Genomic DNA, 142,456 nt, shown 5'->3' with positions numbered 1-142,456 from the left:
CAATTTAGCATGTACTTTGACACCTCAGTGCCCCTAAATACAGGCTCTGACAAAATTCTGTTTAGCAACCACTTTGAAAGGTGTCCAGAAGAAATTTTAAAACTAGATGGGAAGTTCAATTTCAATTGAGAGTTTCAATCTCTCAAGCCATAACTACATTTCTATCTGCAAGCTGTATATCCCAGTTAGAAGAAAAAAACCAAGTATTTTTCAATCATGTCTTCATATTAGAAGGCAGGCCAGACTTCTAGGACAGATAGTTATGTAAGAGAACAACAGAACAGACTAATCACTTCATGTCCTCAGAAGTGTGACAGTAAGCCCACAAAAACAAGGGAAGGTTCAAGACATGTCAGGACAAAAATTTTTTGGACAGACAACTGTTCAATATTCATTTAGGTGGCCCACACCTCTAACACAGCAGCAGGTTGGCACCAGTGAGCAGACAGCTGAGAACCATGCTGACTAAACTCTCATGCAGAGCAGAAAAAAAAAAAAGAGATAAGAAAAGTGAGACAGAACTGAGCAGAACGGAAGGCAGAGACTTTTTAGATGCTAAATGAGAAGTTACAGAAGACAGGAGAAGTGCTCTTTGCAAGAAGGAGAACAATTTTTTCATAACAGCCATTTTCCAACAGCAAAGCAGGTACAGCACCTAAGGTGGCAACTGCAGCCTGTGTCTACCCACAAACCTGATCTCCGTGCACAGAAGGAACCAAGGGTCACAAAAATGAACCAGAACCTGAAATGCCACACCCAGTGACTCTTCTGGAAGAGACCGTGCTCTAGAGGCTTTACTCCCTCAGCTCAAGAGGAAAATTAGCTGTAGGAAAGGGGAGGTGAAGGGAGCTGCACTGAACACATGCCTTCTCAAAAGAATTTTCTAGCAAACACTCGGCATTAATAATTAAAGGAGGAAAGGGGGGGAACCCAAAGCAGAGACCTCCAATTCCCATAAAAATTCAGGGACAACAGCCCCTTCAAAACAAGAAGTCAGCAGCCAAGTTGCAGCTAAGTAAGTTTAAACCAAAGCAAGTGACACTTTTTAAAGCCTTTTAACACTTGTTTTGGATGGGGGGGGAGGAAGGGAGGGGAAAATGTAACTGAAAACTTGGGAAATCCAAGTCCACAGCTGCAGTCTGTACACTCTACCTGGCCTCCCCACAGAATAGGGAGATACTATGACAGGCTGAACTGCTGTTTGTGGGGGAGCTGCTGTTATGACACTGGCTGGAGTGGAGGCAGCAGAATTTGAAGAGAGACCTGTAGCTGGAGCACTATAAACATCTGTGGAGGTAGAAACTGTTGCAGAGTTCACCAACATCTGGAAAAGAGTCAAGAATATTCAGCAGTCTGCCTCTGCAACTGGCTTTGACACAGACTATGAAAATACCACATACGTCAAAAATTCTCACTTCACATTAAATGCATTTTGTAAATCCTAGCTGTAAAGGCACTAACTATCCAAACTCTCTGAAAATTGGCTTGAAAATACCAGCTTAGTGTTGCAGACACCTGCAAGGCATCTTCTGTTTTGCTTGTACTTGCAGGGAATTGTATTCTCGGCTGCCAGAGGCTGTGAGGGGTCCCCACAAATGGACACAGTCCAAGCAGAGTGGTCACCTCTCCACAGGGCCACCACAAAAAGGAAGTGTGACATACAACTCAGAGTACCAGACACTACCTTCTGTGGATAGCTGTAGGAAACCACTTCATCTCGAGGTGACACAAAGACTGGCCCTTCTTCCTGAAGGGATTCCAAAGCAAAGCAGGGTCCATTTAAGTGGCAAAGAAGCCACAAGGCACACATAACACACCCTTATATAATTTAAAAAAAAAAAAAATGGACTATACACCCAGAGTGCCTTTTGTAGCTCAACTAAACACAGTTTTAATCTGGTGTGATCAGGACTGCTCCACTGTGGAACAGCAGGTGACTAAAGATTTAGTTTCTAAATTTAAAGAAATAAAAAAATTCCAAGGTAAATTCTACCACAGATGAGATCTCTCCAGTTCCACAGAGAAAGATTAAGATTAACTGGAATACAACCTGAAGGGTGGCCTGATAAAAGCAAGTGCTGTCTGGAGCAGAGAAAGAAAAGTAAACAGCAGTCAAATACACACTCTCTCTTTGCAGAGGGAAATGTGGAAAATCATTAATGTATCTAGTGCAATCCAGACAGTACTTGCAGACTCAGATAAAAACCACCATTCAGGGAGGAAAAGGAGGGTGAATGTATAAATGAAATAAGCATTCCTTTCTTTTAAGTCTCTGGCCTACTATGCATCCAAGGACAGTTTCCATGAGGAATGCCATACACCTCAAGGATCTCAAGTCTGAACAGACTGAGTAAAACTTACCAAGCTTGCTGTAGGTTCTGCTGAACTAAATACTGTTGCAGTCTCACAGTTGGGATCTGGAGGGCATAGGCAAAATTAAGTGGCAGAGCTGCATTAAATCTAATCCTTCAGAAACTTATAAAAAGGTCATAATTGAGGAGTTTGTTACATTCACCAAATGTTTATCAGTGAAGACTAAACTTCTACTTACCTGGAGGTGCATAAATATATTCCTCATGAAATTGCCCTACAATGGAGAGAGAACAGGAAGTTTTAATTCGGGGGGGAAAAAAAAAAGGGCAAAAAAGCTTAAAGCTGGAGTTACTGTAATTACATTCCAGTTCACCATTAATAACCTGCTTTCAGTATCATCTCACTTTGTTTCTCCTCTAGGAGATGGAAGTAACCTACTTTTGACAATGAAAAGCACACTGACAATCTCTTAAATTTTTTTTTTTGCCTATTAATCCTTTAAGAACTCACCATTTTCACTTGCTGCTTCCTCCTCCTCTAAGGTACTCAGGGTCTGCTTGTTAGATGGAAGGGAGTTTGGACTTCTCCTTGCTACCCAAAACCCCCCCGGACCATGGACAATGGGAGCAGGATTACTCTGGCTCTGAAAAGCAAAGGCAGAAGCACGCATTTAGAAATAATTTAAAACCTTTCCATGCTCTATGGAGACAGACAGAAACAGGCTGGCAGACCCAGCTTGCTGCAACCAAAGCTTACTAGAAGCATCATCTGTGTGTCCATTCCAATGCAACAAACACTTGTTTCCTTTTCCTTTTATTCTGCCTTCCACACTTTTTATTCTTGAAGATCTACCACTGTCCTATGCTATGCAGTCAAGTTGTTCCCTCCCAGATCTCAGCCTGCTTTATCCCAAGCTCTAACACAGCTGCAAAGGAGGGAGCAGATCCCAGACAAGTATTAGTGCATTCCTCATTCTGGAGCATTCCCCCATACCAGCAGCAGACCAGTTCATGCAAACACTGATTATTGTGGAGAAAAGGTTACTCTTTGCCACAGCTAGGGGAACCAAAAGTTGGCTGCTGGCACAGACACCACTGTCTGCACTAGGCTGACCCACATGTGCAACCCTGACTATTTCAGGGAGCAGCACACCCCAGGGTTGCCCAGAGCACTCCTTCAGTGTTTTACATGTCCTTTGTCTTTGCACTGAAGTCAGTCTTTAGCTGCACCCCAGTTTAAGATCAGTTCTCTGAAGGAGGAATACAGGATTGCTTGAGGAAAAAGTTGATTCACTCTTTTGTGACAGCTAAGGTGACACTCAAAACTCTCCTCAGAAGACTTTGATGACTACAAGATCAATAAAGCGCTCAGAGAGGCTTGAAAGATTTCCAAGGTTGATGCAGAGGTGGTAAGTCAGAAGATTCTCCCACCAGGCTTCTAGCAGCATGGCAGAGTCCTCTGTGAGATGCATCTTTCTCCAGGAAATGTCATATTCCTTACTGAACAAGACAAGGAAGAGATAGAGAAAAAGCTTTGGCATTGACAATAACAAAGTCACTGAATGAACATGAAAACCTATTCATTAGGAGCTGCAGGCAAGTCTAGCAAGGGGGAGAAAAAGCCAGTGAGCTGTATTGATTTCATGTTGGAAAAAAGAAATTGCAGGATAATATCTCCTTATTCCTTGGCACTCTTTGAGAAAAAATCAGAGCAAAGATTATAGATCTAGTACATCAGGGAAAGAAAAAAATGACTGGTGCTGAAACAGCCCCTAAGCACATTCCCTCTGCCTCACTTAAATACAAGTCTAACACTAGTTAAGTTCACTGCTTTGACACAGAAAAAAAATTCAAACAATCTGTTTTCCTATTCAGATACCTAAGTATAAATTGATTTTTTTTTTTTTTTAGCATACCCAGCTTTGGACTAGGTTTAAACTACAAGTGAAAAAAAAAAGCATTTTAAAGAGTACACTGCCACTTTATCTACAACTCAACAAAAAGACTGCTTTAAGAAAAGTCTAGGTTTATAATTTTTTCCTGTTTCTGTAGCAGAAGAAACTGTCAGGAACAACATGTTAATCCAAAATATCACAACTACAAATTTGGAGGAAAAAATCCAGGCTATCACTACCCAGTTTCTGAATCTTGCTGCCCAAATGATAAATTACAGTGTGGCAAACAAGTGAAAAGCTTTCTCCCACAATATTTAGAGATAGACAAGATATGCACAGGAGGAAAAGATTTTGTTTTCCAACTGCAATAGAAAGGAGAAACTATTTTCATGAAAATATGCTAAAAAGAAAATGCTAAAAAGAAAACAAGTGTTGCTACTGAGGATACAAAGAAAGATGGGGAATATCTAGAAAAACTGAAGTTTTTAAGCAGGTTTTCCAGGAGCTAGACTAATTTCACTCTTCCATTCTCAAAAATGCATTCACTGTAAAACCTTAGTCCAAGAAAACCAGAAAAAGCTGCTGTGAATTTAGGCAAGGAATTGCTGTGCATTTGGACAGTTTTCCTCTCCTCCTCTCACTTTGAGAGGCTTCAGCTTACCCTTTGTTCATAACTTACGGGCACAGTAGCAAAAGCAGAGTCATCATCTCCTTCAATTTCACAGAAAGTTGCAGTTTCTTCTGGCCCTCGAGGCTCCTCTGCAGCCCCTGCCACAAACCCGTACTGGCACTCCTTGTTCACACACTGCAGCTGGCGGCGGCTGCGGCTGCAGGAGCTTTAGGAACGAGAGAGGAGGTGAAGAATCACCACCACCTGCAATTTCACCTGCGTTTGTCTGCTCAATTTTAACTCAAGTTCTTTCTGCAGAGCCACAAGAAACCTTCTGTTTCACACTGTGATGCAAAGAGACAATTCATGCCCCACCATCCTCCCCCCAACGGCTGGTAGAGCAATGTTTGGTACAAGAGGTTTGTTGTCGTTCACCAGGAGTGCAGGAGAAGCTGCCATGGCTCTGACAGCCTTTCCATCCTGGGCTGGGGTAGAATGCTGTTTGAGGGCCAAGCGTGTTGTGCCTGCTTACAAATCAGGCAGATCCCCTGGGTTTAAAGGGTATTTGCACTTCCTGCAATTATCAGAAAGTGCCTCCCAGCTGTAGTTTTACCTAAACAGCACAAACTCTCTCCTAATCAGAGTGAACAGAAAACAAGTGGCCAACTCAAGTTTTCAGAGCTTCCTACCTCGGCATGCCGGAGTCACGGTGGTGTCTGGGAGGGTTCTGCTGGTGATAGGGTTTGTAGAGTGCCATGTTTGCACCTCCCTGGGAGCAGTGGAGGGCAGGGAAGCGTGCTGAGGGAGCACTGTGCTGCAGCCGGGGTGGCAGCACTGGCTGTCCCCTGCTGTAAGCCACAGCCATGAACACTTCCTTCCCACGGACTTTCTTGAGCATCCTCTTCCGTGTTTTCATATCCATTTCTGCAGTTTCCATTAAGGAAAGAAAGAGATTTACACCTTCAACCTGAGCTACGGTCTCAAATGATGAGGAGAAGACTCAGTATTTGCACCCATAGAAAAGAAAGGCAGTGGCCTATTCCATTTTAAGTATGGAAGCTACAGACCTTTCTTTAGAAGGCTCAATCAGGCATTCTACATGATGAGAACACAAGCATCTGACATGGGAGTACCTTCCCAGCTTCAGCTGATCAAATTCAGTGCTAAAGTCTCCCTATGCAGGCTGCATTTATTTATAAAGTAAAAACCTCACAACTCCTCCTCCAAATTAAATAGAACCCATATTTAATTGGTTAAGAAAGCCCTAGTCTGTCCATGCATCTCTGCTAATGTCAGATCAGACAAGCTCTCCAGTTCACTGACATGCCTTTTTATATGGTTCTCAAGTGGCAAATTCGTCCTGGGCAATTTTGAGCAATACCAAATTTGCTCTGTATTTCAATGGATTTGCTCTTTTGCAAAGGCAAATTCATCTCTCTCTGAAAGGTAACTTTACACCAAACCCCCGTGGTGACCAAGTTTTATATCACAGGGTGAATTAAGCCACTTCCAATATCCAAAGACTGCTACAGTTACAACTATCATGAGCACCTCCCCTACTTCCCCAGGGAAGGAATGCTTCTGGAAGCCTTGTACAAACCTATTCCTGAGAAGTGTCCGCCTGTGACTTTCTGATAGGCTCCTCCTCTTCTGTTGTGAGCCATATTCCAAGCAAGGACAGGAGCCACTTTTGTCACTGGCTTTAAGTTTGCCAAAGGAACTGTGTGCCTGCAGGAAGGACACCCACATTAGCAGTGCCCCAGGGAGACACTCTGCACAACAACATAAGCTGAAGCAACACCAACACAGAAGAAAATAGCTTGTGAAAAGAAATCATCTGTTTCTCTGGCACCAAGCACACCTTACTGGTACTTGTTTAATAAAAAAAGACAAGCTAGGCTTTAGTCTCAACATTATTTACTTCCTAGGTCAAGCCTCTCTCCCCTGCCTGCATTTGTATGCCTCCTTTGTACACCTGAAAGCATGGGACAACACAATTTTTGCAGGATGTTGTCAATCCTAGCTTTGGAGGAAGGTGAATGATTGAACAGCAAGGGGGAGAAAGTGGTTAGACTCACCAGAAGTGCCAATTATTTTGTTGCTTGGGTACAAGATAAAAGCTCCAGAGAAACACAACAGCAGAGGGCAATTTGCTCTCTGTGAATTAAGCCCAAACTGCAAAAATCACTTTTACATTCCAGTGAGGTAAGACCAGCAAGATTTCACAGAAGGCATTACAATAATGATTTTAGGTCATTAGAAATCCAAGAGGGAAAACAAACCCCTCAACCAGAAAGAGTTTAAACTTGAAGTCATCACCACACTGCTTACTTTTCTGCCAGCTCCTCAACAAACACAGTCAACGTGTTGCTATCCTGTCCAACTTCTTGGATATGAGCATTGTAATACTTCTCTCCTGGTTCCAGACATACCTGAAAAGAGAACAAGGGAAGCTCTAAAAAACCCAAACTGCATCAGAATATTGTCTACAAACCACTAATAGCAAAGGCTGCTCCTAAGCCAGTCCTATGTTATTGAGTTGGCCCAGGAGTCTCAAACACTACTTCAAATTGCAGACAAAATAAAAAGCACTGTACTAACTTCAGGGAGGAAGGAAAAAAAGAAATAAAATCAGTCTTGTGAGCGACTTGAGAGGCAAGATACCTGCTCCCTAAATTATTTTTATTCCCTGTGCCCAGAAGATAAGTACCAAGGAAGACTGCTGCTTAAGAACTTGAGAAGAACAGAAGATGAAGTAGGAAGAGGAAAGCTCAGCTCAGGGAGAAACAAGTCACTGAGTGAATCATCAGCACTACCTTAAAGAGTGATAAAAAAAATACATCCTCACTACATATGACATCAGAATACAAAGAAAACTGACCTTCCTTTCAGCATCTCCTGTCCAAGATCATTCTACTCCTCCCTTCATAGCTCTTCCCTTTTTATTTTATAAAAATATTTTGCTACTTCACTGTTGAAGAAAGATAAGACTATCCAGAATTGTTGCTTAGCCCAAGTGCAAAAATCTGAAGACAACTACATCAAAAGCACCCCCTCTGCATTTTGAGCTCTGCCTGGAACTTCCACACTCCGAGAATGTGCATGACTGGTTCACATTGAACTCCCAAACTATTTTTTTAATCACACTACCAAGTTTAAAAGTAGATTTTAGAAAGCAATTACATTTAAAAGAATATCTACAAGAAAGAGAATGAGAAAAGCCTTAGAAAATTCAATGAAATCAAATGACTTCATGGTTTATCATAGTCCATTTAAAGCAGTTTTAACAGTTTATCATAACTGGGTCTCCTTTGAGTACTAACCTGACACTTGTCTCCTAAATAGTACTGTCTCCCAGCAAGCACCATGTAGTCAGTTTTTTGAAGCTCTAAAAATAAATGAATAAATAAATAAAGGGGAAAAAAAAGCCTTTAAACTACTGTTCTTTCTTTGCATATCCTACAAGTACTTCATGACAGCATCCAACTATGATTTTATAGGCCACTGGAATTAATACTTCCTGTGCATGCCTGAACATTCCCCATAGTAACAGTGGAGTAACTCTAGATGTTCTTATAATAGACCATAACCAGTCTAAGTCACATGAGACCAGTAACATCCAGGTAATGCAGCAAGCAGCACTACTACTCCAACACTGCAGCTTCTGTGGTGGTACAGAGTTAATCCTGCATTTAATGCAAATCCTGGAATTAAGAGTGTTGGACATCTCTTATCTTGCCAGAGTCCTGGTGGCACTTGGCAAACATAAAATGTCATCCAGGAAAAGCTAACATTGCCTAAAGTCTCCTTGCTGTTAGATTTCAGCTTTTTTTTACCTCTGTTCCTTGCCTGGCTTCGCTGCACGTCAGTATTCTACACAGATAATTGGTTACCACACTCTGTTCCAAGAATTTTAATGATCCTCATTACTGATTACGAAGTGGTAAAATGCTAGAGTTCTTCAGCATGCAAAGCACTTTGGGTCAGACATCAAATATCACTTAAAACCTTATCTTTCTTGGAAACTCCTTGCTTTACAGATCAGCCATTGTGAAAGCCAAAAAGCAGCCAGCCTTTCCCAAGCCATGACAACCATGAGATCTCTGCAGAATGCTCAAGCCCAAGAGGGCTAGGAAGCAAGACAAAAACTCTTCTGACAGATCTCAAAGCTAAATTTGAGATCTTCATTATTATACAATTCTGAGGCCAAAATCGTGCTCTAAAAAGAAGTCTTTGCACACATGCTGTAACAAAAAACTCCACATTTGAATGCTTTCCAATATAACAGAACGGCAACAGAGTTCTGTGCTCTGCTTTGCATCCTACTTCCTGTACACAGTCAATAAGGAGCAGAGATCAGATTTTTAGCAACCTTGTACCATTATACAGTATCAGAAGCTGGGTATTTTGTACTTTGAATGGCAGACAGGAAACCAAGAACATGTCCTACCTACAGCTATCTGCTGGGTTCACCTCTATCCTTCACATTTCAGCTGTGAACAAACAGGTGACAGGACTCAGATTCATAAATTTAATGCTAAGCCTACTGCAGGAAGAGTTTTTTGGCTTTCCCCTTTCCAAAGATACCTTTTCTGCTGTCCAGCCAAACATCAAACTCCACATTTCGATAGATGGCAGAGTCCAGTGCCTTTAGCACTTTATAAGGAACAGGCATCTTTGGAGGATTTTCTGGAGGCTAAAAACAGAATTGGAATGGAGCATTAACAAGTGCATTTCATGTGTTCAGCAGAGCCTCTCATCCTACCAGTATCTGTGAACCATTTTAAAATGTACAGATGCTATTTTCCAAAATTTTCACTTCCACTCTATTTCCCTAAAAGCTAAAACTCAGAGTATGAGAACAGATTCAGGCACTCAGGTGCTGAGCAAACAGACCCTGGAAAGCACTGGGACAGGCTCAAGAGTAACACTTGGCATGTTCTGTACTCAAAAAGAATCAAAGGAAGCTAACAAGACCAATGAAGCCACAGCTTCAAAAGTTGGTGAGAATTTCAGTTATTGTATCTGAAAACTAATTCTGTAGAGTTTCTAAAAGTATTCTGAAGCAATTTATGCTATGGTCAAGACAAAAGTGAACTAATTTAAACCATCTCCTGGGAAAAACAAACAGCAAATCAGGAAACATCTGCTAAGCTCCATCTTTTGGGGGAAATAAAAATCAGCCAGAGAAGAACTAGAGAATTTCAGAAAGGAAAAGAGCATCTCCAATTTAAGAGAAACTCAAGGGCAAAACCAAAAGGACAAGCAGATAGAAGAAATAAGCCACCCCCTTGCCAAAACCCCATTTTTAGAAAGTGGTAAAGAGGATTTAGTCCTAACAAGGGTAACATCATACAAGAGAAAAAAAACCCCAAAAGCAAACCATAAGGGTATTTTCCCCTAACTGACAAACCTTTTGTTCTTCAATGCCTTGTTTGAACTTGGTTTCCTGTGGATTGTCCATATCGTTGCCCTCCCAGTTGTCCAGCCTAAAAAATTGACAATAAGATTACAAAAGATACAACACACGATTTCTAGCCAGGGTTAGTATCACCAACTGTTCACACAACCTGAAAAAGCACCATGGTGCCATCAAGTGGTACATTTTGCCTTAAACACTAGCGAGGTGCAATGCAGTGCAGGACAAGCCTTTTCCAAGCTTTAAGAACATGACCTTTGCTTGTTCCAACACCCACCCCTAACGAGGGCTACTGCCTGTGTTAGGAAAGGATGAAGGTGATCCCACTGAGTTCTTGCACTGCCAAGTACAAAAGACACTCTGTGCCAGGTCCCATCAAACCAATGCTGTCTGCAGGCGTTCAGAGGCAGCTCTCAAGCCCTTCAAAGCTGTGGAGGCTTAGAAGAGTACTAAGTCTCTCATTAAAAAAAATTAATAAAAAAGCTCTAATGAAATAAGGAGCAATTTTACTTACAAATAAGCTGTCATTTTAGAGAAACACACAACTATACCACAGCCTGCAGCAGAGGATATTCAATTATGTGACACTTCCCAGCTCCAAAGAAAGCACTCTCTCTCCCACGATATACTTGAGCTTTGTGTTTGTGTCATGACATAGGAAAAAAAGAGTTAATATTTCATAAAAATTCAAAGAAACTTGGAAAAGTTGTCCTCTGCAAGGTTTTGAAAGGGTTTTTTTGCTTCCCTCCTGCCAGATCCTCTTCCCCAATATACTACCTCTTTTCTGATGAATTTCTAGGCACTTTTTCATGGAGACAACCAAAGTTTGCATCCTCACTTCCTACAGGACCACTGTTTCTGTTCTTCTTGGATCCACTTCGAAACACCTCAACTGCAGACCTTAATTCTTCCTCATCCATGCCAAACACATCTTTGTAGAGGATCTCATATAACACAGCTGAACAAATCAATACAAAGCTCGATAATATGAGATACATAAGAACTGCTGCAGTTTTCAAGGCAGGCATATCTTCAGGTATTATCTACTGTTACAAGGCAGCAGGGACATCAAATTTAGGGACAGGATCATAAAGTAACTCAGTTGGGAATAAGGGACCTCTGGAAGCCATTTGGACCAATACCCCACTTAACAGCTAAAAAAATGAGTCTAAGCATAACAATATGCCATAAGTGAGCTTCCATCTCTCTTCTCCCCACCCCTGAAAACTGAAATAAACCCTGCCTCTAAACATATGAAAACACACAATTCCCTTCCAGAGAAAAATGATTTCAAGTTTACCCTGGCAAATAGCAGCATTTTCCTGGAATTGTTTTGTATACACAGAGTCATAGTGGCCATTACCGGAACAACACAGTAAAATCTGGGAAAATAAAAAAAAAAAAAAAAAGAAGGTTTTAAGGCTGGAATGATGTAACCCCAAATTCTATCTGAGACCCTCTCATTCTACAGTTGACATCAACTCATCAAGAAAATGGTTAATATTATCAATATAAATAAGAAAAAGCTGTAGCATCAGCTCCAAGCAGAAATTTAGGTGAAGTCTCTAAGTAACTTTGTATCACACAAAGAAAAAAAAGCACCCGTACATCCGGCTGTTTGTTTCCCACTTACCTCCAAGACCACCAATTGCTCAGAAGGTAAAATAAATACAACACATTGAATGCAGCACCCCAAGCCACACTGTCCCCAGTGTCAAAGGCACATCTCATCCTTCTCTATGAGGGACTATAAGAGCATTTACTTCTCCAGCCTTTAAAACCTTGCTTTTAAGAAGCATAAGAGATGCTTTCTGCAACACGTGCATTGACACACCATGCAAACATGTCCCACCAAACTTCTTGGCACACAACCACAGTCAACTGCAACGGGCAGAAGCCCTCAGGCAGCTGTCAGCACACTGCCAGTGAGGATGCTTCCCAGAAAACCAGCTCCCAGAGGGAGCTGAGATGCCAGGACTCAATTCTGTGTGCTGTGTGGATTCTGCCAACACAAGCTCTCCTCTGGTGGTGAGGAGGAGCAGCACCAGAAGGAGCTGCTGCCCGTACCCACAGGGTAATGACAGACAGCTGCCAACACTTAATGAGAGCTCTGGTGGGAAAGCCTTGGAGGGCAAGCACACATTTAGACCATGCTGTTTGATTTTTAAACTCAGCTCATTTTGGAATTAAATTAAACTACAAGGAAAGTGTGTAGGTGAAGAAAGAAGCACATGTAGATGAAGACAGCAGTGCTCATCAACAGATCATTAACAGCTGCAGCAGCACAGATTCAGAGCAGACTGGCCACTTTGGCAAATAGAACAGCCCACATGCAATCCACACCACAGCAACTTCATCGCTATCATGCCTGAAATAGCCACATAATTGTTCATCCACATCTATGCAGCTCCAGAAAACACCAGAGGGGTCAGATGCAAGGTAATACAGAGTATTTGTCCTTTATGCACCTTCCTTTTGCCCCCAGCAGTAGTTCTGATGTAGGTAAGCTGTTCTAATAGCTCCCATTCTGAACTGGGACCAACTATATGCCACAAAAATCAATCAATCAGTTTGTTACAGTCATCCCTTCCCAGGGAAAAAACTGCACACCTCATCCAGCTTCAGGAAAAGTAAGAAAACAGACTGGCAGGGGAACAGAAGGAAAGTGCCCTCACTTCTACTGACCTTGTCTTCAAAGTCATTGCCTGTAGCACATGTGGGTGGCTTCCCGGGGTACCGGTACACAATGAAGTCTCGCCTAGGTAAGCAGAGGGAAAACAAGACTAGCAAGAGCAGACTTCCAGTAGAACTGTGTTATGAAGAAGTTTACAGGGAGCAGTTTAGAGCTGTTGGTTTACAGAAAAAAAAGTCAAGCAAAGCATTTTTCCTGATAAATGAATAAAGAAATGGCCAGGTGAGAAAACCCATCTTGAAGGGAAAATAAAAATTATCTGTGAAAGACCATGATATTTACTCACAGATTAAGCCAAGTACTTATGCTTACAGAAGGGTGCTCAGACACTAAGACAATTCAGTCTAAGTGGTTTAGGCACCCTGCAAAAGGACTAGAACCTCAGTGCAGGGAGCTAGTAATTCTAGCTGAACTTCAGTTTGTTCCTTTAGCATTGGGACAAAGTGAGCCTGCAAAAAGAGGGCTCTAATTTCTACCACTGGAGAGCCAGACTGCTTTTTCAGATAGCAGCATCTTTAGCAAGACAGCAGCACCTGCACAGTTCTGTGTTACCTCTGAAATAAATATCAGTGTGTACATAGCAGGTAGGGCAGGTACTCCTCACTTCTGGAGCTTTCAAGAACACCCACATGAGTTTTAGTCACTTCTAACTACCACACAGTGTTTCCACTGCACACAGCTCCTTGGTTCTCCCCATTTTCCAGCCTTCAGCCACTAGAAGCAAACACCTGACATTCAAGTAAAACATCAGCAAAAGGATAACAAACAAGCATCTCTGGAAAGTGACCCTGCCCTTAATCCCCATTAGATCAGGGGCTGTGATGGCACCATTTACATGCCAGTTAAGTAAGTTTTGTAGGGAAGCATTTCTCATCATGCTTCACACATTCACATTTCAGTGGCAAACACATAGAAGGTTCTGGGGCCAGAAACCCCACACCGAGTGCAAAACAAAGTAAATCTTAAGAAGGAGGTACTTACTTGTATATCATTGATAAAGCACTCATTTCCAGCTGGCCAGCACTTTCCTATGCAAGATTAGGAGATTACATGAGATAGCAGAGGCATCTAAACATCAAGAACTGTATTCTAGGTTTCTGTAGAATTAAAATACCTATCTAAACTCATCAATCAATGCACTGAAAGTTGAGATATAAAGATTTGGGGGGAGAGTGAGGTAAAAAGGGTCTGCTTCATGGGATGGCAACAATTACCAAAATGAGTTAGACTGAGTTGCTGCTAGAGCTGCTCCAACACATCACTCAAGATACATTTTTTTTAAACCCGTATTTGTTTCAGAGACTGCTGCATTTACCAAGGTTACTGATTAGACTAAAGAAATAACAATTTGAACCCACGTATCTGAACACTAAAGAAAGAAGCAGGGCATTGCAAAGCCTGACAAAAATTTCATGCAAGGTACACTCCATGTATTTTGCTTTTTCTTTCCAGAAAGCCCTACAATTGTTAGTAAACTTTTACTATCCAGCCTGCAGAGATTGCTCCTTTGCACCCACATAAGTTCCCCACTGAAACTGGTATTGTTTATACATGTACAGTTTATTCACATTATTTATGTAAATGAGACACCAAGATTTGGGTCTATCTAAAAAAATCCCACAAACTCAAATAACTACATTTTAAGTCATCACCTAAGCACCTTCCTGTTCTAGTCTCCTCAAATTTAAATCTCTCAATAAGTCTTAAATCATGCTCACCTTTGGATCTCCTAGTCGTTCTAGGTATTTCTCAAATGAGCCTTCCACATACTTTTGACAAAACAAAGAAGAAAGCAAATATAAAAACTTAGGCAGTTAGAAAGCAAAGTTAAAATTAAACCTAAACACTACTTCACAGCTACCAGCTGTTGATTTGGAGGGGCCAGGGCACATGGAACACAGGAATGATTTGGGGTATCAATGTGAGAATACCAAGAGATCCTCAAAAAAAATTAAAGACATGAGTCCAAGTAATACTCAAGTCCCTCCTAGATTAGATGAAGCACTTAAATACGACTACAAGGAAAACAAGAAAACACCCCAAAACACAATCCCCAAAAAACCACACCAATACCCTACAAACCCACACAAACTGCTACAGACAAAGACAACCAAAAAACCCACCTCAAAACCCCCATGACTTCATGTAATTGTTCTAGGATTTCCCACCATCTTTCGATATTCATTTCTTGCTCCAAAATCCTACACATTTCCCCCCTACTACTAAATTTTGCAATGGTTACTCCCCAGAGAATATACCATACAAGTAACTCACCCTACTCACTTGGGTTTCAGTACCTTGCTTGTTTTCAGAAACTTCAGAACCAAAGTCAAATAAAACTTATGCAACTGCAACCCAACGTAAGGGACAACCATCCTATCATTTCTCCTCTCTTACAAGCACCAAGCATGGCAAAGCATCGTATTCTCAGTGCTAAACCACCGACTCCCTCCCGCAGCACTTCCCAACTACACGTACTCAGCTTATACATACAACACACGGTACTTACGGATTCAAACCTAGACTGGTGCTGCCTCATAAACAAGACACAAGCTTTCCTAACTTCTGCATGATGAATCTGAGATGAAAACAGCTGGAAAAATAACGGTAACAAAGGAGAAAATTTCAGAGTTTAATTTAAGCCTCGCGTTAGGCATAAATTCTACAGACTGACGCCACCACAAGAAGAGGCAGTGCAGAGGCTCAGGGGCACCTGGGGCTGAGGGAAGCCCCAGCGCCCGGAGCCGCTCGCACCCATCCCCACACACATCCCCATACCCATTCCCACCCATCCCCACTCCTCCCCGCTGCCGGCATCGCGCTCTGAGCACCCGGGCGGCTCTCCAGGAGCACCCCCGGCCCACCCCGGGCCTGAGGCGCCCCGGCTGCCCCCAGCCCGGCCGGCTGCGCACTTGCTCCGAGACGGCTCGGAAGAGGCAGGAGGCGTCCTTGGCCGTCATCTTGCGGTACAGCCCCAGGCTGCCCAGGTACTCGTCCATGGCCACCTCGCTGAAGGACTTCTGCCCAAAGTACTTTTTGGAGCCTTTGTGCATCTTCCCGGCCGGGACGGCTGAGGCGGGCACGGAGACGCGGGCGAGGCGCGAGGCGCTGGGCGCGCGGCCGCCGCTAATGAGGCGCCGCTAATGAGGCACCGCGCCCACCTGCGGGACCGCCCGGCCCCAGCCCCCGGCTCCGGCCCCTCGCATCCCGCTGGAGCTGCCTCCGCCGGGGCCATTTTAGGCTGTTCTAGGCCATTTTAGGATGCCCGGCTCCCGGCGTGGGTGCGCATCCCCAGCGTCTCCTCCCGCACCTGGCTTGGCTAAGCTGGCTCCTTCCAACTTCATCGCTCGACTGCAAATAACCAGCGGGAACATCAGTCCAGTGGTTATCCAAAATTCCCTCTGCGCTTCTGGGCTGGAGGCAAGTTGCTAGCAGTGAATTTGAAATATCAGCTCCATAGAAATCATTAAGGGAGTAAAAATCTTAGTCGCTCCTAATCAAGTATTTGGGGCAAACTTTGGGGGATTGGCAAAAATGACTCTTGCACAACTGTGCGGCCTGATTTATTCCACCTGTAGCCCTTTGTGCTTGATTTGATTAGAATGCCTTTATGAACATTTAATTTGCTCATAAAAATTGTACTTAGACATCAGATGGGCCAATTCAGGAGTTTCATTTTCTCGTTTTAAACAATAAAACAAAATCCCCCCAAATGAGTAATGTCCTTGTAGGAAGGGCAATTAGCACCAATTATGAACTTGTAAAATTCTAGCACATTAGAAACCTAAGAACATGCATAAACATTTTAAACTCCCTTTGGTTTTCAAAATATTTACTTAAAAATTTGATGTAACATCAACATAGTTGTCAATTTAAAAACTTTAAATGGAAAGCCCTGATCAGCATCAAAGAATCACAAAATGGCTTGCATTTGCAGGGAGTTCGTCCAGTTTCAACCCCCTGCCATGGACAGGGACACCTCCCACTGTCCCAGGTTGCTCCAAGCCCCATCCAGCCTGGCCTTGGACACTTCCAGGGATCCAGGGGCAGCCACAGCTTCTCTGGGCACCCTGTGCCAGGGCCTCAGCACCCTCACAGGGAAGAATTTCTTCCTTATGTGTAATCTAAATAGGAAACACTGGGTGTGCAGAAGTCCAAACTAATGGTTTATGATGAGGTTAACACCATGTAAATGGAGTGATTGTATTGCCAAGCCCATTCTTCTCCTGTTTTACTTTGTGGGTAAATCACCCAAACCCAGGGCAGCTGTGGGCAGTTTGGCAGCAGGTTTGCAGCTCATGCCTTTTTCCCTTTTGAGGCTTAAATCTCTCACTTTTAAGCTCTCTTTTCAGTGCTTCTGTAAACACATGAAACAAGAGCTGAAGGCATCTGCAGAACATCACAGGAACATCAACAAAGACAATTTATTTCCACCTCTACTTGGCAAAAATGGTCAAGAGACCACTATGCATATGCCATGCCTGTAAAGAAGTAGTTTAGCTTGTCCTCATCACTGGAATTACCATCCCAATGCAGATTTTATGATATAAATGTCTGTCTGTGAAACTAGGCAGTTTATACTCCCTCCTTATTAGCATTGTGCTCTTTTAAGAGCTGAATAAATAAATAAAGCTGAATGAGTTTGGCACTAAATTGGAAACCACTTAATATCAGTTAGTATTAAGTGACATTTTCTTTGAGGGTTTGGCCCAGCTGGTGGATCTTTAGTGTTGAAGGCCACAGTAGGAGATGAGACATTTTATTCCAACATTTTTATTTCTCTGTTTTGTTTATTGTAAGCCAAAAACTTTATCCAAGAATGAAGCAAACTTTTCTGGCTGTCCAGGAGGAAAAGGTTTCAAAGCTGACAAGTCCATTGACTGCAGCGTCTCCACAAGAGTGCTGTAAAAACAGAGCAAAACCAAAAATTAAAGAACGATCCATCCCACAGGAAATTTTTAAATAGTTTTCTTTCTCTTCACCCATACGTAATTCTTTAGCATGGAAGTATAGTAGTATAAATAAGTATATGTATAAATAAGGATATGTATGGAAAGGAAAAGAGTGCACAGAGCAGCAGGCCCCAGCCAGCACTGCTGAGAACACAATTCCATCAGCATTCAGAGAAAAACTCAACTTTGCAACTTTTTAATCTTCTCTGGTTGCAATGCTGGGAGACTGAAAAAGATCTGACTCGTCCCCATAAACCACATGAGGAAATCCATTCTATCTGAACACATGGCAGAGTTCTCTCCTGATCACAGAACCAGAAAGAACAGCTACATCAATCTGTTACTTGCTATTATCAGGCTGCAAATAAGGCTCAAATGCTTGGCACTGCCCAACACAAAGAAATAAAAATTCCAAAGCTGACAGAAGCACCAAGATAATGATTTTAAGAAACTTGCTCAATGTAAATGAATGCCAGGCCTAGTCTGTTCAGAAAGCTCTTCTGAAACATATGAAATCCTGCTTGCAGGGCAAAGGAACAAGATGCAGACTAAGTAATGGGAGTTACATTTTCTCTGCTTTCAGTTTAGAGGTCATCTGTTATTTTTAGAGTGGAGTCAATCATAAGAGAAAACACTAAGATACAGTCAGCACAGGAGAGGAGACAAAACTGACAGGAATCAGGATGAACTCTAACAAAAGGTGCTGGGGGTTTTGGTGATGGTGGCATTTTTTTGTGTGTTGTTTGCTTGGTGGTTTATTTTGGAGTTTTTTTGTGTGTTGTTGGTTGGTTGGTTGAGTTTGTTTTTTTTTCCTGAAGTGACAGGCAGTAGATCTGTGAAACTCCTTGTCAGAAGATATGGTGGATTCAGGAAGTTTAGTTAAAAGGGCAGCCTGAATAAGTACTTGAAAGACAGAGGTAGTTAAAGTCACTAACCAGATAACATCTGATTTATGAATCCCCCTGAATCCAAGTATTCTTCTTTTAATTTAAATACATGTACCCTCAAATGGGAAAAAATAATTAGAAGAGGCCATGGTCAAAAGGCTTGGTTAAGTGTAGTAAATGACTACATGGTGTAAATTTATCCATTCTTGAAAATCCAATACCCAGATGGAGGTTACAGAGAAGGATGTACATTTCCTTGCTACATTCTCAGTTCTGCCATAACATGGACTGAACATTCTTGTCCAGCAAGAACAGCCACAGCAGCTGCATACCTGCAGCTACAGTAGAGGACACAGCCATCTTTGTGGAGCTGTTTGGCCAGCTCAAGCTGATGGTTGTCCATCAGCTTGTCATTTATTACTACTATCAGTGGTTTTCCTTTCTCTAGAGTCTCCAGGCAGCTACCAGCACCTACAAGAGAACCAGAAAACACAGTGAGAGATGACACACCCTCCTACTTGCTGCTGAAACAGGATTCTTTGAACAACCCACCCCTAGCTGTGGACCTCAACATGCCCAGCCAGCCCACCGCTGAGCGGGAGAGACTTCATCCCACGGAGCTCCCTCAGCAGGGCCCGGGAGCCCCGGGAAGCAGATGGGGCTCTACCTGCGTGGCTGATGACCAGGTCTGCGCTCTGCAGGTCCTCAGCCAGCGAGTCCTTGAAGCGGAACACTTCCACCGCCACGGCCGGGCTGCTGCTGGGCTGCGGCCGTGGCAACGAGCCCCGGCCCACCTGCAGCACCAGCTTCTGGTACCCGCGGCTCTGCAGCGCCTGCGGGGAACGGGAGGGATGAATGGAGGGGATAACGGGGGTGGGGAGGATGGTGGGAGATGAAGACAGGGATGGAGAAGAGGGGGATGATGGGGAGGGGTGACGGGGGTGAAGGGATGAGGCGGAGATAGAGGGGGTGTATGAGGGGTGTTCTCAGCTCGGGCACTGTGGGGCCTGGCCCAGCTCCCGACTACCCCGGCCCGGGTACCGCTGTCCCCTCCCGTCCCCACTCCGTGCCACACGCCGTCCCTCCCCTTCCTCCGCCAACACTTCTCGCCTCTCCCCGCCGGAACCCCCCAACCGCTGCGGCCCGCTCAGGCACCCCGGCACCACTGCCGGGACGCGGCAGGGAGGGCGGGGCAGGTCGCGGCGCGCAGGCGCCAGCCCCGGGAGGGCAGGCCGGGGCCGGGGCCGGGGCCGGTGCCGGTGTCTCGGCTGCCTGACCTTCAGCGCGGGCGGGGAGCCGGCGGCGGCGATCAGCTCGTCGAAGCTGGTGGTGCCCACGGTGACGAACACGGATTTCATGGCCGCCGGGACGGGCCGGGCCGGCCGCGGGGCCGCCAGGGGGCGCCGCGCGCCCGCTCAGCGCTCCTGAAATGGCGGCCGCGCTGAGGGGAGGGACGGGGCGGGAGGGAACGCCTCCTTCCCTCACGGGCCCGACCCTCCCGTCCCCGAATGTCGCTTGTGGTCACGGTCCTGCCCCGTTCGCTTTGTCCCGCTCCCTCCGCCCAGGCGAAGCGGGTGTCACGGCGCTGTGGGGTTTGCCCGCACGTTGCCACACCAGCAGGGATGGTGGCCGCTCTGACGAGCCCACTGTCCGCCAGCGTTTAGACCAAGACTGTCTCTGGTTTTCAGACTTTCAGGGAGGAGAGGTAAAAGGGAAATAAAGGAAAAGGGAATTCGGAAAGTTTTGGCCTCCATGTGTTATTTCAGCATTGGGGACCCACGCAACTCAAGGACAGCCTGGCTGGGTGTGTTCAGAAATGCCATGGCCAGAGCAGAGCCACAGCCACCTTCCCTTTACCGACTGACATTGGCCCAAGCCTCCCACAACACTTGTGAGAGTAACACTTTGACTTCTACCCAAAATTCTGAATATTAGATGTGCTAACACAGTCTTGTTCATTGACTAGTAAGAATGACCCCTGAACAGTTGCACAAACCGGGCTGGCAGTTTTGTTTCGTAATTGTAAGTGTAACACGATGCACAATGCTATAAAAATAAACCAAAGTTAGACATCTAAATCTGTTTATTCCCTGAATTAAATTTAACAGATGAGGTCACAATTGTATACACTGCATGTTCAAAGAAAGATGCAGCTGTCTTGAGGATACCTCTGATTGCTGTATTAATGCCTCGTTCACAATGCTCATTAGCCCCCTATTGTTTTCATTTAGCATAATGAGCCACGCTGAAATGTATTTATTTTTTGATTAAAGCAAGTAGTGCTGACAGCAGACATGGCACTTTGGGGGAAAAAATGCTATAGAACCAAATAATATTGGTGTCCTGAGTGTGCAGGGACTTAGTGGCTCTGCCTAGCCTCACTCAGTTCTTTCCTAAAGGGGCTCCAAGAGAGCTGGAGAGGGACTTTGGACAAGGACCTGGAGTGACAGGACAAAGGGTAATGAAAAAGGGCAGATTTAAATTAGAGATTAGGAAGAAATTCTTCCCTCTGAGGGTGGTGAGGCCCTGGCACAGGTTGCTCAGAGAAACTGTGGCTGCTCCTGGATCCCTGAAGTGTCCAAGGCCAGGCTGGATGGGATTTGGAGCACCCTGGGATGGTGGAAGGTGTTCCTGCCCATGGCAGGAGGTTGAAACTGGATCAACTTTATGGTACCTCCCAACCCAAACCATTTTATGGTTCTAACCTCAAGGTTAAATAAAGTCCCTGTCAGAGAGTGTGAGTGGAAGCCCCAGCTGAGGCTCATCTGGGCAATTGAGACCTATTAGTGCAGTCAGGGTCCTGACAGCTGTTGGACAAGAAGGTAGACTTGGGATGAAAGGAAAATGCTAAATTTTTCAGCTGTGTTGGAGATGAGGTTCAGCACCTGGTAAAGGACAGGATAATTAAATGTTAGGGGTTTTGGTTGTTTTTTTTCCATGTGTCACTGAAAGGCGGTGTCCCCTGCAGCTTGCACTCCTGGCTTCATGCTGTATAGGGGTTAGAAGAAAAAATATTCAGTGTAAAATTGCAGTGACTTAATTTTGTGTTGGAGTTTTCACTGGAGGATACATCCTGCTTGCATGTTGAATTAGGCTTGTTAGGGTGATTTTAAACTGAAGAGAAAAGGGAAAACTATCCATTAAGGGACTCAATTTCATGCTAATTTGTACCTGCTGTTTTAATTAGAAGTTGCATAGGGCATAAGTAGAATTTTGCCCATGAGTGCTTGTGCTCTGGTCCGTGAGAACTACAGATCACTCTCAAAATGAGATACTTTGAGTTCATCCTGTGCAGCTTTAAGGCAGGTAGAGGCCATGTAATCCAGGCTTGGTGCTGTGCCTTGGTTCATTGCTGTCTCTGCCCTGTGTTCCTACAGATACAACCCCACAGTGATGCTGTTCAGAGAACTGACCTGACAGAGACTTGTTTGCAGTTAGATCAGCTCACTCAGCTGCTCAAGCAGCACTACCAGCACAAGGGAGGTGGCAGAGCTGTGGTACCTTGGATTTAGTCTGGCTTAAAGGTCAGCGGTTGCACCTCTGTGCACACCTTCATTGTCATAAACTGCAGCCACATTCTCTGAGCCACGTGGCTCAGGCAGCTGAGTGCCTGCAGCCTTTGTGGCAAAGCTTGTGTGAACCTGGCCCTGCTTGGGCTGGACAGTCTCTCTTTGCAGTGCCAATTGTCTCTCTCCAAGCTCTGTGTATGTGGGATATTATCTAGGACAGTCCAGAAACGGGGGCTCAGTCTCACCTAATATAGTCCTGGACCCCAGGCTAGGAAAGGGCTGAAATGGAAGATAGGTTCTTGCTCCCATCTGTACTTTATAGGGCATAATTTATATTCTGATACTTTCTTCCTGTGACAACATCTGGGCAAGAAAGTGAAGATGTCATGAGTGCAAGCTGGTTTTTGTTGAGAGAGAAATGACATATCCCTCCCCTCTTCTCCTTAGCTGGTATTTGAAATGCTTCTGGATAGCTTGGTTTTGAGCACTGTCGCTTTGTATTCCGCTCAGCTTGCCACAATTTACCCAGAAAGCTCTATAATTATATTATTCAGGGGTATGAAAGTGCCTGAAAATAAAATAGTCAGCTCACATCTTTGTTTCTGAAAACTACGTCCTGCCTTTAGTTTGCTCTTGAAGTCTAAAGGCTAACCCACAACTGTGGAGATAAAATTCTGATGACCCCTGAAATGCATGGGCCACAGTGTATCAAATAATGAATCATTAAAAGATATACACCAACAGGAAGGCAGGAAACCTGTATGAGTCTACAAACTTCGATTTTCTTTGAAGGAAAAAAACCCAGTGACTGGCTAGTCATTGTCTTTCCTTTCCCTTGTACTTTGTGCACAGATTGATTCTCCATAAGGCTTGTGATACACTGCTGCAGTGGTTGACATGAGGCACAGGAGAGCAATTAGACTTCTCCACACTAAATTTATGTTATATTTCAGTACTTTTTATATGTTTATAGATGTGCAAAAAGAGTAAAGATACTCCTGCTTCTCTTTCTGATTTGCTTTGTATAAATTTGAACTGAAAAAATGTTTGCTTCCTTTTCCTCTCTCATTGAGATGTAGTGCTGTACCTATGAGGGTTGATATTTTTGTTACTGTAGGGAGCTTTGAAAATCAGATGGAGGATCTTTTGGGGAATAATTCCTTCATATTACTATGATTCTGAGATGCTTGGTCTGGGAAAATAACAGAGTAGCATTTGTCAGGCAAATGTCAATTGTGTATTTTGAAATATTTCATCACAATATTTCTACATCCTTTGGATTGTCTCTTTGTGGGCTTGTAATTTAGCAGCTGGATTGACAGGTGGATACACAAAGGCTCAGACTGACTGGAGGCAGGGAGATGTTGGATCACCTCCTCGTCAGGGCTGACTGGCAGAAGACAGACACAGAAGCACATGGAGGAACTCTGTCTGCTGATTAAATATCTCACTCGTGGAATGGAAGAGGAGGCTGTGGCTTAGCCAGAAGGAGTGTCCACCATCTGACAACTCTCGTGGATTTTTCTGAATTTTGCCACATACGATGGTGTCCCTTGGAGCCCCTGTTTCTGGAATAATGGAATCATAGTTTTTAAGGCCTTATGTTTCTGAAGAGGAGACAGAAAACCACTCAGTGACTCTTAAGGCCCCGAAGACTAACACACAAACAATATTTGTTAGCGATCTATAACTATGTATCTGTTTGTTACTCCTGTTTTGCTTTGTATTTAAACAATGTAATGATTCACAGAGACCTGAGCTTCAGGAAGCTCAGAGCTTACTCATTTATAAAAGTAAAGTGCTGCTGGCCTTTGCTCTCATGTGAATGGGAGGGCATCTCTGCCCTGGGATACAGCACATGCTGTGCTTCAATCCTTGCTTCAGGGACTGTGGCTCAGCTGATTTGTACCAGCCCTTGAGCTGGATCCTTACTGATGCTTGAGGCCTCTGCTAGTTTTCTGTCGTGAATGAAATGCTCGCCTTAGAGAACCAGAAAATGGACTTCATATCAAATAAAATTTCTCAAAGCTGGCAATTTTCAGTAGTGTTTGGGTTATTGGGATATGAAAGGAAATAATCTGAAGAGTGGTGGCAAACCAGGCCAGTGTGCAGAGGTAGGAAGGGGTCTGAGGTCTCTTGCAAGGAAGACTCAGTGTGGTGATGTCTCCTGGCAGCTGGTCCCCTCAGCTCCCCTGGGATTCTCCTCCCGTGACAGCCTGGCACTGTTCCTTGCTGTCTGTGGAGAACACACAGCACCATTCCTGCCTGCTGGCCACCAGCAAACACCTCCACAGCAGTCCACTGTGTGAACACCCTGCCACTTCATTTTCCTGCATAATCCCTCTGACAACCAAATCTATTAAAAATTCATTTTCATCCAGGCAAATCAGACTCCCTGAAATCAATTGAGCTTTGTTCTCTGAGGGCAGCTTGTGCTGGTGCAAATATAATCAAATCCTGAGGTGCCTTGCATGCATTTTTACAAGCACTGAGATGGAATTTGTGTTTCAATTATTCTTTTTGATGTGCATTTTTGAAGGAAATTAGAATATTATGCTCAAGCAAACCAACAGTTTTAGATCTTTAGGAAGGAGCTCCAAGTGAGCCAAATTCATTTCCCAGACAGTCCCAATTATACAAGTGCATACAAATATCTCTGTTTGCCATGCAGCATAAAAATAGGTAAGGAGGTGAACCCAGCGTGAACTCAGACTAATTTCACTTCTGTCCATATGCCTGCTGTTCTCTAGAAGCTGGCTTGAGACAGCAGCAGTTTATGTAGTGTGTTTGAATTGTTCTCCAGAAGTATTCAGGGACACTTAAGTCAGTCCACTGATGAAGTAAATGGATTTTGGAAATATGTAGACTTGCTGGATATGCCTTATAATTAATGAAAAGCTGCTCTAATTCTGCCAGAAAAGCAAAGGGCTATTGGGCAGACACACAGCAGTGGTGTTTATACCAGGAGAGGGCTGCCTGCCTTTGCTGCAGCGAGGGCACCCAGCCTGCAGGCTCCGTTCGGCTCCATCTTTTCTGCATAGCATTAGCATCTTCCCATTTGCAATGCCTGTTTTTAATTCCCAAGCTGGCTCTCAGAACCAAAGTGAAACAGTGAAAGCATTTGAGGTTCACTTCCCAGCCGATCAACAGCCACAGGCAACACAGATCCACTCAAGGTCTGAAAATCCAGCGATGTTTCTTGGACTGAGCCTGCCTGTTTGCAGCCAGTCTTGTTCAGAGGAACGGTGCCCTCTGCAACATTCCCAAGCCTTTGTAACAGCAGCAGGGGTGCTAAAAGCAGTGACAGGCATGATTCATTTCTCTCTCCTGTTTGTTTGTGCTAATAAGATGATAGCTTATTATTTACAAGCAGTCTAGTTTCCATTAGACATCAGGGATCACAGCAGCCACGAGATACTCAGCAAAACCACTGAGCTCAACTTGGAGATTCTTGAACAGCTCTGGGCCACCATTTTTGTTTTGTGTGCATGATATACAGCATATACTGAGAAGAATCAATACCAGAAACATCTTTGCATGCATTTCCTGTTTATGGCCGCCTTTTTATCACCAGAAATGCTAGAAATATTTTATGCAGAGGCAAACCAGGAGGTTAATGGTATGCAATGAATTTCACACAGATGAAAAACTGTGGCTTTTATTTTTTAATGTTCTAAGGATATATGCAGAGAGACGTAAGAGAGATCTAAAATCATACTTACAACTGGAAAACTGGAAATCTGTTTTGAGTCTGTGTGCCTGTGTACTCTACAAATATATCCTCTTATTTAGGTATCAACACATACTGGTGAATCTTCTTTCAGGATTTTTTGTGTCATAATTCCAGGATAACATTAAGCTGTTTAAAATAAATAATTCTACAACTTGCTGGGAAATACTGCCAGATTCATCCCAGGTATGACTGAACTGGCTTACATCTAAATCAGATCTTGGTGTTACGTTTAGGAGAGCCATTATTGCTGCCTGCACTAATGTCAAAACAAGACTGTTTTATATTATCTTGCCTGTAGAGAAAGCTTCTGAACTCAGGATAGTCCTGTTTGCTTCACCCTGTAGCATGCTTGTGCATGGCCACCTGTACTTCCATCCACAGTAATCATGCCTTTCCCTTTCCCTTTCCCTCTCCCTGCTGAAAACAAGAGCTGTTCAGCTGCTGAATGTTTGTGTTCATTACATGAGGCTTTGTGTACCAGTGTTTCCTGTTAGTGGCACAGTACAAAGCACTGTTCTTGTCACTGTGCCATCTTAAAACGGTGATTCATGGTTAAACCCGTCCAAATGAAGGGCCTTGGTTTTGGTTTGTCTGATTTGTAAGCGTATCACAGATTGGAATGATGGCTGAGGGTAGACCGAAGCCTTAAATCTGTCCAAAAGTGGGGTGAAACATGGCAGATGTACAGACAGGTCAGCTTTATGTGCCGTGCTTGGAAGGTGGAACTATTAAGGCTGAAAAGTTCTTCACACTTCCCAGCATGGTCCAGGTTTAATCCCTTTGGTAATGGCTCTGAGCTTTCAGTGTGGGTATGGGCAGCTGGCCATCAGAATTTGAACTGAGGACATTTGCAGGCTGCTGGGCCACTGTTATGTAGAACAGCATCAGGTTGCTGTCAGACAGTGCTGAACTTGACCCAGTGTCTTTGCCATGAGGCAAATAATGTTCCTTTTCTGTCCCTTATCAAAGGGATGTAATTGCCTGGCAGCACCCGCAGTTATATGTTGACACTTCTGACATAACTAGTAAAATAAATTAATTTTTCCAAAGGTAATGAGGTTGATATTAAAGAAATGATTCATGCCTAAGATCAAAAGGAAATGTCTTCTGAAGCAGTGTCCCATGTCCCTCCAGGGCCTTAGATTTCTGTCATCATAGGTAAAATCATTCCCTTTGGTTTCTCTGAACCTGGAATTTTATTTTCTTATTTTGTGAGGCAGTGACTTGGTGAGGATTCAGGTACAATCTTCATTGATTCTGAGATTGGTACTACACAAGGTACTGCTGGGATATAGTGGTCCCTTACCATTTTCTGTTTATGAACAACCTATCCCAGGGTGCTAATTAGTTGGAGGAGTTGCATATACACAGAGCACTGGTTTGTTCCTCTGTAAAAATACATTTGGGGTTGATGTGACTTGGCTTAATTATGAACATCCTGTATTTTCTGAAATCAGCAAGGTAATAGCAAAAATTTGTGAGACTGGTATTTTTCACCTAAAAATCTAATTACAAATATTTGGTTAATTCTTAATAACAACTGTCCTCATTAAGGATTTGTTAGATGCAATAAACACATTTAAATATTTTTTTTAACTTCCACAAAATCTGGCCACATCTTGCTTGCACTGAAGAAGATCTGTACTTGGGGGGGTGGTACCTTTGTTCTGTGGTTGTCATCAGCTATTTTCTTGTCCCAGGTGCTGTGCAGGCTGGAAGAAATTCTTCTGTGTGCCTTACTTTGACATACAAATATGATTTGTGTCATGCCAGGTGTTTCTGTTCTGACTTCAAGGATGCCTGAGCAAACATGAGGGAAAGCATGGCTGGTTGTAATCTGTGGCTTCTGAGATTAGGTAATGCAGATGCCTTAAACTGATCGTAAATGTTCTTTGGGATGCTTTATTTTGCTCAGAGGAAGAATGTTCACATCAGACTCAGATGAAAGTCTTGACGATATTTGTGGGTTCTAGGTAATAATGATACATCAGTTTTAAATTGAAGTCTGTGCTTCAGAAGTGGCTGCACTAGGAGGAAACCAGCATGATCTCCAAGGGTTTATGCAACAAAAATGAACACCAATTACAGTGCATTTTTTTCCACTGGGACTTAGCCCATCATTTTGTCTAATTATGGTATGAATCCCACAATGGAGAAACCCTTCTTTTGCAAAGAACCAATTCCCCCTAGAAATGCTAAAAATCTTAAAGTACTCCAATTATAATGAATTTTGCAATAGATAAAGAGAGCCTGTGCCAGCCACTTACCACATAAAAATAAAAGAAACAAAACAAAAACTCCAGAAAAACATGAAGGACTACCCTGAGAGACAAAGAGGGAATGTGTAATAGTTTGTATAAACTCCTCTCATTCTTTATCTAGGCTCCTACTAAATAAAATGACTGATCTATGAAGCATTACTGTCAACTGATTGCTGATGGATTTACTGACATACACTCAAGGAATAATGTTGGACTAGAGAGGAAGAAAATGGCTGAAAACATGTTCTGCTCCACTAAGAAATTCTGAGACAATGAGACCAGTAGTTCTGTCACCAGGCATGTTACATCCCCAAATGCTTTGCCTGTGGTCGAGAAGGGAAAAACCTCTGATTTCCTCACTCACAGCCCTATTCTTCAGCCCAAGTTCCAGCACTGCAGATCTGAGATGGTTCACTAAGCTGCAAAGCTCTGCTGAGGGTTGTTCAAAAGACTGCTGAGTGACAAAAAAGTCAGCAGAGAGAAGAGCTACAAGGCTTCTTTGATACAGTGGAGGATGAGAATGACAAAGATTAAGCTACGGTCACTCGGGGATGAAAACTCCACACAAACATATTTTATTTTGCCTGACGTTCTCTTATGAGTTTAAAACCAGCAGTGGTAACTAAAGAGGCAGTGTTTAATATTGAAATTGCCTTCCCCAGCTGCTGGTGAAATTGAATCCAAACTCTTATTTTCCTTCCATAGAATGCAATATACGTTCATACTTTATAACACTGAATAAAAGATTTTTCAGACTCGCTTACAAGAAAGAATAAACAGCCTTCCCTAGAGGAAGACTGCATTTATTTACAGATTGGTCTGCTAAAAAAATCCAAACCAAATGATGATTACTACTGAAAGATGATACCTTGGGAAGTGAAAACCTGGTACAGCTGGATCTAATCACCTGAGGGAGTGACAACAGCTCTCACGGCTTTCAGGCTGTAGAGATGTTTGTTTGTCATATTTGTCTTTCCTTCAAGGAAACCATTGAGAGAATTTATACACCCAGAAAGACAAAATCTCTGTTAGACAAAACCTTGCAACTCTCAAATCTTCCTGCTTCAATAGCACAACTCAAACCATGTAGTAGCAGTCCAGGGAGAGCTGGTTGTTTTCTCCTTATTTTACCTTTAAATTACATTCAAACATTTTATTTAGATAATTCCTTGCTATCAGTTTCCTGTGTTCTTCTGTGAGTGGTTGTGATGTGCAAAGGTAAATGGAAGGAGCAGCACATGGAATGTGCACAGAGGCAAACTGGGCACAGCCAAGCTGCATTTGCTGTACCCGACCTCAGGGGAAAGGGCTGCTTGTCCAAAGAAACTTTTCAAAGCAGGTCGCACCTAGAAAAAGCAGACTCATTCTCTGTCTGCATTCCCAAGTCCTAGGCTGGCAGTGCAGCTTTGACTCCTGCATTTGGTTTGGCTGCTGCTGCTTTCTCAGCGTCTGCTGCCTGCTGTGAAGGAGATCACATCGCTCTGAAGTGAGAAATGACTGGTCTTCTTGTCTGATGTATCCTAATGTGTATTTTTACTCTCTATGAATATCACTGGCACTCTGCTGTTGATTCATTCCTGTGATTTACTGTGTGGCTGTTGTGTTTAGATTCAGCTGGATCATGAGTAAACCAGTAGGAGAAAGCTACAGTCACACATCTCTCCACAACAGACCTTCCTTGGCCTTGCACACCTCTTGTATGGAATAATATTCTCTGTGTCATGGGTACTTGTGTGCCTGCATAAACTGGACACTCTGACCTAAAGTTTTCATGATAAGTATCTTGCTCTGTCCCCTGCTCTTGAGGTGTGAATAATTCTTGTGTTCTCAAGTTTCCTCAGAAAGATAATAAAAAATAAAGAGGCGACGATGCTGAACTAATCAGTATTCATAAGATGGAAAGGCTTCTCTGAGCTTTTAAGTGGCAGAAGTGACACCAAATGTAAAGGTGTTGTCTACAAGCTTTATGTCTGAACTGTGACTTGCTCGTGGGTATTAAAGGCAGCTTTCTAGAGAAAGGCCTTCAAGACATCCCAGTGCCTCAAAGCATGGTCAACTTTTCTAATCTCTTTGTTATTGCTGTTGTCCAGCATGGGCCTTGAAGACACCGAATTTCCACTAAAGCAGTAGCCTTTTGGGGACGTTTTAAGAATTCTAAGCCAGCAAAATTCATTGAAAAAGTAGAAATAGAACAAAATCTCACCCTGGCTAAGTATACACTCAGTCTGTCAGCATTTCTTTTCCAAATTGCTTTGCAGCAAATTATTATTCATCTGAGCAGTGTGAGTGGAGGGAAGCAAGTCAGTGGAGCAATGATGTGTCTATAGTAAATTGATGGATAGGTACCAGCAAAAGTCAAACAAAGGAAAAGCAGCCTCAGCACTCTGATCCCAGGGGTTTCTTTCTTCCTGAGAAGCTTGTAGAAGTGCATATGGAGAATATTGCTGTGCTGTGGTTATCTGTTACCCATCCCTTCGGTGCTGGTTATGCTCTGAAACAATAAACACCTCGGAAATTCAGCACAGCATTAGCCCAAACCAGGTGCATTCAGGATGCTTCCTGCTTTCTTCTGTTTTGTTGGACACAAACAACAACAAGAAGTCACATTTCTTCCCCTCTAGGTGCCAACATGAAGTGCAAACTGGTCTGGTGTTCCCATCCTGACAGAGTCAGTGCTGAAAGGGCTGTTCAGAGCTTTTCCGAGGTGTGAAAGCATGAGAAATTTGTGAACAACAGCAAACCCACGTCAGTTTGATTCTGCAGTGACAAGCTGTAAGATTTGCCACCGAGTCTACTGCACCAACCTCACCCTGGCCCAGATTTGAGCTTCCTGGGGCATTATGTCCTAGTCATGCCACAGCAACCTGGACAGGTCCTTATAACCTAAAGATTATGGAGTAATATCACAAAAAGTGCTGCATGCTAACTGCTGTGACCATGAACTAGTTCGAATTAGGATTGCTGAGGCATAAGGAGTAAACTGGAAATACCCACTTTTGAGTTCTGGGCCAAAGACAGAATTCTAATATGGGGAGAATAATGGGAAGCTGGAGGATGCCAAAGCCTGTGGTACACTCAAATCCAGCTCGTGGCTTTGTGCTGTCCTGTAAAGAGTGTCCCAGTGCAGCACTTGCTTGTCCACACAGTTCAAAGGGTAGCCCAGGGCCAGTTTGCTTCCATATCTCCCCTGCATTGTAAGGAAGAGCTTCTCTGCCTGTCGTTTGCTCCCACCTGTGGGGTACACAGAAATATCCCAGACAGGTCCTACTCGATCCTTCAGCATTGTTGGGAGGGATGTATTTTGTTGTTTTTTGTTTTTTTGGTTTTTTTTTCATAAAAATACATAAATAAACTTCATCCAGTAGCTTTGTGGTGCCAGTGTTTGAGGACTTGAAGAAGAACTGGCTTCAGGACAACAGCCCAGCTTAAATGAGATAAATTTCTTGCTTGTAGAGAAGAACAGATTTCAAGCATCAAAGAATGTTGCTGAGCTCTCATTTGGCTTTCAGGTGCCTTTTGTTGTCTGGTAATTGATTTTTATTAAATGGTTCTGTGAGAGCAGGACTATGGCCATGCAGAGAGAATTAATGCAGAGAGAGTCAGCTTAGGAAGTCTGTGGCTATTGCTATTAGCTTGATCAAATTATACTTTGAAAATGGATTAATAAATCTAGAGGAGAAGGAAGGGAGGAGAAGGTCTTTTGAATTATTCATCATTTGTTTGACAAGTTTACATAGCCATGAAATGCAGGTGGGAGTATAAGGAGTGGGTTATTTATTAATTGCATATGAATTGCACAGATCTTTCCCTCTTGCAGCCAGATCTGCTTTCACATTTTAGCTTTGACTACAGCTGGACAAATTATTTTTGCCTTCAGCTGAAGAAATTCTAAGTACCTTTGAAAAATCCAATCCATCAAAATTCATATTCAGTTTATTTTTTCACTCTTAACATCAGTCATCTTAGATGATACTTTAACTATTCTTGATAATGGAAGGACTGAGGAGGAAATGTTCATATATCACATTCTGGAGAGCAAGTGTACAAGAAACCAAATTATCCTTGTGGTTTTTTCAGGCTTTATTTTGATATCTGTGCCCACAGAATGAAGGCAAGGAACTGAAGACTGCTCTTACTCTTGCTAGAATTTCACAACCTTCTTGTGAAGCCTGAGAATGGTGAAGACCTGAGAGGGCTTTATGGGGTAGGGCTCTTGGCAGATGGAATGTATAACATGCAGTTCCTTTTTGTGAACAAATGCGAACTCTGTGTCAGGAACCGTAACTGAAAGTACCTTCCCCAATCCCCAAGTATTTATCCTTTTTACTTAACATTCTGTGTAGTCTTTTTTTTGAGCCCACTGCAAAGATCGAGCAGACCTCACCATCTCCAGGTTTGTTTTTCTACCAAAATGTCAACAACTGAGTCTACAGCTCATGTACCAAGAAAATACCGTTTGGGATTTCCCCTTTCCGGATATATCCCCATCTGAATTTCTAGCCATGAATGTCATTGTACAACTGCACATTTTTTGAAAGACACATGAACAAACTGTGAACAAACGTCCATACCAGAATGTAGCTGAAGTGTAGACACAACACAAAGATGGATACTCTTTGAAAAAAAGTACAACCATCCCACAATTTCACCTCACTTGCTCCCTAACCTGTAGCAAAACAGGTGACTTGTTGCACTACCTGCCAGCAGAGGAATTGTCTGCGTGTCTCCTGCTCTCCAAACCTGCTCTGAAGCTGGAGCTGGCTGCCTGCACTTACCTGGACTCTTCCCTCATAAGCAGCTACGTCATTAGTGACTGCAGGGTAAGGATATGTAAGGATATGTAAGTTCCTAGTGAGGACAAGTCATACATCTAAGCTGTCATTAATGCTGACAGTTAAATGGATGTGTGACTTTGCATAATTTCTGTGTTTTGAACATTTTTTATTTCTTTTTCAACTAAAATCGGAAAAGGTCCTTTGGGAAGGATCAAGGATCGGGACTGATCCTCTGCTGAGTTATGTTGTTTGCAAAATCACATCTTTCTCTGCAGCCCTGCAAGGATCTGAAAACAAATGTTTATATTTATTCTGACATAGAGAAGGAAAATATTCTACATACCAACCCTTTCTACTCGATACTTAAGGGTCTGTTAATACAGAAAATGCATGCTTGTGGATGGAAATCATGTGGGTGAGATTACTCAAGGATTAATCCCGTCTGGTTTGGGGAGTCACACCATACTCCTGACAGCTCCCAGACTAAGAACCCGGGGAAATTTGGGAGCGATGCTGGTTGTTTGATGAGAGGAGGCTCACTCTGGCCTCACAGTCCCACCCACAAGGGGCTGCTCCTTCAGAGCAACAGGTGGCTGTCTTCCCCCGCAGGCAGGGCATGGAGGAGGTGAGGAATTTACTCAATACTCAATTTGTTTCTAGTGCCTGAGATGGGACTAAGGATGGGGGCAGACTGTGCTGGTTCAAGTAATACTCATACCGACTGGTAGAAGGTTTTCTTGCCCAGACACTCCCTGTGGCCAGCAGTTGGTTTGGAATAGTGGCACCATCTGAGTCTGTATGTGAGCTGGTCTTTCAGATCCACGGGTGGGAACATACAGAGCAGTCAGTGACTCACCATTGATAGCACTAAGCCTCTTTATTTTTGTAAAAACCCCCATTTTCGATAGCAGATGGACAAGTGGGAAGGAAACAGCCTGCTGAAGGGGAAGGGTATGACTGTGAGACCTGCAGTGCTCCAAGATGCAGCAAACCCATGCAAAATTTCCAATAACCACTTTTGAAAGCCAAAGAATGCCAAACTCCACTAGAGACCATTCATCAAACAGCTCAACACATCCCAACAGTCTCTTTTCCCAGAGATATCCCTCAGGTCTGGGACATTGCAAATGATAGTGAAAAGAGGGGAAAGGAATTCTTCTATTTCTCAGTGGGAAAGGCTTTAAAATGTACTGGCATTGTACAGACAAATGAGGCACCCTGAGTGCCTCTGGGGCTGGAGATGTGTCAAGTGGTACAGAGACTTTATGTGAAATGAAGCTTTAGAAAGGAAAACTTGTCCTTTTCGTGTGAGAAGATAGGGCTGCCTTCCATAAGAGTACTACATAAAAATACACAATCTGCCCAAAGATACCATCTGATATAGAAAGTGATTACTCATTTATTTAAAGGATATTTACTGAATATGTTTTAAAGTGTTGTGAGACTCTTCTGAATTAACATTCCTTGGTGTGATGGAAAGAAGCTCTGTCCTGACAGGTACCTCAGGGGCCATTTTGGCTGAGATCAGAGCAATCAGAATCTGTAATTTTCCATTAGTAGGTCTGATATTTTATGTCAATAAAAGTCTGTCAATAAAAGCTGAGTCTGTCCTGCAGACTCTTGGATACAAGGCTTTTCTGCAGATAGTTGTTCTGGGAAGCTAAGGTGGTTTAGTTGCTGATTTAATAACATCAGAACATTTCTGGTCTAGGTAAGTTGTAGCTTTTGAATGGAGAAGTTTTACAGGGTAAGTCAGATGTTGAGCCTGGGCTAGGCTGCCTCATGATGGCTCAATGAATGACACATACCAAGCCAAACTGAGCTGCGTAGATTTTTGTTAATTTTAAATGTCATTGACTAACTCACTAGCCATCTGTCTTAGTTGGATTAATATCCAGATCATCACACAAAATTTTGGCTCTTGTGTAGTACTGAGAGTAGCACTCCTCGAGGAGCCAATCTTTAGATGGGGTGTGAAGCCACCATCCTGCCTGCTGTTGTCCCCATAGAGGGTAACCTGCCTCCTGCCATTTTTCCAGGGGAGCACAGCCAAGCATGGCATGGAGAGACACTGCTGAGAGTGAATTTTTTGCTGTATTCCCTCACACAATCCCTGTTCTGGTTCACTGTCCAGGGCCAGGTTGGATGGGGTTTGGAGCAACCTGGGATGGTGGAAGGTATCCCTGCCCATTGGCAGGGGGTGGAATGAGATGATCTTTAAGGTCCTTTCTAACCCAAACCATTCTGGGATTCTGGGATTCACAGATGTGGGGGTTAATGAAGTAAAAAAGAGTTATTCGATGTAAGGAAGCAATGTTTAAATGGTTTTGTACTCAATCCATCAGTGAGAAGTAACACTAGTCCTGCCCGTGGATCCAGTGTATCCAGTGGGGATGGTACTCGTCATTCTGCTTCCCCCCTGCCAACCATCTGTACAAGCCACACTCCCAGTCCAAACAGCTCACCCAGACCTTTAAAGGTAAGCAAAAAACCTGTGGTACACAAAGCATTTGAAGAACAATTTCGTGCTACTATCACAAGCCCATGTGACAGTGTCTCCTCTAATTTTGCACTGGGTTTGTGTGAGGACTTTATACTTTCCAAGCCCTTGCAGAGAGCAGAATTGGCAAATAAGAGCCTATGTACATGTGGAAAGCATCCAGGGGATTTTATTGCTAAACTAGAGTTGGACTGTAATAAAGTGGATAAGCTGTGTAAAATACCTGCCCTTTAGAGATGTGGCTGAAACAATTCACTGAAGGTTTTTCTGTGAGAGGCAGTGGCTCTCCCAGGAGTGATTTGCAGTATTTGGTTCCATCTTTTCCATCCGTGGAAGCAAAGCCTACCTCTGTACGCCACTCATAGGACTGGGTCAGATTGTTGTTCCATAAATTTAAATAAACATTTCTTTCCCCCATGACATTCCATCAGGATATTTGAATCCAATTGTGTCTTTCAGTGCTCAGTGAGTTTACTTTCCATCTGCATGTTCCCTATTAGTCTGTGTCCAAAGCTGTTCCCACTATTCCTTACTGCAGTGCCAGGCCCTGGCATTTCCTCAGCTTTCTTTGGAGGAAAACAAATGAAAAAACTTTGGAAGAACTTGTCTGTCTTTTGAGGAAGAAAACCCAGTATGGATATGAGAGAACATGTTATTATGAACTGGAGTCTGTTAGGAGAGCAATGTCAATTGGGCTCCCAAAACTCACACTACATTTTAATTACTGAGTGATACTGGGGAGCCTAAAAGGCATAAAAATGTTTGTATTCAGCTCAGGTAATATAAAGGAGGACAAAGGAAGAGGTAGAATGTCTTTTAAGGTTTTTTTATCTCATTTCCTGCTGCTGCTTTCTTTTTCTTTTAAACCTTGCTTAAATTTTGGCTTTCTTTTCTTTTCTCTTTTAAAGTTCTGTCTCTTTTTGATATCTGGCGTGCAACTAAATGGGTTCTAATGAGAGAAAGGCGTAGTTCCAGCAGGTGATGAAACATTTGTATACTTCAGAAACTCCACTGTTTAATTGCCATTCAAGTGTAAAAGAGCAATTTAATGTTTTCCTTCTTGAGTGGGAGAAATGCCTGAGAATTTTCAAGCCACTGATAATTGGGGCCCTGTGGGCTCTTCCCACTTACACCACTTCACTTCGTTGATTTAGAGAGAGAGGTCAGCAAACTCAGGCTCCAGGACACATTCTGCTGTGTTTCTCTGGGTTTTTGGCTGTCATTAATGTGGCTTTTCCCATTTTCTGTGAGGTTTTTAGAGGGATGTGAGCCTTCCCTGACAGCAGTGGGTTTCTGCAACGTCGATTTTATGGAGACTGTTGCACATGTGCTGCCTGTAGTGCCAACAGCCAGTGACACCCTCCAGGTGCTGCTGAGGGTTCTGCAACAAGTTGTGGGGCTCAACAGGCAGCCAGACCTTCTTTCCACCACCTTTTTGCTGAACAAAGGACCTTTCCCAAGCACAGAGCCCTCTTTGCTTTGGGCTCCCTAAGTGGTGGGGATCCTGCTGTGCATTTCCACGTCTGTGAACTGCTGCACGTTCTCAGTGCTCTCTGGGGAGGCTGAGATGGGGGAGACAACGTGCTTCAGGCGCAGGAGCATGGAGAAAAGCAGGATCAGGAGGATAGCCAGGAGGGTTAGGAACAATCCCACGTACACGTAGAGGCTGGAGTATTTGTCTGCTGTCGTGTCTACTTCAGTAGCCAGCGTTGGAAGGTGGACACGGCCAGTCAGGTTTCCACGGAACTTGAAATAAATCTCAGTCATTGCTCTCTGTCAGCTTTGGTCCATTTTCTGTGTTTACCTTCAGATCTCCTGTCTCCCCTCACCAGACTCACAAAGGAGGTCAGGAGAGGAAACTTAGCACAGATGGCATGATGGCTTCAGCAGGAGATGCTCCATCCTCTCGGTGTCACGGCTGCTGTTCACACAGTTAAGCAAACTGCGAGGGACAGGCCTTTGCAAACCATTTTGCACGTTGCTGTCATAATGACAACAAGCATCACACTTGTGCTTTACACTTCCTTCTGGCTTTTATTTCGTCCTAAAAATACTTTGGGCCTCCTTTTGGTAGGTCACCTCCTTTGGCAGGTGAAAAGCTTTGGTCCTTCTCTGAAGCTGAGCTGCAAAGGTTTGCACAGCTTTGGTCTTTGCAAGTGTTGCTTTTCCAGACAGACTGAGCAATCAGCTTTCTGCCAGCTTCTCCCACAGCAGGTGATTTATCCTTGGGTGAGCTGGGGAAGGTTGTTTTCTGCCTTGCCAGACTTCTGGGGGATCCCTTCTCTCCCAATTCAGAGCTATTGGTACTTGCTTAAGGAGTATGGAGCTCTGAATTGCTCATTAGGAACAGTCAAAAAGTCAGCTTTCTAAAGGGAAAAAAGTGAGAGAGAGAGAGAAGTGACACCAGGTACCAAAATAGCCTAGCCTGTATGTGGTATCTTTAGAACAAATAGATAAGAAAACGCCTGTCATGCTCCTGTGAGACACCTTGAGAAGAGGAGAAGCACTGAGTATTTAACTTTAGGAAAAGACCGTGCAAATTTAATTGTTAATGTCTCCTCTGGTAACACGTTACTTATGGGTACAAGAAGGCCCCACAGTCTGTGGAATCAGATGTCAGAGAGGGAGGGAAGATATGAATCCAATCAGTGTTTTTCACCATGTGTCTCATTTATTGTGTATCAGGACCCTCTTTTTCTGAGTCTGGGTGCACCTGGCAGCTGTCCAGAGCCCTACCTGTCCCCCTGGAGCAACTCTGCTGCAGGATATGATGCTTCCCTCACCTCCTGGCAGCAGAACTTACTGGAAATAGGGGGAATCTTAACGTTTTAGCAGTTTCAGTTCTTCCAGCTGGAAGCAGAAAATGAAAATGCTGAAATTTCACTGCAAATGGTGCATCCAAAAGCATCATGTCCTGCTCTGATAAGACAGAATTTTGGTTTTAGCTGAAACAAAAATGAAAGCACAGAAAAAAGCTGGTGCAATCATTTAGAATGTCCACTGCCTATATACCTACAGGAGATATAAATAGAGTAATATTAACATGGTAATATACTGTGATCATCAGAATAAATGAACCATTAGGTCAATATGATAAAAGCTCTGACACGTGACATTTCACCTGAATGACATATTGCTGCAGAACATTTTGACTTTCAGGGGCCTCAGGCTTTCACTACAAGCAAGAAAGACCTGCTTTGGCTCTTGTGATGGGGAAACATCTCATCTGCTGAGTTTTTGGAGAAGGGACACGGGGGCTTGTCTACACTTTACCTCCCAGCTCCTTCTTCAGTACGAAAGCATTTGAGATAACAGTTACCCACTTTAGGGAATATTGGACCAGATCCTGCTCAGTAATAAACGGGCCCAAATTGCTGATTGAAAAAATGACCTGGGGATTTGACTTCTGCAGTCCCTGTGTGGGCAGTGACTCTGAGCTGTGCTGTGTGTAGGAGGCTGTGGGCAAGCTCAGTGTTTTTCCAGAGGCTGACCCAACCCCTCTGGAGCCAGTTATTCTGGCAGAGGGTTTGGTGCTGATGCAGAGGTGTGGGGAGGGCAGCCAGGCACTTTTGCTCTCAATTACAGGGCAATAACTGTGATTTTCACGCTTGGAATCTATAAATGGAAATTCTTCCCCCGTGAAGAATATTCTCATGTTACACAGCAGGTGGGAAATAGAGGGTGTGAAGGTAACTGACTGTATTAAACTTCTGTTCTTACAATATGATTTCTCTGTTGATAATGAAGTGCAACCAGTCTGGAATCTGACACTTGTGTGAGTTAAAGTACAGAGCAATGTCTTTGCCCATCCCATCTGCTCTGTTACTGAGAGAAAAAGCCAGAGCTGGTTTCTCTCCTTAACGAGCAGAGAGCCTAATGGCTTTATATCCTTCATAAAATTAGACTGCAGAATGCTAAGGACATTAGTCTGAGGTTCAGTAATTAACTGCAAACCAAGATGTTGAATTAGTAAAGCTCAGCTGGGTGTTTATTGATAAAAGGAACAGATTAATAGTAAGAAGTATTAGCGGTGGGGAGCTGGCACTGTTTGGGGGTTTTTTAGGCTCAACTATAGATTTGTCAGGAGCAATCAACTATTCAGACTATTGAAAGCTGTAACATTAACTGCATCTTGTCCAGAAATGAGCCAGAAATAATTCAATAGCTCCAGGCAACCCCAAAGATCTTTGCTTTTCAATCTACCAATTATCCCATTGAGCACATCTCTTTGGATACCGGTAGATTTAGATTTTGTACACTCCCCTTTAAGGAATAGAAGCTGAATGACTGTAGAGACCAACAGGATGTGAAAATAAGTGGTACACAATAATTCTGTGTGTAAAGCAGGTCAGACTATAACTGTGTATGACTCAGATTGGAGGAGGCAGAACCTCACTGGTTACCATGAGGAGCCCTCAACTTCATGGACACAGGAACATTCCCTGTGATCTCAGTTTTCAAGATTTAGTCATTCTCTGGCTGAACAATGCTTCAGTTCTGAGTGATCACTGGTGCTCAGTGGGCGCAGATTGATTCCAAGCAGACACTTGGGGTTTTTTTTATCAGTTTGTGGCTGTTTTTAATCAGGGATTGAAAAAAAACCAAACCCAAACCCAACACATTTCATCTAATAAAAATCTGTAATGAAAACAGAAGCCTTCATACACAACAAGAGACGGGTTTCTTTTCAGAGTGTGTTGCTGAGCCAGGAAATTCATCAGCCAAAACTTCATGGGCACTGCCATTACCAGCCTCCCACTGCAGCTATCAGGGTGTGGGGAGCTTCAGGTCTGGGGAGTGTTTATGAAGCCTGCATTGCTCTACACTGCACATTTGGAGGTCACAGGGGAGCAGAAAGACAGATTTCCCCCCAAACAGTGCAGACAGACAGACAAACTGATCCTGCAGCTGCAGTAAATGTTTATGTCTTGCCCACCTGCTTCCTTCTACTCCCAAGTTCAGTGTGAGCACCACTTGCCAGTACAGCATCTCTGAAAGTGCAGTCAACTTTCCTGAGTTCCCCTTTGCTTTTCCACCCACTCTGGCTCTTACAAACAGGTAAGTGGGACAAAATAGAACAATTACTCGTGTAGCTTCTTTGAGTGCACTGAACTGGCTGGCAAGTACAGGACGGTTTGGGTTTGAACACACAGCACCAAGTGCATTCTGTCTAGGTCACCTTTACAGAAAAATATCGGCCCTGAAGAAATGCAAAGAAAACACCAAAACTCTCAATTCCATCCATGGCTTGCATTTTCTCCAGGGAGGATCTGAGGGAGAGAAGAGTGGAAGGAGGGTGATGGTGTCTCCTCTTTTAGGGGCAGAGAGGATATTTTGTTCTCATGCTGAACGTGTGAGAGTGCTGGCTGTGGTAGTGCACAGAGAGAGAAGAGCATAAAGCACAGTTACCTTTCAGAGCAGGCAGCAGTGTTGGGATGAGGCACCAGCGTCCCTGCTTCAGACCACGAGCGTGCTGGTGAATCCTCTGGGAACATCTCCTCCCAGGTAGTGGGATCTGTGCAGAAAGGATTTGCTGCCTTATTGCTGGAGTCAGGACAGTGTCCTTTCAGCCAAGTGCACTTTTTCTCCCCTGCTGTTGATCTCCCCGGCAGGGACGGCTCTGACTCCCGATCCTGGGATGTCACCGGAGTAGCATCACCGCTGGGTCCTTCCTTCGCAGGCAGCACGGGAAGGGGGCGAGGAGCCTTCTCTTGCTGAACTGCGCTGCTGGCATGGAAGCAGCCAGACCCCTCCCTCGGCAGCGACAGGCAACAGGCAGAGGATGAGCCGAGCCACCGGCACGGAGGGAAGGGAGGGAGGCTCTGAGCTCAGCTCACTGCAAAGTTTGTGCGAGGCTCGGCTTAACTCTTTCGTGCTTGCAAGGCTGCGCTGCCTGCTGATTGAGGAGTGAGACATGAGTCTGGAGGGCAGCTCATCAGTTCTCTCATTTTCTGGAAGGTGCAAAGGGTTTTTTTGTGTTTTGTGCCTCTTGGGGAGGGTTACCGAGTGAGGGCTGACAGCTGGGTTCCTGTCTGGAGCATGGACCAGTGTCACCTTTCAGCTGAGACCCTGAGGATAGTCCCCAAGCATTGCTCTTTGCCAGTGGAGCTTTCGATGCATTTTTGTGCCTGTGCCTGCTGTTTGGTGGTTTGGGAAGGGCTGTCCTGAGTTTACAGGTCCTGTCTCCCCTGAGTAGTTTGAAACTGCACGAATAAGCGTAACAACTTTGCAGTGTTGTGGGGAAAAATGATTTTCACCGATTTATGAATTCGTGAAGCCCAAATCTACAGACAAGATGCCACAGAAATGAGGCAGGGGGAGCCAGGGTTGGGTGAGAACCACCCTTGCCACACCTTTTGACCTGCAATTTCTTCAATGTCCCAGGCTGACAGAGTGAGGATGTTTTGTGACAGATCAGTTTGGGATGCATTGCAGCTGCCCTCGAGGTGTCCCAGCAGAGGAGGTGACCAGCACACGAGATGAAGCAGCTGCAGTTTGCAGCTCTGAGCACTGCATTTCATGTGCCCGTGTCCCTGTGCTCCAACAAGGGCTGGAGGCACCTTCATGGGGTGAGCCTGACCCACAGCCCCACACTGACCTCTGGGCTTCTGGTAATTCCCAGATTGTCTTCCATGGCCTGTATTTGGGGCACAGGAAACAAGCTTCTCCTCTGAAAAGTAGGTCCCACACAGGGATTTGGGAAAGATGAGTTAATTCTCTCTTTCTGCAGCTTTCTGTGTGACAAAATAGAGGCATTTAATCTCCAAACTGTCTCCTAGAATAGCTTTGCCTCTCTGGTTCCCTATGGCCACAGCCTGAGCAGAGGGGCCAAAGGGTAATGAAACCCAGAGCTGCACAGCTCTTTCATCCTCCTGGGATGCAGAGCTGTATTATAAATACATCTCTCTGAGGGCTCTTCAGTCTCTGGAGTTCACAAGCACAGTGTATTATCACAATGCAGCACTCTTTAGATAAATAAAACATAGTCCCTTAAAAAACCCCCAATTCCTCCATGCTTCTGTGCAGGGATGAACTCTGTGCAAACCAAGACATAAAAGGCAGCTTTTATTGCTGATTTTATTTCATATTTCTTTTGTTGTAATATCAAATGCTGTTCCCAATACTGCAGTCTATGCCACCATTCCCTGCTAGGCATACAGGAATGAAAGTACAGTGAGAAGGCAGAAGGAAGAATGTGCATTCTTCCCCTGGAATTGCTACAATTGCTGCTTTACCAACAAACCACCTGACAGCACCTCCAAACCCTTGGTACACATCCTTGTATTTAAGAAGAAACAAGTGAGAGCTCTGTTTAAGCAGGAATTTGTGTTGCTGGTTGAACTGATGAGACCCAGAAGAGACAGATGTGTTGAAACCTGCATCCTTGCTTGCTATATAATGCTAATGAGCAGTGCTGAAATGAAAGGCTCTCTCCCTGTCCATGCCATCCAGCTTCTCTGCTCAGCCTTTTTTCCCCCTTTGTTGATTTTGCAGTAAATTATCTCTCCCTTTTGTAGGGCCAAGCTGCTGCTTGCTGGGTGGGTGCACTTGGGTTTCTTGTTTGCTTTGTAGCTGGGTATAATAATGACAGATGGATTTTAAATACTGCCACAATTCATACCAGCTGAGGCTGATGAATACTTGACTGAATGATTGCTGAATTCCTGACTCGTTGAGAAGTACCTAAATTTTTGGGACAATCAGTGACAAATTTGTGTTACGTGAAATGAAGGTGTACAAATTCCCTTGGAGATACTCGGAGATATGACCCCGGTGAATGTATTTTTTTAAAACAGCCATTGGGAATTCGGGGGCAAAAGCCCAGGGAGGTTGTTGGACTCTTTCCTTTGAATTATTTGATCCATGCCTCAAGCTTTTAATCAGGTCATTTTACACATCTTTCTCATAATGATCCCCACCAGTCTTAGAGTGAAATTTGGATTTAAGAAGCAAACATGATCTCTGAATGATTGTTAGTGAGTATAATCTGTGTGTTCCTATAGGGATTCTTCTGTTGCCCTAACTCATGAATACTATGAACACAGTAAATGCATATTTTGGGTCTTTAAAAATTCCTTGCAGTGCAGCTGCAGTGAATGGAGAGCTGAAGCAAGGGGTAACTGTTTGTCTTGGCAGCCTGGGATCTGTTGTAAATATGTTTTTGTTCTAATATGTTTTGTCTTTAGAGCCACAGCACCGAGTGGCAGATGATCTGTACCACAAACAGGCTGGTAGAACACATTAAAAAGATGTGTTTTGGTAGGTTTTGAATCAGGAGTCTCTAATGGATGGAATTTAAAATATGATAAATATTCGGGTTCATGTGAAATGGGTCCAGCTGCCACCAGCTTTGAGGGAGAAGCACCACAGTCCAGGAGGTGGCAACCTGGAAATCAAAGCCAATTGCCTCAGGCTTGTTCCTTGCTTAGGCCCCAACCAAATGGACTGACTTCTCTCAGTCTCATTTCTTTTTCATGAAAAGGGAAAAATTATTAGTTCCTCCCCGCTGGAGTGCTACGCAAATGCAGTGGTCATGTGTCCCCTGCTCCAGCAGCAGCCAGTGCCTTTCCCTCTGTGCATTGCCACACAATCTCCTCTTGTCCAGCACAGCGTGTCTGAAAACGCTCCTGTGTTCAGACTCAAAGAGTTTCGCTGCTTGGAAAGGCTCTGGGGCTGCTTTGACAATTTGGCTTTGTTTGGAACTTCACCATTGCAATGCTTCAGTTTATTTATAGAAACTTCATCTCCCACAGATGACTGAAGAAATTCAGCGTTGTCTGACGCTGCTGCTAATTTTTAGGGACGTTTCTAATTTGATTTACAGTTGTCACTGAAGGGCTACATTGTTCTGCACAGAATTCTGTCTGGAACAGCCCTGAGCTTCGTTTTGGTCAGTGAGCTCATGGAGAAGGCTTTGCATGTCCCCAGAATGGCATTAACACCACTCACAGAAGGGACTTGCAGTGCTCTAGATAAGTCAGTGAGGGCTGGCTCAGGTAGGGCCAGCTGGCAGTGAACAGGGTCCTGTGGACAACCCTTGGAGCGAGGGTTATCTGGGAAGCACATTCCACCAGGATCCAAACCACATGTACTTGTCAGCCACCCTCCATCAAGCTCCCACATGGATCACGTGGACCTTGGCAAAAATTCATTGGAAAATGAGGCAGGGATTGAACTTTAAACAGATCCTTGTTCTCCAGCCCGTGGTCTGGAATATTATTATTTCTCCTGAAACAGGAATAGTTCTTGCAGCAGTGCCTATTTTTAGGGAGTTCAGCACGAATTCTAGACCCAGGAGCTTCATGCAGGTCTGGAGAAACTTTGAGATGTGCTGATCCTTCCATTTTGGCTGGCCAGTTGCTAAGATACAACCTGAGAGATGACAGTGAGCCACTGTGCTTCACTCACTGAAAATGGGCTCTTGTTTTTAACCCTCCCAGCCCAGCTTGTCCCAGAGCTCACCAGGGCATCGTGACATGACTGGTGGCAGCACAATAAACACAATAAACACAATAAACACAATAAACACAATAAATACAACACCTGGGCCTTGCTGTAGCCACAGGAAGACAGCCTGGCTTCCTGGAGATGAGGTTGTTTCCCTTCAGGATGGACAAATAATCCATGGGGACAACGCAGCATTTGTTGGGAATTGGGTCACCCACGGAATTTTCTCCTTCCTCTCCACATGGCAGGGCTGGTGCCCCAGGGGATGCTTGGCAGGGGCCTCAGTATCAAACCAACACCTGAGGTGTGTAAATGTGTGGATTTTGCATGTTTTGTGCTATCTGCTCTCCTCTGGGGGTTCTGGATGGAGCCTGGAAATGTGTTTTGTATTCCCACCTCACTCCCCCACTGCCTGGCTCCATGCTCTGGCTGTGGACAGCATTACCCTCAGTGTTCTTGGTATCACTCCATGGTCACTCTTGGACATGTTGTCACCACAAAGCCCCTCCCAGCCCACCCAGAGCTGTGTGCAAAGAGCCCTTGGACTCCTGTGGGTGCCTCCCAGGTTTCCTCCTGCAGGAACAGCTTGTAGGGTTAATAATGCTCAGGTGTGATTCCCTGAAAGGTTATTTCACAGCACAGATGATCTGAGGAAGGTCTCAGATACAGCCACACAAGCTAAAGGCACCACCTGAGCTTGGCAGGCAGCACTTGGGACCACAATATTGATCAGTAATTCCTGAGCAGAACCATCCCTAAGCTGGAGTTCCCCGTTGTGCAGGATGGCATTTTGGTCTGAGCTCAGTGCTCGTGGACTCAGATGTTGACCAACTCTCTACTGCCAAGGGACCCATGAGGCAAATCTTTAAAATATGAACAGATAATTCCTGGATTGTGACCAAATTCTTCCAGCCAGGGCCATGAAGCTGAGTGAAGGGTGGGTAGAGCATGGGGAGTGTGAGCTGCAAAACAGTTAAACCCTTCTCTGAAGCCTCTGATGCCACATTATTTGCATGATTCACAGTTAACAGATGGGCTTCTGCCTCTATTGCAAGGGGACCAGTTCTTCAATTGCCATCATTAAATAATAATCATGACAGTTTATACTGAAAGGAAAACAATTTTGCGATGACCCCATTACACCAATTTTTGTTTCCTTGGTTTGTTTGTTTTAATTCCAGTCTTAGGGAAGAAAATCTCTTTTCTCAGTTCTCATTTACAAAATATGCAGCTGAGAGAGCTCTGCCCACCCACACACTTTAACATTTCAGATAACAGCATTTCCATGCAGCACTGGATGAACTCTTTCTAAACCTGTCTGGAGGAAACATGGTTGAAATGGTGAAAAACAGTGATAGGTGCAAACGCTGCCATCTCTGCTCTGCCACCCATTTCCACTGCAGTTTTGAGGAAATCCTCTGTTTGGATGCATCTGTTCTCTACAGGAGAGCACAGCACAGGAATCCTGAGCTGCTGCCAGTTGTGCTAAAAGAGTTATCATAGTGTAAGCTTTAAAGAAATAATCTTAGAGGTGATACAAAAGCCATTCAGGTATTTCTCTTTCATCCAGTTCCCAGGAGTGACCCTTCTCAACAGCAGGGATCCCTCTCTTGCCATGGCTCCCTAAGCACTGCTCTGGCTTCCCCCCCAAAGCACCTGTACCTCAATATCTGCCATTTACAGACCCCACGTGTCTGTAAATGTCATCCCCCTTTATTCTACTGCAGCGAGGGAATGGGCAGAGAGTTAAGCCACGTAAACCAACTCTGAAATCCTTTCTGCTTCATGGGGAGCCCAGTTGGTGCTTGGAGAGTGCTGAGGAGGAGAGCAGGCAAGATGAAGACACGTGAAGAACAACTGCACAGTGTCTGAGTTCCCATTTTGATGCCTTTGTTTGTCTAACAGCAGTCACAAGTTCCCTCTGCCCCAGCCTCTGGGTCAGTAGCAGAACAAGCTCACTGGCCAGTTCCACTTAATTATTGTTCATTTTTGGTGACACAAAGAATAAATATCCCTGTGTGATTCTGCTTAACTGATGTGCCTGGTTATTAATAGCCAGTTTTGGTCTCCCTCCCAGCCTGTGTGCCACAGAATACACTTCCCTTCTGTCTCCAGGATCAAGTTGTCTGGGAAGCCACTGTTCTGTGAAAACACTGGACAAAAAGCTTATTGACCAACCCTTCCTTTTGAACAGAAGACTGATCTCTCTTTTTATTTTTAGCCTGTTAACAACAAATGTTGCTTTATTGGTTCACTTTTCAGAGATGAAGATATGTTTTCAGTTTGGACAAAGACCTTTACCCAGAAAGATTCACCACATGGTTCTGCATGGCCACTTGGTCCTTCTACTCTGCCTTGCTCTACACAACCTCACTGAGTTCTCACTGGAAGCAGGTTTTATCCATGCCCCAGACTGACTTTGCAGCAACTCTCAGCTTCTTAAACCCCAGACTTCTCTAGTGCCTGGGCATCAGCTCCAAACTCAGTCCATTCTGCCACATGGGTCTTTTGCAGAAATCAGGCGATGCTCTTTAGAGGAGAGAGGGGCTTCTTGTCCTCCCTGCTGGGCAGTAGTGGCCAGCTGAGATGTCCCTTGCTGCAGGGAGGACACTGAAAAGAGACAGGGTGTGGATGCCAAGCTGTTGCTGAAGATGGGCTTTTGTCCCTGTTGTTATTTTAACAGCAGTTCCATGTACCCAGATTAAGGGACATTTAAACATCCGGGGCCAGGTCCACTCTCTACACACCCCCGTGACTCCCACTGGAATTGTAAAGGCATTCAACCCTTCTCTGGCAGTGGTTTTGGGAAATATGAAGTCTGTGTCAGTGTCTGTTCAGTGCTGTTCTCTGTAAAGCTTTCAAATTCTCTATTTCCACCTCTGGAAGGGAGAGGAGCTTTCTGTCTTACCCATTAATGCCAGCAAAATCCCTGTTCCCATTTCCAAGGATTTTAGCCCTGTGCTACAGGGAGGACAAGGCACATTATCTGCTTCTGCATACAATTTATTATCAACATTTCTTCCTGCTTCAGCTCTGCTTCTGATGACAGGCTCAAAAGAATAAAGAGAAAGAGTAGCAAGTGTAGGAATAACATGCTGAACTGCTGGTGTCTTTCTTAAGCTGTAAGAGGAGCATGTAGAGCGTGTGTGTGATGTTCTGGGGCTCTCAGTCCTGCAAAGATTATCCTGGGACAAAATGTGTGCATTAAAATGGGATGAGAATGTAAGAGAATAGACCTCTGAGGGCCACTGCTTTAGAATGAGGGAATCTCCACGGCCATGAGCTTGGAGTAGACTCAGAATCATCAGCTAGGAGATTTTCACACCACTCTGTAGAAACTTCTGTGTGTGGACCCCACCAGACTGCAGGAGTGCCCTGCCTGGTTGAATGCAAACAACTGAGTTAATCATACAGATAACTGTGAGAGTGCAGCTTAAATTCCACTGGGGATCTGTAAAGTCCACTCACTGAAGGCCATCATCACAACACCCTGCAGTGTAATCAACTCTGCTGATTTAAATGTAAGTCCTCTCAAGGGAATTTAAATCTCTGAATTTTCCTGAACCACCTGATCTCCTTTCAAGAAGAAGGAAGATTTGTAGCACTACTTTTTCTACTCATAAAATGCCTCTTGCCCTTTCATATTTTGAGATATTTCATTTTCAGTGCCTATAATTCCACAAGGTACCTTCATGCTGTTTAAAATGTACAGACACTTTGCAGTGCATGACCTGTGATACAGAAGCTACCTTCTCCCATCAAACATTTCCTGTGGGCAGGAAAACACTTTTTAAAAGATATTAGGAAAATCTGGAATTCTTTCCTGCTCTTTGTCCCAGCAAAGCACAATCTCAGACCTGATGGCAATACAAGGTCCACAAAAGAATAACTCTTTTTGAAGGAATCCTGTGTTAATAGAACGTGGCACATCAGTGTCTGCACTCACACGTTCCTGTGTGAGGAAATCATGACTGTCACTTTCGGAGACACATCCTGTTCTTTCTGGTAGTGGGAGATTGAGGTCTTGCTCAGATCTAGTGACACGTGAGGATTCTCTTTGTTGGCCTGCTTGTGGCTGTCACAGCACATCACATTCATTATCAGCTGAGGTAAGACTTGTTTTATGAGCCTGACAAGAAATGTTGACGTGTCTGAGGTGCTTGGGATAATTCATCTGAGAAAGAGGGTGAATTCCTTGCACAGGGAACATGCTTGTCTGCTGGAAACAGCTAGGGAGGCACAACTGGAGGGAGTGCAGATGTACAGAAGAATTCCATCACAAATGATTGCACCGTGTCACCTTCCCTTAATAACCTTGGCCTGACATAGCCAGGTGAGGGATGCAGCTGGCAAGCTGACATTTCCCTCAGGAAATGCTCTGTCCCTTATCTGGTTCCCTCCCTTCCTTCATTTGCAAGATCTTTGATAATTAAATCACTGCGAAGGCAAATGATCTGTCGGTATAATTCATTTGATAATTCAGCCTAAGCCCCACATTTCTCTTTGCACAAATGAAATTAGCTCTGCTCACAAAAGATCTGCTCCTGAGCTACCTGCTCACTCACACAACCCCTTTCCTAATTAGATGGCTGATACCAGCAAAGCACAGCTTTCTTCCCAGCACAGGGAAACCAAAAAGGTGCTTTTCACTAGAGAAGTCCTGGAGACCCTGATGTAAAGGAGAGGCAGAGATTCATTTCTGATTTCTTGCTCTTTTTCTCCCATCACCCAGCTATGCTTCCTTTTCTTTAGTGGGTTTTTCTGAGAGAACTGGATGAAGTTTTGATAAATGCCTATTTGGAGAAGAAGAGCAGCATCCAGGTTTGGCCTGGAGAGCACAGACTTTTTGATAAATACCTTCTTGAAGAAGAGCAGCATCCAGGTTTGGCCTGGAGAGCACAGACTTTTCCCTGGTAGCTGGAAGAGCTGCTCTACAAGTGCCAGCAGACACTTTTTCCCATTGGATCCCAGTCCAACTACTCCAGAGGGATGCAGCACCTGCAGGGAGGGTTCCACTTGAAACAAACCCCATGGACATGATTTCTGTTGTTGCTGTCTGTGGATGAAACTTGAATGTTTTTGCCATTAGATATCAGAGTGGTGTAATGGCCCTGGGCTCTACATCCTTTCCCCAAGGCAGGTGGTATCAAACTGCATTCTCCAGCCATGAATCCCCAAACCTCTCTGGGGCTGCAGCAGATAAAAGCTAAATAAAAGCTAAGATAAAACCCTCTCTGTAGTTAATATGTTTGATAACTAATGGGCAACCAGTTAAAACCCAGGAGATGCAAGGAATGGCAGAAGTAGCTGAGGATGGCAGTGAGAGAGGGGTGGAGAACCAGAGCCAAGCAGGGAATGGGCTGGGACAGGGACTGCTTGTTGCTCACACAGTGTAGGTTCACTGAGACTCCAGAAGAAAGGGGCAACTGAAAGCCAAGACCCCAAAAGCTGTAGCTGACATAAAAGGCTCCTGCTGCAGCGTCAGCACTGCCCAAACTTTACAGCATGGGCAACCACCACCCATCTGGGGCTGACAAACAACCCAAGGAGCTGTTGCCCCAGCCTTACTGCTCAGGTTTTACAGCAGCTTCAGAAGCAGCTGTCAGGCTTTGTCCCTGACCAACAAAACCAGATGAACCCTGATCTGATCTAGCTTCTAGTTTGTGGCTGGCTAAATCAGTGTTAGCTGCTGGCCTCCTGATCATTTGGTGATCCAGCATTTCCCCCTAGAATCAGCCCAAACGAGCACATTTTAATTTGGGGGAAAAGGCAAAACTCTTTGTTGTGTTTCACCTAAAAATCCAGCTTGCCTATCCTTTAGAGGGAAAGCCTTGTTCTCCCGTGCTTCCAGAGCAAGGGGCCCCAGCTCTGCCCACAGCACTGCTGCATTAGCTCTCTCTGCAGGCATGACCCTCACGTGTGGCTTCAACAGTGGAACAGTTTTCTTTGGGGAGCCTGAGGGAATAAGGAAGGAGAAGAACCCATTACAAGCCTTGACTTTTCAAGAGGAGAGTACCACAGGCTGGTTGATATCCTCACATCAACAGAAGGCAAACCCATCTTTCCTGGCTTCTCTACTCAGATTTTGCCTGGAACCCCATGCAGCACAAAGGGCTTAGACTTTAGGAGCCCATAATGACTGAAGAGGGAAATAAATACCTTGTACAGCAGGTTACAAAACTTACATACTATTTAAGTGTTAGGGTTTCTCTACCACAGCCTTACCTTACCGGTATCAGGAAAAGAACAAGAAAATAATCCATTTTATTTTAAGTACTCTGAATTGTCAGACCTGGCCTTTGCTTTAGAATTGGTTGAAAAAGACCTTCACAATCATCAAGTCCAACCTCTGACTGAATACCACCATAGTACTGGATTTTTAACCTGAAAAGGAAAAAAAATGCTTTGGACTGTGCAAAAGGTCTGGTTTCACTTGAGTGCTTTTTGTGCTGTAGTATCAGAATAAGGCATGGGAAGACTGTGATGACTTGTGCCAAAGATGCCAGGCAGTCTATAGAAGTCTGTGTGCTAAGCTGTACAGACCCTGGACTCCCTCAGCAAGGGAGGCTGTCTGCAAGCGTGGCAGAGAACTGTGTGTTTTGATGTCCCCACTGTCATTTTGGTGTTCAGATCATGGTATTTTCACTGCTGGGGGATTTCCTGACTCAGTGCAGTGGGGTTAAGAACTTTCCTCAGTGTTTTTTTTTCTTCTTCCACCCCCCCCCCCCCCCAATGTTGCTCTCAGCTTTCCCTCCTTTCCCTGTCTTCATGCGAGCAAACAGACTGGAAACCATCAATATTTCCTACAGCTTCCGACATGTGCTTGCTCTTAGTGAAACATCAATTCCAGGCTCTTTAAGAGTCGTTCTCCCTCGGTTTGTTCCTTGCCTTGCTCTCCCTTCTCTCCACGCTGTGCATGTGCTCCCTGCTCCAAGTCACCCCTGCTCCGAGCCTTCCCCAGCACCGGAGCGACGCTGGCACGGGGCCACCTCACACTCCAGATGGCTGCCACTTGCTGCTTCTGCCACGGGCTCAGGCACCGAGCTCGTTATTCCAGACACAAATCCAACGCTATTCACTCCAGGGAATGGTTACACGAGGAGGAGTCGCTGCCTGTTTCCCCTCTGAAGGACGCGTTCACCGCTATTTAAGACATCTTTGTTTAGCATCATCTGAATCTGCTCCAGGGGCTTCCTGGCTGAGGCATGGAGCAGGCTGCCTTCTAACAAAGGTGTAGTAGCACCTCTCCTCCTTGCAGCTGTTGGTCTGGTGATGACTGTCACTTTAGGGCTGGTTATTCTTGGTTTTATCCACCCCATGGCTGTGTTTTTTCCCAGCTGGTGTGGTGAACATAAAGGAAGTAAAAGCTCTTTTGCCAGCTGGTGTGATGCAACCTCTGCCAGCTTCTGAGTGGCTTGCTGGTGGTTGTTTGGAATGGTGCTGCTCCACTCACATTGTGTTCTTTGTTTCAGTGCTCTAGAAATGTGGATTTAGGGCTCTAGGTCTTGTATGGCGTGATCTTGCTTATGGATCCCATTGTACCCTCTGGAGACTTTGCAACAGCAGAGATTTTACAGTAGGGCAGCCAAACCAAACAAAACTTCACTTATGCTGTGGCTCAAACCAATATGGGCTGTCCACAGCAAAAAAAAAACTCTCTTGGAACCAGTTCTTATTGATGGGAAAGAAAATGGGGGTGTGGGGGGAAAGGTCAGTGCATGGAGAAGTGTGTGCAGAGAGTCTAGAAAATACTGCGACTTTCTGGGATGTCCATATCCAACTGGATTGTGGCTAAACTGGAGAGAGGAGTTTAGGTGGGGAGTAGCAAAGCTGAAAGTGTGATGAGTGATTGCTTCATGTTAACAAGTATAATTTGGGTTCAAGCTCTCTACATTCCTCTGGGGCAAAGAGATGTATGAAGGTGTTTGGGAAATGCAAGACAGAGAGCAATTATTATGCAAAGGAGAGGCTCAGAGAGCCCCTGAAGAAGCATAAGAAAAAAGCTGAGCTCTACCTCCTCTGTAACTTGAAGTTAGTTTGAGAAGCCAGAATTAGGAAAAGCCCAAGAGATTGTGTGTGCTCATCCTGGGACTTGTCTAGCTCCTGTCACTGTGGCAGAAACACAGAAATGCCACCTACCACGTCCCACAGCTGTGAGCTGTATCCACCCTGTCACAGCCCAGGCTTGCTCTGCTCCAACAGCCCCCTGACCCAACACGACCCCTGCTCTGCAACAAATCCAATGTGTGCAGTGACACAGCTGCCATCCACAGCCTACTAAATCCTGCAGTGGATTAGAAATGTATTTATAGGAGCTGAGATGAATATTAATAAGTAGTTCCTCCCTGAAATCTAAATGTCTCCTAAAATCACCAGCTTTTCAGCCAACATAAATTAGCATAAAACTACTGCTAATCTCTGTCCTGGGTGAGGGGTTGGAAAGCAGCCCTGCAGCACAGCAACTCCGAGTCTAATTAAAAGCACCAGCTCAGTCCGTAGTTAATGGATGGGACCTCCTGTCTATTAATTAGCTGGATGTTTCTGTAATCTTACCCCTCACTAGACAGGTCACTCATATCCCTTTTAATGACTCCAAGTGGTCACTTCAAGTCCTTCTATATGTGTTTGCCATAGTAGTTTGCCCTGTGGAGGGATATTCAGTAGTTCATCTCTTCTCAAGAGAACTCACGTTGGTGAAGATGTGCCTGCATTTAAGGTTTGCTCAAGTGCTGGGAAGACTGAGCAGTCTTCTCCATTTCAGATCTAAATTCTCCACTTTGCAGAAGTAGAAACAGAGGTTTAAGAATAGTCTGGACTCTAATCTGAGCAGGTATCTCTCATGTAGGCTAGGTAAGGCACAGTCAGCAGACAGGCATCTTAAGCTGGGCTCTTTCTCAGCACAGAGCTGCGCCATTGACAGAAACATGAAGGAAAAGCATGTGGGCTGTGGCTTGTCTGAATTCCTGCTCCAGCTTCAGTCCTTGGGGTTCTGCTATGTCCCTGGGCACCCTGGTCCTGTGGCTGTGGGCAAGAATTGCTCCTTCAGAAGAGGCAGCACAGAAAGTCTGCAGGGAACATCAGACCTGCTCCCTGACAGCCTTTGAAAATGCAGGAGGACTCTGCTTAAAGCAATATTGGAAATGTTTTCTGCATCTAAACCTTAATCACAAGTTGTTGGGGGAAGAGGGAAATACAAACAGCAAATCACTGCAATTCAGTGCATAAGGTAGGAGCTCTTCTAGAACTGACCAAAGGGAATTGCTGGGCAAGGGGACTTGAGAAAATGGGCTGAGTGCATATGGATTTATACTGCATGAAATACCAAAGTGTGTGAGTTCAACGCTGTGCTCTGGACAGCGCTGCTCAAAGGAACCCACCTGCATCCAACCTCCAACATTGGGAGTGAAGAGGGACACTGACACTGCAAAATCACAGCAGGCAGTGACCACATGCAGTGGGACGGACTCCCCATGTCTTAGCACTGAGAAGCCAGCAAGAATTCAGTGGAATGAGTTAAAGGCTATTGAAACGGGTAAGAACTCAGTGGAATGAGTTAAAGGCTATTGAAACGGGTAAGAACTCTATGGAATGAGTTAAAGGCTATTGAAATGAGTATTTTGGGGAATACCATGAAGGTGTCTCTACTTCAGAGTGGCTGGCTAGAGTCTAAACCACCCAGGCATTCTCTTCAGCCTCTGAGCTCCTTCAGAGGTTTGACTGCAGTGACACAGAGCTTGCCTGACCCTCTCGCTGCGCTGCTGCGGCAGGAGAGCAGCTGCTGGTGGCCGCTGGTCCCCGTGGCTCTGACAGCCCCGCGTGGCTCCGGCAGCTGCTGGGAACGCAAACCCTTCTTGGATTGCCATCTGCTGGCACCGCATTTAACTGCTGCCCGCCGGGGTGGCAGAGGGGACACCTACAAAACGGGGACAAAAGGTAAAATGCCCGATAACTCGTTTTCTTCAACTGTCTTTACTTGGTCTGACCCCATTCACATAAGCTGCATTACAGCTGTTTCAATGCAGTATTGATTAAGCTAAAACTCCATCTCTGGAGCTTTTTTTCTCCCCTGAAATAACTCAAATTAAAAGCTGGTATAATCTAAATAAGGGCTATTCTGCTTCTGATCCTGTAAGGCAGTCCAGGCCTGAATAACCGTTCAAAATGATTTGAGAGAAGGTGAATAGGGGGAGAAAGATGTGATGAAAGGCTCGTGGGTTGAGATAAGGCCAGGGAGATCACTCAGCAATTACTGTCACGGGCAAAACAGATTCGTCTTGGGGAAATTAATTTATTACAAATCAAATCAGTGTAAGGCAGCGAGAAATAAAAGCAAATCCTGAAATACCTTCCCCCCACCCCTCCCTTCTTCCTGGGCTTCACTCCTTCACTCACATATTCCCACTCCTCTCATCTGACTCCTGCCGGTGTTGTGCAGTTGTTGGGGTTTTTTTCACATCCTTAAATCGCTATCCCAGAGCTGCTGCTGCCACCATGGGTGGTGTCGGTGTCCGCTGTCCCCCCCCGTCCTTCCCCTCATGTCCAGGGACCTGACCGCGCTGTCCTGATGATGCCATGAAGATTTTTGCCTTTTCTTTTATACCCCTGTTATACCTTTTTACAACTTCTGTATTCCTAGTGCTTTTTGCCTGCATTCTTGGACTTGTTTGTCAAGCTAAGAGACTCAACATTTTAGAAGCTTTGTAGCCAGGGATCAGTGTGGCCCAGACCCCAAGGTCCTCTCCAGAACACATTCTGTAAACCAAGATAGAACCATCCAGGGGAAGGTTCCTTGGGGAGAGGGGCTCACTTGAGCCTCTCATTGGGGAATCTTTGATAGATCTGCTAATTAGTAACACCTATAATGTTATATCCCATGTTGGGGGAGGGGGACAGACATAGACTCAGCGGGGTGCATCTCGGTGCACATGACCTGGACGTGTGCACCTAAGGATCCTTAAAATAAATACCAAGGTAAAATCCCTTTCCCCCTTCTAACCGTGTATGACTCTTGATTTTTAAGACCAGGAAAAGGCATCACTGAGCAGCAGTGGCTCCCAGCCCGAGCTGGGGTGGCTGTTCCCGGTCCTGCTGCTCGGTGTCACCACGGGGTGGCATCGCTGCCGCGGCACGGGGAGGTGGCACCGCGGGTCCTTCAGGGTGACCGAGCCCGGCACGGACACTCCGCAGGTCCGAGCTGCTCCGAGGGCACAGGGCAGGTCCCCTTTGGGCGCTGAACTCACAAATGTTGGTGCCTCACAAATATTTGCTGTCATTCCTTCCAGACTCACAGGGACCCAGCGTGCACTGATGTCACTCTGTCTGTGACAGGGGTGTGTGATATAATTAACACTGCAGGGAGCACAACGAGAGCTCCCTGCAGGTCCTCTCTCCATGGAAGAGCCGAGGAAGGAGGCCTGGAATGGATGTCCCACAGCGAAGTGAGGGGAAAGTGCTGTAAAGAAGAAAATGGAAGCGTCTCTGGCTTGACCAGCCTGGAGATGCTCCTAAAAGTTTTGTGGGCTAAAAGGGAGACAAGCCCTGCCTTTCATAACTCTCTGCCTGGATTATGGCTACAGCCTGAGCCCACAAACTGGAGATTTGGGCTGGTCAGCAGAGCTGAGGGCTGGACGGCTGCAGGGTGACCACAATGAAACCAGTCACGGCCGTGCCCAGGGGACGTGCAGGGGTGTTCATGTGGGGTGGCCCTGCAGTTATGGGGTACAGGGTATCTGTGCTTTCAGGGGTCAGAAACATAAGGATTGAACTGAAAATATTTGTTGGGTTGCCTAGAGAGTGAAAGTCACCTAATCCAACAGGCAGTTTGGGTTTCTAATTGGAAACAGAATAAAAAGTTCAGCTCTGAGCAGCACAGCACTTCATGGATACAGAGAACAAACCAGTGGCCTGTCAGTGTTTATGGCTCACCCTGTTCCTGTAGTGGGGCTGCAGTCAGCTCAGCTGCCTTGCGCTGGTAGTTAGAGTAAAGCAGGAGGTGGGCAAAGGTAGTGGCTGTAGGAATTATATAATAATACACCATTATCCCACAGTACAAAGGTGGGATGGGCACATTTTGCTGGGATTTAATGTACACACAGCACTGGGAAATGAGCCCTTGTTTCTGCAGGAGAGCCCTTGCCTTTGCAGTTTAGCTGCTCTAATGAAAGAGATGCCTGTGGTTACAGCCCACAGGGCCCTTGGTAAAGTCAGGCTGCTGCTGATACAATTTTCTTGCATCTAGCCAGGATTGAAACTAATTTTTTAATTTTTTGTCTTTTTTTTTCCACTACCACAGCATGTCATCAGTTGATTTTCTGTCTTGGGTCACTTGCCCCATGCATCCCATGTAAAGACAGTGCTCAAATTCACACTGGGTGAATTTAAGTCCCATTTACACACTACACAGTGGTTCTAGGGCTTGTTTCCCTGGAGTCTGAGGCCATAGGAAACAGCCATATCTCCCTGTGACTTGCAAGTAGCTGCTCTTTGGCTCCAGCTCTGTGGTGACCAATAACTGCTCAGAATGGATTTTCACTGGAAACCTGCATTTTTTTGGTGCCTGAGCAGCTGCTATCCTTGCTCCATGAGTGTTTACATAGCTGATGCTGGGTAGCCCTTAGGAGAGCTCATGGAATTAGAAATGTAGTTGGCAGCACCTTCAGACAAGACCAGGAGTTTCTTCTTGACCTGGCTCTTCATCCGGACTTTGGGATGCTGATCCTGATGTTCTGATATGGTTCTCATTCCCCTGATCAGTTATTCTGTGGTTCACAAAGTTTTCTAGACTGGGAATTTCATCAAATAATCTGTGAGCAGTGTGTGCCCCCCTGGGAGGGTTTCCTAATGAACAGAATCTGCATAACATGAAGATAAAATAGCATCAGAATCAGCTCTGTGGAGTTTCTGGTGTTGGGTTCTGGTCCAGTAGCTCTACAATCATCTGTAGGATGATCATCATTTCAACATTCCACTGCAATGTTGAAAAGGGCTTAGTTTCCAGCAAGCTGCAGATGCTCACAAGCTAAAAAGGTGAGTACCAAGGTCACTGTGTCCCTGCTGGGTGATGCTTCTCTCCAATGAGTCTGTTCAGGGACATTAATGATGCTCAGTGCTTCTCTCTTGATGGTCACGCTGCAGACAGGGAGAACTCCTGCCTGAAGCCATCTCTCACCTGTCAGCACAACTCTGCTGTGCGTGGAGGGAGCAGGGGAAGAGCTGCAGGAGTCCAGCTCAGAGTTTCAGTACTTGAAATAAAGCTGTTCAGAAGGCAGAATGTCCCACAGTGTTTCCCTACTGTAACCTTTGCTTTAAAGATAAAAAATACACAGGGCTGCACGTTGGTTCTCAGGAGGTGTTTTAGAAATCCCTGGATGCCTCAGTAGCTGCTTGGGTCAGGATGTGTTTGGAACCTGCTTCCTTCCCGTGCTCAAGGGTGCCTTGTGCTAGAAACAAACAGGGTATTGCTGGCTGCTGTGTGCAAGACCCAGCTTTCCAAAGCCTGGCAGCAATTTTGGGAGAAGAAGTACCAGATTTGGTTTAGCTGGAGGCAGAGTTTGCAGTGCTGGCTCTCCTTGCTGGGGAAAGGGGGCTGAAGATGCCAGTGCTGACCTTGTACTCGCAGTGTTTAATTGTTTCTCCATCCTGTCAGACTGAGATTCCGTGTCTCTCTGGAGTGAGGGACTGCAGCTCTGCAGACAAGAGACCCCAGTTTGATGTTTAAACAATGGTCTTTCAGTGTGCTCCTAATTTGCATGAGACTTCGGGCAGATAAGATTTTCTTTTGATGTAGCTAAATGAGTTTTCTCATTGCTGTATCCACCTCTAAATGCCAATACAGATGCAGAGCACTGATAATCAATAGTTTATTGTAGGTACATGATATGTGTGCCTGAGGAACAATAGCAAAATAGCTGGGGAATATCTGCTGCCATGAAAAAAATCACCATTCATTAGTGCTGTGTGAATTTTTAGGATAACACAGATTGGAATCATCTCCTGAAAACAGTAAAACAGGCACAAAAGCTTTCTTTACCTACTCTCCTACCTCTTAATTCCTACTCTCCTACCCTACTCCTAGGACACTGATATGGCTAATCCCACATCCTCTGTTGGGTTTGGTCTGGGATGACATTCACTGAGTGGAAGTCTCATGGAAAACAATTTCTGAACTGGTCTGTTGTTGTGATTTCTAAGACTGCAAGATGAGCTGTTAGGGTATCTTTTACAAATGCTCCCCCACCTGACTTCACTGTCACTGCCTTCAGAGTGACAGAAAAGGTCTGTGTTTGAAAGGAGACATCTTGCACTTCCAACTTGAATGTGACATGATCCACCATGATGGCTTTGATGGGATTTTCCTTTCTATCACTTAGAATTCCGTCAGGAAAGTCCTTCAAGCCAATGTTACACTCAGCAGGCATTTTGAGAGAGGCTGGCAATCAGATATTCAGTTAGAATTACTGTATAAAATGAAATTGTCAAGAAGTTACTAAATTCTTGGCCATGAGTCTCCTGACTACGGTGATGCAGCCCGTGGACAACCTCGGGAAAAGGAGAGTTTGGATGTTTTGTTGTTCTGTTTGCCATGACCTCAGCTGGGGCTCACAGACCATGTATCATCCATAACTTGGTCAGCAGAAATGTACTGACAGCCTCAGAGGGGTTCTGCACATCCCCCGGGCTACAGGCAGTGCACAAGGCATGGATTTCTGCAAGCTCTGCGTGTTGATTTTAAGGAACAACGCTGCCACTGAGCTGCCACCAGAGCCTTGGCTCATGGAACTCGCTGTCCCTGGCAGAGTTCACCCAAAATACACAGGGGGTGTGCTGGGGTGGGGTGCTTCACTCTCTGCTGCCAGGGAATTTGTTTTCAGCTGGGAAAGATTATTGATTGTGGTGGTTTGCTTGTAGAAGAGAGAGGATGGAGCCAGAAGAGATCTCGTGCAGAAGGTATTATTCTTTTGAATGACTGTTGTGGGGTTTGATGCTTTGTTGTATCTGGGTGTGTTGGGAACATCTTGAGTGAGTTCATTGAGCTGCAGAGTTTCCAGACACCCAGCACAGGAAATGGCCTTTTCACCTTCAGCCTGCTCCCTGATGGCCCCTCAGAGGATGCAAAGGCCTCTGTCTCCCAAATTTCAGAAATATCCGAAGCTAAAGTTGCCTGCTGAGATTGAGGGCATCTGCCCAGGGTGTGGGGCTGCAATGCCCTGACTCAGCACAGCCTGTGGGGTGTGGAGGAGTGGCAGGTCCCACCCAGGGGACACTGCTGCTCTGGGCACAGGGGAGGAGTCCCACACCGAGGTGGCCTCGGAGCCCAGCTTCTTCTTCTTCCACCCTCTCCTCCTTCCTCACACTGAAATCTTTGTCCCTGCTCCTCCCTGGGGGTTCCAGTGGTTCAGGCTGTGAAGGGTCCAGTTCTTCAACCTCAAGATCTGAGCAGCCCCTGCAGATGTTTCCAGGGCTTGCAGGGGGGAAGCTGCTCTGGGGGTGATCCTCCACCCCTCTCTCCCCAGGGGCTGGGTTGGCTTTGGCTCTCCAGCACGGGTATTTAAAAGACTTTCAGATGTGTGTGGTCCCTATAAAAATAAATCTCCAAAGGAAACAAATGTTATGTGGTGAAAGTCTGCCAAGTCCTCATTGCTTATTAGCTCGCAGTATTATGTAGGAGAAACTTAACTCTATAGTCTGAGATAGGATAATTCTTTGATGAGCTCTCAGCTCTTTTGAAGATTCAGATTTAAAGGATGTTGCTCTACAGGGTCAAGATCGAGCCATTGACTTTGTGGCCTTTCAGCTGTAAGTGCCTTGACACACTTGTCAGACCCTTGAAATAATAATTTATCGTTTCAGAGGGTTTTGGTGTGTAAGTTACATCAAGCAAAGCTGTGACAGCAGTGACCAGGGATGACAATTTCAAACCAGTCCAGAACAACAGAGGTTAAAATAAGAATTGCTAACTAAACATGTGCTTCTAAATAGACTGACTTGAAGATGTTGATCCAAGACGTCCTTCAAACCCAGCGATCACTTGATTTTTCCATGATTCTGTGGGACAGCCAGGCCTTGGCTGCATATCACCCTAACTTACATCCTGTTCAGAGAATGTGCTGTGCTATCAGATGCAGTCAGGAAGCTACATAGCAAAGCAACTGGGCATTGACATAGAATATTTGGGACTGCAGCTCCTAGTGATGCTAGAAACTGGATTTTCTAGGTGTATGTGAAGAAGTTAGCACACAGCATTCACACAACCCCTGTCACCTGCAGTCTATTCCTTTCCAAAGTGTCACGGTTGCTCAGCAGTGTCAACAAACATGTATTTATACAGATTTAGTTACACAGGCAGAAGTCTAAATATTACCTTCCTGGAGGAAAGATGATTCACTTGATTCAAGGTAGATAATTTAATCTGAAGAGCTAAATTTATCTTTCCTTTGCAGCTAGATGAAATTATTGATGGGAAGCAGAATTTTCTTTCCAATTCTCAATCACTCATGCTGCCTAAAATTGTTTAGACTATGGTGTTCCAGAAGGTGAGTCTCTCCTGACGTAAATATGTTTTGACTGGCATTAACTCCTTAAGGCCAGGGAAGAAGCTCTCATGCCTGGCCAACAGAAATGAAGTCAGGAGCAGGCCCTTGCTTTCCTTGAGAAACTGCTGCTTATTTCTGTGTCTGTGGTATGAGTTATGAAGTAATTCTGTTCTCACTTGGAGAGAAGCAAATATGGTGTGATTTCACTGAGAACACGTGAAATCAGTCTGGCTCCAGGGCTCTTCACCTCTGATGGTGCTCTGGCTTGTGAGATCCTCCTGGTCTTGTGGCAGGACTAAAGGAGGACACACTGGAGGTGTTTTGGGCACCGTTGAGGAGGAGCTTGAGGTTTTACCCAAGATGAAGGTTACCACCATTTGCTATAGAAACCTTATCCTTCAGTCAGGGACAAATTCCTGTTCTCTCGTTGGAGTAATTCTGCTTTTCAAAGGGAGTGCCCATGCTTCAAAAAGCTTCTGTCCGTGTCCTGAGCAGACGTGTCCATACAGACGCGCTCATCTCACAGCGGGTATGGTCTCACATGCAGAAAGAGGAGCCATCTGCTAGTGCTGCTTTACACCCTTTGCTGTCCTCAGAACTTTCCATACAAGTCGAATTTGGGAGATTAACACATTGTGGTACAATCCCACATGCGTTTACATCCTCCTGCCAGGTCACTTTGGTGTAGTACCTGCATCCTTAGCCACCATCCCAAAATCTGCCTCTTCTCAGAGCTGTGTGTGCCACTGAAGGCTGAATGAGGACTCTCCTTTTCTCTGTTCTTGCTGCTGCTGTACTTGGCACATGCTGAATGATTTATATTTTTGGCAATTTTTTAAAGCATGGGCAGATTTATATTTACAGCAGTATTGTGGTAAAGGAAAGAATTGTTAATTCTGGGCAGATTAAGCTCATGGTGATGAACAGCCAGGAATTATCTAATTCGGAATAGGATCTAATGGGAAGGAGAAGGTTTGAAGTCCCACGTACCTCTTGCAACTGCATCCAGAGACCTACTGAAATATGCCCTGGACAGCACAGACCCTGTTCTTCCCCATGGTCCTCTCAAGTGCTGATTCCTGAGGAAGGAGAGCAGATCTGTCTCCTCTGCAGTGATCTGACCACGCACACAAGGGAGCAGCCAAAAGCTCCAGCTCGGAGAGTGCATGGGAGCCTTTGAATAAAAGGGTGGTTACAGGGAATAAGAAACTTTTCGCAAATGTCATGTGTGAAAGTTGCTGGCAAACAAAGATGAGCTCTCAGTGGGTTTGTGTCAGTGTTGCCTGGACTGTCATGCACAGGGCAGACAAAGCTGGAATAAATACCAACTTCTTCTGTGTAAATGTGATACTTGCTGTGATGTGCCAAAATGACAACATCTGATGTTTTCACTCGAAACAGACGCAGTGTTGTTAGGAAAGATTTCCTTCTACAGATGGGAAAACTCTCAATTTCCAAATCCCATTCTTTTCTAAAGGAAAGATGAGGCCAGCACCAGTGGGGTTAGGAGCAGGGTTAGTGGTGCAGCAGCATAGAAGCCTCCCCCCAGAAGGCAGGTGAAAGATTTTGCTGTCAAAGTGAAAGAGCCCAGTACAATTTTTTAACAGCTGTGTCCTGCTGTAGTGGAATCAGAAAATAAACTTCTCTTACTGTGGGATATGAGGCATGCTGGATCTGTTGGGTTTAGCTTGTGATGAATAACTCCATCCCAATGTCCCATGGGATTTGAATGAACTGGGATTCAGCACTCTGGCTTTGGCTTGTGTCCAGTGTTAACAGAGAAAAAGTATTCAGGGGCACCTCATGCAGAACCACCAAGTGAATTCTCCCTTTCTGCTTGCCAGTGTAAACCACAGATGCCATGCAAAACCAGCACAGGAGCAGGACTGTGCCCAGTTCCACTGGTCAGAGATTTTCTCAGTTGCCTTCCCAATGCACGGGAGTCTTGTGCCAGCGCTGTGCCACACTGTAGGATTGTGACTGTGACCCCCCTGTACTGCTAATCCTGTAGGATTGGGGCAATTATCCTGGGTTTTTTCCTTCTTTCTTTTTTTTTTGTTTCCTAGTGGGGCCATATGATTTCTTGGTACAACTGGATTCAAGGGGAAATTTGCATCTTTCCAAACATCACCCCCAAACTTGTCCCTCTAAACCTTTTGTTTACTCATCTGTTGACCTATCCAGAGCTGCAATGAGCACCCTGTTTTCCCCTCAAACACAGACTACAAGCAGACGACTGATGGTGAGAGTGAAAATCACTGAGGCAAAGTTACCGTGAAGGGATGGAACAAGGCACTAGGACCTAGGAGGCGTCTCATCCACCCTGGCAGGAATTTCTTGCTTGGAGCTCAGACAACAAAGGCAGAGTGAGCCTGGTTTTCTTTCTCTCAGCATCTCCACCCTGCGCGCTGAAAACCGGTGAGTAGAGCTTCCCCGAGCGTCTTGCATGCAGAAAAGTAACAGAAAGGAGGAATCTTTCCTTGGTGCCTTACAGCATCTGCAGTTCATTTTAAAATCAAAACCCCTGCATCCTCTGATTCATTCCCGAAGTTGCTTGGATGTTTCATTGTTCAGTGCATGACACCAGACTGAATCTACCCCAGCTGGCATCGTGGGGGGAATGTTCCCAGCTTGGGGTTTCTGTGCAGGTCGCCTGCATTGTCATCTGCCTCACTGCAAGCTGGGGACAATGATTTTTTCTTGCATGGGTCACGTTGACATTGTAAAATTCAGGGAAGGAGCGAGTGTAAAGGGTGGGGATGAGATAGCAACAGCTTTTCCTGGATTTATATCTGGCTGCCAAGTACTGTTGTAAATCCCATTTCAGTCCTGTGTTAACGTGAGAGCAACATACGTGAGGTGCATGTTCCTGGTGGTGCTGGGGGAGTGGAAGGGTCTCTGTCGCAGGGTTGGGGGGTTCCTTCTCCTTTTGTGTTGGGGTTTGGTGCAGGAGAAAGGGTTGTTCTTGAGCATAAACTAGACACAGTGCAAAATTGCTGCTCGCTGGGTGTCAGCTCCAGTCTCGGCTTTTCTGTGCTCAGAACAATGAAAGGTAAGGAGCAGGGGCGGCGTGTCCCTGGGGCACGGGCACTTCCAGCTATTAAATCACTTAGGGCTGCCGGGGGGGAGTGGGGTGGGGTGGAAATAGCCCCTTTATTTTCTCCTCATTAAACGGGAGCAAAAATGCAATTCAGAGGAGGCTCGGGCTGAAAAGAGCTCACCGAAGCTGCGTTTCAATGACAGATTTTTCTTTGCAGTCATTTCTTCTTAGATCTGTAGGCTGGTCCTGGGAATTGATTGATGGGCTAGGAGGGGGCTGCGGATAGGGGGAAGGGTGGGCTGGATCTCATTGCTAACCCTTATTGAACAGGCTGTCACAAAGAAACTGCTTATTCCCCTGTGACCATTCTTTCATAAATGCCAGTTTATTCTAATGTTAAACATTCAGATGCTCTGGGTCCTTCCGTGATTCGACAGATTGAAGGGCTGACTTACTGGGATCTCCTTGTTTTCTGTTGCCAAAGGAAACCTCACAGGGCTCAGAGGTTTAATTCATTGCCAACTGGTGTTTGGATGAGTTTTTGGGGGCTGAGTTGTGATTGCCATGTATCCCTTTGGCCCCAAGTCCCAATTTGCTGCACTTTGAAAACTCCCAGGTGCAGGAGCAGGCAGCTCTCTAGAAACGTGTTCCCTGCCCCCAGTAGTTGGATCCCTTTCAAAATGCGAGGACCCCTCCTACTCTCAGTCCCCAGAATCGATACAAATCTGGGTCAGGGGAGGGGGCGCTTCCCAAATGCATCTGTCCTGCTCCAGACACAGCCTTAGTGTCATTTTGCTCTCCGGATTGTGGCTCTTGCTGGGCTCTAACCCGTCCCTTTGCCCTCCTTCTCTCCCCATCTCCTTCCTGCCTAGCTTCAGATCTTTAGGGTTCACCAAACTATGGAACTTGATTTTGGACACTTTGACGAAAGAGACAAGGCGTCCAGAAACATGCGAGGCACACGGATGAACGGCTTGCCCAGCCCCACTCACAGTGCTCACTGTAGCTTCTACAGAACCCGGACCTTACAGGCGCTGAGTAACGAGAAGAAAGCCAAGAAGGTGCGTTTCTATCGCAACGGGGACCGCTACTTCAAGGGGATTGTATACGCCGTGTCCTCCGACCGCTTCCGAAGTTTTGATGCCCTCCTGGCGGACCTGACCCGGTCCCTGTCCGACAACATTAACCTGCCTCAGGGAGTGCGGTACATTTACACCATCGATGGCTCGCGGAAGATCGGGAGCATGGACGAGCTGGAGGAAGGTAAATGAGCATCGCCGCCTGGTGCAGTGAGGAGGAGGGGTGGGGAGGGGGCTGCAGCACTCGGGGCTGCCGAGCAGCTCGCGTTTCCCCGGGCTCTCGGCGATGCTGAGCCCCGCTGTGCCGAGCCGTGCCCTGCCGAGCGCTGCCGGGGCGGGGGCGGTGCGGGAGCCGGCCGGGTGTGCGGCCGGAGGGGTGTGTCCGACTCGGGGCTCTCTGTCCGTGCCTCGGGGGCTGGCTCAGGGTGTCCCCACGGCTGTCCGGCCTGGGGGGTGACCCCAGATGGGTGCGGGGAGGGTGCGCTGGGTTTCCCAGTGGGGTGGGTGGGGATGAAGGGAAAAGGAAGGGGTGCTGAGGCACTCCGGTAGCGAGTGTGTAATGGGGGCGGGAAGGGTTTGTGCGCTCTGCGTATGGCGGGGTTTTTGGGGTATTATGCGCACAATGTGTGTGCAGAGGGGTGTGGTCAGGGCCGTGCAGGCACTTGGGGGTGTGTGGAGAGGGGTGTTCGGGGTGCGGGCAGTGTGCGATGGATGTTTGGAGGGCGGGGTGTTGGGGGCTGTCAGTGTTCGGGGAGCGTGTGCAGGGGTGTGTTGGGAGTTCACACAGCCTGAATAGAGAGGGGATTTAATGAACAGGGGTTGTGAACGGAGCAGGGCGTTTTGGACAGGTTGCACTCGGTGAAATTTGGGGGTTTATGCGCGTGTCTGTGCGGAGGAAGGTGTGAGGAGGGTTAATTACAGCGCAGGTGTGGGGGTTTCTTTGAGCAGGGGTTTGTGCTCAGGAGGCGTGTGGGGTGTGCTGGGCTGTGTGTGGTGTGTCAGGGGGCGTCTCGCAGAGCGATGTGTGCGGAGAGGGCACGGCGAGTTCACGGGCTGCTCACGACCGTGGTTCGTGCAGGGGCTGTGTGAAAGGGAGGTGCCTCGTGTGTATTTGGGGAGGGTTTCTGCGAGGACCGAGTGTGGGGTGGTTGCACTGGTGGGTCTGGGGGGCGGTGTGGGAGGCATCCCCTGCCTGGCCGGTCTGGGTGTGCAGGGGGTGCTCAGGGCAGGGCTGAGCGTGTCCGTGTGTCCAGAGGGGGTGTGGGTGTGCCTGTCCCTCCGCGTGTCACTGTGGCATGAGCGATGAGTCAAAAATCAATGCTGCTCGGAAGGGGTGCCCTGGGGGAAGGTTTGCTGCCGTGGAGCTCAGCTGCCAGCCGTGCCTGTGCCTGGGGTGCTCCCTCTGCTGCCCTGGGTGCTGCCTTTCCCGGGAGGGTCAGGAGAAGCCCTGGGATGAAATTGCTGGGATGGCCAGTCCCGCCTCCTTGCCCGAGGCACGACCGTGGGCCAGCTCTGCTGGCAGCACAGCCAAAGCGGGCTGGACACAGGGCACCCACAGCCACCCTGCTTTTCTCTTCCCCGAGCAGTTCGTTCTTTGTTTGCACCTGGAATATCCTGTCGCAAGAGGGGAGTTGCTCTTCCCTTTTCCTTGGTGTTTTTCTCCAAGCAGACGACCTGGCCGGTTTGGTAACTACCGAAAATCCACGAGGCTTTTGCCTTTAGTAAAAGACAATGGATGTGAGTGTGTGAGGCGTGAACTGCAGGGGCTGCCTCGGCAGCGAGTCATTGTGTGACCTTGACTAAAGCAGCTCTCCCTAGAATTCCTTGACTGTGGAGCAGGATCCTCATTTCCCCAAAATACTTTGCGGGGACAAGGACACAGAATAAATCTTGGTTTCCACAGAGGAGTTTTCCTGGGAAGAAATTGCTGCCTTTCAGAGCTGTGATGCTTCCTAGTGGAGTTATTCTCAGCCCAATTACAGCTGTCGAATGGAGGTGTGGCCTCCCTTAATTTTTAGAGATTCTGCCATGTTTCATTCTGGTCTCTTAATATGGCCACAGCCTTTCTCTAATAGCAGCTCTCAGTCCTGCTTGTCCTAGGTTTTATGCAAATCTTCAGAAATAACTCCAGGAGAAAATGCAGTTCTTTATTCTCTTTTTACACTCTTCCTGCTTTTTGTCCGTGGAGTTAAGAAACCTTTAGTTGTTACAGCTGCTTTACACTGGGTTTTGCTGCAGGTAAGGAGGTACCTTCTTCATGAAAATGTATCTTGCTCGTTCAGGTAGAGACAGGAGGTGCTGGCATTTGGGTTCTGGCTTTGTTCTGCCAAAATGGCATCTGGAAACAGCACTGAAGAAGAGACACTAGAACCAAAATGGGATTGTCTGTGTGGCTGTGTCCTCAGCAGAGCATCATCTAGGAAAATAAAGCCTGAGCAGAGTGAAGACAAAGGAATCCATTTTTTGAACATGCCAGAGTGGGTCTGCATGCTGCTATTGATCCCGTATTTCTAGGGGTGACCTCCACCTCTGTTGGAGAAAAGCAATTTACAGCACCGTGGTTGTAACCAGCCTTGTGGTGAGCTCTGCCATGAGCTTGGGTGTTTGCATAGCTGTGTGCACGGTACCTGCATGAAACCCAGGACCTGGGAGTAATTCTGCTCTGTCACACAAGAACAGTGCACACACAGCCAGGGCATGTCTGCCTTGTAAATCGGCTTTCTGCTTGGAGACTGGGGATAACCAAACCAGTGCTTGTTGCTGTAGTGGGGCTAATTTATCATTGTGATTTCCAATAAACAAGTAGAACGTAGGAAAAGTCATCAAAGAGGCTTATCTCAGTGGTTTGATGGCAAAAGCTTGTAAATTACTGACAGTATTTCACATCATGTACAAAGAACTTGATTACTTCTGAGTGATTTAAAAATGTACTTACATAGCGTAGCCTGAACGTAGTTCTGGAGGGCAGAGAGTGATATTGCACAGTAGCAGCATCCTAGAGACACACATTCCAGGTGAACAAAACCCACATGGTGTGCTGCTAATTGATTGGGACTTGGAATCACCCTTTTGTTCTCCAGACCCGGAGTTCTTCCCTGGCCTTCGGGGTTACTCTCATAATGAGAACAAGTGAAGTTTTTCTTACTCTTTTTTCACATTCCTTCCATCTGTTGGGATGTGCCTCTTGGTCCTTTCCTGTACTGCACTCTAACACCTCACATTTTGGAAGCCCACGGAGCTCTGTCACACAGGTGCCTTTTTGCTGTCATATGAATTCTCCCTCACTGGTCACAGGTTGCTTTTTCCATTCTTTGCCAGGGAGCTGTCTGGTCTCCCAATGACCTTCTCTCAAAATCCACCTGCCTGATCATTTTTTCTCCCCCATTCCAGTCCTAATGGCCATCTTCCATCGCTGTAGTCATTGTCTCAATCCTAACTCCCTATTTTCAGCAGTCAGCTTTAATATATTTGTAAAAAATGCACCTGCTGCCATTGATTAGGACTGTATTCCTCCTCAATCTCTCTGCTGGTTAAGAGCAGTGCAGCATCCTGGTACTGCCCTGTTCCAGCTGATCCTGGCAGTGGTGAGCTGCTAACAGCACCTCCCACTTGTGTCCCACTGCCTTGGCTGAGACAGGAGTGGATGTTGGGCCCAGGTACTGCTGTTTATCATGGCTGGTGAATCTTTTGGAGAAGAGCACCAGGTGAGCTTTATTCTCCTTCATATAGAATTAGTTCCAGTGACCAAGACTTCAGGAAGTTGATTTATGAAGCTGCATTTTTGGGCGAGTCACTGTTGTAGCGGATAATTCTGTGCCTCATGCTGTGACAAAACTTGCATATGAAAGATGCTAAAATAATCATGTGCCAGCCTTTCTCAAGCTAGAGAGCTCACATTTCACCCAAGTTTTTGCTAAAATTTAGTTCCTTTGGCATCTGGTCATGGTGGTTTGGTCCTTGGTCCAATTTGAGCCTCTTCTTGTAGACTCGATGCGATGAGAAGTTGTCCCACCTCATCCTTGGCTGGGTGGAGGTGGAAGCTGATGCTGTGCATTGACCTCAGCAGCCAAGATGGCTTAAGAAATGCTGCTCTTGGCCACTTGTTCTAGTCCCCACTGTCCCATAAATGAGTTCTTTGTGGGAGAAAAGGGTTTTTTAGCCCTCTCTGTAATTTTGCTGCTTTCCCATGTTCGGCTTCTTGACATAATGAAATGCACAGTGAGGCACATCCAGAGGTGGATTATATGCCCTGTACTGGCCTCCTTGTTTGAAATTTGCTCTTGCTGCAGATCAAACACTAGAAAAAGCTGAATAGGATTTTGTTTTGCTCGGTGTGGCTTCATTGTAAATGTTCTTGGGCTGCGTGAGATATTCCAGAAAGTGATTCCAAGCTTTTTGTATCCTGTCATGCCCTTGGGAATATTTTCCAAAATCTTGTCCAGGAGTATTTAAAGTAATCATAGGAGGGGCTCCAGCCTGGAATTGTGCAGAGTCTGGTGTGTGCTGGGACCAAGGGGTTTATAGGAAACATACTGGAATCTCCACCCAATGTGTGTGTGTTCCAGTTTGCCTGGAAAAGTGAAATGCCTGCAGTTTAATACTGAAACCTTGGTAACCTGTGGAATTGTTTTCTGTGGGTGTCTGTTGGCCTGATAGCCCAGCTAATTGTGTCCTACATAACAAGATTTGTCCTCGAGATTCTGTTTTATTTGCTTGCTCATCCTGGCTGTCACGCTAGGACTGGTGTGGTCCCAAAATTCTTTATGGGCATCGTGTTGTTTTGGAGGTGATTTCTAATCAAGCATTTCTTCCACTTCTTCAGCAGAACAAGAGGTGCTTCTGTTGGTGGCAGAGCTCCCTGTGGAAGAGCCAAGGGAAGGGAGCTCTTGCAGGGTTCATTTTGCTATGCTGGAGCAGGTCTTTTTAACTCATAAAGCAGCAGCAAGTTCATGCATTTGAAACTAAAGGCCTCCTCCAACACCATATGGAATGAACTCTGCAAGGTGTTAAGTCCACTTAATTCCTGCTGCAGTCCTGGTAAATTCCACAAAACACAAAAGCTGGGCACAGTAGCACAATCACAACTTTGCAACTGCAGAGCTAACAGCCAGAATAATTGACTGCTGCCCACAGAGACTGTTCCTGGAATAACTGTTAACACTTAGACATTCAAAATGGCCTCAATCCAGCTTTCCTGATTTTTCTCAAAAGACTTCTGCCCGCAGTTCATTATCCCTGGAAAGTTGCTGGTGCATGCTGAGGAAGGATAACTTTTTCTGAAAGCTCAGCCTGTCATTTTTGGTATTGTCACAGGGAGCTGCTGTAAGAGGGTTGGAGGATTAGTGCTCATCTGGAGCTTAGAGTTTTTCTAAGGAATCTTCTCTAAGGCAAACCTTATCTTTGCTGAGATCATCCCGTCTTTAGGAGCTGAATAATCTCCTTGTGCTTGCATCAAATTGGTAGCACCGGGATGTGTCATGCACTCGAAGCCAGAGTAATTCTGTGTGATACAAGCCTGGCTTCAAATGGCAAATATGATGGTCATGACAGAAGGTCTGAGGTCTGCAGTCAGCCCATCCATTGCTCAGGGCAGGCAGGAGGAGTGAGGGAATGCCCTGGCTGGTTTGGTGGCACGATAGGAATTGTGACACGTCTGGAGCGCCCTGGCATGGTGACAGTGCACATCCTCCTGCGGGCTCTGGCTCTGCAGTGCAGAAAGGGCATCATGCTCTGACCCGGCCCTGCACTAAACAAAAGCTGTCCTTGGCACCACAGGGATTTTGTCAGGATGATGCTCCCCACCCCCAGTGCATGGGTGTGTCTCTTTGGGGCTCCCTTTTTGGGGTTTTGTTTGGAATTAATGACGTGGCTGTCCATTGTAGCTTGCAGTGGGATTTCTGCACGTGTGCACAGCTGCTTGCTGGCTCGAGACGTGTGTTCCTGAAAATATTTGTGCACAGATTCTTGTGCTTAGGGCTGGGGAGCAGTATTCTTCTTGGGGTTGTTTCTTTTGCTCGTGACACGATCTCAAGCCTGCTTCCCATTCCTTCTGTTAATGCTGTGCACATCTTCTGCAACCACGCTGTGTCTGTCAGTCATGCTTCTGTGGCTGGCACAGTTGTACACCTCGACTTCTCATTATAGGCTTAGCACAGACAGATGTGGCAGAGAAACCCACAGAGAACCCACTCCTCCCTCTATGGTAGCACTGTTCCCTGAACGATTTCTCTTTTCTGTGGTCTCCTGGCCACAGTGGGCAGTTCAAAGCTGGAAAGTTCACAGGTCTTCAGCCTGTGCTTGCCCAATCCTGCTACCACCATGGTAAGGTTTGGGTACAGCTCCACTGTGGGAAGTGAAATACACTGTGGAAAGTGTGTTCCTGTCTGACAAATGCCATGTGCCTCACTGAGGAACTTGAACGATGATTTTGCTGCTCTTTGGGGGTCATAAACTGAGTTAGGGAAGACATTAGTTGAAGTGGTTTTTAAATGAAGTTAAAGCTTCAGGTCACATCCTTAGATCAAGGAGGGAGGAAAGAAAAGCTCCTCTTCCTTGGAGCTGTGCTGCTGTGACTGCAGAAATGCTGCTGAGAAGAGCTGCTACTCTGAACTGCTGTTCCGAAGTGTCACTCCAAGGAAATTTCTCTCCAGTTTCGGAATCCAGTAAAGTGTGGATTTTATTCGCTAGGGTTTGGGTTAAATGAAACAAATGGAGAAAGGGCAGATTCCATTTTGCACTTGAGAGGCCTCTGTGCGGGTCTGCCTGAGATCACATCTGTGGAACAAACCCTACAAGAGTTTTGCCTTCGTGCCACCGTTGCCTTTGGTGTGTGGTGGTGTAAATACACAAACAGCTGTGGTGTGTGGGGAGGAGTTCAGGACTCAGCTGGAGCTAAGAGTAATGGTATTGTACCAAACAGATCAAGAACCTCTTCAGCTTACTTCAAAACAATGGAACTCGTTAATAGAAAATATGCTCCACCACCTCCCGTGTTTACAGAACACAGTGCAAACGGGTACTTTCTTTCACTGTGAAAATAACACAGATGAAGGTCAAATGCAGATGAAAGTCGAGCCTTGCCACACTTCAGTGGCTGATAGTCTACTTCTGCTTTTCAGGTAGGGAAGCAGAGGTGCAGGTGAGGTCAGGAGCTGGCACAGGGAAGCCTGGGGCATGGGTGACAGCAGCACTCAAATCGCTTGTTCTTAGTGCTGCATTTAAACAGAGAAATCCCTTTCCTCAGAGGATAACGCACAGTTCTGCTGAGCACACTTATGAGGGCTCTGCTGCCCAGGAATTATGGGTTTGGGAGGGCTCAGGTTCTTAGGATGGTTAATTCCCTGGGAGCATTCCAAACTCCCCTTGCTGGCCTTCTCTCAGTTGTGAAAGTGGAGAGAAGCCTGGGCCTGCTCTGCAGCAGGTGTTACTTGGCTGAAGCAGATGAATAAACCACAACTTATCACTTATTAATCAGAAAGATTTGAAGTATTCAAAGCTTCTGGAAAACGATATCCCCAGAGGGAATTTTGTATAATGTATGGTACTCTGGGGGTATATTGAGCGTCTATAGAGTCAGATTCACAAAATGTAAGGGATTAAGGAGCTCCAGCTATGGGCAGGGCTGCATGGTCAGTTTATTGAGGGGTGTTGCCGTCAGCAAATAGAGATTTTTACTGTTTCTTCAAGCCAACAGAACCTGCTGGTGGGATTGTTGTGTTAGTTTGGGGTACACTAGCTGACAAAACGCCCAACTGAGTGTTCATCATGAACCTTGCAGCTCTCTTCTCTCTTCTGTAGTTGTATTCCATCTTTAGAAGGGGAAACAGAGTATCTGCTTCCTGTTGGTCAAGGATTTTGGTCATTTTTGTACAGCTGATGGAGAAGAGCTGCAGTTGGTTGTATAGGCACCATGAGTGGGCATCACTGTGGGGTTAAAATAAGTTAGAGTCCCGCTTCTTTCCTGTGGCTGCTTGTGCCATCATGCCCTTATCAGGAAGAGGGGCAGAAATGCTCAGAGTGCTGTTTTAAGCCTGTTAAAACCTGTTCATTGTGTGCCTGTTATGGTCTCACCATGGGTTCTATGAAGGGATTAACCTGGTGCCTCCATTAGAAATGCAGTTTAGTCAGCAGAAGAACTTCCAGTATGAACTTCATGCTGGACCTGGCACATGCCTGGGCCATGTGGAAGTCAGTGGGATGTCTGGAAATCCATATTTTACCAGCTGGATGTCAAATCCTGTCCTAGAGATCCCTGATTGGGAACCCAGACACAGCTGTTGTGGTTTTCAAAGATATCTGAGCCCTGGAGTTTGCAGTCAAGGAAATGCAGCCAGTCTGGTTTTTGTGAAGAAGGAATTTTCTTAATTTATTTTTTTATTATTTATTTTTTTATTTTCTGAAAGAGTTAAATCTATATTTTGATTTCAAATGTATCGTAGTACACAAAGAACTTAAATTTGTAAGATCAAAGAAAACACCAGAAGAGACTCTAAAATCCTACAGGTACCCATGTCATGCCTTCATTCCTATTAAAGTTTTATCTAATGGCGAGACGAAAGCTCCTTCCTCCGGCAGTGAGTGACTTTTTTTCAGTGCATCCTCAAGTGCTCAGCAGCCTGAGTCATTTCAGAGCAGACAGCTACATTCCCTTAGGGATACTGGTTTACAGTCTCGTTCTAGTAATAACTCTTCCAGCATCCATCAGATTTGCAGGCCCAAAAGAAGCTCCTACAAATCCCTTAAGGTGCTTTTAAAACCTTAGATAGATAGGATCCTGTAAATTACAGACAAAGCCTGAAAGTAATTTTGGGTGGGATAGGGAAGGGCTTTTTGTGAATTACTAACAAGACCATGTAACCCTTCTCTGCCACGTCTAAATTTGGATTTAATGTATTTTTGGTTGGTAGCAGCCATGTAAAAGCAAGCAGTGGTATTTGGTGCAGTGTTTAGTCTCAGCTGCCGCTAGGTCTGTCCCCTAATAAACCACTGATGATCTAACAATGCATATTTGTTATGCTTGCTAGATTTATCAAGGCTACTTTTAGTGAAGGCTATTCAGGACAAGATTTTGATTATTTTTCAGGCATGATGCAGAAGGCACTTTGTGGATGAATGTTGATGTCCTCTTGGCAGGGAATGACACACTGAAATAGTAGCTAGGTCTGTAAAGACAAAGGGGAAACTGGCAAATTTATGAAATAATGGGGGTGGTCAAATGAATTTACTGTTCTGAAGCTCTTGGAAAGCTTAGCTGCATCTTGAAGTACCTAAATACTTTTATAACTCAACCTCTTTTAACCCCTGGCTCATGTGATTGTATGTATTTGCTGATGACTGACTTGCTTACTTTGTGGAAATACTGGCAATATTTAAAATAAGCATAAATACGACATTAAAATAAGGCAGAATGTTTTAAGAACGAGCAAATGGAAACAATTATTAATGGTTTGCATGATCCATGGGGGAAGAGCACAGAGCCTGTTTTCTGGTAGTTACTGTAGAATCTCCTTCCTTCCTCAAGGGGAGAGTTACGTCTGCTCGTCCGACAACTTCTTCAAGAAGGTGGAGTACACCAAGAACGTCAACCCCAACTGGTCAGTCAACGTGAAGACCTCTGCCAACCAGAAAGCACCTCAGTCCCTGGCCAGCAGCAACAGCGCCCAGGCCAAGGAGAACAAGGATTTCGTGCGCCCCAAGCTGGTGACCATCATCCGCAGCGGGGTGAAGCCCCGCAAGGCCGTGCGGGTGCTCCTCAACAAGAAGACTGCCCACTCCTTTGAGCAAGTCCTCACTGACATCACTGAAGCTATCAAACTGGAGACAGGGGTGGTCAAAAAGCTGTACACCTTGGATGGGAAGCAGGTAAGAGGTTTTACAGATGTTCCATCTTTTTCTTCCTCTTATTGTGCGGCTTTGCTGACTCAGACCAATTCTTGAAGCCTAAAATTAAGCTGAGATGATTGCTGCCATCTGTTCTCTTGGAAGTGTGGCTTCTCATGCCAGTGGTTAGGTTACTAAATTTTCCCTGATATTAATACCAAGTGAAGAATGTAGCCGTGGGTCTGGGTGGAACAGATGCTGGCCCTGCACGCCGGCGTGTGGTGCGTGTCTTCTGGGCCAGCTAAATAAATAACAGGGGGAGTTGGGCTCACTGCCACCAGCTGATCTGGCTCTGGAGTAACTGGAAGAACTCTCCAGCTTTGGCTTTGCTCAGTGAAAACGTGTTGCTTGACTTTCCTTGCCCTCTGATGAAGGCTTGCTAAGATAAAGTGATTGATCCAAGCGTGCTCTTCTGGCCAGCTCCAGAGTGAGCAGGGAAAGCATGGAACTGTGGTGCAATTCCTTGAGGTAACATGCAGAAAGAGTCAGAAATATTTAGCAGGTCATCATATTGTGCTTCATGTCTACATGTTGCTGGAACTGAAGGAAACATCTGTCTCTTGTTAGCAGCTACACAGCAATGAGCCATTTCAGATTGCTGTATCTATGAAAAGCCTTAAAGGAATGTGAGGGGATCGTTTTTAGAGCTGGGAAGAGCTGGATTCTTCAAGGACAATTCTGAGCTTGATTTAACATTTCTGTTTATTGTAATTGAGGAACGATCTTATTTTCGTCACTATTTTTCCTGCTCCAGATTCTGGAGTGAGGCAGCACAGCTCTTGTGTGGGTTTGGACACTGGCTGTTCTAGGGGTTGATGGTTTTGCTTTAAATTAACTCTGTCCTGTCTCTGGAGAAAATTGTTTAAGTACTGGCTCTATCCAAGAACATGCAGATTTTACATATAAAAATGTTTGTCCCAAATACAGATCCCTACAGTGTCCTGCACAGTCCAGGTGTAGTGCCTGGGTGCTGAGAGCAGCCTGACAGTCTGGTGGCCCTGCCCATGGCAGGGAGCTGGAACTGGATGATCTGTAATGTCCCTTCCAACCCAAACCATCCTGTCATTCTATGATTCTTGCTTTGTCCCATCCTCTGTGTCCTGCACATTAGTTACTGTCTGGTTCCAGCTTCAGATACACAAAAAATCCCATCTGTCTGCCGAAGCTTTCCTTTCCACTTGTCTCAATGCAGCACTTTTCCTTCCTAAGATGCATAGTTTGAACATGAGGGGGTGACTGTCCAGCTGCACTCTCCATAGCCACAGTAACCTGCTGTAAGTGAGCAGTGATACAAGGAGCGATGTGCTGGAAACCTTGGGAGAGACCAGGGAAAGAGGAAGGAGAGAGTCAGGTGACCTGTGCTCCCTGAGGTGGTCACACATGGGCACAGGACCATGCCCTTTGGATCACAGCAGCTTTGCAGAGGGTTTAACAATTGCATCTGGCCTGAGAGCAGCTCCCTGCTCATGCTGACGCACAGAGTCCTGTTGTTCTCCCAGCTGGGAATGAGGAGCTTAATCTGAGCCTGTAGTGGCCTCAGTTCTTTGAGAGGTGCTGGCAGTTTGGAGGTGAGATGTTGCTTTGGATGGTGCGGAAACAGGATGCTCCATGAGCTTCCATCAAACTGCTCTCTTCTCCCCCTTTTAGCTGTTTACAGGAGCAAGTGGTGATTCCTCTGGCTGGAGAGCAAGACAGGATCAGCCCTGATATGACATTTAACTTGTTTCTCTGGCTTTATAATTCACCATTTTATGCAGTGAGATATTTCATTGCATGCTGGAGACACTACTGGGAGTTTGTGTGTGCAAACGCACACCCAGTATTGCAGATCTTGGAAACAGCAAGACTGTGATTTGGCAATAATGGGATGTTTGATATTTATTTGCAGCATCAATTACTGTTGAAGCTTCCTGAAGAGCACACCTGGTTCACCAAGGCTTTGTGCTTAGTGGAAGGTTCCCTTCCATGCTTGTTTTTCACTATAGATGTGTATTCTAAGTGTGCAAGTCAGAGCTGGAAGCTTCTGCTGTGGGTGCAGTGCTGGCTGTTTAGGGTTTCCATGACATACTGCTCCACAAAATCTGACCTCCTGACATGACATTAGGGGGTTTTGCATGTCTGATGCTGACATTAGAAAGAGATTACTGAATGCGTAATTCTGACAAACAGCACTTTATTTTCAGGAGGAAATATTCATGCAAAAACGCAAGCTGCTCAAAGCTGAAATACTGACAAGAATCCTGACAGCCTGTCTCTTTGAGTGCCATCAGAGGCACGTTGCTCCCTCTGTTGTGAAATGATAAAATTTACAAAAGGAACGTACAAAGGAAAATCATCCTTCCTCAGTCCACGAGCTGGAACTTAATGAGGGGAGATGATTATTTTATTTATAGGCATTTCCATAGTGCTCATCAGTGGAGTAATCAAGATGCTTCAGAAGTACAGACAGTGGTGGCAATGACAGGGTGGTGTGTGAATAATTACATTTCTGTGCACTGCAGACCTGCTGCAGTTGGAGTGAGAAAGCAGCTAATTGAGAGCTGGTGGGCTGGATTTGAATAAATGTAGCACTTGAAACAATAGTGGGGTTAGGTTATTTTAATGAATTTTTGTTTCTTTTTATGTCTTGGGTTGGCTGGAGAAATACGGCCCTTGAAGCTGCTAAATGAGCATCTTGTGTTTAAGTAGTATATTTAACTTGCACATATTTCTAATGTCTGTACTCGAGCTCCTTCCCTCCCTGGAGCATCTCATTACCTCTTGGTGCACACCGCGGAGCTCAAGAGGTTTTTCAGGTAGTTGACCAAAAATGGGTTGTGACGGGGGATCACAACAGAGATTTAACTTTGGAACTTCTGTGGCTGTACAGGAAATGGTGTAGGTCAAAGGATTCAGTGCATTAAACAAATGCTTTAATGGGCCAAATCCAGCACTTTGTTCCACAGCTACAACTGCTGTCGTGTTGAGATGTGTAATACATGTAATTAAAATATACACATTCAGGATTTAATTTGGTCAGGCCTGTGAATCACGCTGGAAAACAGTTATTTTGGTAGATTCTTCCTCCTTTTTTAAACTCTTAGTTCTACCCAATGTCCCAAACAAGTCTGGATTCCTGGCAGCACTGGCTACTTGATAAACACACGATGACAGATCCTGCCTCGCGTCGTTAGCAAACCAAATTAGAAAGCAGAATTTGAGACCGTGGATGAAGTTGCATTTGGATATTCTGAATGCAGTAAGCTGAGCTAGACTCTGCAAATGTTGCATAGATTTACTGTCCTGCTCATGCCTGAGCTTCCTTCTCACCGTGGTGCACAATGGGTCGGTGCTCTCTGGGAGAGGGGAGGCTGCTCCATCGCTGGCAGCCCAGCGCAGCTCCTTTCAGCACCTTGCTTTGCAGGTGGGCTCTGCCTGCATTCCTTCCTGCTTTTAAGTGACCTGTGAAAGCTGGTGTCTTCTGTGCACACTGAACTTCTCTTTTTCTGCCCTGCATTTTACATTTTATTCTAAGGTCTGTGAGTTGTTCAGCCAAGTGCCTGAAGAGATGTAATGAGAAATATCACTCTTTTTTTTTGGTCATTGGCTGAGTTGGGTGATACTCTGGCATAACCAGAAATTCATCAGACATGTTTAGTTGTACTTTAGCATTAAGTTTTGGCTTTTTTTTGGTATAGAATTCCTCCTCCTTTTTCTTCAGCTGTTTAGCTAAACACCCCATTGTGTGACCCAACAATTATCACCACAAATAAGCAGAATAGGTGCTGTTCAGAGCAGGGAGAGCTTGTATGCTTCAGTTCCACATAAATGGAGATATTCTGGTCAACAAGCAGGGAACAGATTATGGTTTTAGCCACGATAACATGCAGTGATCTCCTCTGGCCTTTGAAATCTTCAAACACGGGGAGAAGTCACCCATGCTCTGCTCATTGGCTGTTTTCTTGCCCAGACACAGTGCTGCTGCTCCATCTGAGTGTTAGCTGTCTCATCAGATGAAATTACATCCATTTCCATATGTCAGGGCACTTGTGACTGTGCTCCCAAAAGAGTTTCCAGTCTTAATAAAATGGTCCCCTCTAGCAGCCTTTGCTTTGATAAGGATATCAAGTGGCAGGTGATGAGTGGAGTTCATTCCCTGTTTGCAGAGCTGATGCCAGTGCCCCAGGGGCCAGCCCACCTCTCCCGGCCAGGCAAGAAGTTGCCATTTCATTTCATTTCAGGTTTCCTGCACTGAGGAAGGGCAGCAGCCACGGAGGGAGAAGCAGGATGACTAAGCTTACAGCAAGTTTAAAGTTGGGACTTTGTGATCAAAGTCAATGAAATAGGTTGATAAAGCATCTCCTAAATACTGCACTGGAGAAACCAAACAAACTTCGGAGCTGCTGCACTGATTTTAAGCTGGTATTTGGAAAAAAAAAAAGTAAAAAATTAATTGCTCAAGTGTTAGTAGTGGACCAAACTTTTCCAAGATAGTGTAGATCTATTGATTGTATTAATGAAACTGTATCAATGGGACATAGGACAAGGTTTGTACTGAAATACTGAAATTCCTCCAACATCTGTAATCTGTGATTGGTGCTCAGGAAGAAGGTGACACCTGTGTGACTGTACCCAGTAGCATCTGCAAGGCTGGAAGATCAGAGGGAAGCTGTTCCCTCCAGAGCCCAGGCAATAGTTACCCCACACCCTGAGGCACGAGGTTCAAGGTTAGGAAGTGAGCAAATTGCTTTGGGTTATCGCACACGTTGAGGGGAAGGATGTCAGAACTCCTCATCCTTCTAAGTTGTTGGCTGCCCTTTAGGATACTGAAAAACTGCATTGAAGTGACCCCAGAAAAGCAGTTCCATGCACTCATATAAAGCTGGAGCCCAAAGGAAATGTAAGAGCAGGAGAGGAGTGCAAGTGTTTTCTGTGTCCCACCTTCTGCTAAAGCTCCTGCAGCAGCCAGTGCAAAGGGGAGCAGCGAGTCCCACCTTCCCTCTCTGCTGCACAGAGCTGCAACAACAAACCTGGATCTGGTTTGCGTCTGTTTCTCAGCCCTTTCCTCTCGGAGCTTCTTGCTCGCTGCTGAGATTTGCCAGGCCCCGCATAAATCTCCCATTTTAATAGTGAGAGAACAGGTCTGGGTTCACAGAGGAATCGAGCAGGCAGGATCCCTGCCCACAGCCACCTCCCCATCACTCAGGATGGGGATTAGCTCCCAGCCTCACTCCTCCCCAGTGCTGTTGCAGATGCTCTGGCTTAGGGTGCTTGCGTGAGATTACTCCTCTGCAGCAGCCATGTGTCATGCAAGGAGGATTAGTAATAATGTATGGACTGGAGAACTTCTGAACCCAAGTCACTTACAGAGCCAGACAACACAGCCTAGTTCTCTATCTTCAGGGAGCTCTTAGTCTAAGCTGGAGGTTCAGCACTGCCTGATTCATGCAGTGACTAGACTCTAACACAGACAAAACCAATTAGTCCGCAGGTATCCCACAAGGATTTTAGCGCTCGGTCGAATGAATAAGCTGAGCTTCCATGAGTGTGTATCTGAGTACTTAGGATAAAATATTCAGAAGACTTTCCGAGATGTTATTCAGAAACCTTATGCTTATTAATTTCTGTTTCCTCGGGTCTGTGGGCCACAGAATCTGGGTGAAGAGGAACACTGTAAATCCTGATTCCTGTGCTTCTTAAAGCAGACACAGGCTGATCTCAGCAGCTGAAGGCTTGATCAAACCTGTTCTCCTGTGAGCATGGTACTGACCTGGTTACCACTGGTGTGGTCTCCAGCCACTCCCCAAGATAGGTAGTGATGGAACAGGGGAAAATGGATTTAAACTGTCAGAGGGCAGATTTAAATTAGATATTGGGAAGAAATTCTTCCCTGCGAGGGTGGGGAGGCCCTGGCACAGGGTGCCCAGAGAAGCTCTGGCTGCCTCTGGATCCCTGGAAGTGTCCAAGGCCAGGCTGGACAAGGCTTGGAGCAACCTGGGATAGTGGAAGGTGTCCCTGCCCACGGCAGGGAAATGGAGTGAGATGTTTTTTATGAGCCCTTTCAACACAAAGCATTCTATAATTCTGTGTGTAGAGCAAGGGGAGACAGTGGAGGAGAACATCAGCTTGCAGACTTTGCTGGATGTTTTGCCATTGCTTTGCCTCACTCTCAGGTTCTGGAGGAGGTGTCATCCTCCTGCCTGCCATCCAAAGGGCTTTGGTGCTGTGTACTCATTGGCGCATTGCTGTTATGCAGATCCTGGCTGTGGTAAAAAATACTGGTAAATCCGTTTTTCTCTCAAGGCAGTGAGGCTCCCAGTCCACAAGCAGGCTCCAGAGTTGTGCTGCTGTTTGCTGGAAATGGTTGATTTTAGAGCCACGTACTGACCACGCTCCACATGAACACCTGCTCCTTGTGTCACAGATGGCAGGCTGTCAAAATTATTGAAAGATGCAGTCAGACCTGACCTGGTGACCTAGAAGTACGTGGCCCCTATTACTGCATCCTGGTGCTATTCACACCCCAAAAGGGACGTATGCTAAAAATTCGATCCTCAGTAGCATCTTTATTTTAGCAGTCCTCTCTGTCATACAGAGTGACATGTTCCCTTTTCACTCTGAATCCCAAGAGAGAAGAGGATTATTCACTGTAGTGCCAGAGGGTTTATCCTGGAATAAATGGGCTGAAAATGAGCAAGGGAAATAAGGCTGAATATCTGGAGCTGTGGACAGGCCAAGAAAGCCTTGTTGTTTTTTCCATTGTGAGTTTGTGTCGCTATATGAAACTTAAGTTTCTGGTTCCTTTTTGATGCTTGAGCAGCAATCCCACCAGTGTGAATGAGAGTCCCTCCTGCTCTGAGAGGGAGAAGGTTACACTTAAAATATTCTGAGCAAGCATCTACCTCAGGGTGTGGATTCTTGTAAATGTCTTATTTCGATCACCTGGAATAATCCAATATGTGAATTTGCCCTGTTTTTAGTGGGGAAATGTCTTGCTTATTCTGGTGTGCCAGTGTCCTTAGTGTTAGGCTGTGAGTGGCATCACATATATTATTTTTGCTCACCTCTCCCTACCTGCAGTAGGTCACAGAGTGAGCAAATACCCCCTGAATTCCCTCAGGGGGACACACCTTGAGAATCTCATGGTGGTTGGTGCCATGTTCCATATCTTGGGGCAAGTTCACCTTTTCTTCCTGTCTGCCTGGAACCACTTCTTCTCTTCCCTTCTCAGCTCTTAATTGGCCTTCAACCAAAAAGCTGTTTTCACTCAGTAGCAGGTAAGTTATGGCACGGCTCACACTTCTCTCTAGGAAAAGCCTGCACTAGGTGTGAATAAAGGCAACCAACCAGGTGACAGAGGCTGGCAAGAAATGGAGTGAAAGAGCTGTCAGCCAGCACAACAGCATTTCCTTCTTTCTTGGCTCTGAAACTGCACGTGGGCCTGAACCAGTGGTTATTCATTTTTGTGTGTCTTGATGGAGCTTAAATATTAAGGAAATTAATCCGTGCTGCAAAGGACCCTGTGAGTGTGAGAGGTTGTCAAAGCCTCCTCACCCCATCTTTTGACCATGATGCCAGTGACAACAAAGGTGTTTGTGTGGGTCAGTAAGGGAAGGAGTGAGAGCCCTGCCCACGTGCAGAGGATACAGCCTCCATCCACCCTCAGCTCCGCCAGGAGTGACAAAAGATACACAGAAATGTGTGTCATAGCAGTGTGTCTAAAGGAGTTGAGGAGGGAAAAAATAAGTAGGATGCAATCCCTGGAGCTTTTCAGAGCTGGCTAAGGTAGGCCTGCATGTGTGGGGAGGTGCAGAGAGGAGCTGTGAGAGCTGAGGGCTGTCCCAGTGCTCCTCAGGCTGCGGCAAATCGATTGAAACAGAGCTGGAACTGCAGCTCTGCTCCTGGAGATTTGCTCAGGCTGAATAGGGAGGAATAAGCAGGGCTAATAACCAGAGCATTCACTGCTCCGAGCCACAGGCACACCCTGTCCCCTGTGAATGTGCAGCCAGACTTTGCTGAATGTTATACAGTGATATATAATAATAATCTATACTCTTAGACCTAGTTCTAGTTCCCTGGTTAACAGCAGGCACTGTGTATGTGAGTAAACATGATTTTATCTGTATAAATACATTTTATTAAGTGTTGTAAAACACAGCTCTGCAGCTCAATTTGCTGTCTAAGCAATCTAAACTCTTCCTTCATTAAAGAATCCCAGGGACTATTGTGCTCTGATATCCTCGAGCCAAGTTCTTGTTTTTGCTTCCCTCACCCTAATAAACCAAAACCAAAGGAATCTCACTGCAGTCTTTCACTGCACTTTGAAAATGTTTGCTTACTTTTAAATTATTCTGTGAGATAAATGCAGATCTCATTGTTATTAACAGTTTTAAAATTATCCACATAATCTGAAATAAGTAGGAAATTAGCGTGTATTAGCTCATGGTGCTTTTCTATGTTTTCTATCTTGAAAAATACTTTCAGAACAAGGATTTTTCAGCTAGAGTGGGTGTAAGATCTATCCTTCCTTTTACTGTTTCTTTTTTCTCTTTTTTTTTTTTTTTTTCCCCCCAAATGGGGGATTTAGTTATGAACAAAAACCAGACATGGGGAAGATGAGATAATATGCACCACTCATTAGCAGGTTTTTCCAGGGGATTTTGCTCCAGTCAGAACTGGCATGAGAGGTCAGTCCTGCCAGTCCTCCAGGTCTGAGCTCTGTTATCTGGAGGACAATGAGCTCAAGGAGCCTTATTGGCTCCACAGAATAATTATGCAGCCCCTGAGCCTGCAGGGCAGCAGGGGAGAGCAGGAGTCGGGCTCCTTCCTCACTGCCCTGCCCTCGCCATCTGCTCTGTGCTGCTTATCTGGTGCTCAGTCCCCTGGGGCTGCAGGACCCACAGCTCTGGTCCTGGGGCCGTGGACATCAATCCCTGCCTGTGACAGAGAAGTCCAAGCCCCCACCTGAAGCACCTCCCTGTGCTCCTGGGAGAGCAGCTTATGGCTGCAGGCGTTGGGTTTTCTGTCTTTATTCAGGTTCTCTGAGCAGGGAACTGAAACGGGTTCAGGAAAGCATCTCATGTGTGCACTCTTCTGTGAGTGAAAGCAGCATTTCCTCAAGTTATTGCTGTGCCCCTGCACTCCTGACATCATCTTTGTGCCCTTCCTCACTCCCTCATGCCCAAAATAGTGCTGAAAGAGGAGCAGAGTGGGACTAATGGTACCTGCTCTCGTCTGTATGTCTGGCAGTGAAAATACACCAGGAAACTCAGCTTCTGTGCTAGATAAATCAACTGAAAGATAAAACTGTGAAAAAACATGGTATAACATGCAAAAACCCCTTTCAGCTTGATCTGTTAGTATAGAATAATAAAACCATGGATGGAGGAGAGCCAGCGGACATTTGGACTTCAAAATTCATGAGGAAAGAAAGGCTCCTCCAAGAACCTGTGAAGGAACCTGAAGCAGTGATAAGTGCAGATGTTATCACAGATTTGAAACAGGTTTAGAAGAAGAAACCAGGGTAGGAATAACTTCTTACCAGAGTAAAAATGAAATATCAAGAAACAAGTGGTATTTACTATCTTCTTGAGTGATCTGGAGGTGGAAGCACTTGGTGAAGATGATGAAAGAACTGTTTGAATTTAAAAAGTTGGGGGACTGAGATGAACAGGCAGTGTAATGGATGATCGTAAGTTCAAAGCAGCACAGGTGGAAATTACTCTTATATTTATCTTTTCAAACTAAAAATAACTATTCTGGAGAGAGGATTGTCTTGCTGAGGCAGGCTAGTGAATAATATCTTAGCAGAGAATCAAAACAGCACGCTAAAGCATATGGTATCCATTTGAAATTCACAGGGAAAGGAGCAGCTTTTTAAAATACTGTTGTATTCCATTTATCTTTCCACTTCACCTCTCCACGTTCTCAGATGTGTCTCAGAGTATGGAAGGAAGTAAAGAGCTGCTCGAGTGGCTGTGCCGTGCTCCTGTCTTCTCCTGAAGCAGCCAGCAGGGCGGGGGTACTCGTGTCCCTGTGAGTGGCATCACATGTATTATTTTTGCTCACCTCTCCCTACCTGCAGTAGGTCACAGAGTGAGCAAATACCCCCTGAATTCCCTCAGGGGGACACACCTTGAGAATCTGGGGCTCTGGTGAGGCAGGCAGGAGGTTCCAAATGGTCAGAGCCTGTCCGCTCTGGAGTGGTGAATCACCCCCTGCTTGCTGTATTTTTGTGCCTGCAACTTTGAACCTGGGAGTTTGCCTGTGGCTGGGCTGTGGAGGTGACCTGGCACCCAGGTTCACTTCCTTTGGAGACCCAAAGTTTCCAGTTACGTGAAGATATTGAGAGAAGCTGTAGCTCTGCGCGTGGGGAATACCCGGAATTTCTACAGGCAGGTGTGACACATCTTATCCCACTGCATGGCATGGCATGGCACAGCCTTTCTGTAAATAAAGGGGGCTTATAACAAAGATGGGGACACGTTTTTACGTGGGATGAGGTGTAATGGTTTTAAACTAAAAGAGGGTAGGTTTAGATCAGGTAAAAGGAAGAAGTTTTTTACAACAAAGGTAGTGAGGCCCTGGCACAGGTTGCCCAGAGAAGCTGTGGCTGCCCCATCCCTGGAAGTGCTCAAGGCTGGGTTGGACAAGGCTTGGAGCAACCTGGGACAGTGGAAGGTGTCCCTGCTCATTGCAGAGGAGTTGGATGAGATGCCCTTTAAAGGTCCCCTCCAACACAAACTGTTTTATGATTCTGTGGTAGAGCATTTGAAATGGGTTTTTCAAAACTGCATGGAGTCATCCTGCTCTTTACATGAGGGACATAAAATTTAGTGCTTGTAAATGTCTTGCTCTTGATGAGTATGGACCTGTCCATTCTTCAGTCAGATGTGCTGTAAAGCCACTGACTCAGTGTTTGTAACTTCTCTCAGCCACTTTAATATGTAACTTGTGCATTCTTTTTGTCTACCAGATAGTATCACTGGAGTGGAGAGAAAAATCCACCCCTCACTTTTCTCCACACCACCACCCAGTGTTAACAGGAACTCATAAAAAAGGGAAAATCCAGTGCAGCCATTTCAACTTGGTCAAGAGTTTTTAACTTGGCAGATAAATTATTTGGGGAGAAATGCTGAGAAGCAGTTGCAGACAAGCAAAAAACCTCTGTGAAACCCTAAACCTGAGCAGCCTTCCATCACGGAGCTCAGTTTTAGCCCATCAGGAACTAAACTTCCCTTTCTCAAATGTGCAGATATCAGGAACCTTATCAACTGCTGGCAGGCTGCAGGATTACATGTAAATGAAGTGTATCAAAGAGTCGAGTGAGGTAGCCAACATTAGGATCTAAGAATGTTATTCTTGCCTACTTGAAAGCCCTTCATAATGGATTAGAAACAAGAACTTACATCTCTTAATACCAGCTGAAATTTGAAGCATCTTTTTTGCTTCTAGTGAATTTTAATATTTTCAGAGTAAATGGTACTGGGGATTTCCTTCATTTTAGACAACCCTGGTAACGGAGGTTTGCAAAATGATGTGTTCCTTTCACAATCGAAATGAGAGCCATAAGGCTGAATTTTATACAAAAGACTCAGTAGAGTTGTTGGCAAATGCTATTTTTAGCACTGTAGAGCAACAGAGATCTTTACAGTCTTGGCATTTCTTGCAGTTTTAAAATGGAGAACAGCTCTTGAAATGTCTGCTTTTCCTTGAATTTTCATCCATATCATGGGCTTCTTCATAAAGCTTTTGCACTGCTCTTGGCAGCAGGTAGTGATTTAGTGCCAAGCAGTGTAGAACTGCTCCATTTTTACACTGTTTCTGCAGAAGCCTCATGCTTACAAAAAGGAGATGCTGGGAAAAATGGCATCTGACCCTAACATACATTGTTTGGGTTGTTTCCAGTTGCATGTGTTCACTGTAGTGTAAAATGGACAGTAGATAAGGAAAAATAAAGTTGGACCAAAAGTGCACTGAGCACTCTTTTACAGATCTCATAATGAGTGAAAACCAACTTGTTTTTTTCTTCTAAGCACACTCACAAAGACCTTCTTTCTCTCAAAAGCAGAAGAAGGTAATTGCCACAGGAAATAGCTGATGTCACAGATGAGTGGCAGTGTGCTGCAGGTATTCAGGAGTGGGTCTCGGGGCTCCTGGCATGAATCCAACTGCACTGTGTGACCAGGAGCAAGGCAATTAATTTGGTGTTCTCAGACAGGGCTGCTGTGGCACATTTAAACTCACAGGGAGCTGAAATGAATTCGTCAATTTGTCTTCAATGTCCAGGTTGGAAGAGTTTTCACGGATCTCTGTCTTAGCTGCCTTTAGGTAAAACAGGACTCACTTGTAAGGCTGCTGAGAGCTGGGGGGAGCTATGGCTCAGGGATGGTGCCAGCCAGGGTTTCTCAATCCTCCCTAAATTCTGCAGGAAGAATGTCTATTGCCCATCCCTAAACAGTGCTGTACAATCGGTAACGAGCAGAGCACACTTTGAATGGTCATTTATCTCCCCATTTTCCCTCCTCCCATTTTATTCACTCCCTGCCTGTGTGCATGGGGATTTGCCTGTTTGCTTTGCTTTCCTTGCCATACTGTTTCAATTACCAGACAATCCTTTTTCACCTCCACTTGACTTACACGTGGGTGTGACTTACAGCTGGGACCATGCAGTCATTCTGGCAGCTGCATTGTGGGCCACCTTCTGCTGCTTTTTGGACCACCAGCTAAGGCTGATGAAGAGTAGAAGTCTCAACAGCATCCTAACAGCCTGAATCTCCCCTCTTTTCATTGCATCCAAAGCTTACAGAGTACCTGGGCTTAGTTCTGCAAGGCTCTGGCTTCTAAAACAAAAGAAGCATCCGGGTTCTGCCCCCTCAGCGGGTGAGATCCATTGAGGGCGATCTCTGGTGCCATATTTAGGCAGGAGACAAAGCTGAGATTGATTCAGTCCCAACCTTCACATGTGCTTCCTTTCCAGAAGTCATGCTTTCACTTCTTTCCTGCAGCCTGGCAGCTGCAAGGGCTGGTTGCTTGGTGACGCTCTCAGCAGCACAAAGAGCTCTCAGCTGGGAGGCCAGGGCTGTCCGCCACAAACAGCTGGGATAATTTTATTTGTCTTTTTCTTGTTCCTGGTAATTACAAGGACCTGAATCAAAGTCAACATAATAGAAAAGGGAGCACCAGCAGATACTGTTTATGGCTTCTTTAGCATGCACCTTTTTCTTCCCGAGTCAGGGAAGTGACGGCGTGTGCCAGAAGTGGCCTGATGTTTCAGAAATGCACGAATGAAATTAAAAGGTGTGGTTTCCACTGCTGGTTCAGGCAGGCTTTTACCAGGTTCCATATAAAAGCAACATGTGAGACAGGGATTTGGATTTATGAATCACTGTTCCTTAATCCAGTGACTGCCTGCCTGCTCATTCTTTGTAATAATCCTCTGCTGTGCAGGTCACATCTATTAAATAGCTATGAATGACTCCTGCTCTGCCTCAGAAGAGCACACTGCTCCTCGGATTTTGTGAAAGATAAAACAATGAATAATGTATTTATTCTAGTCAGGTGTGAATGGCTTTTTGGTAATTTATTTATTCGAGGTGCTCTGTGGCAACCAAACAAGGCACTGAGTGTTTACAGTTCACTGATGAAATGCACACTAACATGGATAAGCTGATGTATGAATGTACTAAGGGTTTGCTGTTAAACTCGAGACCAGAAAGTGTTGCTGGCTTCTGCATTTTCTTCCCTGATCAAAAGCCCTGAGGTACCAAGAAGTAAAACTACCTTTTGAGAGTTTGGGCTGCTGTGCTCCCAGGGCTGAAGTCAAGAATGATTGAGGAACGTGAACTGAAGTGGAAACGTACCTGCCTAACTCAGTGCTAAATGTAGCATGCAGAGCTGCTGAGGGAAAGGGCTGCGTTGGTGTGATCTTCTGACCTTATTGTAAGAATGAGGACTCTGAATTTTAGTGCCTCACACTCATGAGCTGTGATAGCAGGTGTGGTAGTGGACACTTGGGTGCCCTGGACCTTTTATTTATGCCCACATGCCTGCACAGGGCCTTATTACATGAACCTTTTCAGTGAAGAAACAGCAGCTGGGGTGGAATTTCTTTCTTAAAAACCACATACTTAAGCTATAGTCTCTTTTTTGATCTGAAAACATTTTGTCACTCTAATACAGGCACTTATGGCATAGTTTTCATCCCTGAGCTGGTGCTTCCCAGATACTTTTTGCAGGCGTGTGATTTGCATGGATTTTGTTGATTCCAAATCTAGCAGTTTTCCTCACCGATTACTTTCCAGTGCGCTGCTTCAGATGTAAATGTATCGAGACAATAATCGGGGCAATCCTGTAGCTCATGCTTTAGGGTTTACAGTGATTGCTGAAGGGATCAGGAAGGAATTGGCCTTCCCAGGCAGCATCGTGCAGAAAGATGTAAGTACATTTGTGAAGGAGGAGCTTCCCTGTCTGCTGAAACATCAGCTGTTAGCCCCTCACAGAGGCTGTGCATCAGCGAATGATGAACTGATCCTCTGTGTCAAATCCTTATGTAAATGCAACAGCCTAATCCCCTTGCCCTAATAGGAATTTCACACCTTAATCCTTGCTGTGTTCAGGGGCAAAGACATTCCTACCAGGCAGTTAGACGAGTCCATCCTTTTTGAGGAAAATCACTCTGTGTACGTTTGGGGTAGTAGGGAAACTGTAGTCTCAGATTTGTAGGGAAGACTGAAGCATGTCACTAATAAAAGAGAGGGGATTATGTTCCTAAATTGTCAGTGGGTTTCAGAGGATTTGCCGCACCAAATGAGGCCATTAACCTACTGAGTCCTTCATTTTGCCCCTGGCTGACTTTGCTTTAGCTGGAAATGCTCCCTGGGCAATACAGTAGGGTCTGCAGGAGTGGGAGGAATAGGATTCCCTCCTGAGCCCTGCAGCAATCCAGGTTGTGCCCTGCAGCTTGACGTGGCTCCCTGAGTCCTGGGCTTCCACTGCTCAGGTTGGAGGAAGTGTCCATCAGTGCAGGTGGTGTCATTCTGAATAAACGTGTAATTTACATTATTATGTAACCTCGAAGAAGTACTAAAAAGGCTGAAGTTCTGCACTGGGCAGTGCCTTGAGCTCATCTTTTTCTACATAGATATGCATTACTCTCTCAGGCATGGAGACTTATTTCTTGCCCAGCTGCAGAGCCTCATCCAAAGCTCACTGAAGTCTATAGAACACTTCCACAGGCCATGACCTCAGTCTGATGGTCCAATGCCTTCCATGACGAGGGGAAGACCACCACTGCTCCTGAATGTCACCTCTGAAAATAAGGATGAAAAGAAGGGTATTCCCTGGGTTTCCCCTCACAGCAGGGAGCTACTTGCCTCACACACAGAGGCTCCTTTTCTCAGCCTCAGAAGGACCACGTTTGTATCTCTTGTGTTCCTGGGTGTGGAAATAGTTTTGTTCGCCAGTGAAGCACCTGGATGTGCTGCTGTGGAGCATCATTTTGCTGTTTGCTCTGCCTCCTCATGCCCTGGGCAGGGTGGATCTCAGTCAGCTGGGATCAAGCACTACCCCGAGCACGCTGTGTGCCCAGCTTTACAAGCATCAGTGGTTAGCAGGCCATTTGGAAGAAACCTGTATAAATGTGTCCTGTTTTTTCCACTGCCAAAGCTTTTCCAGACCAGCCTTTTGTTTTACTTCATTTCTCGCTGCAGAAGCTTGTTACTCCCTGCCTGCTCTCTTGTTGTGGCTCCAGCCTCTCTGGGCTGCTCTTTGTCTGCCCCGTTGTTACTCCATGCTGCACTTTGGACTTGCTTTTCACCGGTGCACGAATGAAGCTCTTCAACAGTCAGGCCTTTATCCCCATTCTCAGCAGAGTCCATTCTCCCAGAGCAGCCCCTTGCAGCATTTGCATCCCAAATGCCAGCACACTGACTCAAATCTGCTGCTACACAAACTAAGCCTTGATTTTATTTTTTCCACACCTCCCCCCCCAGGCCAGCTGGCTCTAGAAAGTTTTGTTCTTTGTAACTCTAAATGCTTGTGTTGTTTTTAATTGAATTTGACTGTAGCTCACTTAAAGTTTGTGGCTTTTCCTTAGGAATGATATCACTGTCCCAGCCAGCTCCTGAGGAGCAAGGACTGGAAAAACCTACTTTATGACAAACTATAATTTAAGAGTCAGCAATGTCTGATGTAGCAAGAAATGCAATTCTGGAGGGGAAACCATTACCCAGTCATTTAAATGCTTCTGTCATTTGGAATAAACCCATCTGTAACAGCAAAGGTCACAGCATCCCCAAGAGCTACTTGCAGTTTGTATTGTTTTACTCGTCTCTAGCATGGAGTTAGTGACCTGCATGCAGCTCTGTCCCCTCCTGCAGATGTCCCTGCCCTGGCGGGGTTCAGTTTGTGATGTTAAGGAACCCCTGAGAAATCCAGAGGCCGCTGTGGCAGTAATCAAGTCTCTGGGTGGATCCCCTGCAAATGCAGCCTTTTCTAATGGTTTTGATAATTGCTTGTCATTTTTTTTCAGCCTGACTAAAGCAATTCTGATATTTTCTGGTCCTGATGCCCTGCATCAGCATTTTCTTGTACCAAAGGTGCCTGAGCAGAGCCTGTTCTCTGTTGCCCAGTGCTGTTTCAGCACTTTCTGCTTGTCCTTCCATAGAAGCAGTGCATCTTGTTGAATGCAGAAATGGGCACGGCTGGAGCTGCCTCAGCCTGATTTCAGATTTTAAATAAGATCTGTAAGAGAGAAAATATCTAAGCTTAGGGGGAGATTAAGCTCTGTGACACTTTGCAGGGGGGAACCTCAGCCCGGGAACATCCGCAGTGCTCCTCTGTTCACATGCAGTGTGATAATTCAGCCACCAGCCAGGCATTAACAAACTCCCATATCAAATAGCTGGGGTCTGCCAGGGCCCGGTGAAAGCTTCCTACCTTGCCTGTCAGGTGGGAAGTTACACCAGTAGCAAGTGCAGATTAATCTAATGGAGATTGCAGGTGGTACCTGGCTGAGTGTGGGTGTTTGTGTTGCATGGGTCACACTGCAGCAGCTGCTCGGCGTAGCCGTGGAAAATGTGGCAAATGAATGCCATAAACATAAATAGCCTCAAGGTTTTTACTGTCTCCATCAGGCTGCAGCAGTAAGGGTAAAGAGGGGTGGTGATCTGGATTCTCAGCATGTGCTCCTGGCCCTGCTCTCAGAATAAAGCAGTGTGAGCTCTGTCCTGGCAGGGGATCCATAGTGGTGTGTACTGACAGCCATTCCCAGTGGAACTGTGCCCCTGGCATCCCTGGGACAGCAGATATTCCAACAGCCACTGCTGCTGCACCATTCTGTGGGGCCCAGAGCACATCCCGTGCCTGCCAGATGGTGCAGAGCAGGCCCTCACCCTGCCCTCACCACGCTCCCATCTGCCTCAGCCGTGTTCCCCTGGTCATTGCACACCAGTAATGCTGGTGTCAGGTCACAGGGGCTTTGACTGGTGTCATTTGGGGACCACACCTCAATATTTGAACTGCTTCCCAAGCAGGAGAGCAACCTCTGTGCTGCTAACAAGGCTTCATGGGAGAGGTAGGAGGCTGCATGCTCAGCCACATCAATTACCAGTTAAGTGCATTTGTAACAACTAGGCATGATACTCGAGGTTTCTATCCCCTTTCTTCCTTTTAGTTGGGAGCAAGATGCTGAACTCTCAGTGGAGAGCTGTGAAAGAGTGACTTGTGGGTAGCACCCATGTAATTGATGGCACAGTGGTGGAGATGCTATTTCTGGTAGCACTCAAAACAAACGTATTCCCAAAGCGCAGTGCAAGCAGGTCTAGACTTTGCAGAAATCCATTAGCGGGGCTGGTATGGGAGTTGTCTGGCTGTCACATTTTGGGATATGTTTGCAAGAGAGCTGTTTGAAAAATAGACCCTTCTTGACAATGGAATATCCCCAAAGCATGAATTTGAGACGCTGTAAATGGGAAGGTCTGAGGTGCTATTTGCAGAGGGAGAGCTCATATAAGCCTGGGACACTCTATTAAAAACGGTGCAGATTTATTGACTTACACTGGCTGATAATCTGTTCCTAAAGCTGCTTTTAAAACCAAAGTAATGTAGTTCATACTGCTTTCCCTTGTCCTTCCTAACAGTGTTACTTCTGTCCCTTGTTTAAGTGCTAGCGGTTTAAAAATACATTTGGAAAGGGAGTACAGAGGATTTTGAGCATGATACTGTTAAGAGGAGCATTGTTCTGCCAGTGTCAGAAATTACCCAGTTTTCTCTCAGGGCAAATCTGCCGTTTTATCCACTTAGGCACCAGACAAAACAACCTTTACTATTTTCTCCCTGCCAGCATCCAAGGCAGCTCCAGGCAGGAGGCTCAGTGTTTGTCCTCTTCATGGCTGCAGAGGAAAAACAAAACGTGCAGAAGAAAAATCCCTCCTAATTTATCCAGCCCGAGCAGCTCAGGATAATTTCTAAGCGGCTGCATCCTTGTAGCAGAGTTCCCTCAGCAGAGGGGAGGTGAGGGCTGTGGGGCTGCCAGGGGCTGAGCACGCAGCATCTCGGTGGAGCTGGGCTCACAGCTCTCCCCAGCAGCCTGCCAGAGCCGGCAGCAGTGATGTAACCGAGCTCCCGGCACATCCTTTGTCTGAGGAATTGCCTCAGCCTGCTGGAAAAGCTGAGCTGCTTGGGCTGTGGCAGAGGAGCTGCATTTCGCAGGAAAGAGCTCCAAGAAATAACTTCTCGTGCTTGCCTTAGAAGGGAGATTTTCCTCAGAGGTGTTTCCCTAATTCCCTTGTTTTCATTCTGTTCATGCCGTTGGCACGGGTCACAGCTGGACTGTCAGCCACCCAAGCTCCTGCTGTCCAGAGCGTTCCCTCGCCCAGAACACGGCCCCTTTTCCTCTGCTGCGTCGCTGGAGGGTGAGACAAGCACCTTCTGAGACCCTCCTGTGGCTCATTAATTCACAGGGATGTACTGAACAGACGGACTGGAACAGCGAGAAATAGTGGGGTTCAAATCTCATCTGAGGATCTGTAAGCAGAGCTGGACTTAATCAATCCAACCATTTATCTGTTTACCTGCAGAACACAAAACAGTCTCCTGATTCCAGGTTTCCTCCACTCCTTTGGGCTCCTTAACACTCCTGAATTGTCAGACTTTTCTTTTACTCACTGAGCAGACATCTGCTCCAGCTTGCACTTGGCTTCTCCACTGTGCAGGGGCGGTGTGGCGGCAAGCGACAATGAAATGAACCTGGTCAGAGGGACTGAGGTAGGGATCCACTTAATGTGCTGAAAGGAAAATAGGAAAATGTCTGACTGGAGAGGATGAGGGCATTATATGGAACTTCCAAACAGAAATGTGTGTAGCAAAGGGCTCAGTGTGCCTGCCCCAGAGCTGCCACCTGTAGCGTCAAGCACTGCAAATTGAGGGCATGGCCCCAGTCTGATTGTAAACTTGACACACTTGTAATCTAGCAAGAGTTTAATCCTATTAGTGGAGGTGCTTGTTTATTGCCCAGCTGGCCAGGGAGCCCCTGATTTTGTCTTCCTTTGCTGTCTGCGCTCGCGTTGTGTTGGTGTAAATGACTGAACAAAGCCTGGGGCTGCTGGCAGTGGGGTCTGAGGAGAGCTCTGGTGGTGTGAGGTCCCCAGAGCCAGAGCAGATCAGAAGTGGAGCAAATACAGGGCTCTTCTGCCTTGCTGTGGTAGCACTGCTCTGCAGACAGCCCTGGTTCACCCGGGTCATTGCCAAGGTGCTGCACCAATTCACATTAGTGCGGTTGGCTGGCAGGTCAGCAACAGCAGCTTCTATGTGCCTGTGGAGGGAGACAGGTAAGGAAAGAGACGTTTCTGCACACCCCAGTGGGCAGAGAATTAAAACATGCATCTGCACAGGTGAATGGAAGGGTGCCCAGGGGATGTGCTGACCCCTTCTTGCAAAGAGAATTAAAATTGTTGTAGAAGACCAAATGCTCGGGTGCTCTAAATGCAGCATGGCCAGTGCACTAGACTGGAGAAGTTCATCTTCTTGTGGAGCTCCAGAGGGGCATCATAAGGTCGAAAAGTTCATTTCCGTAGTTATAAAGAGGCATCCAGTCTGATTATTATTTCAGCCTTATCACATTGGTTGCCTGCATTTGCTTGCTAGAGCAGATCTGAAGTCTGAAGGGCCTTGGGTAAGGTGAGCACTTGTTCTGTCGGGGATTTGTCACTGGGGCATCAGGCAGTGAGCAGAGCCATGTGCTTGGCATCTCTGTCTGTGGATCAGTGCTGCTCTAAGAATTAGTACTGGGTGAATTATAACCAAGATACCAGATCTTGGAAGTTACAAAAAAACCCCCAAAACCTGTAGGAGGCAAGTATCCAGTGCCTTTTTGACCTACTATAGTGAATTTGGCCAGATCCTCCTCCCTCTTACTCCAGCTTTTATATAAAATTGGTGGACTGAAAATGAAGCTCAGATAGGATTTGGCCCTTGAACACCAATAATAAAATTCAGTTGTGTGAGAGAACCAACATTTGCCTTATGGAGAGATGTTATAGTAAGTCCTCTAGCTTTCTATCCCTCTCTTTCTCCCTAGAACAAGGAAGAATATGGGTATTTTAGTATACAGGGATAGCAATGAATGGGGCTTGGATGCTTTGTTTTTCTTGGTACCTCTTCAGAAGAAAAAAGTAGTCCAGGAAATTTTACGTGCTGTACTAAGTTAATGCAAACTAGTCTTGTTTATTTGCCTGATGTAATGGAATAAAAAGAAAGCCGTGGAAAGGGAGCCAAGTCATTTTCTCGTAGTCTGCAGGAGGGAAGTTCAGTGCATCTGGAAGGCAGCAGTGTGGAGAGAGAGTATTTGTAATTGAACTGGCACATGGCAAAAGAAATGTTGTGGCAAATCTGCGTCAAAATAAGGGCGGTGTCAAATTGGGCTCAAATTCAGTAATCACAGGTGCCAAATGGATGAATTTAAGTACAAAGTTTAGAATTGTTGTGATTACTGTGGTTATTCTGGGTTCCTTTTTCAGACGGTCCCAGCAGGCGGCATGAAAGATTAAAAATTTTCATGTGAGGACACTGATAGGGAAAGACACTTTCCTCTGCAGGAATTCAGAGTGGGAAGTTCAGGGAATATTGATGAAATGGAGAAGTACTTGTGATTCAGTTCAATATAGGACACCCTTTTAAGCTTTCCAGCCCTCAAAAGCCGAGTGGTAACTTTGGTAACGAGCATAAGTGGATTTATGGCACAACAAAACAGAATTACTTTGGCTGAGCACACCTTTTAATCTGGGGGGAGAAGAGCACCTTCCAAAACAGGCAATTAGTCAAGCGTAAGAATACCCCAGGCACCTCACTTGCTTAAATTATTCAAGGGTGAGTGAGACCAAAATCCAGGGAAATCAAGTACATTTGGGGAATGCAGAGACCTTGGTGCTGGATGTGGGAGGTGATGCTGTATCCTCAGGAAGGACATCAGCAGTGCAGCTCAGGTGCGTTACAAATGAAGCACGTGCTACATCTCATTTTGTGGGTAGGAAATGTCACACCAGTCCTAAAAGCAGCCAAGACCCCTTCCCTCACTGATCTCTTTTTACTTTACACCCTCAGCCCTCTTGGCTGGTCCAGGTCACCTGGCAGGTACCACAACTGAAAGGTTTCAGCATTCCCCTCCTCCCCTGCCCAGCTGAGCCATCCTTTCCCACACCTCTCTCCCTTCCCCCACTAATGTAGCCTGGTTCCCTGCAGTCCTTGGAAAGTTTATTTCTATTTTTCCTTGTCAATTAACTAGGCTCCCAACTGCATTGTGCTGAACTGCTGCACTGTGTGCACTCCATACCTGTTTGAAATTGCTCTTCCTGGACAAAGCATGCAGGCAAACTTCATTTATCAAAGTAAGGACTTTGGGGAGAGCATAAATAATCTCCACTTATCCCTGGAGGACCTCCAGGTGGAAATGGGTCTGTAGGTGTGACCAGCTGAAATAACTTGATTTTTTTCACAGCTCCAAAATGAACAAAGAATTCCTTGTGGGGGAGGTGTGCATGGAGAGTACAGGATGAAAGGTGAGGACAACAAACAGGCTGATGACCTAAAGCTTGGGATCCTTACTTGCCCTGAGTGTGTCTGGGTAGAAGAGCCTCTTCATCATTAATTTGTCACAGGGAACAGAATGAATTGGAAGAGCAGGAGAAGGGAATTAGCTAAAATGGGAGTCAGCTGTGCTTTTTCAGCATCCTTTGCAAACACTGAAGCTTGCTGTTTATTAGAAGAGGCTTTTCAAGCTGATTTGGTGATGAGATGAATGGCCTTACCTGTTCCTGGAGCACCTGCATGTGCAGGGAATGTCCTGCCCCTCCTGATCCAGTCTCCTGGCTGCAGAAAAGGTGGAGGGCAGGTACTTGCTGAGGCACCGCAGGGATTGTCACAGGACACTGGTGCAGTGTCTTCGCATTGTCAGGACACATCTCTGGGGCTTGGTTTGTGTCAGTGCTCCTTAGTGCTGCGTAAACTGGGAACAGGCTGGCTTATGTCACCTCCAGTGAGAGAGCAAAATGGTTGAATTTGGCTAAATTCAGCCAGTTTAGAGTCTGTGCTTTACTGGCACTGAAGCCCACCCAGACAAGATTCTGGCTGCAGTCATGGAAGGGATCTCGACCTGTTCTTCGTGTGCTTGTCTCAGGGAACAGGCTTTGTGTCTGTGATACCCTGTCCCAGGGGACTCCTGTGCCATCTGCTTCTGGGGAGCTGGGTCTCAGTATGCTAATCCAGCCCTTTGGAACCTGGCAGTCTGGGCTTTGTTCTCTGCTCTTCTGTCTAGAGAACATAAGAGGGGAGGGAAAAAAAAGTACAAGGCTGTAGTTTTCTAAAACACTTTTTTCCTTCTCTTTTTCTTTCGCTGCTCCTCTGTTACAAAATCAGGGTACTGACTTGGATTTTCAAAACTGCAGATAGTTTGGGACATGAGTTCCCGAGAGGGCTCCTCTGACCAGCAAAGATCAGGCAGGTGTGCTGAGGGCTTCCCAAATCCAATACCTCAGGAGTAACTTTACCTTGAAGGCCCTCACATTTGGACACTGCCTTCCCAGTGGCCTGAAACACACTGAAAAAATGTCAGTGGTGCTGCTCACTCTTGTGTTTCCCTGGGGATGGTTGGGTGTCCACAAAGATGATAACTTTATATATATATATATACATACACACACATATGCATGTGTACGTGCATGTTTTTTTAATTAGTTTCTGTAAATCTGCCCTGAAGTGTGTTGGGAAGGGGATGTATTTTGTACTGCTAGAAATAAATACATGTGAAATTTGTTTATTCGATTTCTCGTAGGGAAACAGCCTAAAACTGATGTGTTAAATTTAAATGCAAAAACACATATGGCATTTGATTAAGAAGACGTAACTCTGCAAGTGTATTGATTTAAATTATTTTGATGCACTTGGGCAGCTTTAAGTTCTAACATGGGTCATTAAAGCCACTAGTGATTTCTGTAGACAGGAATCTATTTCCTTATAGGAACTAATTTGATGTAGGACCTTCAACAGCTGCTTTGACATTTTGTCCTTGAGGATCTGATGGTGAAACCGTGTCCTCATTTCCTCTGGGATATTGTAATATATTATATTGTGTGTTCTTTCAAGATGTGAAATCATCTCTGTGTACTTGCACATAAGGATATAAATATACATAAAGTATATAAACATAAACACACACGTGCAACTCTGCAGACACGACCTTTTATGCATTTTCAGGTGGCTCTTTATAGGATTAGCTTGGGCTGTGGAATGAACTGAATCATCAGACTGTGCTCTACATCCTTCTTGCTGAGCTCTCAAAAGCTGGGAGGCTTCTTTGGTGGGTCAAATAACGTGTTGGAAATAATGCACTGCACAAATGTTGATGGTTTCCTGCCTGATTTTGCAGAGTGTGGTGCACTGCAGTGGCCACCCATGAGCCAGCCTCTTAACTCAGAGATAGCAGCTCAGAAAGAAAACAATGATGGTGAGCTTTGGTTTATCTTTTGTGCAAATAACACATTTTTCTTAATATTTTACCAGATAATAATCTGCATTTCTATGAATAAGACTTATTCCAATCAGGATGGCTGTGGGTGAAGATAGAAGTTACAAGATCTGGTTTATCTGGGTAGAGTGGCCGTGGATGTTGTATCTGGAAAGCTGGATGGTGTCAGTTTGTAGGAATGGCTTGAGTGGAGATGGGAAGACATAATATGGGATCATTCTTGTCATGGAAAAGCCATGGGCTGAGAAACCCAGGGACGGAGAACTAAACTGGAAGCAATACCCAGGGCAAATAGGAGCCTGGAATGATCATTCCCTCCTGGGGACAGGAGGGAATCACACCAGTCACAAACATGCACACAGGGCTACATGCAATCATGGGTTATTAGGCACCATTGCAAAAGCAAAATGCTGGAGGAATTGGTACAAAAAGTGCAATAAAATATGCATCAATATGATGAAATATGTATTGGGATGAATGCTAAGTGGGATGAGCATTATTCTCAACTGAGTGGTGGCCTTGGCAGTGCTGGATTTGTGGCGGGACTCAACGATCTCAAGGTTCTTTGCCAACCTAAACCATTCTGTGATTCTTTCTTGTGAGGCAAATCAGATGGGCTATAACTGTTTTTGTAGTGGTTTTGTGTTTCTCACTGCACAAAACACTCCTCCTCTCTGTTGAGACTGTGCTTCAAAGGGGAATTTAGCACCTCCTGATGTCCCCTTCACAAGGAGGGCAGGCAGGGAGGGGGCTGCCACAGGCCCTTGGGGAAGGACAATGTGCTGATGCAGGCTCCAAGCCACAGGGCTGTGCTGGAGGTGAAGCATCACATGTGTGCCCACAGTGAGAGTTGTTTCTGTGACAGTCTTTACAGAAAGAAAGGAGGAGAGGTGAAATATTTTCTGTAACTCATTCCCATTCCAACACACAGAGAGAAAGAACGAGGCAAACCCCAAAAGGAGGAGCCCTGGGCTAAGTTCTGTCCTGCCTTATGTCACCTTCAATTTTACTGAAGACATTAGAGTTGGACAGGACATAAGGGAGGCAAGGCTCTGCAATTCTGGCAGTGAAATGCATCTCCAGTGCTGAGGTCTCTTACTACCAACTCTTCAGTGTGATGTTAAGGCTTGTAAAGGTCTCCAGCCACAGTGGAAGGACACAGAGCTCTGAATAGATCTCCACCAAAGGAGATCTCTTTAGGAAGGAAGCTCCAAGGCTCCTGTGGTTATGTTTCTTAGTAGCTGTTTATGGTTTTGGCCATAATCTATTGTAACTATTACTATTAATCATATTACTATCATATTCCTGCAAAGCACCAGGGAAGGTTTTCCTGAACAGATTAATCACTAATGAATTTGTAATCTGGCTTTGATCACTCATTCCTTTTGAATGCTGGTAGGTGGAGTTTACATGCCAAGATTTTCTGAATAATGAAGATGCTGCCTCCAAGGACCCTTTGGAATTAATTTTTTCAAATTTGGATCTAATATGTAAGCTGGGCTCCCATAGTTGTCAAGAAGAAGGGACTCCAGCAAATTATGCAGATATGGAGGCTTCCACGTGCTCCTACTGAAATAAAAAGCAACATTCCCTCTTCTTCTGGAGAAAGCTGGAGCAGACAGGTAGAAGAACTTGCAATCACAAAGGCAGACAGGGTATTACCAGAGGGGTTTGAGCAAATCTCTCTTGAAAGGTTCAATCTCTGATCCTTCCACACCGTGGTTTCCAGCATTGAGCCCTTCTGCGATGTCAGCAGCACCTGACATCAAATATCCAGCCAATAATTATGGTCAGCTTTGACACAGCAAAGTATAAATCTCACGTCTGGTGAGGCAGAAATGTCAGAATACTGTCTGCACAATAGCTAAAGGCAGTGCAAATTGTAATTAAAAGCATTTAATTTAAGTTAATCTTCATTAGAAACATAATTATGTCCGCACACAAATTGCTTCAATGTAATTGTCACAGTTGTAAATACCTAGTTCTATTAACCAGCTTTTCTTCAGGATAAACTGGCTGGGAGATTATCAGCTGTTTTAGAGCAAAAACCCATTAGTGTTTCTGTGGCACGTGTGTGTGTGGAATTAGACCAAACTCACCACCTTCATCCCTGCAGAGTGGGACCAGCTCACACATCCCCCGGGGCTCCAGATAATCCCCTGTGCAGAGATGAGAGGATGCTGTCTTGGAAGTTCATTAATTTATTAAAACTTGGTTGTAGAGAAGCAGAACCAATGGCCCTCCCCCCAAAACCTTGGCTTTCCAAGGGATGGTTTATCTGCAGTGGCACTGGTTTGAGCCTTGTCCCTGTCTTGTAGGTTTGAGCATATGGGAAAAGTTGACCTTCCATGAAGTTTTCCTTTTCTAATCTGATTAGCAATGAAATCTGTACGTGGATTTGCTGTCCTGATGCCCACAGGAGAAGTGCAGGTTTCAGGAGCTGTGTTCCATCAGCAATGTTCCTCTGCTGGAGACAGGCTGGACTCTGCTGCTGCTCAAGTGGCACCTACCAACACACTCCCTGGAATTCTTTCCCTCAGGTCCTTGATTGCCACTGGAATTTGGGCCTGATCCCTCTTGAAGTCAGCAGGGAATTTCCCCAGTGGGGTCTGTGTGGTCGGAATCACCTCTGCTACAGAGGAGTGCAGAATGGAACACGTGTGGGGCTCTGCTGAGGGCAGCCTGACCTGAATCCAAAGAAGTTTGAGAGTGCAAGATTTATCTTAGGAAAGGAACAACTCAGCCTTCTTCACTGCCTCAGGAAACAATGCCATGAATACATGTAAGAAATCAGATAGCACTTGGGAGATGAGTAAAAATAATCTTGTAAGTGGACTTGAATGCTTGAAATGGATGTCCCAACAACATAGTTTGAAAGTAGAGGGAGCTTTTAACTCTTGCCAGTGCTCTTCCCAAATAATCTGCGCTGTTACTGCTAATTGGCATGAATCTTGCTCGTAATACCCATAGCAGAGATTTGCACAGAATCCATTGCTAATCCTATAAACTGGTGAGTTTGATAAAGTGGGTTGTGCTGGGCATTGCTAATTTTGTTTTCATGCTTTCGCTTGCTACCATTCATTAACCCCCAAATGGCAGGCTGGGCAGGGTACACGAACAAGAGAGCAATAGTCATCTTATTAGGGGCTGTAACGGTGAGTGGGAAATTGCAGCAGAATGAATATATACACAGTTCTAATTGGATGCCTTTTCTTGTGTGTTGCTGTGATGCTACCTGCTGGAAAAAAAACCAAAACAAACCAACCAAACCAAGTTCTCATCAGCACACTCCAAATTAAATCTAATTCAAGGGAATTTTACGTTGAATGGCGTTATTTTTCACGTGGACCCAAGGCACCACAAGACGGGGTCCAGCTGCTCTTTGTATCTCATTATTTGTTTCAAAGTAGCTGTGTCACATTGCTTAAATTCTGCCCCACACGCAGCTCCAGGAGCAGCTCTCAAGCATTGATCTCATGTCCGGGGCTCAGACCTGCTCCTGATTCTCACTGGGTGTGGTGCTCACCAGGGTAAACCCAAAATTCCCCCAAATTCTGGGACATCCCTCATCAGTGTTAGAGGAGGACTGAATGAAAGCACCCCAGGGCTCTTCAGGCCTGTGCCTTTAATGCAGGATTGGAGTTGGACCAGTGTTGCACGCTGGCAGAGTTTACAATAGTGATGCTTTATTTCTAATTCGAGGTAGGTGAGTTGAAATGGGATTAAATGGGCACCTTAAATGGGATTACAAAGAGAAGGGCTCAGGTCATAAGATAAGACTTTCCAGATTTCCATCTGCATCCTGAAGAGAAGAAAAAAAATCTGTTCTGGAAAAGACTGGAAACTTTTTCTGCCACTCGCTGGCCTAAATTTTACACGTAGTAGCCAAATAACATAAAAATGCACTTCTATACATTATATATTATGATAACACTTTAAAATGTATTATTGATATAATGCTTAGTTCTGTGACCACCTGGTAGTCCTTAAAGAAATGTATATTGGTACAGTCTGGGTTTGCTTCCAGTGAAGGAGGTCTGGGTGCAAAACAGCATCTCACTGAGAGAGCAGTGACCAGAAGAGTTTGGTTTGCACACAACGACCTGGAGAGCTTCCCCCTGCTCTCCCAGTGGCTCCATGTGCCCAAGATGGGATTTCCATGGTCAGAACCCAGCTGAATCAAACTGTGACTTAATCAAACACACCCAGGGACAATGGGTGGATCTATGGGAGCAGATCAGATAACCGGGGGAAAGGGACAGCAGAGTTCTCAGTGAAAACTGAATTATGAGTCAGCTTGGATAAGTGAATTTAATACTTGCCTTGGTATTACAAGGAAGTGAAAAGGAGTTGCAAAGAAAATGTACTGTTCATTATCTCAGGCTGATTTTCTAGGCAGCCAGTATTTTTCTTTTGTCTAAGAAGGCTGCCTTGGAACTAAAACAAGACAATAGTGTAGATTATATATTCTCTTGAGGAAAGAAACAAAATATTTAGCCTGGACTACGAAGGGAGAAGAGTGTCAAGTTTTTAAAATTACTTCAGCATGTTTGAGTTCAAGACAGCAAAAGCAAAATGCTTGTTAAGCCATTGTGTAGTGTGCAATGTCATGGCTGAGTTGATGTTGCAGGAATTGACTGCACCAGCATGTTAATTGTCAGGACATGATTCCCTAATTCTTTTTTAAGGATGCTCGTGTGTTGCCTTATTTGGTTACAGATGTTTCACTGCCTGGGCACACAGGGGGAAATAGGAGAAAGGAAAAGTGCAGTTATTTCAGCACAGTGACATTTTGGTGAACTCCAGCACCACATTCCGGATGGAAATGCATATTCTGAACATGATTTCTTCAGACACACCAAGGAAACTGTACCACCGGTTTTGTTACAGTTACCTCTCTCCACTTATTCCTGCTATCCCATGCTTCAGAAATGCTGTGTTTCCCTAGTTCTTGAACCCAGCTGGAATTGCAGACATTCAGTGTTTCTTAGGAAAGTTCAGCCCTGGCTGTCTGCGCTGGATGTTTATGAGAGTGCTGGAGCAAATTGAAAGCACACCACCGTGGGGAGGGAGATTGCTACAGGAGAGGCTGATATTGCTGGATTACCTGTCAGAAATGATCTGGGTCTGAGATGAAAGGGGAAGGCAGCAAAGGGAGGCTGTAAAACATTTGAGGGGGAAAAACTAAAAATACAAAGTTTCAGAAGTGCTGTCAGTGTAATCAGGGAGTAAAGCCCGATTGATGCCCCGTGGAATTCTTCAGTAGATTTGCACCAAGAGGCTCATGTGTCAGTGTGGTTTTGGCCCTTCTATTTACATTCCTGCAAAACTGGGTGCTCAGTCTCTATGCGATGTCTACATACCAGTTTATGTGTGAGCAGCATTCCCATCATGAACGGACAACAAACCTTGTTTCTTTCTTGGCATCCACAACAAAATTAAAAAACCCTGAAACAACAAAACAAAAAAACCCCACAATGACAAGCCAACCAAACAAAACACCTGTATCTTTTAATGGATATTAATGGGTCTGCTTTGCTGAACCTAACAAAGGGTTATTTAACATCCTTTTGTTTAACTGTAGTTGCAAAGTTACCGATCTCCACAGCCACAGAGGACTCAGAATGCTTTGACCCAGGGCTGGTGGGTGCATAATTGAGATCAGAAGCTGACTCAAAACCTGCTAAGGAACAAGAAACTCTTTTCTGCAGAGGTGAGGATCAGCAGGAAGGGTCAGGGGAGGAAAGAATCTACAATACCTACCCCTGCAAAGGTGAAGACCACTGTGAGGTACTCCCTGTGTTCATTATTGTCTCACACCAGAGTGCCGGTGGGAGTGACCAGCTCAGCCCAGTTCCTGCCCATCTGTGGCAGGAGAAGAGGGAAGCACTGCGTGGCAGATGCCGGGCTGGTGTCCTTCACGCCAGCAGAAAGGATCCATTTATCATGGAAATGACACTCAATCTCTAGGGGTGAGGGCTGGGGAAGAGCTGGAGAGTGAAGGGTGGGTGAAGAGCTGATGAATTCATGCAGCAGTGGACGGAGGAGTTAAAAATCCAGCTGCATGATTTCTGTGGTTCAAACAAGCAAAGCAACACCCAATTATCCCCGAGAGCGCACAAGGGGAATGTCAGTGTGTGCAACCATCTGCAGCGAGCTGATCTGTGAGCTCATGCAGTCACCTCTGCACCATTCCAGGAGTGGAATGTGCTGTTTCTTAGAGATTGGCAGAGAAACAGATACACTTCTGTTTGTAAGTCTCTGGCCACCTCCTGTTTCCATCATATATCTCTTGGGGGAATCTCATAGCAATTAGTTTCTAATTGCTTCAGTAGTCTACAACTGATTTGATGAGAAATGCCATGCAAATGTAATGGTTCTTGCATGTTTCACAGGAGCAGAAATTAATTGCATCATAATTTTAAAAACTCCTGTTCTTTCCAGTCCCCCTTCTACCATCACAGGATATTTTATATTGGAAAAAAAAAAAGGTCAAATATTAGAAAGTGATATTTTTGTTTCTCTAATCAGGTGCTCTTCTGCCACTGCTCAGTGGCACAGATCCACCCTGATGTGCTCTGTGTTTATTACCATGCTGTAATTGGAGTGGTTACTCCCCAAACCAGTGTGAACCCTGTAATGCCTCTCCCAGGTGCTGTTTAGTTGGGCTAAGAAGGTTTTAACCTCCTGTCTTCTGGAATCCCGCCAGTAAACCAACTGCATCTTGGGATCTTCTCCAAATGAAATTTGCTTGCTACGCAGCAGCAAGGAGACGTGATGGGAGTGTAAAAGAGGACAATTTTTCACTGCAGAAGTACTTGAACTCACTCCAGACAATTACGCAGCCTGCCATTTTACACACCATCTATTTCACTATTCCTGCATCAATTATTCCATTAACCTTGCTGCACACTAAGCTAGAACCTGTCACTGGTCCTGCAGACATGGAAGGGGTGAAATACACTTCAAAAAAGGTAAAAAAAGGTATTTTCATGTGAAAGGCTTTGGGACATCCATTTCAGCAGCCTCACTACATGTGCTATACAAAGTATTTTTATCTCCCAGCCTGCTTAACACTGTTAATTTCTACCCTAATATGGTTTAGCTCAGGACATAATGCTGAATTTTCCACTACTCTATTCGCTGTCAGCTGAGTTGAAAAGACCTGTTAATTAGAAAAAGAAATTAATAGCTTTATTCAAAGATTAACAGAAATTAGGGTGAAAACAAAACTCTTCCGATAGGGAGGGGATATGCATTTGCTGCAAATTCAGGATATCTCCCAAAACACAAAGAACAGGTTCAGAATTATAATTAAGGAAGAAATTTTAGCTTCCTGGAAGAACAGCTTGATAACAATTGTTACTTTCCTTTAGATTTCACGTAGCATCTGTTACAACTTAATTTTTAAAGGCCACCATTTTTAATTCGCATTAATCTCCAGAATTAACAGTGTGATAAAGATCCTGGCAAACACTGAAATTTAACGAGTCAAAATGCCTCTAGGAGCCTTTACAGAATATTTAAGGAATTGAGCAACAGCACCAATGCTTTGAGTGAGATGAAGTGCAAAGCCAGTGTTAATTAAGACACAGACCAGTTGTATCTTCTCATGTAATTCAAGAATTAGGCTGACTTGTATTCTTAGGCTGTAAATGGATTTATACTGCTGGAGGACAGGACAGTGTGTCCCTCACCAGGTTTGGAGATGTTTTAGGAAGAATTACTTGCAGGCTGAATACTTCACACTGGTGTCTTTTTTCCATTAAGGTTGATGGCAGGAAGTAAAAATATCAACTCCTCAACAACTCCCACGATGGGAAAGTGTGTAGGATTTTACAGATGTACAAAACAGAGGGGCAAAACCTGTACCTGTGCCCCAGGCCCCGAAGGATTGGGGCCCACAGCCCTTGCAGCAGTGTCTTTATTGGGGTGGGGAGCCAAGGATGGCACAGAGGAGTCCAAAAACATTTGCCAAAGTACCAAATAAGATGGATGGAAAGCATTTTTCCTGTTACTTTCTTGATTTATTGTGTTTTGTTGTTTTTTTTTTTTATTTTTTATTTTTTATTGCCCACTCTTGAAAAGAAAGTTACGTAGGCCAAACAAGGCCAGGCCGCTGTGTCTTTTAGAGTGAGATTTGTGGGGTTTTTGTGAGCTACTCAATCCTAATCAATGTATTCTGTCTGCCACAAGTGCCAAGGAGGACGAGGGTGTCCCTTCTGAAGTGTCAGGGTGCTGCTGTGCCAGGAGAGACACAGCCAGCTCAAAATCTGCTCCTTCGAAGGGGTGCTGACGCCTGACTTGAACTGAAATGTCCCCGAGCTCTCCTGATGCACTGATAAAAACAGCAAGTCTGACACTCATTTTTCCCTAGCACTTATTTTGGAAGGAAGTTACTGATGTCAGCAGGATGCAGGACAACCTCAATTAACTCCATTTCTCAGAGCGGCTGCTCAGTGAGTAAAACACATCCACGTGCTACGGGGAAACGAAATCGTATTTAATGTAATTTCCTTTGTCACTTTGGGTGGCTTTTGAACACAGAATTTTCTTTCATGTCTCTTTACACCACATCACAGAGGCTGTAGGAACAAATATAGCTATTTTGTGTAATCTCCATTTTTCCAGAACTTTATTCTGCTGGAAAGCCCCGTGCTGGGATGCTGCCCTCTCCTTCCACAGCTGCGTGCTGGGCAGCAGTTAGGCAGAATGGGTGGGTTGAAAGACAGTGGATTTATCCCTGGAAAATGGAAGTGCACAAATACATCAGTTTTGTCCCAAACCACTCCATCCTGGCACAGTGTGTTGTGTTTGTGTTTTAACCAGGGTGAGGATCTATTTCCCAAAGTCTCCTCATCACTGTCAGTGCCTCATTCAAGAGAGAGCTGCACGAAGCTGAACAACAGCCTTTCCCTTTTATGAAACTGTGCACAACAGGACCAGCAACAGCTACAGGTTTTAGGAGTTTTTTGGAGTTGGAAATCTCATTAATGGATATTCCAGCCTCACCTTGACGGGCTCCCTGTGTCCTTAGTTTCAAGACTCCCATTTCAAGTAGTGCTGCTTCCAAAGTCTCTGATGCTCCTCTGTCATCCAAAACTCTTTCCTCTCAAGAGTGATGAGGGGATGCTGATTAGGATTCAGTTTTCTGAATTCCTAAGTGCTACCTGTTCTGGGGCTATTTGTGCTGGCAATCTTTCCTTTCAAAGTCAATCTGTCACCCAGAATTCCTTGTTTCATGCTTTTCTGGCCAGAGAAATGGTAATGTTTTATAGATTGGTTTGGATGGCTGTGCTCTTTGTTCCCCCAAACTTCACAGCACATTTATCCTCGGCGTAATACCCTCATGAATGCAAGAGCAAGCCTTTCTTCTGGTTAAAAAGAATCAACAGCCTGAATATCTGTTTCATAGTCTCCTCCATATGTATAGGGAATGGGGATAACAAACTAACCTTTCTTCCAGAGGCTAATTGGATTTCACACAGTTTGGAAGCACCACTAATTCATCAGATATATTAAAATTCAGCTTTAACATTCCTACTGGGTAGCTTGGCTATTGACCTTCCTCCCTCCTGCTTTTTATCCCATTCTGTTTCAAACTTACCCATTTCCAGTACTTAAATAAACAGGCACCGTGTGCTGCAGCCCCTTGAGAGCAGCATTTCTTCATGCATGAAGTCTTACAAGCTGCTGTGGACACACATGCATGAATATTTCTCATTCCACTTAAATAAGCATCACAAATGCTTATTCTGGAAATAATGCATATTGTTCAGGAGCTGGTGTCCCTGCTTTGGTTTAGTTGCCTCATAAAGTGGGCATAAAGCACTCATGATCAACCTGCTGGAGTTATGCAGCCTAATTAAGAGCATCTGCATTTTTCAGCAATAAAAAGGTGCAAAAATTCCTTCTTGAATCAAAGAAAACATTTGATCATCCTGACTGGCCCAGAACTTTCTCTTCTGTAGGTGAGAAAAGAAGAAAAAAAACCTCTACCGGAGAGTGGAATTTGATTGTTTCAAACTGTGTAGGTGGGCCTGAGTGGTCTCTGTGAATACAAGAAAAAGTTGAGATCTCTGAATAATGCATGAAGGAATGGAAAAGTCTCTGCATGTTTCTGTTGAGAGGTCACAGCGAAACACAGATGGCAGGGGTGACTTTTCCTGCCCTTCTTGGTGACTCTCAGCAAACACAGGAGTGAGGGGACAGCATGGCCACGATCTGGCCTGGTCTCCACGTGGGCGTTTGGTGGCCCAGGGGGGCAGAGATGAAAGGTGGCAGAGGCCCCTTCCCTCACTGCTGGGTAGCTCAGAGAAGGGCTCTCCAAAGTGCAATTAAAATATTTGTGTGGCACAGGCTGGGCATGCAGGAGTGCTCTGGGTCCACTTTGCAGTGTTAATGTTTGTGGTTTTCCTGCTCCTCTTTCTATTGCTTGTCAATTTTAAGCAGTGTTTTTTCAGGAAAGCAGATCGGTAATTCTCTTTCTGTGAATGCAAATGTGGAATCTATTGAGTGGGTATGTGCGTACTTTAAAGAAATAATTGAATCCAAACATCTCTTATTTTTAAATGCAGGAAACCAGAATCTAATAAAATGTAAATCAATTCAGTGTCTGCTTTGGGCTTGCAGTCTTCAGCCTGTTAAAAAGAAAAATGTATTAAGTGCTGTGCATTCCAATACCAACATCTTTATTTTCCATCACATTCCCTTAACCCTTCAGTCTTCTGAAATATTTTTCTTTGTGGGTGTGTGGTGAAGATGGAACTACCCACGTTCATCAATTCCCATATTCCTTCTGAGTCTTTCTGTGGGTCAGTCTGAGCGTGTTTGGTTTCTCTACTGTGCTTTGCTGATTGCAAACACCCAAATGACACATCCTAAAGCACAATTGCCATTGTGATTTAGGACTTTGGCTCCTCAGACCTGAAACAAACAGGCCGCTGCCAGTCTGACTTGGAGTACAGCTGATGGGGTATCAATAAATCCATGGGATTGCTGGTATGAGTTAAAACAGAGTTTAAAGAGATTTTAGTGACCTTCTCAGCTCAGTTAACTCTTGGTGCCTGTCTGGCTGCTGGTCTGACTTGCTCGGCTTAGTGCTGAGAGAGAAAGGACAGGAGCAGGCAGCTAAAATACGTTAATTGTCTTTAGCTAACAGATTATTGGATGTGTTCAGTTTGACCAAAGCAGCCTAGAAGAGAAGAGTCTTTCTTAATTCAGCTCTGTTCTTACAGGTTTTACGTGTGTATGGCACACAAATATCTTCTGTGGTCTTTTTGGCCCCAAAGGAAGCTGTTTCAGTAGAGAGTTTTCCCCCTGCTCTGACCTCTGGAAGCCCACAAGCTGAAGGACTGTGATGATTTAAAGAAAGCAAGTGGAGATTGATTTTCTAGGAGCATAATCTTTAGATTTGCAGAAATGTAGGGACTTTGAAGCTACTTATATACTGCTATCACTGTTCTGCTGCCTAAATTCCTAAAGGGGAGGGATATTGCAGAGAGAATGGTTTACAAAATCGTTATGACTGAAGGAGAGAGCTAGAAATAAGAACATTTTGTGACTGAAAAAGACATTTCTTTGAAGGTGAAGAGGACAGTTCAGCTCACCCTCTGTCACTGCTGTGCCCATGTTGGTCCTGGAGTGACAGTGAGGGACATCATCACCTGTAAGGGACAGCAAGGGGCTGAGACGGGGCAAAAGGAGCTGGGTAATCCTAACCCTTCAAAGCACCCCAGGCTCTGCACTGCTGGGTGATTCAGGCTAAGGCTGAAGTCTTCGGACTTTTTATTTCTAATTCTTTTTAATTGTTTTATTTATTAATAAATTACAGTTTCTAAATAGTGCTGCTGCCTCCTGGAGGAAGGTGGGAACAGCCAGTTACTCTGAGCTGTGCCAGCATAGGTCCTGTGTGTTCACTGCTCCTCTTCCAGGTGACCTCAGAATTCCTCTCTGTACCATCACAGGCATTGCAGCAAACTGTGAGCTCCCGTCCAGGGATGTGTGTGAGGCAAGCTCCATTTTGTTGAAACCCTGAAAAACGCTTAGTTCCACAAGTGCTGTATTAAAATGAAGCAGGGGCTCAGCAGCTCTCACAAGGCTGTAGCTTTTCCTTTCTGCAATTAAAATTGCTGCAGCAGACACTGATGGACTGTCACTGCAGAAATCCCAGCTATATTGTCCTCTCAGGGAAGCTTTTTCTCATATAAGCAGAGAAGGATTTCCTTTAACAAGGAAAACCTAAGGAACTGCAAACTAATCTCTACAACCTTCTATTTCTTCCATAATATATATCATAAAGGTTTTTAAAGATCAGGCCTTGGCACAAAGAAAAATGCTACCATCAGATCTGTTAGAAATAATGACTGTAAGAAATAAATTTGTGCATCATCGACTGGAGCGTGAGGATATGATTTCCTTCGTTGGAATTGCTTAAGCTACAGGAATTGGAGAGCAAACATTTCATGCAGTATGATCCTTTCCTAAATCAATATTGTCCTTTCAATCCTGAATTTCAAATTAAATATTATCCTCCCTTAAACAAAGGCATGCTTGGAAATCAATGCTGTTTATCTTGTCTGCTGTAGTTATATACACGAGTTTAATTTTTGTTATAGATGAAAAATGCTTCTAGACTGAGAACTGCAGAAAGACAAAGTCTTTCTGTTTTGCTGGTTCCTGGTGTCATTGCTGAGGGTGCATGGCAACAGTCACCAATAAAATCACCATTTTCAGGTGGCAGCATTGATCCTTGCACTATCTGGCTACTACTGGGGTTTGTCTTGTGCTTTAATAAATTTATAACTAAAAGAAAAACGCAGCATTTAAAAAAAATGATTCTCAGGTTATCATCTGGGATAATTTTTTTGTTGATATGAACCTTCTTTCAGGGTTTGTTTCTTTTTTCATGGTGTTCCAGGTGAATTATTGGATATAATTAGAGTGGTAGATCAGAGTAAGCTAAAGCAGAAAATATTCTTTGAAAAAGTCCTTACTGCTTGGGGGAAGACTTGTACTGCTTTTATTTATTTATTTAAACTGAGAAAACACAAGAAAAAAGACTTCTGAAGAATGGAGAGAAGACCAGTAATGTTGTTTGGGAGTCACTAAAAGCCTCTACACCATCACTGCAGGTAGAGGTTTGGCCTTGCCTGTCAAGAACAACCCTTAAATATTCCATACTGATTAACAAGGTCTCAAACCAGTTATCCCAGCATGGCCCCACTTCCCAGCTTCATGTCCTTCGGGGATGAGCATATCCAGGGCTTTCTTGTGGTGGGTTTCTTTTTTCCATGCACCCCTCAGGCAAGCTGGCTCTGGTGCTCTCAGATCCAGCAATGAGGTCACAGGTTTTCCCAAAGAAGGTTTACTCCAGCGACTTCCTGTGGACAGGAATCCATCTGGGACGTGTTTTAGGGACTCAGAGCAATCATCAGGGACTGGAGTTGAATAAACAAAAGGTAAATAGAAAATACCACACATGTGGTGAACATAAGCAACAGAGCTACAGCCCCATAATAGTGGACACCAGTTATTTTCTGAATTTTGCAATGTTTTGCACTGTTTAAGGAGAGAGGGGTTGGGTTTTGGCTGTCCTTTCTACTGTGTAGTGGTGAGCTCTTAATAGTGGAGGTTACAACAGGAAATCAAAAAGGAACAAATAAGGCAAATACAGAAGTTATTGCTTCCTGAATATTCAGAGTTCAGCAAGTGGATTACCTAATTCTCTGCCAGCCTCCAGTGCTCAGCCAGCCAGCTGTTCATAACTGTAAAATACCTATAATAACCTGCCCTCTGAAAGGACAGGAATGCAGAAAAGTGAATTGCAAGTAGCTCTGATTGACATGCGATCAGGTTCCTGTCCTTGAGCACGCTGGAACTTCTCCATCATGTTTGCACCCTTGGATCTGAAGGTTTTCTTGGTTGCCTGGACTTCCTTTGTGCTTGGGGTGGTTGTGGGCAGTCAAGGACAAAATCCACACTTGGGCTTCTGACCTGGAGACAACAAAAGCATCGGTGGGTTCTTTCTGATTTCCTGCAAAAGGCTGGGAAATTTTGGAAGCCTTTTGATCCAACTTTAGATCACGGATTTAACTGCACAGTGGAGCAGAGCAACCCACTGGTCTTTTCAGTGGCATAAGTGTAGTACTCAGCATTCAGATGGGAACTTGTGTGTTGAGCCAAACCCAATTATTTGCAAATGAATCAGCGCCACACATCCTCGGGGGGAGGGCTGTAATGCCAAGTGCTGGTTTGAAATGTCATCTTCTCTTTGGGAGAATTCTCTACAGATAGAGTTAGTTATTTTCAATCTAATTTTAGGCAATCAGAAATAGGAATTCACCGGAGTTAGCAGAGAAAATTCTAACTCTGATCAAAGCCATGGCAGATTTCAGCCTGCTCCATTTGGAAAGTCATGACAATGTGAAAAACAGGCTTTTCACCAAGGTTTGGCATTGTAACCAGTGCTGGCACTCACAGGCAGTGCTTTAATTACACATTATACTAACCAGTGTGAAATACTGAGCCTTATTAAGATAGCCAAAAGCCTTCTTTATAGTTGATTTATTAGAGCTTGAAATTAACTTTTCACAGTCCAGCTCCAAGAGATCAGTAGATAGGGAAATTCAGCTCTGCCTCCAGTGAGTTCTGCCATGGTTATCTCCAGTGCTCTCTCCAGTTCCTTCCAGTGCCCAGACATGGTAAAACACTGCTCAGCAGCAGCACCTCTCAGCCTCTTACCTCTGTTATTAAAATCAGTGCCGACCTTGTGCTTGCTTGGAATGGCTTCCTGGAAAAATGGAACTTTAGGAAGCCACCTTGGGCTCTGCTGGCTGCTCAGATGTGTGGGCTGCCCCAGGCTGGCTGTGCTGGAGCTGTTCCACACGGGGGTGTTTGCAGACGAGCATTTTTGCTGCTCCTGACACAAGATTTGGTCAGTATATGGCTGGGATATCAGGATATTGTTAGGAATTGTTAAAACAAGCCCATCCTCTGTAGAGAATTGCAGATCTCTGCCAGCTGAATATGGGGAGAAGCTCCCAGCCTGACGGAATTTTAGACTTTTCTCCTGCTGGAGTGCTCCCAGCAACCTGAATGCATTTTCACATTTCCAAACGCCCAGGTATCAGTTCTCTGATTAAATCAGTGGATCTGGAGCTCCCACATCTTGTGCTTTGCTTCTGTTTGATGCTACAAGGCAAGGCAGAGTTTGGAGCTTCAGGTACTGCAAGATAAAACTTCCTCCTACTGAGGATGGCAAAAAAGAGAGGAGCAAGGCACTCAGTGAGGGAGAGGCTGGCACAACACCTGCAGTAAATCTGTGGATTTAAATGGTGCTTGGATGGGAAAGTTGTCCTGTCATACTTTGGGTCTCTCCACCAAACCTTTTGGCTTTAAAGTTTATCATCAGGATTGCTCAGGAGGAGTCACATCTCTACATCTGTATTTACACCCAGCGGTTCTTTGAAGTTTTAGGCTCTGTAGGTACCAAGACACTCCCCAGGACGGGCAGTGGTGTCACAGCCCTGCCAGCATGGCATGAGGGCACCTCTCTTCTTCTTTTAGAAGTAGCTGTGTCATTCCTTCAGGTGACTGCTGTACCCTGTCAGCAGGGTGAGAAATGCCAAACCTCCTAGAAGTTGCAAGGGACATGTTTGGGGTTTATTTCTCTGTTTCTTTAATGACTCTGTTACACTTGATTTGCCCAGGGAAGTTGTGTGATGAGCACCTATGGGAAGCAGGACCACGTTAACATGGGTTGGGGGGAACAGCAGAGAGGCAGAGCCCCCTTCTGCTTCAGTGAAAGCTAAGCCACATCAGAATGTTGCCAATTAAAAATAAAATGAATGACTTTGCTCTCTCTGTAGGTGACCTGTCTCCACGATTTCTTTGGGGATGATGATGTGTTTATCGCCTGTGGTCCAGAAAAATTCCGCTATGCACAGGATGACTTTTCCCTGGATGAAAGCGGTAACATCAAACACACACTGTGGTTTTATTTGATTGCCATTCACTTGCTTGTATCAGATAATAATGCTGCATGCCTTTGTTCTGGTTTTTAAGGCCCAGTACATGGAATTTAACATCCTTTTGTGAGACTTATCCAGTCAGCAGATATTATAATCAGGCAAATACCGACTGAGGTAGCCCAAGTCAGAATAAATTAATTCCTACAGCGTTTTGACATCCACTGCAAAATCTGGGAGTGTTTATACTTTCAATTTTTTCCAGTCACAACCAGATAGATACATTTTTCTTGGGAACTAACCATCCTTATGTAGACACATGCATATTAAAGATGGGAACAAGCAACAGTTAAAAAATCACATTTCCACTGCTTTCTTCTGCTGATTCAAAAAGCAGGGCAATAATTCCCTTTTTGGGGGACATGACTGGGGCAGTGCCATTATTTTCCCTTGTTACCACTGCCAGCAGAAGTCTGTAATAATGTGAGTTTCTATGATCAATTAAGCCATGAAATCCTTGATTTTACAGATTTTACAGAGCTTGCTTGTAGGACTTACCACCCACTCCACGTGGAACTGTACTCACCTGTCCGCAGGTGCCAGTGAGTGCAGCAAGAGGAAATTAATGCCATTTTGACCATTTAAACTAAAAGAAAATGTGGTCTCCAAGCATCTAGGCTCATTTCCCGAAGCTCTAGGTGTGCTGTTTAAGGAACACAAGCCTCATCCTGTCCTCCATGCTGCAAACTGGCTCAGCATTGAGGACCAAAGAGGATTTTGCTGGATGCCAGGAAGTTAAGCAGCCTCTAATCTTCAAACACCGTGGTTTTTATGACTCCTTTGCAAGCCTGGTTTTATTTTAGTGCTGGTTCTTCTGACCTGTGTACTCCAGATGAACCCACTTGATGGTCTTGGGTAATTCAAAGAAAGTTTCCAAGGTTCAGTTGAGACTTTGCAGGCAGAGAATAAAGCCCGTGTCAGGCTGGGGAAGTGATCTGTAACCTGAGCTTCATATTGTTTTTTACCACTCAGCAGTTGAGTCAGCTCCACAGGGAGCTCCACGCTGGAAAACAGTTTGGATGCAGCCCTGGCAGAACAACTGGATGGAAAGCCCAGCTCTCTGCCTACACTTCTGGCCACTGCTCACTTTTCCAGCTTGGATTTCTCAGGCATAAAGAAGCCAAATTTGCTGTTGGGAAGGCACTGAGTAGCTGCAGGTCCCAGAGGTATTTTCAGGGGAGCCTTGCAGCTCTCAGGAAGCAGATGAGGAGCCATTGTACACCCATCACCCTTCCTGGTTCTGAGTCAGATGCTGCCAGGAGAAGTGTAATTCCTGAGGTTTTGCAGATGAGTGTCACTCACTAAAATCTCCTTTGTCAGGGGGAAATTTCTCTTGCCTGTTTGGATGACACACACCAGGATTGCTAGTTATTATGTTCACTCTGGCAGGACATCAGGAAACAAAAAGAGAAACAGCATAAGAGAGGATTATGTCATCTTTTTCCTCCTGGCTGCCCACCACAGCTTCCACCCTCTAATCCCTGCTGCTGAGCACCTTCCAGATGACATTGCTCTGTCCCTTTTGTAGCCACTGGTTTCAGCATTATGGAAATGTCACACTTTGGTGACATTTAGAGACCTGTTTACAGCAACTTCAGCACAGCCAGGTTTCCACCTCCTGCAAAAGCTCAGGGATTGCCTCTGGTGTACTGACACTTGCCAAGGACTGAGCTGGAGGAATTCCTCAGAGTCAGCCTTTCTGTGCTGGAAACTGCAAAGCCAGGTTTCCTTCCAAGGAATTACTCCCCTGGGAAGAAGATAAATTTGGAAGCCCTTTCAATGACATAACGTGAAGTATTTTTACTTTTTAGGTTTATTTTTTTTTTTAGTGAGTAATTCAGGTGACTAAACACAGCTGCCTGACACCCTTTAAGTCCCCTCACTACATCAGTACTGCTCTTCACGTATAAAAAACTGGGGCTGTATTGGTGCTGGACCTGTACAAGCCTTTCTGTGACATCACCTGTGAGAAGTCAAGTACTTTTGAAAAAAAAAAACCCACAACTTTTTCTGTCTCTGATTTACAATTTCAAAAATGGATTTAGCAGGAGAGAAAATAATCTGACTGTAGGTTTGATTCTTGCCATGCAGCATCCCTGGAGCACAAGGCCTCCTCTCCTCACATTCTTGTGCTGCCTGGCCCAACAGCAAAACTCTCTCTCAAACCATCTGGAAGGAGCAGAGATGGACCCTTGGCTGTCTGAGAATGAGGAAAGCCTGGGGAAAATGTTAAGGCAATTACACTTTCATAGATATACCGATATGTAATTAAATAACACATACATTTAGGTCAGACAACTTGCTTTCGGTTGACCAATTATTTATCTGCTCTGTGCTGCCTTAATTCCACTGGGGAATCCGTTCCAGGGGGTCCTCAGTGTGGAGCATGTGGAGCTGAGCTGAACTTTCCCATAAAAAACTGCCTGCACGTGGAACACGTAATTCACATCTGTAAAAACGACACATTTTTCACATCTTGGTGAGGACAAGCTGTTGGAGGAGATGAGGTGGGACTGGCTAACATTTGACAAAAAGGAAATCCCTTTTTTATTGCCTTCTTCTTAACTGGGTTGAGTCAATAACTTGGGGGTGGAAAGTTCTTTTTCTGTTAGCTCTCTGTAAATAAAGCCTGATTCTGAAGATCAGGCATGCCTGAAATCCTGGGATGCATGGAGGTTTGTTAGCATTTCAGTTCCCCTCTGCAGGACCCTGTAGATCATGTTTACATTTTCCACTCTTCCTGGCCTATTTATTTTTTAAGAAAGCCCACTTGGGGTTCTCTTCTGCTCACGTCTTCCAGGACATAAATCTGCTGGGCTTGTTTATACAAACCTTTCTGAAAGGGACCAGTGGATGTGCTTTGTAAAACCATTTTGTCTTCTTTGCTTTCTGCATCTGAGAAGTTGCAGCTTATTGAGGACAGAAGAGGCTGATTCCAGCTGGGTGAAAGCCTCCTGGGGCAGCTGCCCCATCTGCCACTTGGAGACTTTACATCACACCATGAGCTGCTTGCCGGCTTTCTGCACCTGAAGAAAGGGCACTCACCATTCCTATTACTGGGTCTTCATGGAAGGGTTACAGCAAATGAGCTGGATTTTTTTTTGGCCTGAGTGTTCCCTCAGTCAGTGCTGACCATTTTCATCGTGCTCATGAGAGCCAAGGGAAGGGGAAAGTCAGAAAATGTTTGGTAGGACAGAGGTAGGAGCCAGCCTGACACCTACAGAGTCTCAGCACCTCTTCTAGAGGAGCAGAGCTGTTCTCTTTGCCCTCCCCTTAAAGAGTCTCCTTTCAGCCCTGGAGAACAAGTGATGATATCAGCTTTCCTCTTGCCCTTGGTATTTTCTGCATCTCTTTGTGGAGCAGGCCCTGAGCTGCCCGTGGGTGTTTCACGCCTGGTGTCCACGGGCAGCGGGAGCAGCAGGGCCATAACCAGGTGGGTTTGTGTTTCCCCAGAGTGCCGGGTGATGAAGGGGAGCCCAGCAGGTGCCACGGGCAGCAAATCCTCGCCCACCCCTCAGAAGAGCTCAGCCAAGAGCCCCGCGCCCATGCGCCGCAGCAAGTCCCCGGCCGATTCAGGTAACCACCAAGATGGTGAGTGATTGTTTCTTGGTGTCTGCATTGAACTCTGCTCAAGGGAAAAGCACAAACTCTGTGTGTTTGCATAGGAAACTCGGGTGTCTTTTGCAAAGAAGAAGAAGCTACAGGGGCACTTCATAAATATTGGGAAGGAATTCCCTGGTTGGAGAAGTGCAACTGTGGCTTGAGGTTGTTCCACCCACAGTCTCACAGCCTCCTTCCCCAACAATGTTTTGAAAGATGTTTCCATTCCCCAGGCAGGAAATCAAGGCCCACAGTGCTCCCAGATGGTCCCTGTAGACAGAGAGTGATTTAAAGTAACCTCCTGTGATGCCTTTTCCTGGTCTTAAAATCAAGAATCAAAAATCAAACACGGTTAGAAGGGGAAAAGGGATTTTACCTTTGTATTTATTTTAAGGATCCTTAGGTGCACACGTCCAGGACAAATGCACCTCAATGCACACCCCACAAAAGATCTGGTATAATATTATAGGTGTTACTAATTAGCAGATCTATCAAAGATTCCCCAATGAAAGGCTCGAGTGAGCCCCTCTCCCCAAGGAACCTTCCCCTGGATGGTTCTATCTTGGTTTACAGAATGTGTTCTGGAGAGGACCTTGGGGTCTGGGCCACACTGATTCCTAGCTACAAAGCTTCTAAAATGTTGAGTCTCTCAGCTTGACAAACAAGTCCAAGAATGTAGGCAAAAAGCACTAGGAATACAGAAGCTGTAAAAAGGTATAACAGGGGTATAAAAGAAAAGGCAAAAAATCATCGTGGCATCACCTGTGCAAAGCAAATGGTGATTATTGCACAGCTCAGGAGTGGCTCCTTCCAATCATTATTTAAAGTAGACCAGTGACCTTGTGATTGTAGAACTGGTGATGGGTTTATTGATGTGACACTGAGACACTCACTCAGTAGTAGAAGAGAAGGAAAATGGGAATCCTGATTTGCTGCAGCAGCCTGCACCGTTTGAAATGCCTCCCTCCTTCTTCAGTAGCACCTGGGTTGGCAGCACACCTGGAGAGCTGCAGAGCTGTCAGTCCAAGGCTGGGCTGCATATTGCAGTAATTCTGGTAACTGATAGTTTTTAGAGTCATGGAGAGTTTCTAGAGTTGTGATTGATTTCTCACCTGCCTGCCTGTTCTGTTCCAAAAGAGAACCAGACATGGCCTATCACTAAAACAGCCAAATCACCAATTAAGCACATCAGATTTCCAGGAGAGCTTCACAGCTTGAGTTCAGGTGTCCCCCAGCATCAACACAGGTGATATAAACCAGAAATTCCTTTTCACCTTCGTGCTAACACACTGCATATTGCATGGGAACATCACACAACAGCTGCCCATCAATAGATAGGATTTATTAGATACAAAATTCTCTTGGCAGTAGTCAGAAGGATTTCCCCCAGGAAGCAGTTCATTTATTTAGGGTGTGTGGGTGTTCTTCAGCTACATAAAGAGCCAGTGTGAAATTGGCTGGCACATGCCAAGGCTCTGTGTTTTTTAAAAAATTATTTCTCTCATAAAGTTTTTCTTCAAGATTCCATTGTTGGCTGTCCTCAAACTCAGGCTTGCCATAATCTAGACCACTTTCACAATCCCAAATGCATGCTAAAGCTGTGTAGGCACATTGAAGGTGTGATGGGAAATGTGACATTGATTTTAAAAAACCCCAAATTAACATTCAGTGATGTGGGAGTCAGCTCCTGCATGAGCAGCTTTAAACCTTCTCCACAAGCATCAGGTGCTGATTCCCACCAGGACCAGACTTCAGTGCATGAACATAACAGTTTAATATGAAATGGCAACTATTGTGTGCCTGATTTTAACTGATTGAGTGACTCCAGGCCCAGGATGGTGACTCATCTGATGAGCTTTAATGAACACATTTAGCAGAGCTTTTCAGAGGGAGAGTAAAACAACCAGAAAGGCTGAACAATGACCTGTTCCTGGAGTTAAGGTCAGTAATGAAGAGCAAATCAGGTTTCTTTAATCTGTCCAGACAAGGGTCTTTCGTGCTTTCCTGTAATTTCAATAAAGGAGAAAATGGCACTTGTCCTGCTTAATGAGAATAAAAAAGACTGAACTCTTTCAGCACTGAAAAATAGACGACTCTTGTTTTCTCAGGACAGAGAGGAAAAAGAATACCATTGTGTATTCTTGTATTGAATTGGTAATAAATTAACAGGATTTACACATCTTTTAAGAATCAATATTTACATTTAGATGGATTTTGAAGTTATCACATTCAAAAAGCAAAGCTGAATGAAGTCTGATTAATAAAAGATGATCTGACCTATTTTTTTCCCCACAGAATCTCACCCATTTAACTTGCGAAACTATTGAAAGCAGTTTTACTTCAAATATATTCAATATTTCTGCTATGTGTTTGCTCTCTCACCCATTTGTACCTTTTGTCTAAGTTGCCTTTCACTCTGCTGTGGCTGTCATCAGAGTTTCCTTGGTTCTGTGTTGCTTCTATTCTTTCCAGTTCTTTTCTGTGTACCTTTCTGTATCCTTTTTGTAGGTTTTGTAGGTTCTGTATCCTTTTCTGTGTAGGTTTCTGTCTCCAAGGCCATTGTGACATATCTGGGTGCTGATGCCAGTGCAGGTTCAGAGGTAAATCTTTGGGTGAGAGAAGTCTGAACCCGCCTCTCAGTGAGGTGTCATGGCCTTACTGTGAAAAACTCAATCCCCTGTTAGCAGCCAGAGCCCTTCAGCTCCCAGGATATCCAAAAAAGTGAGGTTGCTAACCCACAGAAGCATTTTAAACATTGGTTTCTTGGCACGGTGCTTTTCTCTTTACTCACCATGCAGTCATTTAAATGAATGAATGAATGAATGCAAATTAAGTGAATGAATGAAGAATGAAGAATGAAGAAGTGATTCAGACCCCAATACTCACATTCCCAAGGAAATCCTTTCTCCCTTCCCTCAGTAACCCCCAACCCATATTTATACACTTCCTAAGCAATGCCAGTGTATTTCTGGCAAAATTGGAGTTACAAAGCTTCTATGTATTTCTAGCCTCAATTTTTCTTCCTCTGGAGTCAGCTTTGCTAAAAGGCACAGCTTACAGCAGTGAAATTCATACTAAACCACACCTGCAGGGCACCATCCAGTTTCTCCTCCTGACATGACAGAGGGAAACTGGGCATCAGGAGAAAAGTCTCTGTGCTGCTGCTCTGATCCCTGAGATTTGAATGGACTAGGGTCAGCATGAAGTTTGGCAACATTTCTTTAACAGACTGCTCCAATAAGAAGTCAAACCAAGCAAAAGCCAGAGCTAAATCTCAGGGGAGAAATACAGGAGAGAAAATAATGATGTCATTTGCCATTCTTTCTTTGTTAAAACAATATGAGTTTATCTTACACTAGCTGACATACCAAACAAGGGTGCAGTTGTATAAGACCATGTGCTGTGATGGGAGAGCTTATGATTTTTCAAACCAGGACAGAGTCATAGGTACATGAACTGAAATTTGAAAATGTCTTTGCCTTGATCTGGCTCGGGGAGAACACGAGCAGGGCGCTGAGGCTGCTGCAGGACCTCAGTGTCTCTGTCCACTCATGGCAGGGTTTGGACAGAGGGCCAAAAGCACATTCACCAGGCAGCAGCAATTAGCAAGCAGACCCAGAGTGTCCGTCTGTCCTGGCTGCAGGGCTGCTCCCCAGGGTCATTATAGATGAGTGTGTCCAAAAGGCAGCAGATGTCTGGGGAATGGCACACGGGAGAGAGCAGCTTGTTCCCCGCTTGTCCCTGCTGCCAGCCCACAGGGCACACCCACGAGAGATCCCCCTCACCAAACACGGTGGGAGAAGGATGTCAGCACTGCAGAGCTGAGTGCCTGGAAATTTGGAGGTGCCTGAGCAAAGGATGCCTGTGCAGTCTGAGTTCTTCCACTCCTGAGGCTTTATTTGTCTGTCTTGAAGGGCAGGATGGCTCGTGCTCACTGAACAAGCTGCTGTTCCTACATTTACTTCATGCTGTCTTTGCTCTGCTTGTTCCCTTTCTTTATTTTCTTGGTGGCACTTCAAACCCTGACCTGGAGACCAAACTATCCATGTATTTCATGGTCCTTTCTCTCACTCTTGTTGTGTACAAGCTCCTCAGAGTGGGATCTCATCTGCAGAATCCTGGGAACCCCAATCAAGCAGGGATTATTGACCTTACTTTACAAATTAGTAGACATAGATACCTACACATATTTTGAGCACTCACTCTGAGCCTCGGGCCCTGCTTTTTCCAGTTCTGTTTGTGGACAGAAATGTTGAGTTCAAAAGATGGACCTCACTAACCTGATTTGCAGGTCTTGGTGCTTATCACCACTGGAAATTCGGATCCAGAGCCCCAGTCATCCCAGCAAACATGAGCAACACTCGGGGAACAACTCCACATGAGAAATCTGACTTAAAAAGGGCCTAAAAACGGCTGAACAAGGACTTTTGACAAAGGCTTAGAGTGATAGGACAAAGAGGGAATCGACTTAAGCTGAAGGAGGGCAGGTTTAGATATTAAGAAGAAATTCTTTACTGTGGGGGTGGTGAGACCTGGCACAGGGTGCCCAGAGAAGCTGTGGCTGCTCCTGGATCCCTGGAAGTGTCCAAGGCCAGGTTGAATGGGGCTTGGAGCAACCTGGGACAGCAGAAGGTGTCCCTGCCTGTGGCAGGGAGTGGAACTGGATGAGCTTTAAGGTCCCTTCCAACCCAACCCATTCTGGGATTCTAAAATATCTGTGGGAGAAGCAGACAGAGAATTCAGTTTACCTGGATCTCTCATGGCCATCTCAAACGTGACAGGAATATTCTCCATCCTCCCTCTCATGTGCTGGACAAGCCTGATTTCTCTCCCAAGTACAAACTGCCTTGTGCATGGGGGGAGGTGGGGATCCTATGGAAAAAGGTGCATGTGCTCATGCAGTTAAAGGATCTGACATGCACTTTGAGGTAAATTGATGTTGCAGAGCAAATACAGTGCCATGAACAAGCCATAATGCACAAAGAATAACGTGGTGGGGAAAAAACCCCAAGAATTGAAATGAAAGCTGCTTCTAAAGCACAGTTCCTAATAGCTGAGTGTAGGTGAGATCCTGAGCTACCCTCAATCATCAGCAGGTTTTAGTGGAGCAGCAGTGTTACGCACCACCTGGCATCTGCTCTTTGCCTCCTGTTATTTTCTTGCATTTCAGTTTAAAGGAAACACAGGCAGGTTTGCTTATGAGCACTATTCTTCATTAGCAGACAGAGAAAATTAAGCTAGGCTTCTTCATTGTTGCTCCTGCTGCAGAATTCTGCTGTATTTGTAATGATATCCATCCGTCTCATTCCATTTCTGGTTTGGATGTCACATCTGGTTTTTTGTTGATGCTCATAAAATATTTACACCCCTGCTGTAGCACTTAAAACTCTCATTGTATTAGGGAATTTCTGTCCTGCCCTGCAGCAATTACATCCATTTTGCTGCACACTGACTCTGCTGTTGTTCCAGTCTTGTTTGTGGAAGGGAAATTGGGGTTTCTTGCAGAGTTGTTAGGTGGCATTCTTCAGCCTTAGGAAGGATCAGTGACAACTGGAGATAAAGAAAGAGGCATTTTAGAAACTGGAAATGGATTCTAGCTAATAGAGATTATATCAGTCCTCTTGTTCCCCCCATTTTCTTTGATAGGAAACACAAATTCACTCAGTGAAATAAAACATAAAAGAGATCCAAGTTCTTTTTTTACTGAATTGCCTTCATTATTTGGCATATAGTTAGAGAACTCTACCTTTTTTCCCCACCAGCCTGGAGGGCAGCTCATTTTGTAGAGCTGGAGCACAGTGAAGAGTGGCACAGCACAGTGCACAGGGGCCAGCAGGAAGCAGCTTCTGCCTTTCCAGAACTGTTTTTTCCCCCTACCAATAAAGCATGGTCTGAGTGGGATAGGGAGGTATTCCTCAATGATCTATAAATCATTTTTTCTACCACCTTTTAAAAATATCCATTTCCTCAGTAAGGTGCATTTGTCATAGGAAAAAAGCTGTGTGTGATGAATAACCTCCTCTTTCAGCAGGGGAGGAAATGCATGGAAATGATGGGTGTGAAGGCAGAGGAGCCACATCACCATGAATTTGTTGCATCTGAGCTGCTTTAACTGCTGGCAGCTCCTCCTTTGTCCTGGGGCTTTGAGCACATGTTTCTTTTCACTTTTGGACTCACCTGTTTGACCCCTACCTGTGCTACAAACCTGAGCTACCCCGCTGTTTCTCACAAGGAGGTAACAGAGAAGAGGGGTGAAGCTTTCTTAGGCATTCAAGCAAGAGCTGTGCTGCTTTTGCTCTATAAAAATACAACATTCACACATCTTACTCTATGATACTTCATACACTTCTTCAGTCTCCTCCAGACACTCAAGTACTTGATGAATTTTAAGTAATGATTTGCAGATTCAGCTGTTACAATTGAAAGCATCATTCCATCTGGCTCTTTGGTCACTTAATCCCACCCACAGCAAACAGGCTGCTGTTTGTGTAATTTGTAATGTGTGTAATTGCCATCTGACATTGCTTGTGTAGTGTTCAGGATATCTTCAGCCTCTGCGTCCCACTCATGCCCTTAAACTGTTTGAGAACACAGAAATTGTCATGTTTTTCTGGTGATCTGTGCCTCAGATCGACTTGGTGAATATTTGTTGTGTGAAATAGTGCTCCTTCAATTTATTTCATATTTCACTGTATTTTGCAGTCACCCTGAGCAGCTGAAATCCTGGAGTTATGTTTCTAGCTATGCAGTTCACTTGGGCTTTTTTCTCCTGCCTAACATGAATAAACCATCGTGTTTCTGTGTTAAGTACTTGGAGACCTTCCATCTCCCCAAAGAAGAAGGATTTTCCCCTTGTGTGCCTGATTTCCAGCTTGTGTCTTGTTTTCTGCCAGCAAACGGGACCTCCAGCAGTCAGCTGTCCACACCCAAATCCAAGCAGTCGCCGATCTCCACGCCCACCAGCCCAGGGAGCCTCCGTAAGCACAAGGTATTAAGTTTCTTATACCTTACTACATCTCCTTCTGCCTCAGTCCATCACATTTGTGGAACTCTGAAGTCATGGCCATATTCTCTGGAAGAATAACAACAACTCCTGATGTTCAAACAGTGGAATTCGGCCCTTTACCTATAAGGGTCGTCCTTCAGGGCAAGGTGGTGAACAAACCATTGGCCTGATTCCTCCCCTGGAGTGGTTAATGTGTGCTGGAGGCCACACAGAGGGATCAGAGCAGATAACTTGACCATGAACTTATGTCACTATTTGGAAAAGTCATTGATGGATATGGTTTCATGTAAACCCTCCTGTCCTGAAAAGCCTTAAGTGCTGGCAAATCAGGCCCCTAAACAGCAGAATGCAGATGTTACTGGAGCTCTGAAACATCACTTTAATGATGCTCCTCAAGAATTTAAATTTAATTATTTAAGGCCATGCTCTGTTTTACAAGAAGCAGGTGATTCTTACAGCTGGTGGGGTAATTGTGTTGTGGAAGAGTAGCTGGTTTTGCTGGTCACAGACAGCGTGACTAACAGGTAGCACAGCATCCTGGCAGAGATCAGGAAACCTGTGCTGGCTCATGGATAATTCATGCATTGATTTATTTAAAAGGTACAGCAGCTGTCACAGCTTTCTCAGTTCCTGTTATTCAGGGCCACTCTGTGCTGAGTCCAGACTTTCATTTCTGTGGGCCTTTGCATTTCTGGAGTAGCCACAGCGCTGCTTCCAACAGTTTTCACTTGATACGGAAACTGGAGCTTGGACACGAATGTGTGTGTGAGAGGAAGTCAGGGGGGTTTCTCTGTAGTAACCAGACTGTACCTCTCAGCCTGAGTGTGACTTTAAAAGCATTGACTCGGAATTTTTGAAGGGTAATTAAAAAATTCTGGTAGTGCTGAGGTTTTGCAGTCAGCAGCCACGTGGAACCCGCCATGGGCCACATTGCAGGGGTTGAACTAATTCTGTTTAACGAAGGCACAGCTGAATCCAAATGAAAACTGTGTTTTCCTCAGGACCTCACTCTCTTCTCAGCTGCTCAGTCTAAGTTTGAGGATAAACACCAATTTTAGCACAATGTGTCCAGATTTGTTATTAATTTGTAATTGAGAACAGAATCTGGCCCCTGGTCAGCAGTTCAGCAGGAGTAATGCTGTAAACTGCGTTCTTTGCTTCAGCATCAGGGACACAAAATACTTTCCAAACTTCCCATCTCATTTAGAACTTCGGAGATGAAGATTTGCTTCTTGGTCAAGACAAGTGAAACTCACCTTTTTAATCTTTTATGTATGTTTTCAGCTGGCTGATCTATGACCTTTCCAGTGCAGCCCTGAGACCATTTGTAATAGATGGTGGCTGCTGAGGGCAAAGCCAACCCAGCTGTGATTTTCTGCACTAAGTTAAGCCAATCAGCAAACACAAATGCAGCATTTTAGGTTACCAGAATATTCATGCATCGTTGTCTTTCTCCCAGGAGCAATTTCCTGCTTATGATGGAATCGCTTTTCTTTTTTCCCCTTAAAGCTCAAATGATAAATGCTTAGGTTGAGTTCACCACAAAGTCCTATTTTACCTCTTCTTGTATCTAGATTTCTGTGAATTTCCTTCCTGAATATTTGGGTTTTTCTTCATTTTGCTCACAGTTATTACTTTTGTGTGGGTCAGAGTTCAAAAAGGTCCCACAAGAGCTTTAGCCCTCAGCCTGGTTCCTGTACCTAATCCCACACAGAACGTTAAACAAATGGAATTAAATGGTTACCCCAGAAAGGGACACTGGAAAAGCTTTTGGTCCAAATAATAAATTTGGGATTATTTTCTTAACCCTTCCAATTGATTAGAAGTTGCTTAAAATAAAGAATAAACCATGGAACATGTGATTTTCCTGGAGATTTGTCCTGAGGGCAGCTGTCAAACCAAGGTAAGACTCTTTATTGTGGACTTAGGTTTAAAGAGATGTGTTTAAGGCAAGGTGCTGCTCTTTCATGCATGTGCTGGAATGGACACATTGATCCAGAACAATAAAAAAACACTTCTCAAACTTATCCCCAGACAGTCAGCAGGAACAGAGATGCTCTTGCTCCTCTGTGCAAGGAGCCTGCCTTGATTTTAGCCTTGAACTCCCTGGATTCTGGTGAGCCCAGCCCAGTCACCAGTGCACGATTCCTCCACCCTCTGACCTGCCAGGAACTGAGCCACTCAGCTGCTTCCTTTTGTGTGGCCAAGGGTGGGAACTGATGGTGAGGGTTAACATTTTCTCCTTTCTCCCTACAGGACTTGTACCTGCCCCTGTCTTTGGATGACTCCGATTCCCTTGGGGACTCCATGTAGAGCGACGTGGAGCTAAATGTCCATACTGCATTTGGGATCCAGCAAAGTACTTCTGCCAGAACAAGCAGATAGGTGACTGGTGCTTTCAAGTCAAAGGACACACGGTTATATGTCATTTTTGTTCTGTGATTTATCCTCTCTGTGCCACAAACCAACACCTGCCAGTCTATAGAGATAGAGGGATACCATTCTTCTAAGTTACAGGGATGCAAAATGGGCATTGTGAGAAATTTGGGGCCGATGTGCCAACGATCCTGTGCATTTCCCATCTTCTTCTATTATTTCTTCTGCTGCAACCATGTGATTTTCCTAGTGATAGTAAAGTAGCTCCCCTGGAGGTGTGCAAATGGACCCCTTGCTGAGCAGTTTGCAAGCTGGAGTAGAGCAGATGATGTTCTCCACCTGTGCAAACTGCCAGCCTTTGCCAGCTCGCCTGCTCCTCATCCACAGCCCCAGTTTTGGCACCTGCATTCTAACATGTCTTGGTTTTATTGTGGAGGGCAGGAAGGAAAATGACTTTCTAGTTTGATGCTTAATATGCCAGCAGAAGCTTGGATGAGATGAGGAATGATTGTGTCAGATGCTGAGTAAGGTTAGTGCAATAATTCAAATTATTCAAATATTATTTGGCCTTTTTTTTTTTTTAATAATTAAGCAAAAACCCATAAATCAGCTGAGTTATCTGGAGTAGAACACCTTCCACATGCAATCCAAGGATGCTGCTAGCTGGTAACAAATATTTATACCTCCCCTATGGTATCTCTCTATCTCTGTAACAGTAATGCCTTGAGAACAGCCAACACTGAAAACACTGTGAGAATTTGTTTTCAGGTTTGACACCCTATAGGTCACTTTTTATAGCAAAAAATCAATACACTTTTTATAAAGGAAAACCTTGTATCTGTGTTTTGGGAGTAAGGATTCAAGCTCCTTCTTTTTTATAAAAGCTGGTGATTTTCTTTTGTTTAAAAAACACGTTCAGAAAAAAAAAAAAGTACAAAAAAAACCAACCACAACTGCAGAACAATAATAACAGCAACTCAGTTTAGAAATCTTGTCATCACTGCCAAAACAGACACGTGTAGGGGGGAAAAAAATGGTCAACTCAAAATATTGAATGTTTTGATAGTTTTTGTAATGTTTAAGATTACATATTTGGTTTTTTACACTTCAGTATTCCTAACTATGGCCAGATTCTCTACTTATATAACAAATGAAGTTTTGTGGTGTTCTAAAACCCGTATTTTAAGAAACTCTTCTATCTGAGAAAAACAAACTCGCTGTATTTAGAGAAAGCTTTTGCTTTTATTAATCTGTAATGCCTCCTCCAGAATGCAAAGTTCATCTCCTCACGCAGGGCTGGTGGTTTTTACAGCGCTGAAGCTTTGTCCTAGGCCAGCTGCCATTGCCTCCCTCCCTCATGGAATAAGCTTTGATGAAACTGATTCTTGCAGAACTTTACCTAAATGAAATCTGTGCAATCAGGTCTTTCTTTGTTGCTCTATTTGCCTTTCTTTTTTTCAACACAGACACCTACTCCCTCTTGCCTTGCAACCCCTTGTGATTAGGATGGATTTTATCCTTGTGCTGTTTGATGCTCCATGAATGCTGGGTTGTTCCCAAAGCCACTCCACGTTTTGTTTGCTTGCATTGCTGGGATGAAACAATCTGTGCAGGCTGCATCCTTCAAGGCTTGTGTGATCATACTTCTGATTCAACTTTTTAAAAGAGATTTATCAGAGAGAGGCCAGGATTGGGAATTGTCAAGGGGTCACAGTTATCATGCACCAAATTTGCACCCAGAAGTCTTAGTGCATGATCATTTACACCCAGAGTTTTGCACAAGAAACCATTTGTTCTCACTGATAACTTCATTTGATTGAGTAACTCTCTGACTGCACAACTGCTAAATGGTCATTTTAAATATTGTAAATAGAATCCTGGGGTTGGTTCACAGGCTAAGGGCTCGTGTTGAGGGTTTGTGGGGGGGAAAGGATGGTGGTGTGGACAAAGCTTGGGTGCAGTAGCCAGCACACCTCTGAGCCCTTGGCACTGCTGAATTTCGTGTCTGAATGGGAGCAGGTCTCTGAGTAACCCTGTGCCTCAAGCTGTCTGTCTGTCCCTGCAGGGACAGCTCTGTTCTACCTCACTGGGGGTTGTGAGGCCAAATGTTGGTTAACATTTGTCAAGTGCTTTCAGATCCTCTAACAGAAGGTGCTGAAATATTCTGGGTGCAGATTTGGTTATGGGTGCTAATTTTTGGCTGTTTAATCCCGTGAGTGCTACTGTAGACACTGGTCATGAGCAAAAAGGACTTTTTTTAAACATAAGGATGTCAAAGGCCTTGGTTATGCTAATAACAATATTATTCATCAGAGCTTTTGTCTTAGGGAAAGCTTTAGTGGGACAGATAATTTGACATGCTTTTACCCTCTCCTCTGTTCTGGTGATGGAAATCTCACAGTCCCTCCCTGAGTCTCTGCTTTTCCAGGGACCCTGAGCAGTAGCCATGGATGGACTGGGATTGCAGTCCAGGGTGTTGTCACACGGTGACAGAGGCCATTCCTGTCACAGTCAGGGTCAGCCTGTCCTGCCACCTTTCCTCAGAAAAAGCAGGAGACCAGCCATGCAATCCCATCCAGGTTCTCTTGCTGCTCAGTGCAGGACACTCGCCACACATCCGCCAGGAAACCCAAATCTCTGCTATCCTGGGCTGCTCTCTGCAGCCTGAGCTGCTGGAGCTGGTGGTGGTAGGAAAGGAGGCTGGGAGATGCTTTTACCCAGTGGCTGGGAGTGCAGTTTGTGTAAGAGAAAGCAGGATCCCAAGGGAGGAATGATCCTTTGTTTGGATGGCTGTTGAGAAGGGCTTCCTTTCCTCCCTGCCAAAAACTGTGTTTGGTTATTTGGAGATGTTTTTCCTGGTGGAGCATCACTAAGAAATCACTGAGCTCTTCCTCCTGAGCTGCACCTGGTGGACACATCTAAAACCTGATCCTGCCAGCTCTCCCTTGGGAATGCAGCTTTGTTTGCATGAGGATCATCCTGTGGTGGAGCTGAGCCCAGCAGTTCCTTCAGGGAATTAGGGAGACCTTTGAAAAGGCCTGAAAGAATTAAAAAAAAAAAAATGTTCAGTGGGAAAAATAGCCATTCAAACCAGCAGAAGCCACAAAGAAAACAGGGTATGAGGCCAAACTCCCAAGTTTTAAGAAGCAATTTTCTATGTAGAAATGCCTGGGCAGTAGAAGTCAGTGAACATTTCAGCTGTAGCATAGAGTGAAGTCTGTATTAATGCCAATATTGCATGAGTTCTTGTACAGAAATGCATGTGGAATGTTACATACATTCAGAACTAGTTATCTTTGGCTTTGTAGGATCCCTTATGTAGATTTGAATACAAAGAGAAACAGTGCACAGGCATCAGACCTTAGTTTTTTAAACATAAGGACAGCCCTCATTCAGGAAAGAACTTAAAAGCTTAAATTTTAGCACGTGCTTTACTCCTGTTGACTTTTCATGAGATTAAGCTTGGGTTTGGTCAGAAAGCTTTCCTGAACTGCTGTGAATTAGTAATTACTTCCAATATACTACAGCAATTCCAGACCCTGGGAGATCCTGGAGCAGATGATAGGAATTCCACTATATACTCCAGAGTTCACCTTTCATATTTATATTTTTTTTACATTTACAAGTACAATAAAGCTCCACATGATATGAGGATTTGCCATATTAATTCTGCTGTAAAACCCCTGTCTAATTTGCCTCACGAGGCTGCCTTTAGTGCTTTCGGAGACTAATTGAATCACTGGGACGATATTGTTTTAAAACAATACAGTATTTAAAAACAAATTGGAGAGACCCTTAAAGTAGTAGGGCTTTGTTTCTTTGAAATCTGCCTTCATTCAGTATAATTTAGCAAATTTGCATATAAAGATCCCTGTTTCAAACACAATCATTAGGAAGGAATAGCACAGACTGAGGGCTTTAGCATTCATACACTCAGGTGATGGTCTTGACTGTAGAAGATGAGCGCAATGCAGCAAAACCTTCAGCCTTGGGATTTTTATCAGTTGTACAGCATTTATAATCCTGAAGTTTCTGTTTTAGAGCCTCATCTGTTAAACGATTTGGAGCTAGTTCAGTTCCACCAGCTAAATATCTTGAAGTGATTTGGAAAGAGTTTGATAATGGGATTTTACCTTGGTTTGCTCTGTGATGGGAGTTGGAAGTAGCTTTCCCCTACCATTGCCTGTGTTTCCTTTCCTATATCTGCACATTATTTATTGTCTTCTCAGGAGCTAGAAGCACTAATTGTGTCATTTTCACAGACAGTAGAAGGATTCTGCTTAGAAAACAATTGCCACATCTCTCTCATCCTCAGCTAACACATGTAGGCATACAAAAAAATCACACTTGGTTGAGCTGCTATTTCTCATTTGCTTGTTGAGTACTTCTGAAGAGGAAAAAAAGGAGGGAGAACCAAAAATAGTGGCAAACAGCAAAGCACTGTTATACCCAGGCATTTCCAATGGGAAGCAAGGGCATTAAAGTGTTAGTTTCTCCTTATCCATATGGATAACATTTTCTAGGATGCCTTGTCTTTGCTTTCTCATGCCTTTGAGGTCAGTGCTGCTCTTCCAGCACACCCTGTGGGAGTGCTCTGTGATGCCAGGCTGAATCCCTACACAGACACTGTTCCAGGGACAGCCATCCCTGGAAGTGGCATCTTCTCTGCAGGGGCACAGTGTGGATTTTCCAGTCTGAGCCTTTCCCCAGTGTGCTGTGAGAGCTCTGGCGTGATTTTTGTCACTGACCTCAGTGGTGCCCCACAGCCATGAACCAAGAGTTCTCTTTCACTGTAGGAGAGGCAGAATCATTTTTAGAGAAAGGAATAAAAAATAGCCAAGTAAAGTAGATAGAAAATTAGTCTAGAAAGTGTCTCCTCAAGCTAAGACAATCCATAGCCAGAGAAAAGCTCTGTAGAGGTGTGTTTGCTGCATGCCAGGTGCTGACCATAACCACAACAGAACCAAACAGCTTCTTTTGCCATGTAATGACTTGGGCCCCAAGTTATTTTTCTGGTTGCTGATGGAAGCAGGCTGGGACACTGTTTGGGGCTGATGAGATTCTTTGTAGAAGCAAATGGATGGCATGAGATGAAGATCTTTTTTCTGTGTATCTAAAGAGTCAGGCCAGTCCATGCAACAGGAAGAGTGCTTTACACGAGACACCTGGAAGAGATCCAGCTGAAACCCCACCTTGGTGTAATGAGAGCAGGAAGGTGAAGACTTTAAGTGCCTTCTTACATCCTTTGGACTGTGCATGTGCCCAGCAAGGCCTAGGGGACAGCAGCCTTGACCATAGCAGACAGGGCACACTTTAATTCTCGAGGTGTTTAGCCCATCTCGTGAAAATTGCTGTCTCCAGAATCACAGATTTCTTCTGGCTGATGCCTCTGTCCCATCTGCATGAATCTGAGCCTCTCCACAGTATCTCAGGAAATGGTAAAGCTGAGTCTTGTGCCTCACAGCTGCTCCTCACTGTGGAGTGACCAGGACTGGGTTCTGCTGCAGCAGTTGTTGATTCTGCTGTTCAGATGTTCTTCATCCTCCTCCTCCTCTGCTCCTGGCTCGAGAGCTGGTGTCTCCTGGTGCCTGCAGGTGAGAGGCTGGGAGCAGCAGTGTATAGACCCCACTCTGTTTTGTCTCCTCTGGAACAGTTCTAGTCCGTGATGATTGAAGGTCTGAGGCCAAGCTGACAAACCCACGTTTTAATAGGGAGAGGGGAGATTTTCAGGGAATATAAGGTGGATGGAAAGGCTTTTTCCAGCAATGCCATTGCACAGCTGCTCTGACAGGATCCCAGTTGCAGGGCGTGGTATGAGTGCTACACCTGCACGTGCAAATGTGGAGTTTTGGGGTCACAGACCACTGTCCATCCCTCAGGACACCGCTTAGAGAAGGTTAAACATAATGACAACTATTTTTGGCCAACAGATGAGCTTCTGAGCAAATGAGAATCACACCTAGTGGATTCAGCAGTGGGGTTTCAGAGCCAGTGGGGTTTCAGAGCTGCTGGGGTGTGGCACAACTCTGGAGAGATCACTTCTCCTTGTGCTGTGGTGTCCCAGTGCACAGAGGGCTGGTCCCAGTACTTCCCTCCACCTGCAGGGTGCTTTGAGATAAGCTGATACAGAGAGCTTGCTTTTAAAATGTATTCATTACTCACCAATGTCTGAACACATTGTAGAAGCAAACTGTGTCTCTGGCAAGTCTCTCACAGAACTCTGGCTCTCTCAAAAACTCTGCTGGAAAAATCCTTAAGTATTTCAGTTATGGTGAAAGACACCTCATTATTAGTTCCCCATCGAAACCATGGGGGAGCCAGCAACATCCCTGGGAGGAGAGGAAGGTGATATCCTCATCCAGCAACCCATTTCTCTCCTGCCTGAATACAGCCCCCCACTGCCCCTCTTTTTATTAGAGGTATGTGCACATATCAGAGGCATTTCGTGTCACCATTCAAAATACGGGCCTTGTGTTTATAAACAGTGAATAAATCTGATTATTCCAGTGGCTTTCTACCAAGAAAACAGTGGGCCAGGTGTTGAAAACCTTGTTTAGAAAGTGTTTGTGGCCAGATGTCTACATGGGAGAGAGCTGCCTTGCAGTGTCCTTGCTTAGTGCACTTGAACTCACCTATTGTGACTCTTGCTCTTTATCTCAGTGAACTCAGGACTCTTGAGCCAGTTTAGGGGTTCCCTAGGTCTGACAGTTTAGCACTCAAACTGAAGAAGGAGGAGGATGCCCAAAGGGAATTAAGAAATCTTGGCAATAATTAATCTGTCAGCTGAAAAAAGGAAGTTGGCACCATCAGGGAAAGATGCTGTGATGGAAAACACGGGAAATGAAGGGAAAAGCCTGTTCCTTAGAGGAATGGTGGGGGATGTTTGTTAAGGGGTAGGTACTGAGTCGTGAAATGAGCTGGGGCTTCAGAGAAAATCCAATGGCAGGGAGAGCATGAGGCACAGCCCTGGACAGGTCAGTGCCACTGATGGGTGAGAATGATGAAAGACAAAAGCCAAGAAATTCTAGGGACAAACTAAAGAGAACGCTGGGGCTAACTGGGGATCTGTGGCTTGGTTTGGACAGAAGAACAGGAGCAGCTCCTGGCTGCTTGTTGAGACTCACTGTCCCTGCAGGTACCTAGGCCAGGGGACAGGTACCTGCCACAGCAGTGTCTGTCCCACTCCCCTTGGCAGAAATAAGGCCAAACTTGGCTGCAGGCAGGAGAATGTGGCATGAAGCTCCCCCCCCGCTGCCGTGTAACTCTCCTGCCAGCATGTGCCATCCCTCAAAGGGAGAAGGAAGATCCAGCCCTTTCCTGAAGGACAGCACCAAGCTGTGAATTCACACTCCCCATCAGATCAGAAACAGCAATTAATGATCAGCGTGCCCTGGCTTGGGGAGGACAGACGTGGCACTCTGGAGAAGAGAAGATAATAATTAGGGCATCTCAGAGCCTCCCATCCCTTCCCACAGAGCTCCCCATCCCTTCCCACAGAGCTCAACAAACTCTGTGAAAAGTGGCAACCCAGCTGCACCAGGATGAAAAGCCAGGACAGGCTCCTCAGGGAGGTTTCCTGGGTTTGCTGTGTGGGCACAGGGGTGATGCTGATCTTGCCCAGGAAATGCCCAGCTCGTGTGTGAGGGCTGCTGCGGCCACCACAGCAATGGGAAGTCTGTGCTGAACACAGGCACCTGTGTTTAACACTGGTTTTCTCATGAGATGTTTTTCCTAAGTTCAGTTGAGCTAGGGTGCTTGTGAATTTAATCCTAAACCACAAAATCACTGACTTATCCAAACACTTTTTTGTTGTGTAGGCTCAGATTATTTTTTTTGTTGTTGCATAAAGATTGCACCTCTTTGTTTCCATAAATTCTCAGACACTCAGTATAATGCAAATGGAACCCAATACACCTAATTTTCTGCTGCTTTAACCAGGCAGAAGCTCCTCTGTAATTAATCTATGAATCTATTTGGTCCAAGGTTGGTCTCCTATTTCAGAGATTGATTACTGTTGATAATACTTGTGTGATTGATTACTTGAGTGGGGATTCAGTTTCCTGGGTGACAGCTGCAGCCTTTGCAGAGGAAAGCTCACTCACCCCAGTTATAAAGTGATCTCTTCTATGGACCTCAAATAGCAAGTTACAGATGGGAGATATCTTGTATAGTTTAATTATAGTTAATGATAAAGCTGAAATAGTTTGTTGAAATACCTTAAAAGTTTTAGAATTGAAAATTAAACAAGGAACATCAGCAAATCAGGGCCTCCTCCATATTTTCTGGTTCTAAAGAGTGTTGGCTTTATCTCACTTTACTCTCAGTCTACCAATAGATATGCCCTGAGCCCAGCAGGTTTATGGAACTAGAAGTAGTATTTCTATTTCTAGCAGTATTTTTTTCTACTCTTGTCCCATCTAGTACCAGGCAGAGATTTATGCTTGGCTTGGTTTTTAGAGAAGTGTTGCCAAATGTCTCTTAAATAAAAAGGAAGGTTCGGTTCATTTTAGGTGACTCATCTAAACTCAAGGCTGCTTTTGAATTTTATCCAAGCTGGTTCTTCCATCTCTATTTGCAAGAGTTATATATAGGAAATGGAGCTAAATTTGAGTCACATTTGCACAGTGGGGCTGTTGCAGAGCACAGTGACTCATCTGGCACGTGCAGTCAGGATGAAACACGGCGGTGGCACCTGGTCAGGGAGAGCCAGAGCCAAACCCTGGCTCTGAATCCCTGAGTTCTGGGAAACCCATGCACAGGGTCAAACTTGGGAAATACTGCAAGGGACGAAATGGATCCCAAGCTTGGGTCCAAGCCCAGTTCTTGACATGACAAATTTTACCTTCAGAGAATCCCTGAGAAACATTTTGTGGGGTTTATTTTTGTTGTGGTTTGGGTTTCGGGGTTATGTTTGGGGGAGTATTTTGTTGTTTGTTTAAACTCCAGCATGGCTGCTTTTCTCCATCTGCTTCCAACCCTTGCAGAACAGGTATGGATGGACTTGTAATTCACTTTCCTTAGCAGGTGGCAGGTGAAATCCTGTGATATTCTGTTTCCCTCTCATGCTGACCATACAGTCACAGGGGGGTTGCAGAACACACAGCTTTTTTTTCCTTTTTCTCCCTCTCTTTAAGACAGAGGAGCTTTTTCCAGATTTAGTGTGATGTCTAATGATGCATCTGCCTAAAAAGAAGAATGTCTAGGGAATTAATTGCACTGCTAATTGGTGTTTATAGATACGGTGAAGCAGAAGTATTGAATGTAAGAACAAGGAAGCCTGTGAGTTATAATTACATGCTGAATCCTGACGTAAAATTGTTGCTAGTTTGCTTCTTATTTAAATGATGGGTGATCCAAGCAGCTTTAGCACCGTGGCAGTCCTAGTACAGCTGTGATTAGCAATTAGAAGACACCCAGGGTCTTTTGGAAAGAGGAAACCTGTATAGCCAAACCTCTTCTATTCTCTGAAATGATGACACATTCCCCTCCATGATTCTCTGGGTTTTGTGACACTGTCTAGTCTGGAAGCACAGGAAAGGAGGATCAGCCAGCTGGCTTTGCTGTCACTAGCCTTTGTCTGCTTTCTCAATTACAAATCCTGTCCCAAGCTGAGGTGAGCAGCTCCCATCCCTTCAGCCTGAGCTCCACACGCTGCTCTTGTCTGGAGAGCAGGAGCTGCCTTTGCTCAGGACCCTGCGGCTCCCAGAGCTGCAGAGCCACCACCCAGTGGTGCTGAGGGAGGGAGATGTGCAGCTGAACTGGAACGTGATCATGGATTACTGTCTTAGGTCATTCATTGGGTTTGTATGATTTCCTCATTAATGACAAAGCTGCAATATAATATAACTGAGAGGCCACAATGTATTTTCTCTTGTTGCTCAGTGGGTGGGGGTTGGAGGGGCAGCTGGGTTTAAAGTTTAGCTGGTATACTTTAAACTCTGTGTACATAACCTTGGAGGACACGGGGGTGGGAAGGGGTCCGTTGCTATTTTGGTGGGATTGGTAAACTTCAGGATGTTTTTGTTTAAAGAATAAGGTATTTAATTAATGACATTGTACAAAGAGCTATTAATTTAAATGGTGCTTTTGTTCTCCTACCCCAGACCTGTCTAACCTTTCTTTTTGGCAAGCCTGCAGCAATGCTGATCATGTTGACTTTTGTACCTTGGGGGAGTGTGTGGAAGGGGAGGGGAAATGCTTTTCTCTTCAGACAAATAACGTTGCCCATAGTTAACTTCCTGCTTGGATACATACCTTGAATTTCCTTTATGCTGAATTTCTATGTGAAGGTCTCTTCAAAGGGACAGAACAAGCAGAGGTTATTCCAAAAGATCTCAACTGTATCATCTTGTAATATATTGCAGCTTTATGCCAATGATTCCTTGCTTACCTGTACACAGTCCATGCATGTTTTGAACTAATTTTGCATTCTCCATTTGTGGTGAGTTATTTAGCATTTTAACCACCTTTTGTGCCATTCAACTTGTACAGAAAACATTTTTATTGACGTTTTAAAGGGAGGGGGAAGAAAATAAAAAGACCCCTTCTGCTCCCTAGTTGTAGGTAGAACTCAGTTACTTAGCAAACAGATGTAGATGAGTGGTTGTAGTGTTAGAAATGTTGGCTTGCTCGTGAACAAGCTCTTGAGAGTAAATGCATGGTCCTGTACCTCTCTCTTCTTAATTAGCTCTTCCTTTCCTCCTGGAAAGATTCTCTCCCTCTCTCTTACTCTGTCTTTGTCTCTCTCTCTCTCTCGTGGTTGTAAAGTACAGATTTGGGCATAAATAAAGCGATAAACAACCAGGTTTGAAAAGCAGTTCTCAACAGGTTCTCTCGGGGAACGTATTTCTCGCAGTGCCTTGCCTTGGCACGTTGATCAGACTCCATCTTCCAGGATGAAGCAGGTGCAGATCAGTCCCCCGCTGCCTCTGCTCGGGCTGGGGAGCAAATCCAGCCTTTGGAAGTTTGGCTCTGGTGGAGGGTGAGGTGCTGCTGGGCCACCGCAGCTGAGGCAAGAGGCACGAGCGGCGTCGGCCGTGGCCTCCACTCCTGGTGGTGCTGGTTGTCCCTGGGACTCGTCCCATGGCCCCTGATTTGCGGAGTTTGCACACACTCTTGATTTTCCTGGATACGCAGCGAGGGGGTGGGGATGGGATAAGGGAATTATGTTGTTGGGGGGTCTGTAGACAACTCCTTCTCCACACTCCGAGCTCTGAGTTGAGTACAAGGGGCTTCTTGTTTATTAGCTGTGGTTCTGTTGGCAGAAGATGGGAAAAAGTCTTGGAAAAGATGGGGTCACCCACAAAGATGCATTTTGTAAGAAATGGACTTAAAGAAACCCCAAAAAGCCGTGCCACAAAATCACAAAGTGTACCTAGATCCACACCTCTATTCCCTATGGCTCTTCTCCCTTAACAACATTTCCTTTTGTTAGAAGATTTGACTTTCTAGGAAAAAAAATTCCATTTTTGTGAGGTGTTGTGAACTGTTTTTACTACTTGTAATAACCATCCCGGGTCTGAGTATTCTTGTAATGCAATGCCATGCAGCAGAGAACCTGTCCACTTTATAGCTTTGCTCTCAATATTTGTTACTCATTGTTTTCTCATCTAAATGTACATTTGCAAGATGTGTGTAATGTCATTTTCAAAAAATAAAATTTGGTTTCAATATTTAGGCCGATAAAAACCTTTCTGAGGCTTTCATTTGTTGAGTGTGTGTTGACTGTGACTTGTGAATTATAGTAGCACTCTTTCATTTTGATACCTCAGCTTTCCCAGATCTGCCCCACTTGTGTAAATGCTGAAAAAAAGAGACTGGGGAGGGAACCTGATGTCCCTGAATTAATGAAGACCCACATCTGCCTGACTGAAGCAGCCCAATGTGTGCAGGACCCATCCTTTTGCCTAAAGGGCTGGGCTCCCTGTGGGTCCCACTTTGGGAGAAAAGGGGCAAATTAGGGCAGGTCTTTCCCCGTGTGAGCACTGCAGTGAAAACTGCTGATCCAAAGCAGCAAACGTGGGCCCCATCTGAACTCTGTCCTGGCACCCAGGGCCTGGGCAAGGCCTGTGTGGTCCCACGTGAGTTTTGGAAAGTTTGGTGAGATTTGAGAGCTGTGTTTGTCCTGCTTTCCCACACAGGCCTGAAAAAGCTCCGAGTTGTCTTTTCACAGCCTGTCTGTCAGAACCACAGTGAAGACAAAAGCTTTCTTCCCTGTGAGCCCTGAGAAATGATAATAAGGCTTAGACCTCCTCAGTGAACTGTCCAGCACCAGCCACTTTGCTGTTTGTTTCTGCTTCACATCTGCAGAAGTAAAAGTGAGTGTGGTGAGTCAGCTCTGGCCATCCCCGCTCCAGACTGGGTGCTCTGAAAGACCTTGGACTCTCCAGGGTGTTTCATGCTCACATGGAGCCCTTCCTCCCTTTTTCCCTGTGGCCAGCACACATCAGCCCAGGGAGGGTGTCCTCGTTGCCCTCTGGGCCAGAGCAGAGGCTGTGCCAGCTGGCAAACAGCACCAGGGCTACCAACAAGTCGTCTCTCTTGGCCAAGTGCTGGCACCCCCTTGGCTGATCACACCATGCCAGGACAGGCCAGAGCAGCACAGACAGTGCAGTTCTGTTTGCAAGGAAAGACCACATGGGAAAAAAATGCAGTTCTCATCATGAAACCAGGAGAAAATGGCTCTCAGGGCAGCCTTTGTCTGAATGTGCATGGGCTGAAAGTGAAGGAAATGTCAGAAAAGCGGAACGAGTGCTTTTGAAAACTCTCTGCTTGTGTCCCTGTGGCCTGCAAGAGCCAACAAAGCACCCTGGTGTCTCTTGCAGAGGCTGTGTGTTGGATGAGGTCAGTAAAATCAAGGAAGTGCTCCTGCCCAGGCAAAATGTCCAGAAAATGGCAGATTTGAAACCTGCTGTGTGAATCTATCACAGCTATTCCAGGGACTCCGGACAGAGTTAAAAGGAAACCCAAATGCTGGTAGTGTGGCACCCCCAACCAGCACTGCAAGCCACTGGAGATGGTGCTGCTGTCTTAGCAGGAGTTCCTCTGGCACACAGAGAATCACTCCAGGTTTACTGTTGTGTCAGTGACAGTAAAATTCAGCTTCCACAGCCCAGCCTTCCTGCTGCATCAGCCTGGATCTAGACAGAAATGTACATCAGGGATGCCAGAATATGTTGGCAAATCAGAGCAGCAGAAGTGTTTGCTCCTGAGAAGTCTCAGTCTGAGTGTGTTGGCCCTGTGTGGTGTCAATTGCTTGGACTGAAGTAAAAGTTCTGGCCTGGTTCAAAACCCCTTGGCTGCTGTCTTCTCCTCTTCCTGGTGTGTGAAGACAACACAGAGGAGGATTTTAGATCACTGGAAATGATGCTTGGCATCTGTGTTCAGATTTTGGGCTTCTTGAGCCCAGGGCATCAAATCTGGAGTTTGACTCCTCTCTCTGCTGCTCCTTTTCACTGTCTGCCATCAAATCTTGTGATTTAAAAACCTTTTTTCAGGTTGTCACCCCAGGCTGGCTGTGTGCTGCTCTCCAGAAAACACACCAGTGCTGGTCCACCTTCTAAAGCAGAGGTGTCCCAATGGATGGGAGTGTCCATAACCGTGGGGAGATTCTCCAGGGAGCTGTGAAAACCCCTGAGTGGGATAAACACCCTGGTGACACTGCTTTAATTGTATCAGTGCATTGTCAGCCTCATCAGGCTGACCTGCATCTCTAGCTGCCTTACAAGCTTATTAATAAACTTTTAATATTCATATCTTCTGGACATAAGAGACCTGACTAAGAGCTCCCTGTCCTGGTTTGGGCTGGGAGACAGTTAATTTTCTTCCCAGTAGCACCAGCTCCAGGTGTTGTGGTTTGGGGTCAGTGTGAGGATAATGTTGATAACACACTGTTGTTTTCAGTCACGGCCAAGCAGTGTTTGTGCT

At 45.2% G+C, this 142,456-nt stretch overlaps 3 protein-coding genes across 8 annotated transcripts in view; 1 reads left to right on the top strand and 2 right to left on the bottom strand.

Annotated features, from left to right (window-relative positions):
* ALG13 (ALG13 UDP-N-acetylglucosaminyltransferase subunit) overlaps positions 1-20,245 on the bottom strand; it is a 25,490-nt gene extending 5,245 nt beyond the window's left edge. Inside the window, exons 1-23 of the mRNA XM_042039859.1 lie at positions 20,045-20,245; positions 19,435-19,600; positions 19,100-19,238; positions 17,725-17,830; positions 15,841-16,068; positions 15,438-15,521; positions 14,647-14,697; positions 13,910-13,956; positions 12,922-12,994; positions 11,537-11,618; positions 11,014-11,194; positions 10,231-10,306; positions 9,405-9,513; positions 8,141-8,205; positions 7,149-7,249; positions 6,418-6,545; positions 5,507-5,741; positions 4,887-5,043; positions 2,824-2,956; positions 2,552-2,587; positions 2,362-2,417; positions 1,685-1,747; positions 1,153-1,324 (exon numbers count right to left, since the gene is read on the bottom strand). Of these exons, the coding sequence (XP_041895793.1) occupies positions 1,153-1,324; positions 1,685-1,747; positions 2,362-2,417; positions 2,552-2,587; positions 2,824-2,956; positions 4,887-5,043; positions 5,507-5,741; positions 6,418-6,545; positions 7,149-7,249; positions 8,141-8,205; positions 9,405-9,513; positions 10,231-10,306; positions 11,014-11,194; positions 11,537-11,618; positions 12,922-12,994; positions 13,910-13,956; positions 14,647-14,697; positions 15,438-15,521; positions 15,841-16,068; positions 17,725-17,830; positions 19,100-19,238; positions 19,435-19,600; positions 20,045-20,125 (2,569 nt within the window). The 5' untranslated portion in view covers positions 20,126-20,245. The remainder of the gene's footprint in view (positions 1-1,152; positions 1,325-1,684; positions 1,748-2,361; positions 2,418-2,551; positions 2,588-2,823; positions 2,957-4,886; positions 5,044-5,506; positions 5,742-6,417; positions 6,546-7,148; positions 7,250-8,140; positions 8,206-9,404; positions 9,514-10,230; positions 10,307-11,013; positions 11,195-11,536; positions 11,619-12,921; positions 12,995-13,909; positions 13,957-14,646; positions 14,698-15,437; positions 15,522-15,840; positions 16,069-17,724; positions 17,831-19,099; positions 19,239-19,434; positions 19,601-20,044) is intronic.
* An 11,940-nt stretch (positions 20,246-32,185) lies between these two features.
* SERTM2 (serine rich and transmembrane domain containing 2) lies at positions 32,186-41,369 on the bottom strand. The gene is made up of 2 exons (XM_042040067.1): positions 40,955-41,369; positions 32,186-37,911 (listed from the first exon to the last, which is right to left on the bottom strand). Exon 2 carries the CDS (start codon positions 37,310-37,312, stop codon positions 37,034-37,036), a length of 279 nt encoding a protein of 92 aa, XP_041896001.1. The 5' UTR covers positions 37,313-37,911; positions 40,955-41,369; the 3' UTR covers positions 32,186-37,033.
* A 22,285-nt stretch (positions 41,370-63,654) lies between these two features.
* Positions 63,655-135,530, top strand: DCX (doublecortin). Of its 6 annotated transcripts, none has more exons than XM_042039832.1 (7): positions 63,655-63,942; positions 65,437-65,827; positions 75,164-75,504; positions 115,390-115,492; positions 119,002-119,139; positions 126,042-126,139; positions 128,411-135,530. In XM_042039832.1, exons 2-7 carry the CDS (start codon positions 65,464-65,466, stop codon positions 128,465-128,467), a joined length of 1,101 nt encoding a protein of 366 aa, XP_041895766.1. In that variant the 5' UTR covers positions 63,655-63,942; positions 65,437-65,463; the 3' UTR covers positions 128,468-135,530. The 6 variants fall into 6 exon arrangements, with proteins under 6 accessions (XP_041895766.1, XP_041895770.1, XP_041895771.1 ...); XM_042039836.1 differs by having other exon boundaries at positions 63,658-63,942; positions 126,042-126,136; XM_042039837.1 differs by having other exon boundaries at positions 63,659-63,942; positions 119,002-119,124.
* Positions 135,531-142,456: the final 6,926 nt, after the last annotated feature.

Source organism: Corvus kubaryi, unplaced genomic scaffold (assembly GCF_017639235.1).
Source record: "Corvus kubaryi isolate FWS band 111438036 unplaced genomic scaffold, C.kubaryi_AGA036_p1.0 37395, whole genome shotgun sequence".
NCBI classification, from domain to species: domain Eukaryota; kingdom Metazoa; phylum Chordata; class Aves; order Passeriformes; family Corvidae; genus Corvus; species Corvus kubaryi.
This window is presented reverse-complemented; position numbering and strand designations above follow the sequence as displayed.

Excerpts from the sequence above, each read along its gene's own strand:
- SERTM2 (XM_042040067.1), bottom strand. The coding sequence starts at position 37,312 with ATGACTGAGATTTATTTCAAGTTCCGTGGAAACCTGACTGGCCGTGTC.
- DCX (XM_042039832.1), top strand. The coding sequence starts at position 65,464 with ATGGAACTTGATTTTGGACACTTTGACGAAAGAGACAAGGCGTCCAGA. Across the intron at positions 115,493-119,001 it reads CTTTTCCCTGGATGAAAGCG|AGTGCCGGGTGATGAAGGGG; the intron begins GTAACATCAAAC and ends GTGTTTCCCCAG. Across the intron at positions 119,140-126,041 it reads TTCAGGTAACCACCAAGATG|CAAACGGGACCTCCAGCAGT; the intron begins GTGAGTGATTGT and ends GTTTTCTGCCAG.